The sequence below is a fragment of the Castor canadensis genome, chromosome 1 (assembly GCF_047511655.1).
Source record: "Castor canadensis chromosome 1, mCasCan1.hap1v2, whole genome shotgun sequence".
Classification (NCBI taxonomy): Eukaryota; Metazoa; Chordata; class Mammalia; order Rodentia; family Castoridae; genus Castor; species Castor canadensis.
Genome location: NC_133386.1, coordinates 186,769,875 through 186,914,053, shown reverse-complemented (window position 1 = coordinate 186,914,053; position 144,179 = coordinate 186,769,875). Strand labels below are relative to the sequence as shown.

The 144,179-nt window shown below is 34.9% G+C and overlaps 2 protein-coding genes and 6 pseudogenes across 2 annotated transcripts; 1 reads left to right on the top strand and 7 right to left on the bottom strand.

The window, feature by feature from the left end:
• Positions 1–1,902: 1,902 nt before the first annotated feature.
• LOC109676622 (olfactory receptor 10AG1-like) lies at positions 1,903–2,896 on the bottom strand (annotated as a pseudogene).
• A 21,630-nt stretch (positions 2,897–24,526) lies between these two features.
• On the bottom strand, positions 24,527–43,936 carry LOC109676804 (olfactory receptor 9G19-like; annotated as a pseudogene).
• Positions 43,937–46,301: 2,365 nt separating this feature from the next.
• On the bottom strand, positions 46,302–47,240 carry LOC109676807 (olfactory receptor 9G4-like; annotated as a pseudogene).
• Positions 47,241–56,876: 9,636 nt separating this feature from the next.
• On the bottom strand, positions 56,877–59,694 carry LOC109676808 (olfactory receptor 9G19-like; annotated as a pseudogene).
• An 11,311-nt stretch (positions 59,695–71,005) lies between these two features.
• On the bottom strand, positions 71,006–71,921 carry LOC109676813 (olfactory receptor 9G19-like; annotated as a pseudogene).
• A 12,889-nt stretch (positions 71,922–84,810) lies between these two features.
• On the top strand, positions 84,811–85,746 carry LOC109676812 (olfactory receptor 9G19-like). Its single transcript, XM_020153062.1, has one exon. The coding sequence runs from the start codon at positions 84,811–84,813 to the stop codon at positions 85,744–85,746; it is 936 nt and encodes a 311-aa protein (XP_020008651.1).
• A 9,331-nt stretch (positions 85,747–95,077) lies between these two features.
• LOC109701604 (olfactory receptor 9G4) lies at positions 95,078–96,028 on the bottom strand. Its single transcript, XM_020187141.2, has one exon. It carries the CDS (start codon positions 96,026–96,028, stop codon positions 95,078–95,080), a length of 951 nt encoding a protein of 316 aa, XP_020042730.2.
• A 6,078-nt stretch (positions 96,029–102,106) lies between these two features.
• Positions 102,107–103,040, bottom strand: LOC109701605 (olfactory receptor 9G19-like; annotated as a pseudogene).
• Positions 103,041–144,179: the final 41,139 nt, after the last annotated feature.

The window sequence follows — 144,179 nt, the reverse complement described above, 5'->3', positions numbered from 1 at the left end:
ATGAGAGCTGTGAGAAGGAAATAATAAATCACAAAAATGAATCTATGAGAATAACAGCAGAAGTCTCAGCAGGAACCACAGAGTATGCACTTGGAGCTTTGAAACAAAGTAACTCCCAAGTAATATTACTTTATCCAGTAGTTTTCCTTTAATTAATGGAAAAATGAACCTTTTAAGACAAGCACATTTTGAAACAATTTGTGCCCACAAAGCCAGCATTGCAGAAGGTACTTAATGGAATAAATACTACATGTAGAAGTGGAAGAAATGTATACACAGTATAATAGTGTGTAAATTTATAAATCTCTGTAAGTATTGATAAAGAAATGAGAATTAGGAAAATAGCAAATGGTATCTTTATAAACCTGCAAACTTCCAAGATGAATAAGGGAGAAAGTAATGAAAACTACTAAGCATCGTTTATCTGGCATTAATGGTAACTTCTATGAATCCACTTCTCTTTCTAGAGTATGCCAGATATTTTCATATTTTGTTTGGCTTGCTATGATTCTGTCTCTAGCCATTCCTCCTTTGCACTCTTTGTCTTATAAGTGCTCATGCCATTAGATTGGGCTTTCCTGAATAATATACCTATTTTAAGGCTTAAAATCTTAATCACGTCTACAAAGTACCTTGATCATATAAGGTGACCAATTCAGATGTTCAAAGCATTAGGATGTGGGCTTCTTTGGATCACTCTTATTTTGTCTGTTTCAGTATCCCAATGAAATGACTTCTTTTTATTATCATCTGTTGATTGGGTGCCTAAGTGACATAAATTATTCATAGATGCTCATTATGTCATCACATCCCACAGTCAGTTGATAAGGCATTTTGGTTTCCAACTCTATGCTGTTCATATTAATTGATGGGTATTACATATTAATTTCAAAGAATATGTCCCCAGATAAATTGCCTACATTTGAAAAACTAAAGTTAAATGAAAAGTTAGTCAGCTTTTCATTGCTGTGATAAAATGTTGAGAGAAACAATTTGAAGGGAAGAAGGTTTTATTTTTGGTCACTGTTTTAGTTTTTGGACTGTGCTGAATCAAAACATCTTATCAGCAGGAATACATGGTAGAAGAGGTTGCTCACCTCGCCGGGGTCAGGAAGCAAAATTAACAAACAAATAAAAACTAAATAAATAAATAGGGAATGCAGGTGCAGTCCCAATATCACCTTCAAGGACATGCTCAGAATGACCTAGGTACTCCAACTATATCTCCCACTTAAAACCTGCACCACCTCCCAAAAGTAAGTCAGGATCTTGACCAAAACTTTACCATATGACTTTTGGGAGACTTTTCAAATTTAAAGCATAAGAATTAGTGAAAGTAAATGACAAAGTAGATATACAAAAATGAAGTGAAAATGTATAGATTTCAGGTGATCCTGAAATAACTTTGAAAACTTTCCTTCAAGTTTAAGCTCATGCTTTTGATTTTACAAATATGAACAAGTATAGGAAAAGATGATTTGGGTCATTTAAGAAAAGTAAAATTATTGAAAGTGAATTAATTTGGGGACTACTATTACTGAAATTATAGAATCAGAAAAGAATATCGACAAATGCAGGCAAGGTAATTTAGGTAGGTAAGTTTATTAAATTAAAACAACCAGGGATAACACTTGGAATTTTGTCCATATATTTATAGGAAAAATGTGAAATTTTATTTATGGGAAAATTAATTTATTTATTTATGGGAAAAAATTTTTCTTTAGGCATGGATTACAGAAGATAGATGAGTTTCTCAAATATATAATCACGCAGAGTAATTTGAGGCTAATATTCAAATATAAAAGATACATCACAAGTTGGATTTTACTACATTCTCAAAGTAAAAATGTAGAAATTTAAAAAGTTTCCCTGATATCTCTATGAAAAAAAGATAGAAAAATTTCAAGTAAACCTATGTCTCATTGTTTTAAGTAATAATTTTCTCACTGCAGCAATCACTTCCTTGTTCCTAAGACTGTATATGATTGGATTGAACATAGTCACGATGGTGTAGAAAAGAGACAGTAATCTGTCCATTGCAGCAGAATGATCTGATTTTGGCCTTAAATAGGTAAGGGATGCAGATCCATAAAATAAAACCACAGCCAGCAGGTGGGAAGAACATGTGGAGAATGCTTTAGCACGTCCTGTGACTGTTGGCAACCTCAGAATGGCGGAAATGATTTTGCTGTATGAGGCAAGTATCAGCATAAAGGGAACTGCTGCAACAAACGTAACTACTATATACACAGACAGCTCATGGTCAGAAGTATCCCCACAGGCTAGCTTGATTAATGGGAGGTATGTCACAGAAGAAGTGGCTAATTTGATTACACTTACAAAAATGCAGAGAGAATATTTGACATGTTTGTCCTATCTGGACTGGGATTCCACTGAGCCAGGATCCAGTTGTGAGCTGGATGCACTTCTTTGGGTTCATGATGAGAGGATAGTGCAGAGGGTTACAGATGGCCATGTAGCGGTCATAGGCCATCACAGCCAGGAGGAAACATTCAGTTGTTCCTAGTATAAGAAAGAAACACAGTTGGGTAGCACAGTCCAGAAGAGATATGCTTCTATTCTGAGTCCAAATACTGAACAGAATCCTAGGGAGAGTGACAGATACATAACAGATTTCCAGGGAAGAAAAATTTGCCAGAAAAAAATACATGGGTTTCTGCAGTGCAGGATCAGCTCTTGTTGTTATGATTATGAGGCTGTTTCCAAATAGGATAATTATGTAAATGATGGAGAACATCACAGAGAGGAATCCTTGGAGGTTTGGAAGGTCAGAGAATCCCAGCAGGACAAACTGCTTCACTGTGGAATCATTGTCTTCTGTATTTATCTCTTCATGGTTCATCTGTGAGACAGATTTGATAGGACACATTGTCATTTCATGGAACTCAGTATTTGTTTTCCTCTGTATAATCCAAGGAAGTCACACATTCTTATTTTTTCCATTTCCTATAAGAATAAACCCTATATCTTCCAGGTACTTTGCTTTAAAGTTATACTTAAGTGTATTTTCATTGTTCATAAGTATCAATATGAAAAAGTTTAGTCTTTGTATCGTTCCAAGAAGTACTATATACTTGTTTATAATAGCCATATTAAAGTTTGCTATTTATTTGAGCACTCACCTACTGAAATTTGAATTTATGTTCAATACAAAAGTGATGTCCTTATTGAAATTACTGCATGTTGTCCTCATTTCTGATTCTGTTTTTTAGTATTGTCAACTAAAAATCTATTTCACTGCTCAAGTAGGCATTTTGTATGCCATTTTAATATTTTTAATGTTAAATATATTTAATGTTTATAGCTATATTTTTCTCAATTTATTTCTAAAATCTTGCTCAGTTTCATATGAATTCATTTTATTAACAGATTATATTAATGCATCAAATATTGTAGAGTACTATTTAATTGTAAATTATGTTTGTATTTCCATGTAATGTAAAATTTTCAATGTAGCTACATTTCAATGCTGCTGTCAAATTTTATAGATTTTTACAGAGTTGAGAAAATCTTCAATATTTTCTCAAAGTAGCTCAGAAAGCAATGCTAACTAGAATATGCACATTTGAATTACATGTTTATTATTTAGAAGTAGAATATCCAGGAACTCATCCCTGTTAATTTCCTAAATCTCTTACCTCTTCATTTTTTGCCTTTTTTGTTAACTTAAATTATTTTTACCCCACTCTGTCCCTTTCTTTGTGTGTGCATGTTCATTAAAGTGAGCATATTAAAATGTATTTGTTTTTATTATTGTTTAGTTATTGTTAAGCCTAAGATGTAAACTTCTTTTGAGAAATCTTCCATTTTGTTTGCTACACACACTATATTGTTTCACAAAATTTCTTTCACTACTTTACCTGGTAAATTACTAAAAGTCCAATTTATTTCTTTATTGAAATAGTCACCAGAGTGCAAGGAATAATTCTAGGCCAAAATAAAGACCACAGCCTCCAGCTTCAGCTTAAGCACATTTCAGTTTTGTGTCTGTGTGCATGTTCCATGACTGACTGGTGGAATAAAGGTATTTACAACCAACAGCAATTTCATTCATGCTTACAGAGGGAGCTTTTTATCTCATTGACTTTGGTATAAAATAGTTTATGTCCATATAATGTGAAAAGTAATTTGAAATACTAAAGAGACTAATTAACATGCTTCAAGCAGGAGAAACTGTTATAAAAATATACTAAGACTGTTAAGTCTGGACACTAATCAAGGTGTTAGCATCACTAGTGCAGGAAAGAGCAGGGAATACAGTGGAAGAAATAGCCACAGGTAATGACTTCCTAAGTAGAACTCAATTAGCTCAGCAACTATGAGAAAGGTTCAACAAATGGGACTACACAAAATTGAAAACCTTCTGCACAACGAAAGAAATGGTTTCTAAATTGAAGAGGACACCTACAGAATGGGAAAAATCTTTGCTAGCTATATATCAGACAAGGAATTGATAACCAGTATATACAAAAAACAAAGCTCCCAAAATATCAATTACCCAGTGAAGAAATGGGCAGATTAACTGAAAAGAGGCTTTTCAAAGAAAGAAGTCCAAATGTCTAAAAAAACAAATGATAAAAGGCTCACCATCCTTGGCCATGATGGAAATGCAAATCAAAACCAAGTTAAGATTCCACCTCACTCCTATTAGAATAGCTACCATCAAGAACAGAAACAACAACAAATGTTGGCACAGATGCGAGAGAAAGGAACCCTCATGGCTGGTAGGAATATAAATTAGTGCAATCATTATGGGAAACTGTACAGAGGCGCCTCAAAAAACTAAAAGCAAAACTGTCAGGTGATCCAGAAATACCACTCCTAAGGATATACCTGAAGGAATGTAAGTCAGATTACAATATTGCACACCCATGTTTATTGCAGCACTATTCACAATAACTAAGCTATGGAAACAGCCAAGATGCCCTACTACTGACTAATTGATAAAGAAAATGTGCTATTTAGATACAATGGAATTTTGCTTAGTCACAAAGAATGAAATGTTGTCATTTGCAGGTAAATGGATGGAACTGGAGAACATCATCTGAACTGAAATTTGCCAGGCTCAGAAGCTAAAAGCCATATGTTCTCACTCATTTACAAAATATAGACCTAATATAAGTACAGCAATATTATGAAACACTGGTTACACTAAGGGGAGGTCATATATGAGAGGGGTAAGGTAAAAGACGGAAACTATGAAGATGAATATGGTTGTTATACTCTATACAAGAATGGAGAATTCTTAAACTGGATGAAACCACCATAAGAAAGGGACTAAGGTAGAATGAAGGAAAATAGAGAAGATGAATCAGTTGAGGTTATAATACATTGGAAATAATACAAGGAAAATTCCTGTGTACCTACCTTTATCTCAAACAAGCAAAAATGTCATTTTTTAATTTTTTATTTTTTCTTCTACAAAATTAGAGAACATATCCTGCCCAGGGAGGGTGGAGGGGTGGGAGCTGGTGCAAGTTGAGGGTGGGAAAAGGGGATAGGAGGGTGAATACCATACAAAAAATGTGTACACATGTATGTAAATGCAAAAATGGTGCCTGTTGAAACTATTCCAGGAGTGGGGGAGAGGGAAGGGTGGATAAGGAGAGAGGTGATGGGGGTAAATTCAAGTATGATATATTTGATATATTGTAAGAACTTTTGTAAATGCCACAATATACCCTTACCCAGGAAAACAATAAAAAATGTTAGCCTGGAGAACATGTAGACAAAAATGAAGACCTTGCAACAGTGTACTCAACATGTGGGCACCCAAAGATTTTCTGTGACAGAAAAGAAAAATTAAATATAAACTTTTTTTCTGCAATATTACAGTGAAACAAAAGTAATTAATATATTTAAACTTCCTTGATTTTATAGATTAGTACTTTAACTTTGATTTTAGAGATTGTAACAATGCTGCAGCATTGTCTATCAGAGATAAAAGCAGAACATAGGTGAGTGAGGTGGTAGAGAGGAGGGTTAGGGAAGGGTGGGGCCAGGTAAGTTATAAGGTACCAAATTCTAGTTAGCTATTAACAAAAAGCTCTAGTGTCTTTACACAGTAGGAAACGGTATTTTACTCTCATGGTAGAAAGAGAAGTTATAAGAAAATATTTTAAATGTGATCTCCATAAAAAATGATAAATATGTGGAGTCAACTTTTTTCTGATTTTTAAAATTGCACAATGCATAGATGTATCAAGGCATCAGAAGGTACCCATAAATATGCACAATTTTTATGCATCAGGAAAACAGAAAAAGAAAAACACAAAGAGAGAAATAAATGCCCTCTCATTAAAAAAATGTTCTTAATGAGTTTTCATGATAGTCATAAATCAGTAGCTAATAATGACACAACAAAGATATGATTTTAGCTTAGTACAAACCAGTACCTTTTTAACTATATTATGCTGAAATGCTTTAATTGTATTCCAATATCATTATTCATTCCACTTTAATTCAACATAAAAACTAATGCAGGGGCAGTGCTCCCAAAAAACAAGCTCTATTCTTTGATCCTAGTAGGATAAAATATAAACTAATCTCAATAAGATCAGCTCATTTGCTTATTAGTTATATAAAAGTGTGCAATCCCCAGGTTTGATATATGTATACATGCATGGGACATGGTAGTCCCTTAGTAAATTTTAACATTTCATTGATGGTGGTGATGAAAATGATGACAATCTATAATATATGGATTCAGTATGAAATAACTTCACTACATACTTTACATCTTGATGTTGTGTGTCCCATCCAGAAAAGTAAAAACTCTATCTGAATTAATGTTTGGAAATTTAAAAAAAAATCAATGAAATTATTTCTAAAATTTTTCTTTAATTGAATTTTTCCTTATACAAAACATATGGGTAATTACAAATTTAAATTTATATTAGACAAAATTATTTCATGCTTACCTATTTAGGTCAAGGTTAAAGATAATACATACCTTGATTGGCTACATAAAAAGTGAGAGTAAAAGGAAGGTTTTTTAAGGTTAATATGCTTTATTTGAAACAGAATTCCATTGTCAGAAACAGTAATGTTCTTTAAGTACTAACTGTTCACTACCCTAGGGATCAACTTCTTTCCTAGGCAACCTTCTAATTGAGTACAGCTGTTCTGCGTGCCACTCAATGGGTTTGCCACAACAAAAAATGTATCTGATCCTAAATATTTGTTTTTTAAATTCCTGGTCTCTTTTACTTTTGCACAATAGTAATAAAACATAAACCTTGGAAACCTGAGAAGTTTACAATTGCATATCATTTATGACAGCATTATAATAATTACATATTTTTTATGGTATAAACCAAGCAATGCTTTAAACTAGAATGAATTTTATTTTTCTGTTATTGAGAATTGAGATGACAAATTCTAGAGCTGCTCGTGAAGTTCTGTGATCTTCAACATGACTCTCCCTTTTCCACATCCACATTGCCACATTCCACATCAGGCTTCAGATCCCCCTAACATGAGGACAGGGGGCAGAATAATGGTCCTCACTCTCACCCCCTTCTTTTCAGATGTACAGAATGGAAATAGTATGAAGAATTCTCACACACATTTCCTCATGTATAATTTAGTCACAAGAGCACAACAAACTGGATGACAGGCTAGAAAATGTAATTTCCAACCGAAGTACTATATAGCCAGCTAAGATTTTCTATTTCTGTCAGTTATAGTCCTCAACTGTCCAAATCTAACATCAAAAGTAGGGACTATATTAAGTGTGCAATCTGGGTCATTCCCAGTTAATATAATGGCCTTTCTCATTGTGTTGATTAGAAAGTAGTAGAAAACAGATCTGCAACACCCATATAAACAAACAGGTAAACACATGCTCACAAAAAATAATGGAGGATAATCTTTGGTCTAGTGTGAGGAGGAAGGAATAGAATTATACAGGTTAGACTATTAATGAGTAGATAGACAAACCTGTTATCGAAGCATCATGCCTACACATTGATAGCTGTCAATATTCAAGTTCTGTATATTTAGTCACTAATTTTGATTCATATCATTCTGTGATTAGTTTTGTTTTGTTGTACTTGTAGCTATTAAAATATATGTTGCATTATTTTTAATTGGTTTAATTTTAGTTTTAATAAATTTTAAACATTTTAGGCAAATTTCATGTGATTATTTGACTTCTGCATAATACCTTGGGAAGATTATCTATTCAATTATTTTGTACATTCAATTATTAAGTCATTTCCTCTCTTACTGTTAATATTTGAGAATTCTTTGTGTATTCTGAGGACATTTCCTTTTTTACATAAGTGATTTTCAAATGTATCTCATTCTGTGTTTTCAAAATATCAATTTCACAAAAAAGTCTAAATTTTGATGAAATCCAATTTATATATATTTTTCCTGCATTGTAAACTGTTGAATAATAGGGAAGAAGAAAAATAAAAAAAGAGTCAGTAATGAGGAATTAATGTGATGAAAGCATGATATGTACATATATGAAATATCAAGGCAACCCCCCCTTAAACTTTGGACATACACTTTAAAAGATGAGTTACAGGGAAGTAAAATGTCCTATCTAGGAATTGGTAACAGAGAGAGGGGAAAGGCATAAGGAAAGTGTAAATGAGGATGAGTACATTGGACATATTTTACATTCATGTATGAAAATAGAACAACGACATCTGTTGAAATTTTTCTAAGAAGGGGGTAAGGAGATGGGGGAGAAGAATGGAGAGGGTGAATCTAATTAAAATATATTATAAGCTCATATGGAAATGTCAGAATATATCCCCTCTGTACCACTATTATATGCTAATAAAAAAACTGCAAAAGAAAGAAACTGTAATGATTCCTACACACCCTCACTCCCACACTAACCACAGAAGTTAACATTGTTAATTGTTTTCATTTTAGACTTTCTTTAGATGACCCTTAGTATTATTGTGAGGTTTTAAATTTTATTTACTGGAACACCAATAGATATATCATTATGTCTCTAATGTGTTTTTTAGTGACTGGATGCAGAATGGGAGATCAGTTAAAGAGAATGTGTTTGAAGTGTCTGGCCTTTTACAACTCAAACACTTTAGCCCACACCACTGCCTTCATTTCAAGCCAAATTAGTCTAGAAACACAATGCAGACCTTTTGTGCAAAGACAAAGCACCTGATCTTTCTTTTTTATAGTAGTAGGGATTTTTTTTTCCTTTTTTTTTTCTTCCTGGGACTAGGGACCAAACTCAGGTTGTTGCTTACCAAGTACTCTTCCTCTGAGCTAACTCCCCAACCCCAAGTTGTTTTAAAATGCCTCTAATAATGGGGCTAGGTCTGTGTGCAGTGCAGTCTTAGGTTTATCATACACTTATTGAGACAAAAATGGCAACTTTCTAGTTGCCAATAGAGAATCTGCTATAAGCCTCTCTTTTATAGAGAGGATACTGATGTCCACTGAAGAAGATGACTTCCTAAATACACTTGTGACTTAAAATTGTGTTGATGTCTAGCTCATAGGATGTTCGCACAGTGTGAATCCAGGAAGGTTAAAAAGGTGCTGCTTCTGACTTAACACAGAAATTCCCACTTATTGGGCCATTGTGTATTAATACTGTATTCTAGCAAATGAAGTTGTATAACCTATCATTAGTATGTATCTTTTTTTTTTTTTACTGTGTTCAACCCACCTAACCCTGTCATTACATGTCTCTATTATGTTCACTATTTTAGCACCAAGACTAAGGAAAGAAGCCAGTACATGAAAATACACTTGTGTTAACTCAATAATTGTTAAGATCATATACGGACATCAGATACTGCTGAATGTTTTATAAAAATGTGATATATAGAGATGAGGAATGAAAGATTGATTATTGAAAAGGACATGAGAGAATGGAGAAAAACCTTGTGATGTATGATTTCCTTGCCACAATATGGGAAGTCAGTTCATGACATCTTCCTAAATTCCAACATAAATCATGAATTGTCTAAGTTTTATTCCAAGTAAGTGATTTTAAAACTTGAATTGAACAAATTTAGAGAGATGAAGGCTACCATTAATTTATTTACTCTCATTTTTAGACATACACATTTGAGATTGAAGACCATACTTTTGTTGTTGAAATTTCTTTTTATTTAGTTTATACTCATTTATATGTGACTAGAGGGACCAGTCACATAAAAGTTATTTTTGCAGGACATACCAGTCATATTTATGGTATACGAGAGAGGGAGATAGTATATTTACATCATCAGAATCAGCAGCAACACATGAGCCCTAAAATTTATGTGACGTTTAATAGTATTTCAAAGACTGTTTTCTGTTATGCTGTTGTTCATATGAAAGATTACCAAAAGAGAATGGCAATAATGACTATATAAGGCAAAGACAAATTCCAAACATGTATTTTTTTTAAAGAAGCCTTATTTCACAACTATTTTCCCCATCACCAAGTTTACTATAACCTGCAACAATATCTAACAAATGTCACCTTGCAAAGCAGAGGAGTCTCTTGAGCTTTACCTTTATTCTGAAGTGTGTTCACACCAGGACATTGCAGAATGGCAGCCAGAAAACCTAAAATATTCAATGTCTTTTAATTTGCACACTGTAATGGAAATGAAGAGTTCAGAAAAAGTAACATAATCTTTCAAATTTATTATTGTATATTATTTTATCAAAAAGTCTCTTTTAGTATTTTCACATCATAACTTTGATTAGAACCAGAGGAAGTAAATGAACATCAAAAAAGCACGTAGAAGATTTTACTTCCTGTGTAATTAAAGCACCTGCCTTTTTATATTCATTAACTTAAAATCAACAACATTTTATTTAACTTCTTAAGCTATATAGTATACATTTAAAGAATATATAATACAAAGGTTGCCTGTTTCCTCTCACATATGGAAGCTAGACCTATGAGAAATGTATACATAAATACATATATGCCCTTTACACACACACACAAGTGTGTATGTATATATACATCTTGAGAGAGACAAAGTAATTATATTAAGTGTGGCCTATCTATGGGGACTGTGGTGAGGTGGGAGAAGAAAAAGAGAATGATAATGATAGAGTAAAAAAAAGCTGCTGAATAATAAGGGAACAGGGTGATAGAGTAATAGAGGGAGTTAATCTGATTAATGTATGATATATACATGTGTGAAATACCGAGTTGAATCATCCTTGAACAATCAATGCACATTTAAAAAATGAAGGACAGGAAGGTAAAAGAGGTCCTATTTTAGGATGGGTACCAGTGGAAGGGAGAAGGTTAATGGAGCCAGTGGAAGGGAGAAGGTTAATGGAGAGGGTGAAGGAGGGAAAATATATTGAAGGTATTTTGTATTCATGTGTGACAATAGAACAATGAAATCTTATGGGATTGTTTTAAGGAGGAAAGGAAGATGAGGGAAAATGATGGAGGGAGTGAATCTAGATAAGATATATGGTAAGTTTATATGTAAATTTCACAATGTATCACCCCTACATAGTTAGTAAATACTAATAAGTAAATAAATAAAGAATATATCATACCCATGCTAATCATAATTTAACATCCAATGAGTACTTAAAATTTTATATATGTCTTTATTATTCATTTATTTTTTATTTTGTGCCTCAGTCATAATGCAGGTGATGGAATAACAGGCAGAAAGCATGCTGTACTGAGCAAAGAACTTTCCCAGTGTCATAATGAAAGTGATAATTTAATAAATAGTGAAAAAAAGAACACCTTTTGGACAGTATAATTTATGAATCACAATAATAGTCATTTATCCAGGCCCATCCAAGGGCAGAAGGTGAGGAAGGCTTATTGGAAGGGACAATGTTGAGAATTTAAGCACAAGGCTGGACTTCACTGGGCTTGTTCACATTGCAATTTTTAATTTTATTTTGCAGTTTTTATTTGACAACAAATTGCAAAAATTACTGGATACAATATTATGCTTAGGGAAATTTATTTATTGTATGATGATAAGATCAGGACAATTATCATATATATTCTTTCAAACATTTATTATTCCCAGGCAGCAAAATAGTAAAAATTTCTTCTAATTATTTTCAATATTTGATATACTGTTACTGACTATAGTTGCTCTACCTAGAAAAACAGAATTTATTCCGTAATGGTACTTAAACAATTCAGTAGAAAAAGAGAACAAATAAAACGAATGATTTGAAAAACCATTGTATAAAAGATTCAAATACAAATTCTCAAAATAAATACATAAAACTTGTCAAAGGGTGCATAAAAATGTTCAATATTCTTAATTACTAGGGAAATGCAACTAAAACCATTTTTCATTTTATTCATAGTATCTTAGACTTTCCTTATTGTCTGCCAATCTCAGGATATCTAATTCTCTGCTTCTGAATCTACAATCTGTTTTCTCCCATTCATCCCTCTTTCTGCTTACTGTTTAGGTAAGAAGATCTGACATCATTTCAAAGAAGTTCTTCATCTGTAGTTTGTGTTCTGACACTTTGTTTATACTTCAAGTATATTGGCTTTTTGCCTTATAGTGTTTCCTAGTTTGTCTTAATTATTTATGAGTTTTAGGTAATGTTTCTAATTTCTGATGTTATACAAATCAACATAGGTTCTTTTCCCCCCACGAAAGCCAAAGTTCACAGCAGAGTCCAAGAAATGCACTAAACACTAAGTAACTTAAAACAATGAAATCAATACATATACAAGAAAAATAAAATTATATTTGGCCAAGTAACTCAGACACTGGAAAATTTTTAAAAAATAGAGTACCTAGTGAAATATAGCATATTTAAAAATCTATAAGCTGTACATTGAGGTTTACTAAAACACATATCATTAAATTAAAAAATTCAAGACATTACATACTGTATATAAAATTTGAAAATCGCAATAAAAATATATGCAAATATTTAAATATATATGTATATTTATATACTATAGTATATAAATATTTATTTAAATAAAATTTTGTTTTTCATTTTTTATTCCTGCTTTCAACATTCTTGTTCCATGTACTATAAATCAAAGTGCTTAGCATGGGAATCACAAGGGTGTAGAGCAGTGACTGTATTTTGTCTTCATCTAGAGAGTAAGAAATATGTGGCCAGAAATGCAGTAAGAGCATGGTTCCTTGGAAATTTGCAACTTTAGTTAAGAGAGACTTTGAACCTTCCTTCATCCTAGTGGACCTTTCAGACTGATAAGATAATATAACACTAAGCGACAGAATTCCTGAAATAGTACTCAGATTATTGAAAATCATTGACCTGTGTGTATGAGCAAGATAGAAGTATGAGAAGATGGACAGCATAGAAAAAAAAGATTGGTCTCATTAAATGCACAGAAATATAAAAGAATGTCAATGCTGCATGAATCAAAGTGTCTGTTATTCCCATCAGTAAACTCCAGTCAAGAGATGGGAACACACCCTCACAGACACATCTACTGCATAGAGCAAGAGGTTGCTGATGACACCGCACCTATCAATGACCATTGCTACCAGCAGCATGCACTCACAAAAGACACAGATGACGAGCAACTGCAAACCAAAGCCAACAAATGGTATTGATTTGCTCTTGGGAAGTGTTCGCTAGTGTTTTGGGACCAATTTCAGAAGAATATCAGAGGTCAGAGAAAGAGAGGTGTCTGACAAAAAAGTGCATAGGTATGTGAAGCTGAGAATCCATTTTGATTAAACTGAGCATTCTGAGTATTTCACAATTACACATATCTAAAAGAGCAATACATCTTATTATATGGTGGAGGCTGCAAACGTGTTGATGAAAAGAAATTATGAGGATCTTCAGGACAGGAGCTAACTTTGCCCTTGCATACTCTGTACAATCACACATAGAGCTACAAAATGGAATAATTGTCAGATGAACTAAAAAAAAATCCCTAAAAATTTGATGGTATACTGAAAATGTAGTACTATAAGGATAGACCTCGATTGTTATTTTTATTGAGCCCCACATCCTTCAATAAGATGAATTCAAAGATTTAGTAATTTCAAACTTGTTAGAAAGGGTTACAGTAATGAAATATTAGATAAACTTATGCAATGCAATTATGTGGGTTTCAGGTAATCAAGAAATACATTTGAACACTTTCCTTCATATTTAAGCTCATATATAAACAAACACACATATAGGAGTATCTTTTAGAGTACAGTTAGGAAACAGATGAAGTAGTTAAAACCAAGTTTATTTGGGGCCACAATTGCAAAGGAAGAAATCTGTACTAGATAATACCACCTGAGCCAGATAAGAGTGTTGTGCTGTATCATGTGTTGTCATAAGAAATAAAAGAAGAGCACTACCTACATGTTTATTATTTTGCTATTATCATAGAGGTGTGACAAACTGGTACCCAGTCAGTGAAATAAATATATTCAATGTTTCATGAGACCAAAATATCTAAATTGGACTAGGATCTGTAATAAAGCACAGTACCATTCATTTATTAATTCGTTCATTTAATCATGTACTTAGCAATCATTCATCTTCATATACTATTGATAATTACTGTTCTATGTATTGTACAATTAAAGAAAACTTTCATCCAAAAAAGTATGGATACTTATGTAAATAGTTTTCAATTAAATTTAACCACAGATATACCATTTTGGATTCTGCTCAAATATTTACTGCAAAAAGTAAAGCACAATAAAATTTTACTCATGAGAAAATGTTTTCTACAGATATGGATAATTGAAGATAGATGTTTATATATTATATATCTAAACATATTATATTTCAGGCCTAAATTTAAGTGTAACAAAATACATCATGAGCTGGTAATGAATAGCTTTTCAAGGAGAGAAGGTAGGAAGTCAACAGGTTTCTCAGAAAACGAAGACAAGTAAATCCATTTTGCTATGTTTAAGTAATAATTTTCTCAATGCTGCAATCACCCCCTTGTTCCTAAGGCTGTATATCATTGGATTGAACATGGAAGTCACGAAGGTGTAGAAGAGAGTTCCTCCAGAATGGTTGGATTTCAGTCTTCAGTAGGTAATGGCAGCAGATCCAAAAAACAAAATCCCAACCACTAGGTGGGAAGAACATGTGGAGAATGCCATTTTGCATCCACTAGCTATTGGAAATCTTAGAATGGTGGAAATGATTTTGATGTAAGAAGTAAATATCAACATACAAGGGACAGCAACAATTAGCATAACTACTACATAGAAAGATATCTCATGCATAGAAGTGTCTCCACAAGCTAGTTAGATAATGGAGAATAGGACACAGAAGAAATGCTCAATTTGGTTAGAATTACAGAAGTGCAGAGAAAATATTTGACATGTTTATCCTGTCTGTACTGGGATCCACTGAGCCAAGAGCCAGTGGCCAGCTGGATGCACTTCCTTGGGTTCATGACCAGAGAGCAGTGCAGAGAGTTACAGATGGCCATGTAGTGGTCATATGACATCACAGCCAGGAGGAAACACTCAGTTGTTCCTAGTATAAGGAAGAAAAATATTTGGAGGGCACAGTCCAGAAGAGACACGCCTCTATTCTGAGACCAAATGCTCACCAGAATCCTGGGAAGAATGGCTGAAACATAAAATATTTCCAAGGAAGAAAAATTTGCCAGGAAAAAATACATGGGCTTCTGCAGTGCAAGGTCAAGTCCAGTTAACATGACTATGAGGGTTTTTCCAATTAGGATAATTATGTAAATGATGGAGAACTCTTCAGTTAGGAACCCTTAGAGGTTTGGTATATCAGAAAATTCCAGCAGGACAAACTGCTTCACTGTGGAAATGTTGTCTTTTGCATTTATCTCTTCATGGTTCATCTGTGGGAATAATTTAATAGAAATACAAATCATTTCACTCTCCTTAGTTCTTGTTTTCCAATGCATAATTCAAATGAAAGCACACATTCTTGTTTTACCCATTCCCTTTAACGAAAAAGAATGTAAATTCCAGATACTCTAAAATTATACTTATCATTAACAAATAGCCACATTGAAATGATTACACTATTTATCCTTCCAAGAGGTATTATATTTACCTGTTTATAATGAGGAAATGCATTATTTAACATTTTGCTATTCATTTGAACACACAAAATCTCAAAACCAGACTATCTGCATGATTCCTTTCCTTATATTGCTGTTTCTGTCATCATATCCAAGTCTATTTTCTATTATTCTCAATTCAAAATTTCACTTTTCAAGTAACTATTTTGTATTCAACCTTAAATAATTATAAAGTTGAATACAGTTTTTATTTTTACTATGGTTTTATATGGTAGCATTGTCAATGTTTTGTTTAGTTTTGATGTTCTGTGTTAGTAGGTAATTTTATTACAAAAAATTATAATGAATCATAAATTAAAATTAAATATTTTTTAATTTAAATTGTGCTTGAATTTCAATACAATGACCACTATGTCAGTCATCATAGTTTTATTTATATTTTACAGGAGATAATGAAACCTATGTTTTTTTGTCTACAAAAGCTCATAAAGCAATGTTAGCTAGAATGTGTTCATTTGAATTACATAGTTACTACATAAAAGGTGCATCAATCATAGTGCAACTTGTGATTGTCCTCAATCACTCACTTCCTCATTAATTGCCTGTATTTTTTACCTCATTTATTCCATTCAGCCTTTCCTTCTTCTGTGTGTATATAGGTGATTGTCCTGAAGTATCTTTTTTCATTTTTGTTACATTCTTTATTTCTCTCTAGACCTGGATTGTAAATTTCTTTTGATAGACTCCCTATTTTATGTGTAATGTATATCATATTATTACACAAAATAACTAAGTCAAATTGATTTATTCATAGAAGTAGTCTCCAGATTGTAAACAATGGTTCCCAGACAAAATGCAGATGCTACTCCCAGTTTCAGTTAAACATGTTTACATATGTTTCTGTGTGCATGTTCATAAGGTTCCTACACAAAGTGTGTAGGAATTGTACTTTTTTCTATCTCTTGCGTAGGTAGCATTTCATCTACTCAATTTTGCTATGAGCTAGATTATGTTCATATTTGTGGTAAGCTACTTGAAAGCCAAAAGAGAGCAACTCCCTTCAGGGAGACAGACCTATAGCCCTATGCTAAGACTGGTAAGTGGAGACAGTGACCAAGATGTGACATTAGAAAATAGATAGAAACAAATGAGGAACTAACAACAACGTACACAAAGTGTGGACATCCTAAGGAATTTTCTGACAGATAATAATAAAGTTAAGCACAAATTATTTTATAATATACAAAATTGCAAAGTTATAAGTTGCTTACAATATTTAAAATCTTCCAGTATTATATGATTGTTTTGATTAAAATGTATATTATAGATTGGAAAAATGCAGTACTTAGGTCTTACAGAAGTGAGAGTAAGGAGGCTATGAGAAGAGGCTGGGGGAACATAGAGTGGTGGGGCAAGTTTGGTTAATGAGCACTATTTTGTAGTAGTTTGAAGTAAGAAGTTTGGTTTGCTTTTGTACAGTAGAGTGATGAGTATAAGAAACTTTTTTTGCAATTATTTAAAACCTTTATTAATAGGTGCTTGCAGTTTGTTGACTTTTTTGAAAAAATCAAGTTGCAAACTTTTATTACAACTTAAAAAAAAAGTTCTTAAAAATCTCAACACATTAAAATCTTTTAAATGTGTATTGAGAAAAACCAGGTTTTTAAAAAACATGTTTATCATTACCAAAAAGAGACATCTTTAGGTAAAAATAATAAAAACTCCATACTGCATAGATAATGTACATAGTTCTAGTTATCTGGTCAACAAGCAAAAAGCAAGCACTTAAAGTCTTCATCTCCAATCTTTGCCCATTTCTTATTCCTGGAATTTCATATCATTTCTTCTTGTTGCATGACTAATCCAGATGATGGTAGAGATAGAAAGGAAAGATTGCCACCAACAGCACTAAAAAAAATTAAAAAATGCATCAGGTATTCAAGTGTAATACACGACTACTAGAAACATCACCTTCACCCTAAAAGAGACAAAAAGAAAAGGAAGTATAATTCTTTAGAATATATAAGAAGTTTAAAAAACTTTAGGTCTAAGCTATTAACAATTAAATACTAAACACTAGGGAGGAATGGAGAAAAGAGCAAGGAAGCAAAACATGAAAGAGTGGACTGAACATGGGGTGCAGACATAGGAAATAGAAGAACAAGGTGAGAGCAGGATAAAATGATTACAACAAGGCAAAATGGGCAAACATAAAAAACAAAAGAAAAAACCTCTAAATTAGTTTAACTGTCAACACAACCTGTAAAAAATTTAAAAAAATTAAAAAAGTAGAAAAGCATGAGTCAATATTTCTTCTGAATTTGTGAAGAAGAAAGAGCAATAGAGTTTGTTTACAGGCTGAGCCCAGACATGCTTTCCCTGCTGGAATGAATGAATCCAGGACAGTTTGCCTGTAAGCAGGCAGCCAATCTGTGAGAAAGTGGCTGCCCTCAAACTGTTTCAGGTCCCTGGACAACTTTCTCTCTCTCTCTCTCTCTCTCTCTCTCTCTCTCTCTCTCTCTCTCTCTCTCTCTCTCTCCTCTCTCTTTCTCCCTTCTCTTCCTCCCTCTCCCTTCTTCCCTTTCCAAATAACTGATACATTAAAAGTGAAACTTCCTTTCTAGATAACATACTACATAGAATTAACCTAGATTATTTGTTTAATTGCATACATCAAGATCCATAGAGAACAGGTTATTCAATAAAATATAGGTGATAATTTTATAGGTAGTTATGTCAGAATTTTAAAATAATTTTTAGTGTCTTACTTTTATTATTGTACATTTTAAAAAATGTTCTATATTTAGGCAAAAAACAACTATTATTAAAAATAAGTCTACATGACAGATATATAATTATATTCAAAATTTTCAAGGATCTTTATATAGTGCTTAAAATTTTAATATTCAGATGCTATTATTGTTTTGTTTCTGCCTACTCTAGACTCTTATAGAACAGAGAGTATACACATAATATAAGTTATTTTTGTCAAAATTAGCTATGGCTTAGAATTCAATGTGCTAAAAAAATTCAACTCTTTTAATCTAATGACAAGCAAATATCCAAGACATACATTATAAATTGGGACCAAAGAAAATAGTGAATCAATATTTTAACTGGGAAGGGGACGTGGTTGAGACAAGATAATTTGTAAAGCATGGGAATTAACTATGGATATATAAATCCTTCCACCAAATGTCTCACACATGTGATATCTTGTGAATAAAAATGATGTAAGCTCTCATAGATAGAGAACTTACAAAATGACCCACATTTCCTTTGGTCTGGATACTATCTGAAGGCTTGATGGAGCAAACTCCAAATTTCATGCTCACATAGTTGGGGCAAAAATCAGTTCTTTTAGAACTCTTATAATATGAATCTTCCTTTCTGTTAGTTTTGGAAGATGCTTCATTTCCTTGAAAATGAGTCAATTTATAATATTTTTCACTTCAGGATCAGCATTCTTTATGTAATTAAGTCATGCATGGTAAATAGTAAGTTTGGTATAATGTAAGTTGCAAATGAAGGTCTTGTTTCACAAATGAAAAGAGTGCAAACTCAGTGATACATTAAAATTGTTAATTATTTGTTATGATTTCACTGAATAGTTAACTTATTTGAGATGTGAAAGTGTAATACAAAGATACAAAAATGCATATAATGTCCTCTTTCATTTTCATCTCCATTCCTATCAATTGGTAGCAAAATTGATGTTTTTCGCATGATTTCTATCTGTCTACATGAACATAAAATTTAACTCCACAATAAAGAAGCAACTCTGATAATGGTGAACATACATAATGGAAACCACTACCTGGTAAATGATAGTTTTGTTGTTGGTAAAATTTTTACTTTAGGTATCTCAATACACAAGTTATAAATATATATCTCTCATCAAAAATGCCCTCATGGGGGTTACCTGCTTCATACCAAGAAAAACTTTGCAAAACACATGAAAGTTGTCCTTGTGGGGCCTTGGGATTGAGCAGGGAGGCTGTGAAAGTCCAGTGGAACCCAAGATGCACGAGAGCTGTTTTGAGAGTGCAGAACCTCACCTGGTAACCAACCTGTGGATCATGGATTTGGCTTCAGATCAAGAAATGACTTGTCCTAGAAGGGTGTGTCCTTCTCATTGTTTGGCCTTCAATGTACTATCAAAACTATTTGACAAGTGGTCACTCACACTGATGCATTGGCATCCTGGACTACTGTTATAGATCTCCACAGTGGATTAAAAAAGTATCTATAACTCAGCTCCAGTCCCCCAAGCTGGACTCCAGAGGGAGACTTGTATAAAAATGACACTTCCTTAGTAAGTAAAAGTGTTTTTTAAGAACAGAAATTGCAAGAGAATGTGCTTAAGTACCTGTTGAATTATTATTTGATTGTAAATTAATACAGGCAGTTCTTAAAAACTAATATGTTTAGCAAAGTAATAATCAATAGAGAATAAAAAAACAGTAAATTTGTTTTATTTCTCTGTGTGTGTGTGTGTGTATGTATATATATACATATATAATTTGCTATGAATAAGTTCATGCCTATATATGTGTATTTCTGAGGAATAACACTAATGTATGTGTATTTCTGAGGAATAACACTAATCTTTCAGAAATTATAGCTGTAGCTTTCCTAGTAATGTGTAAATGCTATTGATTTTGCATGGATTCCCCAAAAAATTGCTCTTTTGATGAGCTATGTGAGCAAGGAGAAGCAAATTGACAATTGCAGCAAACCACCCAATTGAGACTAAAAAATAAAAAGTGTCCATTTTGAAATTCCCAAAAGCAATATACAGGAGGTACTGATCCCAGAGGAGCAGGAAATGAATTAACAGAGAAGTTCTACATTTATGCTATGATCTAAAAACTAGTCTCTGTGGTTATGTTCAGAAAAAAAATTCAAAAGTATTCAAACAAATGGTCATTTGGAAAACAGTGAGCTGAGTTTCTCTGTTTCATATTAGCTTTCCTACCCAGCCAAGGAGTCACCTAATTGGAAGAACAAAATTCCCATTATTTTTAATAAATGCTATGTTCTGTCAATAAAATGCAAACATCACAAAACTTGATGACATAATGAAATGTCCATCTTGAAAAAGATTCAGGATTTTAGAGAGTGAGAGAAAGTCACTCTCAGTCTTATCTTTATATACAATAAAATATTCAAATTGAACATGCACTTACAATGAGTTCTGAGGATGTGATGGGTGGTCATTTAGCAACTAAATAAGAGAAAACCAATTCAGAAAATTACGTAATAGTTACTTCCTATGGAGCGACAGGAAGTCCTGAATAGTCAAGGCAATCTTGACTAAAAAAGAACAAAGCTGGAGGTATTGTAGCAACCTGTCTTTAAGATTTACTACAGAGTTTAGGAACCAAAACTTGATAGGTATTATAAAAACAGATGCAAAAACCAAAGGAAAAAATATAAGCAGCCAAGAAATAAATTCATACACTTACAGCCAACTGACTTTTTTGTAAAGGTGTGAAAAAAACACATTAGGAAAAGCATAACTTTTTCAGTAACTTGTGTCAAAACTCTGGATATGTACATACAGAAGGATGAAATTGGATGAAATCTCTCATCATAATAAAACCAGCATACGTAGAATAAAGGCTTAAATCTAAGATCTGAAAGTATGGAATTCGTAGAAGAAAACTTAGGGAAATGCTTTGTGACATTGTTCTGAGCAATGATATTTGGAAATGTCCTCAAAGGCAAACGCAATAGCATCAAAAATAGACAAATGAAGTTGCATGACATTAAGAAACGTCTGGACAGCAAAACTATCAACAAAATGGAGATAACTTATAAAATGGGAAAAATTAATTTACATATTTTACATCTCATAGGAGTTAAAATTAACTCAGAAAGCTCAATAAAAAGAGCACAAATGACCCTATTAAAAATTGACTAACAGTTTGAGTTGACATTTCTAAAAAAGACACACAAATAGCCAACAGGTATATGCAAAAATGCTCACTATCACTACTCCTCAGGGAAAAGCAAATCAAAACATAATGGATAAAATCTTACTCTAATTAGAATTACTTATCAACATTTGATTTCTTTATAAATTCTGTATGAATAACTGGCAAAGATTTTCTCTCATTTTGCAGACTTTCTGTACTTTGTTGATTCTTTTTCCTATGTAGAAATTTATAATTTGAAGCATTCTCACTTGCCAATTCTTTTCATTTAAATTTAGTTTATTTATTTTTTGGTATTCATGGGATATGAAGCCAGGGCCTTGCACTTGTTAGGCAGGCACTCTACCACTTGAGCCACACAACCAGTCTTTTTGCTTTAGTTATTTTTCAGGTAGGGTCTCATGATTTTGCTCCAGGCCAGTCCAAACCATCCTACCCAAGCCTCCCAGCAGCTGGGATCATAGGAACAAGGTACCATGCCTGGCTTGTTCACTGAGATGGGGGTCCTATTAACTTTTTGCTTCAGTTGGCCTCAACCAGCAATCCTTACATTCTCTGCCTCCTGACTAACTGGGATTATAGGCATGAAGCACCATTCCCTATTCTATTTGTCAGTTATGGCACTTATTTCCTCAGCTATTATATTCCTATGCAGAAAATCATTCCTATGCCTAGATTTTGAAGTGTCTCCCTGAAGTTTTCCTCTAGTAATTTCAAAGTTTCAGTACTTACATTAATATATATAATACATTTTACCTTTCTTTTTTTTTTAACAGTGTGAGAGATAGTCATCTAGTTTCAGTCTTGTATGTATGGATTCCAGTTTTCCCAACACTAACTGTGAATAAGACTATCTCTTTTCCATTATATGTTTTTGAAACCTTTGTCAAGAATCAGATGGTTTTAGCTGCTTTGACCTATTACTGAAAGTAACGGCTTCTCTATGTAGCCCAGGCTGGTTTAGAACTCACAGTTTTCTTGTTTCAGCCTCCAGAGGTCTAGGATTACAGCCTTGTACTACCACACCCATCTTGTACTCTGTCTTTCAATGAGAGCCTTGCTGATACATGATTCATGACACATTTCCAAAACAAAAATAAATAAACATACATTTAGATCAGGGAAGCTTATAATACCTTCATGTCTATTGATTCTTATTTAGAGAAGAAAACTTGTTTATGTCACCTAAAATGATTAGAACAGAGGTCCTGAACAGTAGTAAGGGCATTTGTTCCACAGTTATGTGTCAGTGTTTATGATACTGAAATGTCCTAACAATGTATTTGTCACATTGATTTTAACTTTATAGCCAGCATTTCCTTGGAATGATGTATTTTTTAGTTTCCTTCAAGTGACATAAAGTAACTGATGTTCTGACATTGCAGTGTGCCAATTGAACCTGTTAACATTATTTCTAAAACAAGCATCTTATATGAATTTTATTATCATTAGTGAGAAATGAAGATATCTTTCATAAAATCAGAGACTGAGTTAGCATAGCTTTCCAAATAAAGCATCTTGAAACTGCTATTTTGGTCCCTGTCTCTACAGGGTTGCTGAAATCTAGAACTAATAATGATTCCTGAAAACCTTGTGACTGTCAGTGCAAATCAGACTGTCCCACGCAAAGCATCTGTACTATCTAGGTTTAATTGCCTAACTTAGGCTTTCCTATATTTTCTTTCTTTACGAATTCACAAAAACAAACAATGATGTATTTATGATTTATAAAATGTGTTACAATACCATTGTCTCACTTTGAAAACATGATAAAAATTAAATGTAACACACGATGCTTACCCTTTAATTACATCCCTGTCTCTGTAGTCTCTCTGTAAAGGTTTTTTTTGAGTAATGTGTAGTCATGGTTATTTATTTTTCAAGTCATTTTGTTTCACCATAATTAGTATTAATTTTATTGTAAAAATTTTGTTTTGTTGCTCAGAATATCACAATTGGGTTGTGGAAGTACATATAAGTTTCCACTTAAAAAATGAGGAGGAACCCAGAGAGTTATACAGTGAGTAACAGACATGATATCTATGAAATTTCATTAAGCGAGGAATGGATAAAAGGTCTAAAAGGTTAGAAGGATTACACCTGCTGTAATTATTGGTAGAAAACTATTTTTATTAGCTCTTCATTTTTCTGCTAATAATTCTGAGTGAAAAAAAGAAATAAGCAAACTACTGAGAATGTTGCTGAGGTAATAAAAAGTAATAATATCAAATGATTAATCATAGAAAATTTTAAAAATTAACTCAACAAATTTGTTCTTATTTATAAGTAAAAACTAAACAAATATTCTTTATGTATCAGTCAAACACATCTATTTTTGCTAATAGAAATAGTTTATTACTTTTTGAAATTAGAAACCATTTTTGGATTGTCATTCAAATTCCTATATTTTGTATTAATATTGTATGTCATATACTATCTTAACTTTCTTGTGTTAGTTCAATTAAATTGCTACATGTCAAGCATAAAAGTCTTTAACTGGCACTATAATAATACTAGGTCACAATGAAGCACAATGCCATCTTGGTTTAGAATGTAATAACTTCATCAAAATCATCTATGCTTCTCTGAAGATGGAAATAATCTTGATTTATTTGAAGAGTTTATTCAGAGCCTCTTTCACATCTTTATTCCTCAGGTTGTAGATCATAGGATTCAACATGGGAAATGCCCCAGTGTAAAATATGGATACTATTTTATCTTTACCAAAAGAATAGCTAAATTAGGGACTAAAACAGATGTAGAGAACAGAAGCAAAGTATGAGGTCACAGAGATCAGGTGGGAGCAGCATGTAGACAAAGCCTTGAGGTGGCCACAGGTAGAGAACATTTTCAAGATGGTGGCAATAATGAACAGGTAGGAGGCTAGGATGAGCATAATGGGGGTTATGAAATTGGAAGTAATGAGGAAATACATCAGATCTTAGCAGTTTGAGATGCAGAATTAGGTCACTTATTTGAGATCTTTCTGTGTTTTTAATATATGCATTCATGGCTATAAAATTTTCCCTTAGTACTTCCTTTGCTGTGTCCCATAAATTCTAACAGGTTGTGTTTCCATTCTCATTAAATTCCAGGAACTTTTTTATTTCCTCCCTTTTTCTTCAATAACCCACTCATTATGGAGCAATGTGTAGTTCATTTGCCAGGTGTTTGAGTATTTTCAGTTTTCTTTTATTGTTGAATTATAGTTTTATAGCTTTGTGGTCAGAGAGTATTCAGGGGGTTATTTCAATTTTCTTATATTTGTTAAGACTTGGTTTGTGACCTAAAATATGGCCTATTTTGGAGAAAGTTCCATGGACTAATGAGAAGAACATATATTGTGCTATTGCAGGATGGAATACTCTGTATGTCTGTCAGTTCCATTTTACTTATGGTGTCATACAATTTTAGAGTTTCTTTGTTGATTTTTTTGTCTGGATGACCAATGTATTAGTGACAGAAGTAATGAAGTCTCCCACAACCACTGTGTTTGTGTTTATCTGTGTTTTTAAGTCCAGAAGTATATATTTAATGTAGTTGGGTGTATTAACATTGGCTGCATATAAGTTAACAATTGTTATTTTCTTTTTTATGTATTGCTCCTTTTATTAGTATAAAGTGACCTTCTTTGTCTCTTTTGACAAATATCACTTTGAAGCCTACATTATCTGGTATAAGTATTACTAGTCCTTCTTGTTCATTGTTTTGGGACCATTAGCTTGGTAAATCTTCTTCCACCCTGTTACCTTAAGGCAATGTTTGCTTCTGTCTGTAAGGTGGGTTTCCTGTAAACAACAGGTTGTCAGGTCTTCCTTTTTAATGAAGTTTGCCAATCAGTGTCTTTTGATGGGACAGTTGAGGCCATTAGCATTCATTGTTAATATTGAGAGGTATGTGGCGATTCCTGCCATTTAGTTATGTTTATTGTGTAAGGGTTTATGTACCTGCAAGTAATTCTATAATAATCACTGATTACTTGTCTGCTCCTCTCTTGAGGTTTAATAACTCCTAACCTTTCCTGGTTATTTTTGTTTTCATCTATGTGTCAGACAGCTTTGTGGGGAATCAGATCAGGGTGTCTGAGCCCAGGCTTTCCTTGGTGTGATGTGTCATCTGGTGATCTGGTGTAGGAGAGCTTTCCAAAGTGGTCCTGGAAAGAGCTAGTATGTGAGCTGTTGCCAGCCTCTATTGTCTGCAGCGCAAGCCTGGGAGCATGAATTGAGCCTTTTGGTCAACCCCTTTTGTCTTGGAATTCAGTTTTAGCTCAGAAACAGTTTCTCCAAGGTGGTGGAATGTTTTGCATTCACCTGACTAGGCCACCCTGTCCCCACACAGGTTGAATCAGCTCAGGGTTCCACACCACCCCCAACAGACAGAGGTGAAATTTTTCCTCCATTTATTTGACCACTAGTTTTGTCCAGGGAGGTTGCAATCTACCCACAAGTTGTACTGAACTATGTAAGTCTCTCCAGAGCAGATTGTGTGTTGCACTCACCTGGCAGGACTGCGATTTCACACAGTGGAATCCAGTCAGCTCCAGGATGGCTCAGGCAGGCAAGAGTCCAAAGTTATGTATCAGCTAATCCAGCATGTCCCAGATGCTTGAAGAATTCATTCTACAGTTCTCTACATTGTGTTTTTGCAAACGAGGAGAAAAGAAGCTAAAAGAAAAAAAGGGAAGAACAGCTGTTATGTGTTATAAAAAGCTAATGTAAGGGTCAGTCATTGTACTTTCTGTGCACCCTAGGTATAAGTATAATACTTGGCAAAAAACCTGGGTTACCTGATCCTCGCCACCAAAAATGTGAAGTAGTCTTCAGGAATCATGGAGCTCAGAGATCCAGGGTCCTTTAGCTATCTGCCAACTTGGTTTCTCTTCAACTTCATTTTTGTTAACAGCTGAGTAAAATTCACACTGGAAAAAAATTCCACATTTTCTTAATCCATTTGTCAGTAGAGGAGCATCTTGACTGTTTCCATAGCTTAGCTATTGTAAATAATGCTGCAATAAACATGGGTGTGCAAGTGTCTTTATTGTAACCCTATTTACATTCCTTCAGGTGTATCCCTAAGAATGGTATCGCAGGATCATATGGGTGTTCTCTTTTTAGTTTTTTGAGGAGCCTCCACACTATTTTCGATAGCAGTTGTACTGATTTACATTCCCACCAACACTTATGAGGGTTCCTTTTTCCTCACATCTTAGCCAATTGTTGTTGTTTGTAATTTTGAAGATAACTATTTTAACAGAAGTGAGCAGAATCTTCTTTTTTTAACTTTACTTTTATTATTACACTGGGGTACATTGTGGGATTTATGAAAATTCTTACAACATATCATAGATGAATTTATCCCCTCCATAATTCTACTTTATCCCCTGTCACCCCATCATTCACCTGGAATAGTTACAACAGGTCTCATTTTTCCAAATTCTATACTTCCACCATATTCACCCTCCTGCACCCTTATACCCTCTTCCCACCCATTGGCATGTATCCCCCAGATGGGACCTGTTATGCTTTCCTGTTCTTTGATTTTGTAAAAAAAAATTTTAAAAAAAGACAATTTTGTTTGTATAAGATAGCTGTATAGGGTGTTTCATTGTGACATTTGCATTCATTCTTACATAGGAAGCACATCAACCCTATACACATTGTTAACTTCCTTCTTTTATCCTCCCTCTCTTATTTGTGACCTCCCCTTAGTGTAACCTGTTTTTCATAATATTGCTTGTGTTTGTATTGAATCTACATTCCACATATGACAGAAAACATGTGACCTTTGGCTTTCTGAGCCTGGCTAAGTTCATTAAGATAATGTTCTTCAATTCATCCATTTACCTGCAAATGACAAAATTTCATTCTTCATTATGGCTGAATAAAATTCCAATGTATATAACCATCACCTTTTCCTAATCCATTCTTCAATTGCAGACCATCTTGGCTGTTTCCATAACTTAGGTACTGTGAATAATGCAATAAACAAAGGGTGTGGGTGCCTTTATTTTAATCTTATTTACATTCCTTTGGATATATACCAGGCGTGGAAATGCTGGATCACATGGCAGTAACATTTTTAGCTTTTTGAGGAGCCTCAGTACTGTTTCCCTTAGTGGTTGTACTAATTTTCATTCCCACCAAGAGTGCATGAGGGTTTTTTTTCCCCACATCTTTATGAACATCCAACTGTGGTTTTGATTTGCATTTTCTGTAGGACCAAGGATGCTGAGCATTTCTTTATCTGTGTTTTGGTCATTTTTAGTTCTTCCTTTGAAAAAACCCTGTTCAGCCCATTTGCCCTTTCCTCACTGGGTCACTGATTTTTTGGGAGTTTAGTTTTTTGAGCTCCCTGTATATTCTGGTTATTAATCCCTTCTCAGATGCATAGCTGGCAATGGTTTTCTCCCATTCTGTGGTCTGCTTTTTCAGTCTGGTGACATTTCTTTTATTGTGCAGAAGCTTCTTAGTTTCATGTAGTCCCATTTGTCAACTCTTTCTATTAGTTGCTGATTCACTGGAGTTCTGTATAGGAAGTTATTGCCTATGCTTATAAGTTACAGTGTATTTGCTACTCTTTTCTGCACTAGCATCAAGGACACTCTTGATATGGATGTGTTTTTAAATAAGAATGTGGAATGCGTGTGGAATGTATGCATACAAAAATGTAATCCAGTTTTTATTGAACACTGTCACATGTAATTTGAACTATTCATATGGCCTTCATTTTTTATTCCAAGACCTCAGTAGTATTGAATATACTATTTGAATATTTGAATATACTATTGTGGATAACATAAATAAAAGTTCTGAAATTGTCTATGGGTTTTTATACAAAGTATATGGACATTTGGAGAGGCTGGTTTTTCTCCATTATATGTTTGGGCACCTTTGCCAAAAATTAAGTGCCCACTTTATTTTTAGCTGCATGAATTCATAGCTGGGTCAGCTATTTTGTTCACTTGGTATTCATGCCTGTTTTTGTGCCAGTACCATGCTATTTTTATTGCTATTGATCTGTAGCATACTTTGAAGTCAGGTATTTTGATACCTACAACATTGTTCTATGTGCTCACCATTGCACTGTTTTGAAGTTAAATTTAGGGCTGATTTTTCAATTTATGTGATGAATTTCATTGGAATTTTGATGCGTATTGCATTGAACATGTAGATTACTTCGGTATAGCCATTTTCATAATACTGATTCTGCCCATCCATGGGCATGGGAAATATTTCCATCTTCTATAGTCTTCTTTGATTTCTTTCTTCATTGGTTTACAGTTTTCATTTTAGAGGTCTTTCACTTATTTTCTTTAGTTTATTTCCAGGTATTTTTTCAGGCTATTGTAAGTGGAAAATTTTTCCTGTATTCTTTCTCAGTTGGTTCATTTTTGGTATATAGAAAGGTTACTGATAATTTGTAAATTGATTTTTTACCCTACTACTTTGCTGAAGGTGTTTATAATGTTTAGGAGTTCTTTGGTGGAGTTTTCTGGGTCTTTTAAGGTATAACATCATGCCATCTGCAAATAGTGGTAGTTTGAATTCTTCCTTTCCTATTTGCATTCCTTTTATTTCTTCTTCCTTTCTTATTGCTCTATCTAGGAATTCCAAGACTATTTTGAATAAGTGTGAAAGAGAAGAGGCATATTTGACTATAGATAGAAAAAGAAAGGGGCAATTTGACCATGGAAGCAGGGACTGGAGTGATGCAAGCACAAGCCAAGGAATGCCAGTAGGTACAAGAAAATGCAAGAAGCAGGTAAACAGATTCTTGACTAGAACCTACAGGATCTAGATGAAGTGTGGCCCTGAAAGCATCTTGATTTTGACTCTATGATACTGAGTGTGAAAAATCAGCTTTCAAATTTTAACAGAATAAATTTCTGGCATTTTTAGTCATGAAGTTGGTGGTACACTGTTACAGTGAAAGTAGTAAGATAACAGGAAGCTATGGATTACAAACTTCTTTCCCCCAGAGTTTGGAGCTTACACTAGACTGCTGTTAAAAACAGGAGAAGCATCCTCCTTGCATAACTATGTTAGAACCCAGATGTCCATATTACCACCTACCTCAATCAAAAATGACTAAACTGTGATTGTGTGGGCTCTTCATTGATGGAAAATAAAATCTCTGCCTCTAGATCAAAGGATTTTTTAAAATGTGCTAAGGAAAACAAAAAAAATTAATCTTGGCCATTATGCTCAGGCAAGACTAAATATATATAATATAATATAAAGTATAAAGACTAGCTCTTGGAATTGCCATGATTTCATGACAGATACTATTTCAAAAGATCCTTTGCACAACAGTTATGAGCAGTATTGTATTCTTAAAAACTAAGACTAGAGCTTGAGTGTTCTCATCCACATTGTAAGTATGTGAGGTAACACAAAAGTCAGTTAGCTCAATTTAGCTATTACCCAATGAATAAGCACTTTATAACATCATATTGTACATGCTGAATTTGTACAAATTTTATGTAAATTCAACAATGGAAAATAAATCTAATGTTTGGAAAGACCAACTTAGTGCCTGCAAAATAATTAATCAAAATTTTCATCTGAGTGAGCCATGTTTCTAAGAGAAGAAATGACTTTCCTAAAATTACACAGGTGATTTGAAAGTATATTCTATTTATATATATCCTCAATACAAAACCAATGTCATGTCTTTGTTAAATTACAAAATATAGCCCTGTTTATTTTTGCTTTTGTTATGTATGCCTTGGTGTCATAACCTGAAAATATGCATTGCCAAGGAGCTCTTTCCCTATTTTCTTTATGAGTTTTGTTATTTCATATCTTACATTTATGTTTTCATATATTTCAAGTTAACTTTAGTGTGAGATATAAGGTAAGGGACCAATTTTATTCTTTTTACATGCAGATATGCTGTTTCCACAGCACATTTATAGAGAATATTATTTCCCCATTTTGTATTTCTCTCCTTTTCTTAAAGATAAGGTACATAGATTTATTTCTAAGCTCTCAATTTCATTGCATTAGCCTATGGGTCTGCTTTTATGCCAGTGGCATTCTATTTCGATTATGATATTTTATAATGTACCTTAAAATCAGGACTATGATAGGTACCTCAACTTAGTACTTCTTCTCAGATTGACTTTGGTTGCACTATATCTTTTGTGGTTCTGAATAAATTTCAATATTTTTTATATTTTTAAAAAATACCATTACAAAAGCATGGATGAACTTGGATAACATTAGGCTAAATGTATCAAACCAAAAATAGACAAATATTACATAATCTCCCTTAAATATATAATATAAAAATGCTAACTTTGTATAAATACAGAGTAGACTTGTATTGCCAGGGACTAGGAATGAGGAAGTAGGGAGATATGGAGCAATGAATATAAAATTTAAGTTAACTATTATAAAATTGCATTCAACCCAAAAATTCTGCCAAATTTATCTCAGAAAATAGCCACATTTCCTTGGCTGGATGGGAGGCTCAGTTTTTATTTTCCTGTGTTGCAGCTTACACTAAGTGCTATCTGCTGGTAACCATAATATATGACTGCTATGTGGCCATTTGTAACTCATTGCTTTACTCAGCTGCTGTGTCCACTTCTCTCTGAACTGGATTTCTTTCTGACTCCTATATAGGAAATTTTTGAATGTCATCACCTACATTGCTAACACTTTCCAGCTGAGTCCCAACTACTCTCTGGAGAGAGACCAAGTGGCCAGCCTGTTCTATGCCATCATTAACCCACTGCTCAATCCCCTCATCTAAAGTCTGAGAAACAAATGTCAAAGAGGCCTTCAAGAAAGTAACACAGACCACATGAATACAAGCATAGAGGTTATTTTTTCTGCTGCATTCTGCTGTATGCTTCCAAACTACTGACCAATAGCCACGGTTACTAACATATTCTTGCATTTGAGTTAAATTCAACAGGATATACATAAAACAATGAAATTTTGAGCAAAACATTTTTCAAATATTGTTTTTCAATATAAACTATTTTATACCTTATAATATTGGGTCATTTGAGATTCTATATATAACATTTTGCTTCTTTGCTGTCCTATATTTTTTCATAAAATTCTTCTTCATATTTCCTGCGGAGTCCTTGGGAAGAGAAAAAAGAACTTGTATGGTTTTCCTGCATGTAGTTTGACTTTGAATTTTTATTAGTGAACTTAATTGGATAGTAAAATGATTTAGAGTGGTTAAACTGCAGCTTTGCTTGAGATATTGAAAATATTTACTTATGGTAAGATTTTTCCTCCAAATTCATTCAAAATCCCTGATTAAGTATATAGGATGTATCCATGTTATCTCTATATATGTTTATTAGCATGTATTAATTGTATCAAGTTGTTTTATTGTGAAATTTCCGTACATGCTTAGAACACACTTTGATCAAATTCACCCCAGAACATACTTTACAAACCTCATGCTTTCTGTGTTAACTTAATCATAGGCAAAATGTTTGGAAGTTGCTTACTCTCAAACATTTCTAAAATCAAGAAGATGCACTTTTAGAACTTTAAATTAACTTAAGAGTGTTCCCTCCCACAAAGAGTGAATACTCCATGGAAGTCTGAGTCAGGTATACAACATAAAATTACATCAGGTGGAAAAAACTGAAATGAACAAAAACAGAAACTCATAATATTCTATTCCTAATAATTGTCTCCTTCCCTAAATGACATTAACCATACAAAATCTTATCGATTAATATTCATCACATAGCAAATTTACTGATGTCTTATTCAATGCTTACAATAACATTGCAATTTTTGAATTACAAATGTGGGGCTGCTGTTCACAGTGAATAACTTTGCTACTTAATGTTTATTTCTGGAATGAGCACTTTTACAAAATGTACTAAAACTAAATTTAGGAAAAAAAAGTTGCAGTCACTTCACCATTTTATTAGCTTTGATATTCTGATGTTTCCCTTTACTTGCATTTATTTTCTAAAACATAACTGTTGTCTCTATTCATCTAAAAAATCTTAACATTCCTTATTTATCTATCACTGAATAAGCATTGGGAGTACTAAATGACAAGACTTAGGGTTTATTAACAAATCTGAACTCTTCATATATTGTTTTCCATTATCACCAGACTCTTACTATGCAACAGGGGAATAATGGGCCAATATTAAGGAAGAGAGGAAAATAATATTCAAGTTTTGGGATCCCACCCATTGAACACTCTTCTATTTTGCAAAACTCAGATACTGTTTTTAAAAATCTATATTAAATCAAATTACATTCTATGATATACATTATAGTTTTATCACTGAAACCAAAAATATAGAATTCTTCTTGTTTATATTCAATAGAATTTTTTAAAATCCATTTTTCAAACTTCCTTGAAATAGCTCATTATTAATTATCTGTTCTCTGACAAATATATATCAATTTAGGCCTCTGACTGTGCTAAACTGAAGAGCTTTTTTGAGAGCTTCTGTCACATCTTTATACCTCAGACTGTAGATCATGGGGTTCAACATGGGGAACAACACAGTATAAAAAGTAGAAAACATTTTGTTCCTTTAAAGGGAGTAACTAGAACATAGAAAATGAAGCCATAGTATAAGGTCAGAGATCAGATGGGAGGAGCATGTGGTGAAGGCCTTGAGGTGGACTTGGGTGGAGTGGATCCTCACTATGGCAATGATGATGAAAAGGTAGGAGGCCAGGATGAGCACAATGGATGCAATAACATTGGAGGTCAGGATATAGTAAACCATAGACTGGTAGCTTTCCCTCACAGAGCATGCCAACATCAGAAGGGGTAAGACATCACAAAAAAAGTCATCAATGACATTGCCAAAGCAAAACTCCAGTGTGAACATGTTGCTGGTTAAGACTGTTGTATTGATAAAACCTCCAGTATAGGAAGATATGACCAAACAGAAGCACAGTCTCCCTGACATAGCCTGAGAATAAAACAGTGGCTTTGAGATGGCTACATAGTGATAATAAGCCATGGCACCCAGCAGAAAATATTCAGTATATCCTAGCCCAGCAGAGAAGAACTGAACCATGCAGTCAACAAATAAGATACTTTTGTCATCAGAGATGCAAGTCATTAGGATCTTTGGGGTGTAGACAGAGGAATGCCAGAGATCCAGAAAAGACAGGTTTCCAATGAAGAAATACATGGGTGTTTGGAACTGGGAGTCCTTGCAGATCAACATTATGAATGTGGTATTTCCTAGCAAGGTCACAGAATACACTCCAAAGAACATGACAAACATGACCAGCTGCATCTCAGGATCTGTTGTGAATCCCAACAGGATGAACTCTGTCACTGTGTGGTTGCCCGTCTCATGGCTTAAAGATCTTGAACCTGCAAATAGAATGGAGTTTAATGCCTCTCCCAAAACCAAATGGGGGCATTCATTGTGCGAAGCCCCTGAAATGTAATAAATAATAAGCAGAAATCTTGTCTATCTCAAGAAGTTGTTAGCAGTTTTCTGAGCCTTGATATACTTGTTTGAAATGATAAAGGGTGATTAATCATTTTCATTATTTCTTGAATCTTAAGTATTGATTTAGGCAAATGAAATTTAGCAGCAAGGATGATCAGAATATAATAACTATAATTATATGCAATATCTGAAATAAATTATTATCTACTTACATAATATTAAAGATATATAATAAATATTGTGCTTTATATAACTGTGTAGACCTTTTTCAATGCAAAAAATGTACATCAAAACTCTCCACATAAGAGGTAGGACAAAGCCCTTTAGAAAGAACTTTCTCCTGAATGTAAGACATTTCCATTCTATTCTACTATGTGTTCAGTAGCAAGGAAGCCCCAACATTCACATCAGTAGGAACACAACCACCAAGCCACAAATGTTACCCTCTGCACCTCCACCCCACAGCGTTGAATTTTACTTTATAACCCTTCCTATTATGATTTTTAAAATATGTGAGCTCCATCCACCTTTTCAGGGGTTCATTCAGGATTGGGGTCAAGCAAATTTAGGTACCACAAGACATAAATGGTAAGAAGACAGGAAATTTGGCCATTTTATTCATCAAACTATATCCTGTGTTTAGATACTACCTGGCATTTGTAGTTAAGTAAATTTAAATTTTTTAATGCATGAATAAATGGGCAGCTCTGATCAGAAGAGAAATAAGTCAATAGGATTGACTTTCTGGGTGAAATCTATGGCATTTAAAAATAAAACCATGATAGAATTATGTTTGAAATCTCACATGAATTTTGTGCAACCAGTCAGCAATGGTCATTATTATTCTTTGCAAGCAGGAACAAAAAGAAACAACCAGCTAGTTTTCTGAGATGCAGTGTTTATGAGAAGAAAATGTTTTTCCATGTCAGCAACAGATTGTTTCTCATTGTATATTATGGTGGATGGAAAATGTGGATTATGGAGCTATCAGAGCTGACTGCACAACCCAATGACAGCTGAAAAAGCATTTTGCTTCCTGAAAAATAACAAGACTTTAAGTTCACCAGCACTAGTCAACAATGTAGTTTCAATTTCCTTATGTGTAAGATGGGAATAACTTACTTTCATTAGGGTTGTTGTAGAGGACCAAAAAAGGAATAAGCACAGCACATGGCATGATACAAACCTTCTAATAACAAATAGTTCTCAATTTCTTTGTACACAGGACCTGCTCCAGGGATTCTAACTTAGCAGGTTATGGGTGGGGTTCAGGTTCCAGCTCTCATTAAGCTCAAGTGCTTACAATACAGGTAATCTGTACATCACATCTGCAAAATTCTGTAATATATACTAGTTTTATTAGTAGGAGTATTTTTTATTGCTGGAGTCTTGTGTGCATTCCATTATTGTAAAGAATCAAGGAGTCAACAAATTTATAGACCTGTTGCCTAGTGTTGCACATTTTAAAGGTGAGCTATAAACAAATCTATGTATCAGTTCTGTTACCAGCAATTTCTATAGCTATGACTTGAGGGACTTATTTGAATTATCCTAATTTATCTATTTAATGAGACAATAAAAGTTCCTGATCTGATAACAGCAAATTTATAGGGAAATTGTGCAAAGTGTTTTATACATGATCTGTCTTAGAAAATATCTGGCACGTTCAAGTAACAATGTTACATGATTATAAATTAATGATACGACTTGTAAGGTAAAACACTGGAGTAAATAAATTCATACTTAATACCATGTCACCAATCCCTTGATAAGTTTTGTCTTTCCTATCAGTATTCTCTTTGCTTATCCATGATCATTGCCTTAGCACAATATTCATCTCAATGACTTAACCTTCATCTATCAGTGATCCCGGAGTGATGCTCCATCCATTTTCCCTGTCATGCATTATGTCAAGTAGTCTGCTCAAGTTTATTATGTTAGAATAGATGATTAACTATTAATGATTAACGATAGATATTCTTATAAAAATTACATAATTCCTTTCTGTAGGAAAATATGCTTATAATTGACATAGGGACCTACACACACAAAAAAAAATTAGATAGGATACACATTGTCTTGGTGTTTTCCACAAAACCCACTTACATACACTGCGAAAGAGAATAGCTTGGAGATCTGATGTCTATATTCATTAATGCAATACCTTGTGGTGTATGTATAACCTTCCAAATTAAGGTTATATGTTTGTGTAATTTAAAAATGTATTTTACACTCAAAATAACTGAAGAATATTTTTGTGTATTTAGAGATAAGGGTCTATTACATGGAAACGTTCTCAAAAATATATGCATTTTCTTTTTTCTGTTTTTTGTTCAAGGAAGTTCCAATGGAGTATTTTTAATGCATTTTCTTAAAATAATATTCCAACTGAAAGAAAACTAAAGTATTACTCAGATTTTCTGGCCCTGAAACTAATAATCTCTGTTACATCATTAGACTTATGATCTTTTCAGGTACTATTTCTTTTGTTAGTATTTCTTGGTGACTGCCTGGAATTTTGTTTGTTTGTTTTGTTTTGCTTTGTTTTATTAGTGCACTTAATTCAACCTCCTTTATTTTTAGGAAATTTATTGTTGTATTTTTTTGTCTAATTGTGAGACATTCTACCTGTCTTTGTGAACTCTCTGTAGTTTAGTAAGTAAAATAAGAAAATGGTGACTTTTTTGAGGGGTCCTTCTTGTTTCCTTGCTTAGTAATTATCACACCTTAGTATTTAAATATCTATTGCACTATTTGTGAGGACAAGTAAAATTTTCTATCTAGAAATATTACATCAGTTTGGCAACTTACCGAAATTTTCAGCCAACACCATCATCTCAACAGAATTCAAACCTTCTTGTCCCAAAGTCTTTTATGGTCATTTCTAAGTCCCCAGAGTTTATATTTCTACAACCCCTCAGGATTTCATAAATTGGGAAATTGCTAACAAGCAATTAAATAAAACTGTGTGATGAAAAATCAAGTTTTATTTAATAAGGTGTAGAAATATTTTACTATTATGCCTGATGAACATGTAATCATTATAATTGTCCTTCTCATTCTCCCTTAAATTGTTCAGTAGCTAAACTAAGCATAATGTATACACATATTTTAAATATACTAAAATATTCATATGTGTACATGCTCATAATAGGTATATATATCATCAATAATTGTTGCTGTTATATGTTGGATGTCTTCCATCTGTACCTCCAAATCCATTCTATAGCCTCCTAACTTCTCTTTAGGCCAGGATGTATTTAATGCAGCAGTGAGCTCTTTTGTTCTCTGACTGATCAATGGGTTTATGCAAATGGTTGTTAATGGCAGACAGAAGAGTGAGCACAGAATATTCTCACAGGCTGTTGGCCTGTAGAGTTGACAAAGGTGGCTAATTTCCTGGACTTAGACCCTAGGTCTTGCCAAATGATGCTCTTTCAAGGCTGTCCTTCCAGTGCTCAAAATATCTCCCTCTTCTTGGACCTTCAGATATAAATGTGGGAACAGATCTCATAAGTAATTAATCTTAGAGCTATGATAATTCCTTGAGAATTACCTAAAAATGTACACATCTTTATAGTAAACTCTTTATTAAGCCCTCCTCAAATTAAATTAACCTATTTAAAGGGCTATATGTCATCTCCCAAGTAAATGACTAATAGGGTCTTAAAATTAGGCAAACATTCAAATGAGATTGGGTTGTTCACATTTTTGAATATGAGATAAATCAGAATGTAGCAGAAAGAAATGGTACATGGTATCAAAGTTAAATCATGACAAGTAGCATCCTGGTTTACAATTGGATAGTGAGCACAGTGTGGCTAGAGGCATGCATCAGGTGATAGAATTGCCATGTGATGTCTTAACTTCTGAAATTTAAATTTGTAACTAACTAACTAAATAGAAAAAAAAAAAACCTACAATAACTAGAGCCAGAATGCATAAATCAAAAAGTATCTCATCTCTTATGGTCTTTAGAACATTTAGTTGAGCTGAAAACCAATGTCATAGAATGATTGCAAGTATTTTAGCACAAGTAAGTGACTAGTTTTTATTGGTATTTAATGGAAAGATAAGAATACTGATTGGGAAGGAGAAAAATCTTGAGACAAAAGAAGGGACAGTTGGTAGAAAAAGAAAAGAATTTATGGCCTCAAATCCTCCTGAACACTTTTCCAAAAACAATTCTTCCCTTCATTTGGGGATTTTTTTTTAATTCTGTGAATGATCATCTTTCTTGACTTCACCATGGAGGTTTGCCTACAAACTGGTGCAACTATCCTTAGTGGTCAGTCCCTTACCTCACGTTACTTCTGGGTTCCTAGTGAGTTTTTAAAGTCAACATGGCCCAAATACTAAGATAACTAATTTATCTAACAATAGTTAGAGAACCTCACCAATCCATGTTTAGGAAGTATCTGAGAAACATGCATAGGAATTAATTCCTGAACATAAGACAAAGGAGAATCAAATACTGTTTCACTCAACAAAATTTATTAAGCGAGATATAATCATGAAGGATCTATGATTTAGCTCACAGAACTCCTGAAGGAATGGAGAACGTTCTCTAGGCTAATTAACTAAATATTGCATAAATAGGCTGCAGTCATTAAGATCACAATGTCAGACCAACTATCTTTGATTAAAGAAGTCTGAAGTTACAGGAAGATAAAGATGTTGTAAAGGACATTCTGTATATAATATGCTCTTCCACTGCGTAAACATCTCCCTCCTGAACTTTCATAATTCAAGAACCATCATTTTGCTAAAGCACTAGGAAATGCACTCATAGGCACTTCTGGCTCATTTCTGTAATCCTAGATTCTTGGGAGGCTGAGATTAGGAGGATCTCTGTTGAAGAGCAGCCAAGGCAAAAAGTGTTCATAAGACCCCATCTCAACTAAAAACTATCATCAGTAGACAAAGATTGATGGTAAAAAAAGCTACAGCAGAATTAGATTCCTAGCACAAAGGAAACCAGAAAGCATTGCATAACTGTGAGAGAAAAGGTGGAAGTCATTACTATACATGCCACAAATATACATGGTAATCAATCATTTCATTGTATAGAAATAACTGGCACCATCTCTTGAATTAGGAGGCTCTGCGTTAAACAACTACATGAGAAATCAACCAAGGCACTGTCTTTTTCTTGTAAAGAAGAAGCACTTCATTTGTATGTGGATGAAAACTACTTCAAGTTGTCTACACAAGGAAACAAAGACTCTGAGGTAAATTTTCTCAATTAAACTAGTTTATAGTCAGTGTACCAGAGACTGAAAAGGCAAGATTTCTTTGAGGAGGGACTTGAATGGTAGCCAGTATATATTTGGATCACAAGACTTCTTAGATGGCTTGCAATCATATCACAGTAATCTCATAGTAGAAAAAGAAACCCAGATCATTTAAGTTTTAATTGACGCTATCTTAGAACTGACATCAATCACTCAAAATGGAAAAACCTCATTAAGGTACATACTCAGCACAGGAGCTATTGGAAAGAGCATGAAAGATAGTTTCAGCCTTAGTGAATCTCTCACTGGGTCCAGTAGTTCCAAGTACACTTATAATCATTATGTCCCCAAACTCAGAAATCACACTGTACACAAATATATAGACTAACATAGAATCTTCTCAATCCAACCTTGAAAATAAGAATTATCAATATTGGAAGGTTCAAGTGGAATGAAAGATAATGTTGTCAATCCCCTGCCAGCTACTATAGATATTTTGTCAAAGGTCCACTTGACCTTGAACTAGAGTGTTAGGTTGATCACTTCACCTCATCAAAATAATTAGTGAGGACCTTCCAATGAATGAATTTCAAACAAAATTGTACACCTGTGAAAATAGGGTTTAGGACAATTTTCAAAATAAGGGGTATTAATGGCAGAATCAGTGTTGTCAAAACTCAGTGTAAGGATGCAATTGGAGGACATCATTTAAGTGAAGTAAGTCAGGTTCAAAAAGATAAAGGTTGCATGTTTTCTCTCATGTATGAAAGATAGATCCAAAAGATAAACATACACACAAAACTAACACGATCATGTACAAATGTATATGTAGAACATGTTTATAATAGTGGAACTACTCTATGGAACCCAGGGAAGTACAGAAAGGAAAAGGGAATGAAAGAGCACCAACCTTATCATAATACATAACATCTGTGAAAGTAGAGGACATAAAGATGTGTATTGAAAGCTATTGAAAAATGGGGGAGTGGGAGGAAAGAGGTAAGTAGAGTAATGGAAAGGGTTGAATTGGCCAAAGTAAAGTATATTCACAGCAGGTATTCATTGAAATACTCCTTTGAATATCAACTTAGAAATTACCAATGAAAGACAGGACTATAAAATAGGTAAAGTAGTGGGAGGGTACTTGTGGGAGGGAGGAGGTTGAATGAAGAGATTAAGGTGAGGAAATGTGGTCAATGTTTATACTAAATAGAACAATGAAACCTCTTACAGCTGCTTTAAGTAGGAACAGAGGGGGAGAGACGGTGGGGGTGATCTAACCAATGTACAATGTAAGCCTATTTGGAATTGTCACACTGAATTCTACCCTCCACAACAAATATACACTAATAAAAAAGGAACTCATTGTGATGCATACAATATGTATCTTAGATGCTTTACCACGTGGCTCTCTAACCTTTTTACATACCTAAATGGATCCTCTACCTATACAGGAGTGGAAGTTCTTAATGTGAGTCCATTGATCACCAGAGAAACAAAGATGGGATTTAAAGAGTCAAAGAGAATGTCTCTGGGAATGTTTGTATGCTAGTCTGTTCAAGAGCACCTGTTAGATTCTCATTAAGGTCCATGACTGAGAGTTCTTGTTACAGGCTTCAGATTTGCAAACCCAAAATAAAAGTCTTCTAGAATGATGATGTGAGCACTCACTTGCAGTTGATTCAAGAAATATGGCAACAAATGATAAACTAAATTGAATTTCCTTTAGAACGCATTAAAATTCTAGATGCCTAGAACTCATGAGGGCTAATAGTTTTCATTGAAAAACTGCAACCATTTTTAATTTTATCATTTTGAACAATAGAAGAGTAAGCCTACATGAAACAGCATGAACATATTCCCAGGAGGAGGGGAGAAGTAAGAATATATTGATATTTAATTTTTAACAACCTGCTAAAAGCAGAGGACAAGTTGTCAGTGAAGAACCACTTGGTTTTCATATTAATTAATGTAAAATAACAGCAAAATGATTGTGGCTCATATACCTGAAAAAGAACAACAATGATGCAATCAGACATTAGTAGCATAACGTTTAGTCCATTCACTTGTTTTAAAGGTGAGAAAAATACATGTCTTCTCTTTTGCTCTCAAGGAGCTTATGTCCTACTGAATGGCTTAGACAGCTACATGTTCACCTAATCATCTGCTCTTCTTGGCACACAGGAAGTCTACATTTTCCAGAATGCCTTCCAGTCAAATGATGCTCATGTAGCTATATTTTGGCCAAGGGGATTGGACAAATATTACAGACAGAATTGAAGACAAAGCTGCCAAGGAACTTAAACTATAATTAATCTCACTTATCTGACAAAAACAGTACTAGTCACTGATTTAAAACACCAAGCAAACGTACACTGAAATCCCAATAAACAAACAGGTATTGTAATAATTAAAAATCAAACAAACATGTATGATTTGCAAGTATTCTTTCTCAGTCTGCAGGTTGATTCTTATTCAAATAAATTTTTCAAAAATGATCACTATAGGAATTATTGGCATCAGTATTCAATGTAGAAATGTTTATACTTCATTAATTTAAAGGTATAATATTATGCGGCTCATCTTTAAATATTTTAAGTCCTTAGTCCTTGAATCTTCACAACATCATAACACTGTTAGTGGTCCTATAATTAACAGTAGTAATGATAATAATACAATTGATATTTATTTCAACATTTCCTAGACATGACCTACACACAACCCAAATTACAAGTACTTGGGCTGCTCTACAGAAAGTAGGTTCCAAGAGAACCACTCACAACCTCAGAAACAATGAGATGGGCCAAGTGACTCTTTTTTGTCCTTTTTATTTTATTAGGGTATATCAATTGTGTAAGGGATTTCATTGTGATATTTCCACACATGCAAATGATGTACTTTGGTTGTGTTGATCCCTTGTATCACTCTTCATTATCTCTCCCACAACTCCTATTATACAATATTATTGGGTTTTCATCTATCCATGTAATGTACTTCTATCATTTTCGCCTCCCCTCATCAGGGCCAGGTGATTCTTATGTACACTGAATTTGAAAAATCCTCATTATTTGATGTGCTTAAATGTTACTTGTGTTAACTCTTTTGCAATAATCCAGCAATGAGATTAAAGTGTCCCTGCCTTAAATATGTAAATATATAAAAAAAGAAGTTACACCTTGTTCAATAGGGATAGAGAACGCTACTCTTTTTTAATTGCCTTCAAGGTGTATACTTTTTCCATATTTCCCCTCTATTATGGATTCAGGAGTTAGCCCTAATACCTAATCTGTTCATCATGATATATAATGACAATCTGCTCCTAACATACAGAACACTTTTTTTCTTTCTTCTTAGCCCATTTCATTCCCAAAACTGTAGTTGGAATACAGTATAGACAAATTTGTTTCTTCCTATGTCTATCAGTAAAACACAATTGGCTAGAAATTATTGTTGTCAAAAACTGTAGAATAGCAAATAATTCTATGGTGGTCTCAGGATGAAACAGCTTCGTTAGCAACCACGTAAAATCAATTCCTTGACTTCTTTCTCTATCAAATCAAGTCTGATCAATGGTTCATTTATTCAATCTTTAAGCAACTACTTACTTGTGTCTATTATATGGTAGGCACTATTTTAGGCATGGATATAAACTAATGAGCAAAACAAGCAAAAACTACAGACCCAAATAACTCAGTGTGCCCCTAAAACAGCCAGCAGAACATTGTCAGCACAGGTAATTTGACCTCTTAAGAATATTATCCTATTATTTTCTTTTTCTCCACACAATTCCTAGAAGAAATCTTGGAAGATTCAAAAACTAAAATGTAAAATTTTGGAGTGCCATTCTTAGCAGATGGAAAATCTTTTAAGAAACTTTAAAAAATATATGTGGTTGAATTTTTGATAGTCTGAAAGATAGAGCCCTGATGGCTACTTGGTATGTTGGAGATAAGGATAAAATGTTCTACACTAAGGAGAGTCTTCTCCAAAGAAAACTGTTCTACCATCTATAACCAGGGTCTTGATGGACAAACATACATTGAAAAAGATCTTAATAATCATATAAACTTGAAATCTTTTCTGCTTTAAAATGTGCCAATCAGCTTTCCATTCTTATGAAAAATGTAATCAATCACGTTACAAAGAGAAAAGGGTTATTTGTGCTTACTGTTTTACAGATTCCAGTTCACAGCCAGGTGCTCTGTGGCGTTGGGCCAGTGGAAACATCATGGTGGATGATCCTGGCCGAGCATCACTACTCACCTCCTGGCTGAGGCCCACAATCCTCTTCGACATCACACCCCACTGACCCAAAGATCTCCCACGATGCCCGTCTCTTCAAGTTTCCACCACCTTCCACTAGCATCAAGCCAGGAAGAGAGTCTTAACACATGGATCTTTGAGGAATATTTAGTATTCAAATTACAGCAATAAATAAACACAAATCATATTTTACAAATTCAAGAATACAGCTAACAGAATAAGGGCAGCATCATATTTTATTTGATATGATCACATAGAATAATTAATTAACTTCTTTCTTGACATTTGACCTTGATTGTTCATCTGATTCTCCCCCCTAGAATTTATATCAAATATGACAAAGGCTCCAGCAGTAACCAAGGGTGATATAAGAGTTATGCAAGGAGTTAGAAAAACTGATGGCTGAGAATGATAGCTTGGATATTTATAAGGAGTCACAACTTGTACTGCTAACATTAACAGAATGACTTGGGACAAATAAGAGGGCCTTGTGCACCTGCAGCCCATAGAAAATAACAGCCCGCATCTCACCACCTGAGACCATTACCCTGCCCATCATGTGGGAGAAGTTGATGACATTTAACCAAGTCCCTGGAAATTAATGACACCTAACCCAATTATCCAGGAGTGACTATACATGAGACTCCAATAAAAGCATAAGATCTTGAGCCCTCACCCCAGGGCCCTTTCTGAGTCTGCCCACTCTCTGTCTGAGAGTGCATGTTTGCTCTGCTTTTGACTTGATTTGCACTAATAAACCTGCTCCAGCATAAATCTCCTCTGTGTTCATCCCTGAATTCTTTCTCCAATGAGACCAAGAACTATCTGGCCCCTGGAGCCAGTGACCCAAATCCAGCAACAAGTTTCTCACTGATTGTGGAAAACATGCTTCTATTCACCTTCTAGACAAGTCTGCAGGGACTTTCTCTCTTATCATCGTCCCTGAACGACTTGTCCACTTCTAGATGGGAAGTGGGAATAGAGTTTTTCTCTGACTGTTTCTTTCCATTTAACTTTTTTTATTCTAGTTTAGCTGGGCAGATGGGTGCACAGCTATAATCATATCACCTGGCTGAGTCGGGATGATTGTGAGCTTGAGGCCAGCCAGGGCTACGTTTCAAGACTGTTAGACACAAAATAAAATTACTTACAATTTTAAAATTTCCTGCCTTATATTTATATATTAAACACAGAGTGATGTAATACGTGTTATACATTGTAGAATAAATTAGGCTACTTTTCTACCTGTCACCACACATATACTTTGTAATAAGAATATTTAAAATCTACTTTTTGAGCAATTTGAAAATACACAATACTTCACCATAAACTTTAGTCACCTTGCTGTACAATAGATCATAGAACTTATTCCTCCTGTCTAACTGTACCCTAGGACCTACAATGATTCCACCCACCTTGCACCCTTGACATGTGCCAATTATTATTCTACTTTTATGAATTCAATATTTAGATTCCACATATAAGTGGAATCACACAGTATTTTTCTCTTTGTGTATGACTTATTTTACTTAACACACTCTCCTCTAGATGCATCCATGTCTTCACAAATGATAGCATTTCCTTCAATTTAAAAGCTGTGTAGTATTCCATCATGCATACATACCACATTTTCTCTATCCATTCATCTATTTCTGGGCACTCAAACTGTTACCACATTTTAGATATTGTGAGTAATGCTCTAATGAACATGAGAGTGTGTAAATTTTTCTGAATGTTGATTTCAATCCCTTAGCATTCTGGGATTTCATTCAACAAAGGTCCAAAAAATGGATCATAGTTCCATTTTTAATTTTTTGAGGAAACTCCATATCATTTTCTAAAATGACTGCACTAGTTTATTTCGCCACCAACAGTGTACCAATGTTCACTTTTCTCTACACGCTCTCCCCAAATTATCTTTCATCCTTTGATAAAATAGCTTCAAATCTAAATAAGTATAAAATACTTTATCTATTATTAGGTTAATGTAGTAGGTGAAAGATATAAACAAATATATTCCATATGCTTAATTATAGATTTGGAAAGATAATTGGTGAGGGCATATTACAAAAATATATATTTCTCTATATATTTCTAACCATTTATAATTTCATATCTTTCTTATCCAATAAAGTTTGCAAACTTCAAAGTCAACTTTAATAAAAGGAAGACCATTCGGTACCTATATTCTCCTCCTAATACCTACAAACAAAACCAAGAAGATGAATTTTATGAAAAATATAGTACTGCAATGAAGCAAAATACCATAATGTACAGTTTTAAACAACACAATATGATAGGCTTTTTAAAGGTTACATGAATAAAAAAGAAATTTAATGAAAAAGTATCTGGTTCAATATTTCATTATTACAAGTTCAATGTGCCAAAACTAGCAGACATACACAAATGCATACAAGCCTATCTACAAATTAATCATTTCTAACTAACAAAACCATAAATGAAAAACTTCACACTTGTGTTCTTATGGTCTGTGTTACTTTCCTGAAGGACTCTTTGACATCTTTGTTTCTCAGGCTGTAGATGAGGGGGTTTAGCAATGGGTTGATGATGCTGTAGAAGAGGGCAGCCACTTTGTCTCTCTCTAGGGAGTAGTTGGAACTGGGCCTTGAATACATGAAGAGCAAGGATCCATAGAAGAGTGTAACAGAGACTAGGTGGGAAGCACAGGTGGAGAAAGCCTTGTGCCTTCCTGAGCCTGAGCGGATCTTCAGGATAGCTAGGAGGATGTTGAAATAGGAAATGAGGATGGCAAGGATGCTGGAAAGGATGCTGAAGCCCACCATATTGGAAAGAATTTTCACATAGACCTCGGTGTCTGTGCAGGACATTTTTACTAATGGCAGTGCATCACAGAAAAAGTGGTCAATGATATTTTTACCACAGAAACTCAGTCAGAAAGTATTGATAGTATGGGCTATGGCATTCAAAAATCCTCCTACATAGGAGCCAAGAACAAGTCCTGTACTGAGAGAAGTGGACATGGTACCTGAATAAAGCAATGGTTTACAAATGGCAGCATAGCAGTCATATGCCATTGTTACAAGCAGATAGCACTCAGTGTAGGCTACAAGAGCAGAAAAGAAAAACTGAGCCCCTCATCCAGACAAGGAAATGCACTTATGTTCTGAGATACAAATTGCTAATATTTTAGGAGTATATACAGAGGTATACCAGAAATCCAAAAAAGACAGATTACCAATGAAAAAATACATAGGTGTATGCAGCCAGGAATCAATCCAGATTAAGATAACCAGGGTCATGTTCCCTGACAAGGTTACCAAGTAGAGAATTAGAAATATTCCAAATAGAATCAGCTGCCACTGAGGGTCTGCAGAGAAGCCCACCAGGATGAATTCAGTCAGAATGGTGCGATTTCCCACTTCCATGTCCACAAAGGGGAAGATCTGATTATCATGAGAGGGAAATAAATCAGTGATATTTTCTATTAAGAAAAATAGTGAATTAATTCAGTAATATCTTTAAAAGTTTATAGATTTTTTCCTTTACTTTCTATAATTGTAGGACTTCATTTTGTGACTTTGAAATTCTAGTAGAATTGGAATAAGAATTTAATTTTAAGATTAAAGCTATCATTTATTAACCAGTTAATGAAAGACTAGTTACTCATCAAATACATAACGAGTAGCTACCTTCTGGAAATATTATCTAATCAAGTAAAAATACACAAGAAAACATACAGCCTAATGTTTGGTATACTTTGTGTATCCAAAAAAATCAGTATCCTTTCATAATTAAAAAGAGTTTCTAGTGTGTTTGGCATTACGATATTTGTATAAATACCAGTATGCTGTACTCTTCCTATGCTACTCAACGTACAAATTGAGAAAAACAGTGTGTATTTCTGTGTCCCAATTATTACTCTAAGCCCTGTATTTAACCATTTCATTTTCCACCTTTTTAAAGTAGGTGCATGATGATCTTGTTACAATTGATAAAACTTGAACACAGAGTTTAAGCAGCATTTCCAAGTTCACTCAGTGGTCACAATTCAGAGCATGGCTTTCAAATGAGTCCAGAACTTTTTTAAATGAGAGTACTTACTCCCAGTGATTAAGCCATTTACCACTCTTTGATGTGAACAATTGGTATAGACCATTTTCTTGTAGCTAAGGCAATGCTACTGCTTTCCAAATAGATTAATATATTTACCAATTGAAAAGAGGTTCTAAAAATATTCTCTTACTTGTTCTTTTTATCCACTTTCCTCTAAGTGACTAAGTTACATGAGGATTACACACATGATAAAGGCTTTGATTGTGCATGTCTGTGTTACTGGGAATTGAACTCAGGGCCTTGCACTTGCTGGTTAAGTGCTATACCACTTGAGCAATGCAACCAGTCTTATTTTGATTTTGTTAATTGAGATAGGGTCTCTCTAACTTTGCTTGAGCTGCCCAGTAACTTGAGATCCTCTTGCTTTTCTCCTAGTAGCTGGTATTTCAGGGGATGCTGATTGAAGTATTGTTTTGATAGTGTGGATGCTAAATATTTAAAGAATATAAGTTTTAATTTTAAGGCATTGAGATATAATGATCTTTCAAGTTCATATCCCAAAAACTACAAATATCTCAGAGGAAAGCTAAAAGAAAGTATTTAAGTAAATATACATACACTTTTAAAACTACATGAATTTTTAATAAATAAACTTTGTAAAATTACCCTGTTTCGAGTTGACCAGTTAAATCCCTCCCTAGTTATTAACGTAGAGGGAGACATTTAAAAGCCAAGATAGAATTATTACTGATTTAGGTGCTATGATCATTTGAATTTGATATAAGCCTAAATAAGTGCTATAACTAAAATGCAAACCCAAGACCTCTACTTCTAGGTCTAGTAAGTATCCTTGTTTGATGGGAAGTCAGACTTAGGTGATGTCTTTCAAATGTAGATAACAATATCTAAAGAAGACACAATATAATTTCTGACACTATAGTTAAAGCAATTCAGAATCCTGAAGCCTCTTCCATTGTTTATTATTACTTACTCAAGTTGGAGTAAAATTGTCTTGGCAGTAATTTATGGTTATTATATTATTATAATATAAATATATATAAAATGTTGGATTATATCCATACTCACCATAGTTATTATGAACTCTTCTATGTTATGATCTATACATATAAAGAAACAAATTTGAGGATTTCAAGATTTTTTTCTGATATAAGTTGGATAAAATGGGTATATATGAGTAGAACAAACTACTGCAATTTTTATGCTGACTCACAAAAAAGGCAAATGATGGATAAAATGTCAAGGGCATTATCCAAAGACTTCCAAAAAGAAAACTATTGAAATGATACCTGAAAACTAGTAACCATTTAAAAATATTTAAGGTAAGCAGAGAGGGTAGAACAACACTGCCATAAGAAAAGTACATTAGCACCTTCACATAGAGAAAACCTGGCGTCAAGTTAGAGATGAATGAAAAGAGCAGTTATCCACTCTTAACTGGAAACTATGAAATTCTCAGTCTTCTGTCACCTGTTGAGACCAATCTAGTGATAAAGACTGAAAGCAAACCTTTAAACATTCTATATAGAATACCAAGAATTGCATAAAATGAAACCTTGTCTTAGGAGATAGGACTTGAGACTTAATCTCAACCTTTTTTCTAAAAAGGAATTTATTTTTGAATAGCACCCTGTCCTCAAAGTTCCATGGAAGTCTAAAGAAAACATCTTTTGCATTTAATATTTAAGAGTTCCCTGATTTTACTTTTACACAAAAACTCTCTGTTCTTAGAAAGGTTGGTTAAATAGACTTGATGAAAGCTTCAGTACACAACATTAAAGGCCTAATCCTATTGTCATTCTTATGGCTTCTGTGTGTATAAAAAAATACATCTCATTATATTTCAGTACTAAAGTTCTTAATTTTAAAATAAAAGAAAAATTAATCCTGAAAGCAATCATTGATATGTTAGAGGGCAGAAAATTGTTTACAATTCTTTATGGATTTCTATTCTTTTAAGAATAGATTCTGTTGTCTCAGCCCTTAAGATATGGATACCTTGTGGTCCTTTTTCAAATAGATTGGGGCAGAGACAGCCCCAAGGGCATTGCAAGCTTGAATCTCAGTAAGGTTTCCATTCTTCATCCCTCATTTTTGGAATCCTACCAACATCAAGTAAATAGGCCTGGGCAAGCTTTCTGGATAATGAGACATCCCACTATATTCTCTCTGTTGCTCAACAGAAAGAGAGTGGGGCCATTTAACATGTTCCAATCCCATTTAAGCTAAGAGCTACCACAGACATGCAAATGAGCTGATCTGAATGCAGACAGGTCTGGCACAGAAAGATCTCATAATGGAATGTTGGGTTCAAATCTTGATTCTATTACATGGTAGCTTTGTAATTTTGGGAAAGTCTCTTAAAAATCCCTTATCCTACAGTCTTCACCTCTCTCAAAATGCAAGGACATGTCAGTGTTGTATAGGTAAAAAACATAAGCTGAAGAGAAAATCTACATAACCCGTAACTGTTTTTATTCCAAAAGAAAGGAATAATACCTGACTAATTTTTTTAAATTGCTATTCTTGGGAAAAAAATAAGGCCCAGTTCCCCAAAAAGACAATTTAAGTCAAGTAGTGATATCATTCAGAATCTTATTAATATTTAATGTATTTATCATTTTTTTCTTGATGAGAATATTTAAAAATTTTTCTTATACTGTATTAAAAGTATGGAATGCAGTATAATTATCTACAGCCAGGATGCAAGACATTGGATCCTTAGTTTGCATTCATCTTTGTGTGTATGGGTTTGTAGGAATTGAACCCACAGCGTTGCCTCGCACATGCTTGACAAGTGTGCTACCACTAAGCTACACCACTTGCTGTGCTGATTTGTCTTCAGCTGAAAGTTTGAGTCACATGAAAATTATAGAAACCAATCACTGCTTCCCACATCCCCATCCTAGCCTTTGACTATCATCATTCTACACTCCATTTCTGTGTCGCATACAGGATTTTCCTGTCTTTGTCTGACCTATTTATAAATTCCACATGTAAGTGAAACCTCACGGTGTTTCTCATTTTTTTGTCTGGACTATTTCAGTGAGATAGTGTTCTCCATGTTTATCATATGAAACTGGCATTTAGACAGAAATAGAAAAAAAACCCTCAAATTCATTCAGAACCACAAAAAGCACTGTAGAATTATCAGGAAAAAAAGAGACACATAGACATATGCAATAAAATTCAGGGCCCAGAAATGAATCCATGCTACTATTCCTTGACACGATCTGCAAAAATACACAGTGTGGAAAGCAGACTCTCCTCAGTATATGAATTTGGAAAAACTGAATATCCACATGCAAAAGAATGAAATTAGACTTCTATCTCACAAGAATCAGAAAAATTAACTTGAAATGGTTTAAAGACATACATATAAGACCTGTAACTCAAAAGCCCCTAGAAAAACAGGGGGAAACTGTGATATTTGTATTAATAATGATTTTTTGGTTGTGACACTAATAGTGTAGTCAAGAGAATATAGGTGCAAAAATTAACAGATGTGATGACATCATCTCCTCTTACAATTTGACAGAGAATAGACAGAACTACAAAAGCTATTGGCCTTGGATTGTACTGTAATTATAATACAGCCCCAGTGCTTAACACCTGTGTGATTTTAGGGTATTCATCTCTACTTCAAAAAACATAATTCAGGAGCACCCTCTCTTGGGACCCCCATCCAATTCTGAGGGCTTTTCTCTCCCACTTTACACTTTTCTATATCAGTAGACTCTTCCACTTTAGGCTTTTTAAAAAATAAGCATAATTCACATATATATGGATAATTTTAATTCTGGAATGGAGGTGTACCTCAGTGGTGGAATATGCATCTAGCATGTAAAAGGCTCTTGGCTCAATCTGCAACATCACCAAAATGTTAATAAATTTTGCATAATGAAAGTTGCAGGCTGAGAGGTTATTCATAGTTAGGTCTACAATAGTCTATTTTCTAACACTCCTAACACTCACCTTTCCTTAATTCTGCCCAGCTTTGCTTAATATTCCAGATTCACAGATATTCCACCCCTGCCCCAGCATTCAAAACAATTGACTTTCTGTGTCTTCTGCTTGAAAATTTATTCTTCAGATATTTGTGTGGTTTACCCCCTCATCTACTTTAATTACCTTAAATGTCATTTTCTGACCAAAACCTATTTTAAGAATAATGAGCAATTTTACATATCATCCTTATTTCCTTTAACTAAAAATCCCCATAGTTTTTATTTATTCAGACTGCTCAATTCTCAATTTCTCACATACCTACTATCACCTTCTAACTCTTCTTTATTGGGTCTTTCTCTGAGCAAGATTATAATATCCCTAGGGAAGAGTACTATATTTGTTTCCTGCAATGACCCAGGACATTGAACAGTTCCTAGTAATTATGGGGCCTTAAATGAATATTTCAAGATTTAATAAGCAGATATTCATTCCTTTGCATCTTAAAACTAGCTTAAACTATTCAGATAAAAAATCTACCAGTCAAAGGACTTCCCAAGTTCAGTGTACTGCATCACTACCAAAAAGGAAGAATAAATAAAACAGAAGACTCACTTTCAAGTCCTCAAATCCATATGGAACTTGATATAAATTGTCAATTAATGTGTAAAATGATAGCCATCAAAATAATCAGACCCTATCACATGAAAGCCTCCTACCTAGAAACAGTTATCAACATGCATCTTGCCTTATAGTAGACCTTCTCTGATCTCTTTATAAGAGAACTCAAATTACATGGAAATAAAACAATTCTCTGGCACTTGAAAATAAGTACTGAGAAATGAAAACATTATATTCTAGAACTCTTGAAAATAGAACAACCAGTATAGTCAAAAAAATTTTTGTCTTTTGTATTCACTACTATGTAAGTTAACACATAGGGTCTAACATAACTATTAAAAAGTCAGACAGAATTTCAAATTGTAGATAAGGACCAGCTCTATCATTGAATGGAATCCTATTTAGCAAGGAGAGAAAACAAGGGAAAGGAGAGAGAGAGACAGAGAAGCACCTGCAGCTATGTGTGTTTGACCTACTAATGATCCATGCAGATCCAGGTCAAATTTACCTCCTTGTAATTTCAGGTCAGGTCACAAAGAGGCCAAACTGCTTTGCTAACCTGAACCCCTCGCCCTTTACCTTTCATCAGAAAGACAAATTCCTAGAAGTGAAACCCTTTGCTCTGTTCTCTATCATTTTGACATGTCTTTGCTCAGTTCAATATATGCATTTCCTAAACAGTCCTTTGAGATTCTTGCTACATAGCAATGGAAGAATATATATCTCAGTCTCCAAAGACTCAATTAAAGACCATCTGAAATTTGAGGAAATGTTAATTAGGATATGAGGAAATAAGTACTATTTTATTAAAAGTAGACATAATGAATCTGTCATAATATGATCATTAACTGTGCCTGATAATATAATTTCTGCAAATTATAATAATTAAGCTTTTCTACACTACATTCTGTAGCATATGTGTGTGGGTATTCTTCCTTTTCATATGCTTTTATCACTCACTAAACTAAAAGAACAATACAAAGAATCAATTAAACAAAGAGTTGGTTCTTTGAAAAGATAAAGGATTGACAAACCGTAAGTAAAACTAGTGTAAAGAAAGAGAAAACCTATATTAGTAAAATAAAGACGAAAGGGTGATTTGCAATAGATACCAGTAAAATCCAAAGAATCATTAGGGAATATCTTTAAACTTATATTCCAGTAAATTGGAAAATTTAGAAGAATTAAATAAATTCCAAGACACATCTAACCTACCAAAATTGATCCAAGATAATGTAAACAATCTAAATGAATCTGTAATGAATAATGGGGTTGAAGCAGTAACAAAAGAAGCTTCCAACAAAGAAAGGTGCAGGATAAATGTATTCACAGCTGAGTTCAATCAGACTTATAAAGAAGAACTAAATCCAATGTTCCTCAAACTATTCCATAAATAGAAGGGAAGGAATTTTACCAAAACCACTATATGATATCAATTTACATTGGTGTCAAAACCAGATAAAGACACAACAAAAACAACACTGTGGACCAATTTCCTTGGTTAACATAGATTCAAACTTTCTCAATAAAATATTTTCAAACTGAATTCAGGAACACATCAGAAAGATCACATAGCATTATCAAAATGGTTTAAATCCAAGGATGCAATGCCAGTTCAACATGTGCAAATTAGTAAAGAAAATACAGCACATAAAAAATAATCAGCAGTAAAATTACATGAACATCTCAATAGATGGAGGAAGAGGCTTGGACAAAATTCATTTTATCTTCTTGATAAAAGCCCTGAAGAAAGAAGGAGTAGAAGTAATTTACCTCAACATAATAAAGGTTATATACGACAAACTATAGCCAACATTGAACTAAAAGAGGAAAAATTGAAAAGCAGTTTCACTGAAGTTAGGAACAAAACAATGGTGTGAACTCTCTCCACTGTTATTCAATATACTGTTTGAATTTTTAGCCAGAGCAATAAGGAAAAAGAAATAAATTTAAAAGGATAAAAATGAGACAAATTATCCCTATTTACAGAGGATATAATCCTATAATTAAAAGATCCTAAAGACTCCACTAATGAGTATTTTCAACAAAGCAGCAGGATACACCATCAAGATGCAATAATTAGCATATAATTAGCACATAATTTTTGCTAATAATTTAATACATATATCACACAGAAAAAAATCAGGAAAATGATTCCATTCACAATACCTTCAATAATAATAAATAAATAAATAAATTAGATTTTACCTAATCAAGAAGGTAAAAGACCTCTACAATGAAAACTGAAACACTGAAGAAAGAAATTGAAAATGACCCTTGTTGAGAAAATGGTTTCATTACTGAAAGTGATCTAATGATTCAATGCAGTAACTGTCAAAATTCCAATGACATTCTTCACAGAAATAGAAAAAAAATTTTCTAAAATTCAGAAGGAAGCAAAAAAAGACCATAATAGACAAAGCAATCCTGAGTAAAGAAGCAATGCTACAGGTAGCATTGTAGCTCACTTCATATTATATGCTGAGCCATAATAACAAAAACAGCATAGTTTCGGTACAAATATATACACATAAACCAATGGAATTAAACAGAAGACCCAGAAATAAGTCCACACAGCTACAGACATCTTTCAATAAAAGTACCAAAAGCATATGTTTAAAAAAGACCACCTCTTTAACAAACAGGCAAACTGACTATCCACATGCAGAAGACAGAAAATAGAACTGCAGCTCTCACTGTGTACCAAAATCAGCCCCAAATGGATAACAGATCTTAATGTAAAACTGAAAAGTTTGAACTACTATAGGAAAACACCTAGTTACAGGTACAGCAATAACCTTCTGATTAGAACTCCAATTGCTCAGGAAATAAGATCAAGAACTGATGAATTGGAATTGAATTAAAAAGTTTCTGTACAATAATTAAAACAACTGACTGAAGGAAAAGACGGAATAGAATGTAGGAGAAAAATCATTGCCAGCTTTTATTTTGGCAAGAGATTAATACCCAGAATATGTGAAGAGCTCAAAAATAAGAACACAAAAGAACAAATAATCCAATTAATAAATGGTTCAGGTATTGAAGCAACAGTTTTCAAAGGAAGAAGCACAAAAGGCCAATAATTGCATGAAAAAATGTTCAATGTCCTTTACTATTAAAAGAAATAAATACCAAAATGACATCGAGTTCCATCTCACCCTAATCAGAATGGCCATAATGAAGAATGCAAACAACAACAAATGCTGATGTAGGGAAAATGGAAGCCTTACAAACTGTTGATGAGAATGGAAATTCGTGCAGACACTATGAAAACCAATATTGAGGTTCCTCAAAATATTAAGAATAGAACTGTGATATAATCCTCTACTGCTTCTGTACATACAAACAAAAGAATCAAAGTCAGCATACAATATACACACCTGCACACATATTTCTCATGGTGTCATTTGAAGGAAAATGGGTAGAACTAGATATCATCATGCTGAGCAAAACAAGCCAGACTCAGAAAGCCAAAAATAGCATGTTTTTTTTCAAATGCAGAATTTCAATTTTGAAAAAAGTGATAAAAATGTGAAAATAAAAGAGGAACTATTTGAGCAAGGAGTGAATCACAAGGAAGGGAGCAGACAAGACACAGTGATGGGGTGTGAATATGATTGAAATATATTGTGTACATGTATAAAAATATCATAATGAAATCCATTATCTTGAACAATCAATTAACAAGGAGATAAATAACTCATAGTTAGGCTTTCAGTACATAAAATCCACAATTTCAAGAATACAATTTAAACTTCACAAAATGACTTTGCTGTTTACAATTCAGAACTTTGTTACTGAAAAATTGCTTCTGTTTCTAGAATAGCACTATTTAAAAATAGACTGAAGTTAAATGTTTGGATAAATAGTTACATCTGTTTCATTTGTGTTAGCTTTGATATTTCTGGATAAATAGTGATAGCTGCTTTACCGGTATTAGCTTTGACATTTCTGGTGTTTCCTTTCACCTCATTTATTTTATGATACATCAATGCTCTCTCTATTTTCAATAAAAATCCATAACATTCTTTATTTTGCTATAACTGAGAAAACTTTGTATTTACTAACTAGAAGGATATAAAGTATACTCCCAAACATTAACAATTGTTATATTGTTTTCTCTCCAGCTTCATAAATCTAATCTTAGGGCAACCCTAGATGAGAAATTCATGTAATACTAAATTATTTGGGACCCAAAACTATTATTGTTACTCTATTATGAAATAAAATAAGAAACCAATTTTTAAACTATACTAACATTAAAGCTAATCTACAGGCTATTGAATAAACTAGGGTCCAGTCACTGCATCCAAACAGCAAGCATTTTCTAGATGAGTTAATACTAAAAATTTAGTGCAAATCTCCAATTTTCCCCTGAAGTTGTTTGTTATCACTTATTACCAATTTGAGAAGGGTGAGTGAACTTAAACTTTACATTGTGCTAACTTGAAGAATTTTTTAAGAACTTCTTTCACATTTTTATTCCTCTGACTATAGATCATAGGATTCAACAGGGGAACAATATAGTATAAAAGATAATAACCATTTTGTCCTTATCAATGGAGTAGCTAGAACTGGGGCATGAGTAGATGCAAAGAACAGAGCCAAAGTATAAGAAAGTATAAGGTCACAGAGATCTGGTGGGAAGAGCATGTGGAGAAGGCCTTGAGGCAGTCCTGGGTGGAGAGCATCCTTGAGATGGAGGCAATGATGAATAGGTAGGAGGCCAGGATGAGTACAATGAAGCAATAACATTGGGCGTCAGGATGTAGTAAAACATAGACTGATAGCTTTCCTTCACAGAGGCATCATGAAGGGGTAGGATATCACAGAAAAAGTCACCAATGACATTGCAAAACAAAACTCCAGTGTGAATGTGTTGGTGGTGAAGATTGTTGAATTAACAAAACCTCCAGTATAGGAATATAAAACCAAACAGAAGCACAATCTCCCAAACATGGCCTGAGAATAAAGCAAGGGATTAGAAATGGCCACATAGCAGTCAGAAGCCATGGCAGTGAGCAGGTAGCCCTCAGTATTTCAGTCCAGCGGAGAAGAAAGACTGAGCTGCACATCCACCAAAGGCAATGTCCTTGTTTTCAGAAATGCAGGTCATTAGGATCTTTGGAGTATAGACAGAAGACAACGAGATATCCTGAAGACAGCGATTTCTAATGAAGAAATACATGGGTGTGTGGAGCTGGGAGTCACTGCAGATCAACACTAGAAGTGTAGTATTTCCTAAAAAGGTCACAGAGCACATTCCAAGGAATAGGAAAAACAGAACCAGTTGCATCATAGGATCTGTTGTGAAGCCCAAGAGGATAAACTCTATCAATGTATGGTTGCCCCTCTCCGTGGCTTAAATAGTTTTACCTAGAAATAAAGAAGAGTTTAACTACCTCAATCAATAACAAATGACTCTCTTTGCAAGGCATTCTCTTGATAAGGCCCAGAGGTGTGATCAACAGTAAAATGGAATCTTGCCTCACTTTTGAAAGTGATAGAAGATTGTGAACTTCAATATACTTATTTCTGTAAAATGCACTTAATAAGAATACTGTAATGCTGAAAGAAGGGTTATACATTTTATGGAGTATTTTCAGGATCCACAGTGATGTTTTTGGCACTGATATTTAGTTGGGTGGATAATAGAGCAAATACTAATGCAAATACTCTATAACACAGAGATACATAATAAACAAATGAAAAGGTAAGTATAGTTATATTTTTAGTTGATTATACAAGCTATTAACATAAAATCAGATATTGGGATAAAATTGAATTTAAAGAGATGTCAATTAAGATATTTAGAATTAATAAACATTCTTTTTCCATTTCACTGCTTTGAACTAACAAGTTGGTCAGATCCCATGAGAATAGGGAATGTCCCCATGGTTTAGAAGGTGATGTTTCATCCTTAATAACTGTGGAAATTTTCCTTCAGGTACTCTTCAAAAACATTCATCACATACATGATAAGTCTCAGGGAACCACAGTGTGTATCAGTATAAAATATGAATAGAGACCAACAAATTATTCCATATGACAATATTATGCTATGTAAACTAAATGTGATATCTACCTTCCAGAGTAATCATAGCAGAGACCTTAAAAATGTAAGTTTTGTTCATAATGCAGAATAATTGCAAGGAAATTATTTATAATATAAAATTATATCTACCAATATGCAATTATACTATATTATCATAGTATATACTAATCAATATGCAAAGATACATAATATATAATTTCACATTTATAGTTGCTATAGAAGATATAATTATTAAAATTTGTATTTTATAGACCTTTTCCAATACAAAAATATCTGTCAAGAGGCTAGATATAGTAGGTAAGATATATTTTAGATAGAGTTTTTTCCCAGTGGATGCAAGACATTTTCATATTTTCATGCCAAATAATAAGTGATTCCCAACATTTGTGACAATAAAAATACAGCCACACAATTAAAAAATGCTATAATTTAAGGATGTTACCATATGTTAAAAACTCTCCTCCACAGCTCTGCATTTTACATTGTGACTGTTCTTAGGATTCTTCCATGGATTCTATGAAGAAATAGTGGGAAGGGGAAAGGAACAGGTACTGGGAGTAATAAGGACCAAAGTACATTTTATATACATAGATAAATAGATAGATAGATAGATAGATAGGTAGGTAGATAGACAGATAGAATGAAACCCACCAAATATTATTTGAAAAGGGGGGAAGGAAGGGGCTCAGGGAATATAATAGAAGAGGTGGATTGTTCAAAGTACACTGTACATATCTATGAAATTATCATAACAAAACTCACTATACTATTAATGTATGCTAATAAAAATAGTTTTTAAAAAAGTGAAATAAGAGCCTGGAGCCAATGGCTCACCTGTAATCCTATCTACTCAGGAGGCAGAGATTAGGAGGATCATGTTTTTGTTTTGTTTTGTTTTGTTTTTTTGTTTACTCACATGTGCATGCATTGTTTGGGTCATTGCTTCACCCCCACCTCCTTCTTCCCACCCCCCTACCCCCTGCTTCCAGGTAGGATCACGGTTTGAAGCCAGCCTTGCAAATAGTTCATGAGACCCTATCTCCATAAACCCTTCACAGAAAAGGGCTGGTGGAGTGGCTCAAAGTGAAGACCCTGAGTTCAAGCCCCAGAATAGCAAAAAACAAAAAAAGGAAAGGAAAATAAGCCAAAGTGCATTCTATGCATGTATGTAAATTGCACAAACCCATTGGTGCATTTAATTTATGCTAATATTTTTAAAAGAAATGACTTACAAATAAAAATATCTTCTATTAAGTCACATATGTAGAAAAAGAAAGAAAATAACTGTGGAATATTTCTGGGTGTTCATATTACCTATAGTGATAAGATGCTCCATCCAACTTTTAATGGGTTGACTAGGAATCGGGAATAAACTATCAAGATTAATTTCTAAGAAGGAAGGGAGTTTGTCTGTTTTGGTTATTATCATATTGCTTATGCTTAAAATAATTAAGTTTTGTTTTATTCCAGGCCTTTTAAAACCACATCATTCATTTTTTTCTGGAAAAGCAAGTGCTTCTAACTCACCCTGGGATACATAAAGAAAGATAGGACACATTTCCCGCCCCCCCCCCGGAATCCACTTATTACACTATCACACACAATGGCTTGTTGAAATGACATGTGCATTTAATAACCAAAAATGAGAGGGGGGAGATGAGGGGTGGAGTGGGTAGTAAGGGAGGAGGTGGAGGCAGGGAAGAGAAATGACCCAAGCCTTGTATGCACATATGAATAATAAAACAATAAAAAAAAAGAAATTGCCACCAAACATAAAAAAAAATGAGAAAACACGACACCAGACAGTGAATACCAAAGAGCTAATAAGTTTGCCTTCCTAAGGGTATACTTTGTATTATAAGATAAGAATGTATTTTCCATACAAATTATTAAAATATATTTTTATACTTAATATAACTTTATATTGTTTAGAAATTTTCTAACAAAGTACATATGCCTTTGCATTTTTTAAAGATTTTCAACTGTCTTCCCAGGTCCTTTCTTTAGCACTAAGCATATCATAGTATCTAAATGCCTATTGGACTCTTTGTGAGGAACAAGTAAATTTTTTCATCTACTTGCAATACCCTTTATTATCTGAATTTGGCAGCTTACCTAAATTTTCAGAAACATCATCATCTAATTTCTAAGGCTCAAGAGTTTAGATTCCTATAACCCCTTCAGATTAAATAACTTGGGAAGTAAAAAAACAAGGAATAAAATAAATCAGAGTGATAAATCCAATTTAATTTAATAAGGTGGGAAAATAGTTCTTACTGTGATTCCCTAATGAACATGTAATCAGTTGTAATTTTCCTTCTTTTCCATTCTTCCTTAAACACTATTATGCACATATTTAAAACATATTGTAATATCTTCCAAAAGCTCAATAACATCTCAATAACCAAATGCAAATTAACAAAATGGCTGAAATGCTAGACAAATAATTTAGATTTTACTCTTAAAATGATAACAAATAGAGGATTTAAACAAATAGATAAATGAACTAAGGATATCAGTTCAAAACCAGGACAAGAAACTCAGCAACATGGATGGAAAAACCTCAGCAAATAAATTACAAACACTGAAATGTTGAAAATTGAAAGCTCAATATGTCAAATTTTAAAGCCAGCAGGAAGGATCACCAGTAGACTAAATCAAGAAGAAAGAATATCAGAAGTTCCTGATAAGATTAAGGAAATATGAAGCTTACATATCAATAAAGAATAAAAAAACAAGCATGACCAAAACACTCATGAACTCTGGGACAAAATCAAGGGACCAAAATAAGAATCTATGGGGTAGAAGATGGAGCAGAAATAAAGCCTAAAGGCATGGGAAACCTCTACAATAAAATTATAGCAGAAAATTGACCAAGTCTGGGATAAAATATGGATATCCAATAATAGGAAGCACTCAGAATGCCAAATAGACTAGAACAGAAATGAGCCTCACTATGCAACAACATAGTTAAATTTCCAAGACTAGAGAACAAAGAAAAGATATTGAAAGTTGCAAGACCAGCTATACCCATATGTCACTGGTGTTTTACCAACTTACAAACAAAGCAAAAACCAAGCAAGCATGGTATGATATATTTCAATCCCTGCAAGAAAATATCTGTCAACCAAGATAACTTTACATAGCAAAAACATCATTTAAAAATCAATGGTGAATTAAATACCTTCCAACATAACCATAAGCTAAACAATTCATGACCACTAAGCCACAATATACTTGAGGGAATATTACATACAAAGAATGAAGAAAGTCACAAACACAAGAGTGTAGGAAAGAATAAATTTATAAGAGGAATCTATGAGTATGTAAGAATTAGGAAAAATTAAACATTTTCAACTCAGCAAACTATCAAAATCCTAAGATGAATAAAGAGCAAGAGCTAAAAACACACAATATTCAGATCAACCTGGGACAAAACCACAATAAAATAATAGGAATCAACGAATACCTTTACATAATAGCACTGACTGTTAACAATCTTAACAAGTCTTAAATACATAGACTGCCTGGTTGGATGACAAAACAAGATCCAACTGTTTGTTATAGACAAGAAACATACCTCACAGACAAATACAATCATATATTAAAAATTAAGAGCTAGAAAATGACTTTTCCAACCTATGGAAGTCAAAAGCAAGAAGGAGTAGTAATACTAATATCTCAAAAATAGAATTAAAGCCAAAATTGATTATAAGGATAAGTAAGTTAACTACTTAATGATACAGGGAACAATCCAACAAGAATATATGATTTTAAAGCCATATACACTGAAAGTTGGTGCACCCAATGTCATAAAAATATTAATGGACATAAGGAGACAGGCCCAGATATAATACACTCCACTCTCATCAATAAATCCACTATACAAAGAAAATGGAAAAGATGTATCAGAGCTAAATAGCACCACATATCAAATGGACTTAAACAATATCTACAGAGTGTCTATGCAACAGCTGACAAATGCACATTGCTGTCAGCACACATAGTGCTTTCTCAATAATAGATCACATTTTAGGTGACAAAATAAGTCTTAGTAAATACAAAAACTCAAAATAATTTCTTGTATATTAACAGATCATAAAGTAATAAAAATGGTATAAAAATAAAGTCATAAAGATAGACTATAGACTAAGAAAACACATGAGATTAAGCAACACACTTTTGAATTATCAGTGGGTCACTGAAGAAATCAGAGAAGAAATTTAAAATTTTCAAAACTTGAATAAAAATTAAAGTACAACTTATCAGAAACTTTGAGGTTAGATGATATATTATTTTGGGTTTTTATTAATGCATATTAATTATATGGAATAATGAGTTTTATTGTGGGACATTGGTACATGCATACAGCATATGTAGACCATTTCTTCTCCAGATATCACCCCTTTATTCACCTCTTCCTCATTCACTTCCTCACTCACATTTGATTTCATTCCCCTTTTCACATCTACTTTCATGTCATTGCTTTTTATTATTTCAAACTTCACATATGGGAGAAAACATGAAGCACTCATCTTTCTGGATCTGGCTTAAAGGATGCTATCCAATCTCACCATTTTCTTTCAAATGATAGAATTTCATTTTTGCTTTGTCTTTTTGGCTGAGTAATACTGTATTGTATATAGATCAGGCACTAAAAGAAAGCAGAAACAACTATAAACATATCTGATAAAACAGACTTGAAATCAAAATTAGTCAGAAGATACAAAGAAAGTCACTTCATATTGATTAAGGGAACAATCCACCAAGAGAAGATAACAATTATAAACATATGTGAGATAACAACTATTAACATGTATGCACCTGTTAGAACTAAAGTCATTAAACAAATACTACTGGATTTATAGCAGAGATAAATCACAATCCAATAACAGTGGGAGATTTCAATACTCCATTCTTGCCAACAGACATGTCATCCAGACAAAAAAAAATCAACAAAGAAACCTCAGAATTAATCAATACCTCAGAACAATGGACTTGACAGACATCTACAAAATATTTCATCTGTCAACTACAGAATACAAATTTTTTTCATATGCACGTGGAACTTTCTTCATAATAGATTATATTTTGAAGATAAAGCAAGTCTTAGAAAATGTAAGAAAGTTTAAAACTAGAATTCAACAACAGTACAAGAAACAACAGAAAATAGGCAAACACACATGTAAACTAAACAATACATTTTTGAATAACCAGTGCATTATGAAAGAAATAAGAGGGAAATAAAAAGTTTCTGGAATCTAATGAAAATAAAAACACAACATCTGGGAAGCAGCAAAGTCAATGCTAAGAAGAAAGATTATAGCTATTAGAATCTACATCAAGAAAACAGAAATCTTTTTTTTTTTTTGGTGGCACTGGGGTTTGAACTGAGGGCTTCTTACTTGCTCAACAAGCACTCTACCACTTGAGCTAGGGATAGGTTGAAAACCCAAAACATGAAAGTGTTTGATGTCCCCATGGCACAGAAACCTTAAAGTGACAGAGGTCAATATGAGAAGGGGAGGAAGTAGTGAACAGGTCATTTAGAGATGAATCAACTTGGGTTGTAACACATTTATACATGGAAGCAATGCTAGGAATCTCTCTGTATAGCTATCCTTAACTCAACTAGCAAAAACGCTGTCTTTCTTACTATGCTTATGTCTTCTCTTCAACAGAATTAGAGATAAGGGCAGAACAAGTTCTGCCTGGAAGTGAGGGGGGAAGGAGGGAAAAGGTGGGGGCAGGAGTCATGGGGAAGAAATGACCCAAACAATGTATGCACACATGAATAAATGAATAATAAAAAAAAGAAAACAGAAAGACTCAAATAAAAACCTAATGATGTACCTCAAGCTCCTAGAAATGCAAAAACAAATCAAACTTAAAAATAGCAGGTCAAAAGAAAATAATAAGCTTAGGACAGAAATTAATGAAATAGAGACTATAAAAACATTCAAAGAATAAAAGAAACAAAAAGTTGGATCTTTAAAAAGATAAACAAAAAATCCTAGCAATTTGAACAAAAAGATGAAGGGAAAGAGCCAAATTAATAAAATTTGACATGGAAATGAAATCCAGAAGGTCATTAGGAATACTTTGAAATGCTGTATGTCAGATAAATCTGAAGAAACATATAAATTTCTAGATTCATTTTACCTATCAAAATTAAACCAAGTGTATATAAAGTACTTAAATAGAGCAATGGTTTTTAAGTTTTTAATGGTTTTTAAGCAATGGGTTTTAAGTTATAAAAAAGAATTCCCCAACAAAGAAAACATGGGACTTGGTGGATTCACCACCAAATTTTACCAGACCAAAATGAAGAGCTAATGTCAATACTTCTCAAACTTTTCCATGAAATACAAAGGGAAGGAACACTATCAAAATCATTCTATAAAGCCAATATTAAACTCATTTCAAACCCAGACAACAACACAACAAAAAAAATCAACGTTTAAACCAATCTCTTTTATGAACATAGATGCAAAAATTCTCAAAGAAATACTTGCAGACTGAATTCAACATGTTAAACAAGGTCCTAAATTTTGATCAATTTGGCTTCGTTCTAGGAATGAAAGGATGTTTCAACAAACATAAACCAATAAATATAATACAAAACCTGAACAGAATAAAGGACAAAAATCACATGATCATTTCAATTCAACCTTCTTTCATGCCAAAATCTCTAAAGAAATGATGAGTGGAAGAAAGTCTATATATAACAAACCTGTAGCCAAGATAAAACTAAATCTGAATGGATACATCTCAATTTCCTTTAAAGTCAGGAATGAATGAAGGGTGTCTACTCTCCTAATTCTTATTCAATACAGTGCTAAAATTCCTAGGCAGAGAAATAAGGCTAGATAAGGAAAAAGGGATTCAAATAAAGAAGGAAGTTGAAATTCGATATTTGCAGATGTCATGATTCTATAATTGAAAGACCCCAAAAATTTCATCATAAAACTCCTAGATCTGATAAACACTTTTGGCAAGGTAGTAGGGCATAGAATCAGCATATGAAAATCAGTAGTTTCTCTGTATATAAAAAATGAACTGACTGACAAAGAAATAACTAAAATAATCCCATTCATGATATCTTCAAAAAAATCCTATGTATACAACTTAACCAGGGAGGTGAAATCCCTCTGCAACATTGAAGAAGGGAATTGAAGAAGATACCGTGAATTGGAAAGACCTCCTGTGTTCATGGATTTGTAGAATTAATAGCAAGAAATTGTCTATACTACTGAAAGCAATCTACAGATTTAGTACAATGCTCATCAAATCAAAATTCCAATGTCATTTTTCACAAAAATAGAAAATTCAAGGCAAAATTCTTATAGAAGAATAAAAACTCCAAATAACAAAAATAATCCTAAGCAAAAAGACCAATACTGGAGGTATCATAATACCAGACTTCAAATTTTACTACTGAGCCATACTAATAAAAACAGCATGGTACCAGCACAAAACTAGATGTAATGAACAATAGAAAGGAATACAAAATTTTGAAATAAAACCACGCAACTTCAGCCATGTGATCTTTGATAAAGGAGCCAAAGATATGCACTGAGAAAAGCAACTTCTTCAAACATCATAATGGAAAAGCTCTATCCACATACAGAAGACTAAAACTAGACCTCTCTCCCCCTTGGTAAAAAAATCAACTATAAATTATCAAAGATCTTAATGTAAGATCCAAAATATCTGCAGGGAAAACCTGGAAAGATATAGGTAATTATTTCCTTCATAAAACTTCATTTGCTCAGAAAATAAAATCCAAAATTGAAAAACTGGAATGGCATCCAATTAAAAAGTTTCTGCACATCAAAAGATATCTCTCAGAATTAATAGACAACCCACAGAATGGAAAAAAAAATCTTCACCAGCTATTCAACACACAAGGGATTAATGTACAGAATATATGAGAATCTCAAAAAACTAACCAGCAGAAGAACAAATAATCTAATTAACAAATGGGAAAATGAATTGAATAGACAGTTCTCAGAAGAAGAAATACAAATGGCTAATAAATACATGAATATCCTTACCTTAAAGGAAATGCAACCTAAAAGTACACTAAGATTCCATCTCAATCCAGTCAGATTGGTGATACATCAAGAAAACAAACAGCAAATGCTGGCAAGGATATAGGGAGAAAGAACAACGATACACTGTTGGTAGGAATATAAACTAGTGAAACCACTATGGAAATTAGTCTGTAGGTTCCTCAAAAAGCTAAAAATAGACAGACCTTAAGACCCTGCCATACCACTCTTGGGCATATATCTAAAGGAGTATGAATCAGTATATGAGAAATACCTGCATACTAAGATTTATTGCAACTGTCTTCACAATACTCAAACTGTGGAATCAGCCAAAGTGCCCTATAAACAATGAATGGTTATATTTATATATAATATTTATATATATAATGGAATATTACTCAGCCACAAAGAGAAAAAGACAAATGAAATTATATGGTTTGCAGGGAAAATTGATGGAATGGAAGATCATCCTGCTGAGCTAGATGCCCAGCTCAACAAGTAAAATACTGCACATTTTCACTCATTTATGGAACCTACATCTAAAATGATGATTATGGTTATAATAATGATGGTGAAGAAGAAGAGGGGGAAGAAGACATGAATGTATATAGGGGACTGTCTGGGGGATCAGTGGGAGAGGGGAGAGAAAGGACACAAAAGGGTAAAAAAATAGAAATAAAAATACTGACATGCAGCAAATTGGAAGTAAAATGTCTGGAAATCTATTTCATCTAGAAGCACACTATTTCACATTTTAACATATCCAAAATTGAATGTGTTTTATAATTAATATGATAAAAGCATGTATCAGGGTTTCACTAGAAATTTTTTCTTTCTTAATGATACATAAAATAGTACTGTAGAATCAATAACATATTAAATTCAATACACTGTATCTTCATTTTGAGGTAAATTATTGCTGCCAAAGGAACTTCAGCCTGGGCCATAGGTCCACAGTTTTCTAACCAAAAGAATCCCTAGGAGCCCAGAATCGTATCAATGATGTGGACTACAAAAGAGAATCCACCCTTCTTGGGCAGATTCTCTAATGCAAACTTCAGCTGTAGCCAGAGTTCAGTGGATGAAGAAGAGCATGAAACATGGAAAACAAAGAACAATGAATGAGGGACTCTTTCCTAGAGACCAGGACCAGAAGCTTCAGACAAGCTGTACTAGCATCAGCTGTCTGTTGCATAACAAGATTGCTACACACTTAGTTGCTTAAAGGAGTACACATGTATCAGCTCACAGGTTCTGTCAGACAGATTATAGACACACAGCTGAGACATATGCTTCATAGTCTCAGACAGTCAAGAAGTCTACAGTCAAGATGCCAACCAGGGATGGGGTTTCACCTCAAGGCCAAACTGAGGCAGAATCCACTTCAATGCTCATATGGCTTTTGGCAGAACTAAGTTCTTATAGCTGTATGTCCTAAGCTTCTACATAGTTACTGGCAAGTGTGGTCTCTAGCCACACATGGAGTTGCCCAACATGGCTATTTGATTCATCAATGTCAACAAAAGAAACAGCCTGCCAATAAGAAGGGCATCAGATCTTGTGAGATGCAATCACAGAAGTGGTATCATATCACCCGTGGTATATTCTAATTGTCAAAAGTAAGATACATGGTCATGCACACTCAGGGGGAGGGCTTTCAAAAGTGTCTGAATACCTGGAGATGGGGGTTCTGCACGCTATCTTAAAATCCGTCCATGTAGTAGACAGAAAAAATAGTTGATCCAATAGCTCCCCTTCTAAGTAAATATCCAAAGGAATTGAGATTAGCAAATCCAACAATAATATGGTCTACTGAAAATAAGATAAAATTATAGAATAAAAATAAGTTAAAATGTGTACTCTCATGCTCACTGTAGTATTATTCACAATAGTCAAGATATGGACAAACTAAGTGTCCACCAGAAGATGAATAAAGAAAACGTGGTATATATCCACAATGGAATAATATTCCATCATAAGAAAGAAGGAAATCCTGTTATTTCTGACAGCATGATGGAATTAGGGAAACTTACGCTAAGTGAAATAAAACAAGAACAAAAAAAACCCAAAAACTGCATCCCTCCCATGTACGTGGAATTTAAGACTTTTGAACTCATAGACGTGTAGAATACAATAGTGGTTATGGGACTCAGGAGAGGGGATATGTGGAGATGTTGAACAAAGTAAACAAAGCCAGGAGCCTGTGGCTCACGCCTGCAATCCTAACTATTCAGATAGCAGAGATCAGGAGGACTCAGGAGGACTGCAGTTCACAGCCAGCCTGCTAAAGAGTTCATGAGATCCTATCTCAAAAAACACCCAAAAAACAGGGCTGGCAGAGTGGCTCAAGTGTTAGAGAGCAAGTGTAGGCCCTGAGTTCAAACCCCAGTACTGGCCCCGCAAAAAACAAAGTATGCAAAATCTCGGTGGACTAGCGGAATATGGGTTTGCACAACATTTTGTGTATAATTAACAATGTCTATTGTACATTTCGAAATTGCTAATAAATTTCAAATGTTTCACCACAAAAAAATAAGTAATTGGGCTGATGACCTGTTAGTTAGCTTGAAATAATTATTCCACATTGTATGCATAATTCATAATATCACTTTCTACCTCATAAATATGTACAAATATGGACTATACATTTATAATAAAATTAAAAATATTGCAAATGAAACATTGCCAACACTGAGTGAAAATCTACTGCTAAATTTATACTTAACATTCAAAAACATGTTCTAAACCATCAATGCCACATGTTAAATAAATTTTTATTATGTTTTTTCTCTTCCATAGTTTATCACTAGTGACCCTTTCTCTTTTACTAGGGAGTGCATAATGTTAGGTAAACATTTGTACAAAGTTGAGATAACTTTTCCAGACACAAAATAAAATTAATTTACCCATAGGTTACCCAAGGTTATCTGGAACTATTTTCATTCTCATTTAAAGAATAGAACATGACTACTTTTTTCTAAAAAGATTAGCACAGTAGCCCTCAAGTGGTGGTTTATGTGTCTGCCCATTCTGCAATTATATGTCAAAATTAATGATGCTAGTGTGACTTGAAATTATGTTTTCATATAATTTTTATTTTTGTAACCAAAAGGAACATGAAATAAACTGTTCTGTTACTTTAATATGTTGTGCTTCTATCATCTACCTATCTATCAATTTATACTATGGGCATATATATGTGTGTGTATATATATATATATATATATACACACATTGAATATGCTAACATTACTTTAAATGTTTTGTAGGTTTCTTTGTCATTGTTGGGATGTAATTTTCACAACATAAAGCGCACAATTAACATAACTAACTTTCTTTTTAGAACACTGTCTAAATTGAGCATCTTGGGATTACAGTGTAGGGCCAGTTTCTACTTGCTTACTGTGCATTACAGCTTGGGCTGATTATAGGCCTTACCCTGCATTCGAGGTGGGAGTGACCACCAGTATGGATCACGCTTTCCTGCTCAAGGTCTACTTGACCAACTTCCAGTTTCTTTCAAATTCATTTTGTATTGCTGGCAATGATAAAAGTGTTTATAAGCATATGTTATATTAACATGGTTTTACTATGAAATATTAAACAAAATTAAATGCAGAATAATATATGTGCACTTTTATTTTATCATTATCTGTGTGTTTTCCATATAAAACTATGTTTGCATTTGGAATTCTACTTTGAAAGTTGTTTTATTTCACCATAATTATGTTTTCATGCTAAGAATATCAAAATTTGGATGTAAGAGCCCTTGTAAGTTCACACCAATAAAATAACAGGAAAGTGGGGAGTCATATGGTCACAAAAACCACATTTATGTGATCTCAGTTTATTTATTCCATATGTAAGAGACATTATGTAAGAGATTACAAGGGTCAGACCTGATGAGTTTAGTTTTTGCTGAGTTATTTCCTGAGTTTCTGGTATCAACGTGCTAATGCTATGGGAGATAATGTACATATAAAAATGCTTAAGCTATTCTGTTAAGGGAATGGAAAGTGATGAATTGCAAGTAGTTATTAATCACATGAAAATATTAAAGCCTAATTTGGTATGTTTGTCCCAGTTCTGGGAAATAGCTTTATCAATGCTATTCTATACGGGTCAGTCATCCAGATCTTCTTATGCCAAGGTTAGTGAACGTATGTCACTTTAGGAAAGTAGAAAAATGGCTTGGGGTGTATGGTTTTTGTTTGTGTTTTTGTTTTAAATCTAGGGTAACATGTAATTCAATTAAATTCAAGTTCATATATTTTATATTCAAACTTTATCTTTAAAATTATGCTAATTTTCTTATCTTACGTGTGAAGAGTAGAAACCCTTAACATACATTATATTGTGATTAAGCTCAAAAGCATTTTTACTTGGAATATAAGTAAACTAATGAAAATTGTCTGCAGTTTCCTTAGAAAGAAACAATCTTGATTTACTTGAAGAGTTTATTCAGAGCCTCTTTCACATCTTTATTCCTCAGGCTATAGATCATGGTATTCACATGGGAAACACCACAGTGTAAAATGTAGAAACTATTTTGTCCTGTCTAAAGAATAACTAGATCGAGAGCGAGCATAGATGTGCAGAATGGAACCATAGTATAAGGTTACAGAAATCAGGTGGGAGGAACACTTGGAAAAGGCCTTGAGGCGGCCCTGGGTAGAGCGAATCCTCAAGATGGTGGTGATGATAAAGACATAGGAAGCCAAGATGAGCACAATGGGGGTGATGACATTGGAAGCCAGGAGGAAGAACAACACAGTCTGGTAGCTACCTTTCTTGCCACAAGCCAGCTTCACCAGGGGTGGGATATCACAGAAAAAGTCATCAATTACATTGTCACTGCAGAAGTTCAAAGAAAAATTGTCTCTGGTGATGATAACAGAGTTAATAAAGCCACCAAGATATGAGGCTGCTACAAAAAATATACACAGTTTTATAGGCATGGCCTGACAATAAATCAGTGGCCGTGAGATGGCCACATAGCGGTCATAAGCCTTGGCAGCCAGCAAGTAGCACTCAGTATAGTCCAGTCCAGCAGAGAAGAAGAACTGAGCCACACAGTCACCAAACGATATCCTCTTGTCTTCAGAGATGCAGGTCACCAGGATCTCTGGAGTATAAACAGAGGACAGCCCAAGATCCAAAAAAGACAGATTTCCAATGAAGAAATACATGGGTGTGTAGAGGCAGGAGTCATTGCAGATCAGTACTATAGGGGTGCAATTTCCCACCACAGTCAATGCGTACATGGCGAGGAACACCACAAAGAGGACCTGCTGCGTCAGGGGGTCTGTTGTGAAGCCTAACAGAATGAACTCAGTCACTGTGTTATTATCCTGCTTCATGGCTATAGGGAATCTCATCTGTGAGGAGAGAACATGAGAATTCAGACTGAGTCAGAGTGCTGAATAAATAGATAATATGTTCAATAAATAAATCCTAGAAAATGTAATTAACCAAAATGTTTGTTTGCTTTAGGAGAATCTAGTTCAATGCAAAAGAAGGGAATGATCAAAAGATGTTAATGATAATATTAGACATAAGGTGATTCTATATCATATGCATGATTTTATAAATTTATAAAGATTACCATTTGAAAATGGTAATTGAATTTTGTTGAATTTAATTATTTAATTAATTAAATTATTTAATTTATTGAATTCTCCAATTTTATAAAATATGTGTTACAGTTCCCATTATAGAGAATGGATCCAAAGTGATTAATTTATTTGCCTGAAAACTGTGAAGCAAACACAAGTAGGAAATTAACCCAAGATAATCAGGTTATAAAATTCATTATTTTTCTGTATATCAAGGGTACCTTAGAGGAGCACAATCTTTGAGTATCTATTCAGATATATCATTTTAGAGGTAGATTTCACTTTTTCTTAGTTCTACACAGATAGATTTTGCAAGCTAATCCGCTCTCATATTCCCATCATTTTGAAGTCCTAAGAAAGATATCATATTAGTTAATGGAAAAATTTTGTTCCATGAGACAATTTCACCAAGGCATCATACTGGCTAAGAACCATCTGTCAATATTTTCCTTTACTTATCTTAATAATATTTATTGAGCATTTAGTATGTGCCAGATGTTCTACTTATAGCTTAAAAAGTGTTATATTGAACCATCAAAATAAACTTGTGAAATACAAATGTGTATTCTCACTTTCCAAATGAATTATCTAAGACATAGATATGTTTGTGCACACTTTGTTCAAGATCACACAATGGGAAGTGGGTGCAGTCATGATTCACAACTATTTTCCCAGTGTTTATCTATCCCCAAGCCTGCATATCTGTCTAGAATTTTTATTTTCTATATACTCTGTTAGGCACTGGAGGAAAAAAGACAAAACTAAGTCATGGGGCATGATGTAAAAAATGATATGTTTTACTGAGAAAAATCAAATCTTTGCAAAAAATGCAATAGCTTGTGATGAAACAAACTACCATATCTGATATTGGGAGACAAGTCAAATAGGAAATCCAGCTAAGGCCAGTGAAGTCAATATTGTGTGTGTGTTGAGAGGTTTTATACAGGAGAAGGAAACATGACTCTCTGCTTGAAGAATGAGAAGAGAGTTAATGTGTGGAAAGACATTTCTGGCCAAGGAAAACACAATTATCAAATCACAGGAACAGGAAGTGGAATGGAGAGGGTTGGACTGTCAGAACTTTGGAAGGTCTACATGGCATTTACAGTGTATTTGAAGAATAGTAAACACAAGGTTACGTAAGATCACAATATATTTTTATGCATAAAGCATTCTTGAGGATTTCATTAATCATGATTTTTTTCTGTACCTTATGACATTTTAACATATTGGAGGCCTTGCTAATACTGAGACTATCCCTTCCAAGAGGAGTTTATTCTAAGATGTAAAAATCAGTTTCTCTGCAAGCAACAGAATACCTTTCATATGCAAACCATACAATCCAAAAACCACCCAAGCACTTTTTTCTAACTTGCATCCATAGCAAAGCAGTATTTTTCACTCCAGCACAGACAAGAAGAGATTTCTCTTGACCCAAAGCCAGTAGAAAGAATACCACATCCAGTCTAAAATTTGCTCTTTTTACATTACCTTCACAGACAATTCCTTCCTACAGAAACTTCAATAAAGGCATTGGGGTTCTTTTGCTCTTCTTTCTTATCAAACTTGATGTTTTCCCATGTGGTGCTGGTATGACCCCTTTTATGATGGGAAATATAAGTAATAAACTCATCTTTCAAAGGCAGTTACCTCAGTGCCTTGTCATCTTACTGCAATTAATTAAAACAAACCCCCACATACACAGCAAATCAGAGATAATGGCCTAAACTCGATCAACATTAAAAGGATTGAGATCTGAAAAAAATGTAGTGAAAATGCAGTGGATTTCAAAATCATTGCAAGCATCTAGTCTCTACAGTGAATGCATAAATGCTTTACTCCACCCCTACTCAGGATCAGAGCACTTAACTCTAGAACTTGTATGTCTACAATACGACCTGAGCTTCAAATCCTGGGAGCATTGTCACATTTCTGTAGCACATGAGGCTTTCATAGTCTAAATCATTTCTGGGAAATACTACTAGGGAATTCAATTAAATATTGAATGAATCAGTTTGGAATTGTTCCTAATTATAAAATTACAAATAATGAGTTAGAGGTGGAGAAAGAGGCAGAAGGAGAAAAAAATATGTGCCCTAAGCCCAGGTGCTGTACTAGAGAATTTGCACACATAATTTCCACTCGTCAAAACTATAATCAGGTAAATACTTGATTGGGAACAAACTGTACTCCCTAAATTCATATGATGAACCCATAACACCAGTGTGAATGTATTTGGGGATGTATAGGACTTTGCTAAGGTAATTAAGGTTAACTGGATTCTAAGGATAAAGTTCTGTTCTGATGGGATTGGTAACATTATAAAAGAAGAAATTCTCTTTCTCTCTCTCTCTCTCAACTGATGTTTATATTCCAGAAAGGGAAACCCTCCATGCTGACACACAAATTTTGGACTTCCAGATGCCAGAAACTATGGGAAAATAACTTTATGTTTTTGAAAACACTAGTTCATGTTACTTTGTCATGATAGTCCAAGCACATGAACACAATATCATTATTGTTACCCACATTTTACAATTGTAGAAATAGAGGCTTAAACAGACTAAGCTTCATAGGAGAACTAAGGACAGAATTTGAGGCTAAAGCCCAGGTTCTCTGCAGCATACCATGCAAATATGGGAGTATTAGGGAGTATTATACTCTCTTAGATCCACTCATCTGCATGATAGAATTCAGAATAGACAAAAAAAGAAAAGGAAAGAAGAGGAACAGAGAGGAGAGGAAAGGTGAGGGGAGGAAAAAGGCCCTGCTGTGCTCTATATGGATCATAATCCCAGCTCAGTCCTGCCAGGCTCAGCCATTCATCAGCTATTCCACTAGGGACACCAATGAATACCTGTGAAATGTCCCCCCAAAGTGATTTCAAGTGGTTCCCTATCACTGTCTGAACTTTCACTGCATTCCAAATGCTATATGTGAGCTATTTCATGTGATTTTTCAGTCATAGGAGGTAAGTACTACCATGATAAGGAAGTTTTGTTAAAATTAAAATGTAGAAAATGTAGAGCGGAACTTAATATTATTATTAACAAAATTAGAATATAGGAAAACTTAATGTAGGAGAATAATTTTCTTGCTCTAAACTATGGGTTTTAAGGGAAAAATCCACAAAAAGTGAATTACTGGGCTAGTAAAGGTGGTTGGTAATCCAGTGATGGGATGGAGGTGGAACGAGAACTCTGCATGTACTACAAGTCTAGTTCTCAGGGAACTTCTTTGCAGAGTAGCTACATCACTTGTATGAATTTAGGCAAACAGATTTATACTCACTCCCTTCTTATGTAGCCAAATAGGCTTTAAGATTTCTGCTGGTTTCTCCTTAGAACTTTCTTTTACCATTTTTGTTGCCCAAAAGTACCTCGCCTGCTCAGTGAGATATTCCCTGACCACTTTCTTCAAAGTGGCCCACAACCCCAGCATTCTCCCTTTGCTTTGATTCTTCTTCAGAGCAGTTAGGGAATGGGCCACAACACAACTGACTTAGTCCTCTAGTTTGCTAGAGGATTGGAATCCTACCAGGAAGAAGAGCATGATTTGTTGATTGTTACTGCTATCTGCTACTGCGACATGTCTCTCACACAGTAGGCTCAAATTGAATATTTTCTGAGTGGATGAAGCATGTACTACTATAATCCTCAAGAAGCATGTCAAACAAATCCATACTGCAGTCTAATCTAATCATTGCATTTAACTCTGAAGGACTTGTTTCTTATCATAACTAAAAATCTCTCACTACCTTGTGCTCTTTACTGACAAGCACAAGAAACAGCTAAAGAGAAACAGTCACAAGATCCACACCCTGGCTACTGAAACACGAAGAAAAATTGAATTTATTTCAAGACAAAGTTTATTTGTGAGGGCTGTAGTTCTTATTTTAGCAGTACATTGTCTTTCACGTTAAAAGAGCTCTTAGGATCCATGTTTTCTACATCAGAGGCAACCACAAGGAGAGAGCCAGCAAACCATACACAGCACAGGGACTCAAATCCATCTCTCTGCTTACCTGCTCTCAGAAAACTTCATACACATTATTCAATTCAATTCTCTTAAGTCTTAACTGTCTCATTTGTAAAACAAGAATAGAAACTGTAACTGCTAGATGGGGCTATTGTAAAATTTTTTAAATAATCTAAGCTAGTTACTAGAAGAATCTACAGATAAAAAAATATTCAAGATCAGTCTTTTAATTCAGAGGACATAACACCACCTGACACATTACTATAGTTGTAGCTCGCTATCCCTCATCCCCAAGAGATTAGGATTTAGAAGGTGGGGGTTCTGGTAGACTGAGTGATTCTGATGTAAATCGATTCTATGCAATTCTATGCAAGAAAATTTGCAATATTGCCCATTATAACTATAATGTAAGCAGTCCTACTTTACAGTGGTAAGAAGATCAAATGAAGTGATGTGTTACACAAGAAGGTATTTTGTTGGTTTATTCAATAATTTTAGAAGGCAGCATGAAGTTTACAATCAGACAGACTTGGGTAGAATGCTAATTCCAACCTTTTAGAGCTTGGTGACCTTTGAAAATATCTTGATCCTTTTTTAAAAAAATTAAAGAATAAAAACTTTATTTGGCTCTACAATGAGAAGAAGATAAAATAAAAACTCATCACCTCATTATTCTAAGTTCTCTTCTCTAGACTATATTTCCAGCATCCCTCACAAAACCATCATATGAAACTCAGCTTCATCTTAAACTGGGCAAATTGAAATTAATAAATCCTTTTGATGATCAATTTCTTTACCTGTAGTCCAATGCACTTTTCATCTATGATAATACATTACTTGCAAGATTATGGTCAGACTTAATAAAGACACTGTATTTAAGGGTATTAAAGGAGTCTCTGACATCCAATAATAATTATGTGTTCCAAATTTATTATTTTGTTTACTAATGTGAGATAATTATAATGAGGTGGAATGACTACTATTATGCAATGCGTAAAAACTGTACAATTGCCCCTTTTATCTTTGCTATTTTTCTCTGCTATTGAAACCTAAACCTCTTTGCCCCAAACATTCTTGATGATTCCAAACTTCCCATAATGGTGTCCATTACTTATGCTTTATTGCTTTAAAAATAATTATGAATTTTATGGGATCCCCAATGCCTTCATAACTGAACTGTCTATATCTTCACAACAGAAAATGCTCAAATCCACAACACAAACAAAACAGCATAAATATTTTCACAGTATCTTGCATCCAGTAATAGATATTGGTGAGGTTTACCCTGTGACCTCATATTACACGTTAAAGTTTTCTTTTCAGATAAATGTTCTCGGGCCAAACTCACCTACAGACTATGGCAACCTGACAATCATGGTAAGCTCTTGTCTGACATTCTTTTTCAGTGTGTTATCCTACCTCTGTGGAAATAAACAACCTAAAAGTATTGAAAATTTTCATAATTTATTTTTGTGCATGAATTAAGAAACACTAGTCTATCAGCCTCTAGGTTTCTTGAGATATTAACAGTGGCTTATTTCCTTGGTAAGTGGCTCTCAAGGACTGTTCTATTAGTTGTGGAGTCAATATACTTTGTTTTTTGTTTGTTCCATTAGCATAAATAGTCCCTTATCATCACAAATAGAAGAGGAATTTAACCCTCACTTTTTTGCTCTCAGGAGTTTTACAATTGCTGTAGAATGATGGAGAGATTTAAAAAAAGATGGCTTTGTAGCTCTGCTTCCATAACAGAATGCAAATAGCTATTCAATCATTATGAGTACAGAACAAAATTTCTATGCCATGGATAATATATGCATCACACAACTTACCAAATTTGCAGCAAGTGCCTCGATTCAATATTCAGAGATTCAATTCAGCTAATTTCAGGGGGGTTTTTTTATAACAGTTATTTGATCCCAGGGGTTTTATCCTCATGGTTTCATAGCTTTGGGGAATTACAAGCAAGATAATTAAACAAAACTGTGCACTAATAAAGCCAGTTGAACTTAATTTAATATGATTCAAAAAAATTTAGTTTAGGGAGTGTGATCACCCATGATGGATGTATTGAGTCATAACTTCTTCATATTGTTTTACTGAATTCAGATATCCACTTCAGTAGTGATAAACACATAGATTCAAGTATTTCTGTAGGATGTTAGATAATCCATTTTCTCTAGATCAATGGCCATCTTTTGCCATCCTACTTCCTGTTCCAAGAGACTAATCTCTGAGAACTATATCAAGTAATTTTGCAAATATGCGTAGGAAGTCAAAGGAAAGACTGAGGTCAAAGGGCTAACTCCCAAGCTTTTTCTCTGGAGGGTAATTGAAGGCCACATTCATCCCTGTATTAATGCCAGTGCTCTGTTCAGTAGCCCTCCCTGCCTCCACATGAAATGAAAATCACAATTTCTCTCTCTATAATTATTCTTTACCCATCTCCCTTCAGGTGTAGATGAAGTCACACTCTGTGGCAACAGGTTACTCTATAACTTTCAATATCCCCATATTCTTTTCACAACTTTCTACCTCTTTATTCAGTTCTCTTTAAAGTATCAAGTTTGTGAGGGACATCTCTTTGCAGACAGGACTCTAACTGATACATAATTGATATTAGTATTAACTCTAAAATCAAATCCTCAGTTTGGGTTTCTGGAATTAGTTGATTCACATATTTCAAGAATATGTAGATATGTCTGCTGTCAGGTAAATGGAATACTGTAAGCCTTGGCATGTGGTGTCATCATGACCACTTAAATCACCACCAGTGATGGCAGTGAAGTGAAAGTGGAGGGTGAGGCACTGATCATTGAGTGATCAATTGCTGGTAGCATAATCAAGTAATACTAATTATGAAAAGCATGGGACATTTTTCTTTGAAACTATGAATGTCTTACATGAAAGAGTAACTAGAAAAACCCATCTTCATCTTGGAAGGAGCTTCTTCTCTCCTGTACTCCCTTAGGAATAATATGACTGAGATTCTAGCCAGGACCTGTTTCTGGGGGTTGCAGATTAAATGCTAATTGATACTGGCCAGAAATAGTGGCATGTGCCTGTAACACCTACTGAGAGGCATATCTAGGATCATTGCTCTCTGAAGCCATCCCCTAGCAAAAATATGAAATCCCACCTAAAAATAACCAAAGCAAAAATAGGGCTGAGAGAATTGCTTAACTGGTAGAGCATCTGCTTACCAAGTGTGAGGCCCTGCCTAAAAAAATGGTAAACATTGACAGAGGGTTTGTAATTAATTAAAAGCATCAGTGGGGAAGAATTGAGACCATATGGGACAAGGAAAATCAGAACTAACAACAAAAATACTTGACTGCAGAGGCAATCCCTGATTCACACACACACACACACACACACACACACACACACACACACACACACACACACGTTGGAAGGAAACACCATTCTCCTGGACAAAAGTTTTCTAATGAGTGCAGTAAGGAGCATTTTAAGGGTGGCAAAATAAGAAAAACAAAACGTAGTGATTAATCAAATCAAATTGATCTTCACTGATGCACCTTCATAAAATTCACAGATTCTTCTTATTTCCTGAATTACATAGCAAAACCTTAACATTCCAGTCTATTAGGTTACCTTTTTAGTTCTTACTGATAACAATAACCAGAAACTTTTAGTCTTCACACAACAGAGGCATAAACACACCTATTTTCCTTCATCAGTGTACATCAATCCTCCATATCTTCAATACTAATTTTTCTTTATTATTCTTTGGAAAGCTTCTAATTTTGTAGGGACTTCTTAGAAAGCTAAGTTTTTAATGAATTATTATTTATTGCCCATTTTAAAACATTAGGACAGTATTCATTTATTTATGAAATTTTTAGACATTTCTGCATGCTGTGTACACATTTGCTAATCAAAATAAAGCAATCTACTGGTCTACTATTTTATCACTACCTTCTTTTTTTCTTCATATATACTTATTCTAGTACACTGGATGCCCTGGCAGTTATTGTTTCAATATATTGGAATTTAAACTGAGGATCATTTTGTCCTGCTTTTTTTAATTGTTCAGACTGTGACAACTACATGAACAGGAACCTTTTTATTTTGACTCCTTTCATTCCTGACCTCCCATTTGTAAAAGCACCCACATTTCCTAACACTCAAAAATGTTGCAGATACCTGCTATACATACTTTCTTGTTGTAGGTCTCCTCAAAGAATTCCTGATACTTTTTGCTGAACAGTGTTATTAGGAACCCAAATTTGACCTACAGAGAGCAAATAATGGATATCAACAATTACTCCATGTTGCCTTCTTTGAGCATAAAAAGAGTGATGGTCTCAGTGGTTTGTATCATGTGTACTGACAAGTAACCTGGGAAAACCTAACCTCATTATCTTCTATAACCACTGGACCAAATCATTATATATATATAGGGATCAAAGGATCCAACTGATGCAAATAATACTGGAGCAATGAAATTAGATGACTATAGAATGGATTTGGAGGAACAAATGATAGACAGCCAACTTAAAATAGAAATACTAGTATAAAAAGACATGTACTTTTTAATATGCACATGTGCACATGTTAATTTTAGTAGCACATGTAATATATGTATATATGTTTAGCTTCTAAACAACAATAAAGAATAAGAATAAAAATTATTATTAATTACCTTTTTTACTAGGGAAATAAAATCTCCAATTTTTTTCCTCTGTCTTATCCAATAGCATCCAATCTGTCAGCACATACATTTTTTAAAAATTATACTGTTAGTTCCTTGCTAAGCAATGAAATCCCAATGGGCTTTAGCAATCTACAGCCCTGGGAATCCAGCAACTGAGATAAAAGATACTGGGATCAGAAAATTTGAATTCTGTTTATATGATGCTGTTGCTGAAAAATTTTAGGTAAGTTGCTTAATTTTCTATTTGTAGAAATTGTTGTTTTCCTCAAATCCAGCCTTTTCATACTAATATATGGTAGGTGCTAGAGCAAGGGCTTCTTTTGAAATATTTTCACCATATTCATTTTCCCATCTCAAAATTCCTGAGAGTTCTCATAGAGAACTTGAACTTCAGATTATATAAAAAAATAAATAATAATTATCAATACAGGAAAATACAAGGGAAAGCACTAAATGCACAAACAAGAAACCACTAACAAAAGAAGAAGCCTTTGTTAACACACCAAAGGCAAAGAAGGACGAAGAATGAAGTAGCAGGGATTATTAGGGACAAGGGACATCAAAAAAAGTTTGAAGTTCTTTCTTTAGCTTGATACTCTTTAAAGAAGCATGAAGACATATGGTATTGTTTAGAAAACCTCTATAAGAAAAAGTTGTATTAAAAAATTTTGAATGGAAAGCTCATTTCTGGTTTATAATACAAACATATAACCTTTGTTAAGAAGGTGAGCATACTGGCTGAGCTGCATACACTGGCAGATATCCTGGGTTTTTTCCTGTGGTTAACAAATACAAGGCTCATCTGTTTAAGCTGGTCTTTCTCCTGGCATACATAGTGAGTGTCATGGGGAAATACCAAGGAAACATATGCCCTGTCTTTCTTTGTGTGACTCCAGGTGAATTGTGAGTGTTGTTTTATTCAAGTGAAAAGAGTTATACAGCTTTTATAAAAATCTCAAGGAACTGGAACTTAATAAAAGTTAATTATCTGTTTCAACATAGTAGATCTCAGGAGAAACATGACTAGAGGAATAATAGAGTAAACATGATAGACAGTCACCCTGGGCTTCCTTGATGGATGCTTAGGTCTTTGAGAAGATAAAGTGTAAAGATCATGGTGATGGTGAAGGGAAGATACTGCTGATAAAAGAGGTAAAGGTTTGAAAACAAATTTAAACCATTGCAATGTTTTATATGAAAAGGCAACAAAACCACTGCATTACAACTGTGTAACATCCTATCACATATATGTTATAGGACAGTGGGCTCTAAGTACATCATATATAATGCACTCTTCAAATTGTCTGATAATCACATGAAGAAATTATTATCATTTTTCTATTAAAGAGAATAGATGAGAAGAATGAGATGAGGCATTTAAATAAATGTTCCCAGGTCACTGTTATGGAAATTGTCAATATTGAAACAACTATGTTTATGCTTCATCTTTTTAAAATTTATAAGCACATCTTTACCTGTGTAAATTCATTGAGTCTTCATAACATTGCAATACAGTCAAGGGTTATGAGATAAATTAATAATAATAATAATTTCAACATTTCTCAGTGTAATTTATAGAAATCCTGAATTATAAACACTTGGGTTGGTTTCATGAAAACAGGTTTCTTGAAGCTTACCTGAAACCTGCTAAATTAGAAACATTAACCAGGTGATTTTATGTACAAAGAATTTGAGACTCACATATTACTCAAGTTTATAAGATATGCCAGCTTAGTCTTTCGTTAAGTCCTTTGCAATAACCCTAAAGAAAGATAAGTTATTTCCATTCCATATATGAGGAAGTTAAGAACTTAGATCCTTTTTAACTGCTTAAAAGTCAATTTTTTTTGGCTGTGCCTGGTTTAAGCAGTCAACTGTGGTGATGTCTAATACATGCTTCCTATTCTTTGTATGTTACAACTTAGAAAATACTCTTCTTTTTTTGCAGACACGTATCATTCATAAAATCAAATATTTGACTAAACTAACCATTCTGTAGACTTGTCTCTTCATTTCTTCCCATATGAGTCTGCAAAGAACACAAATGACCTGGGTGTGGTTTTAGAGTAAAATAACTTCATTTGAGGCCACTCAGAGCATCAATCCTACTGAGTTGTTTCTTTTCAGAATAAAGGCTGCTCATTTATTCATTCAGTAACTATTTATTGTGTCTATAACATACCATTACTGTTCTAAGCTTTAGAGAGAAATGATGCATGAAACTGGATGAAAATTTCTGCTCTCACAGAGTCTCCATTATTGTGGACATTTATCTGTTTGACACAGAAGAAATAGTAAATGGAGAACTATATGATTGCAGGTGATTTGACCACTTAGTGATATTATAAAATTATTGTTTTTTCTTTCTTCACACACCATCTAGAAGAATCTTTAAAGATTTTTCTACATTTACAAGGTAAATTATAAAGCTTCAGGATAGGAGTTTTAACATATGGTGCTCCCATTTAAGAATATCTTCTAACCATGTTGTTGGATTATTTATTGTCACAGATATTGGAATCCCCACTGGCAGTTATCTTGTATCCATGGGATGGTTCTATGCAAGGGTAAAAATGTCCCATCCCCTTCATCTAGAGTTTTTATGGACATTTATGAACTGAAAAAAAATCTCTAAAATTACATGCATTTGAAATCAACTCCACTACACAAGCAAACAAAAAGTGTATTTTATATTGTTCTTCTATGCACCAAGTTAACTAGGATTTTAAAACTGAGGAAGGATTGTCATTTATTCTGTTTGGAAGTTTATCAAATGTTGTATGCTTGGCAATTAAATCTTATCATCAATGTAAATGCCACTTCTGTTATTTGTGTCTAAAATATTCATGATCATTCTATAAGCATTATCTACTTCATTGTATATACCTATGTCACTAAGTGAACAAGCATTTTTAACATATTTAAATTTGCATTACTTTACAACCTTACATTATCAATATTATATAATAATTATATTATGAAGAACTTTTCTTTATGTAAGTTTTACATTTAACATGATAATTTGCAAACATACATATGTATATTTACAGTTTGGTTAAGTTACCTATAAATTTCATCAAAGTACTACAAAAGAAGGACTAAAAATATTTGTGTTAAAATGAAGATTTTTTTAATGTAATGTAATTCAAAACCACTGTCAAACATAATGGCAATTTGGGATGATTATCTTTTTAAAAAACATGCCCAAGGCTAGTTTTAGAGGCTAGAACACAGTAAGTCCCAAGCTTGAGAACCCAAGGGCCCACAATGACACCAACACTTCTTTTTACATTACATAAACAGGTTAATTTGTGAGTCTCACCCAAATTTCACCCCAATTCTCCATGGGGCTCATTCTCCAGGATTTTTGACAAATATTTCAGAATCCTTCACTAGCGGAGGGGAGAACAATTTCTGTGGTTGTGGTAAAAGACAGTGGTATCATCTCATAAGCCACAGATCTTCTGAATTCTCAGAGTCTTTACAATTTGTCTGTTCTTAGCTAGGAAATAGGAAAATGGGCATTTATTTCCCTCTGTGATTTGTAGGAGGATTGCAGTTTGAGGTGAACCAAGAAACAACCATGGAACTGCATCTGAAAAATAATTGAAGCTAAAAAAGAGCTGGGGATGTGTCTCAAGTGGTAATGTACAAGTCTAGCAAGCACAAGATTCTGAGTTTGAACTCCAGTATCACCAAAAAATAAATAAAACTAAAACAGCACCTGGGGCTAACAGAACATTTTACAATAAAATGGAATGACCCATCTCAATGACATTTTGACTTTCCTGTTATTAAATGTATTCCATTGTAATGACTATACTGAAGCTCAGAAAAATCCCAAACTTGCCCAAGGTAAGCAAGATTTCTGATTGATGGCAACCAAACTTCAGAATTTTAACACACAGAATACCATCATCTATTATTGTTCAAGGGAATGAAACTCTTCTCTTTTCCTAGGTGAAAGCTCTTTAAACCATGGAGAGGAGCAATCACACAGTGAATGACTTCATCCTGTTGGGATTCACAACAGATCCTGTGATGCAACTGGTCCTGTTTGTCCTGTTTCTTGGAGTGTACTCTCTGACTTTGCTAGGAAATACCACTCTCATAGTGTTGATCTGCATTGACTCCCGGCTTCACACACCCATGTATTTCTTTATTGGAAATCTGTCTTTTCTGGATCTCTGGTATTCTTCTGTCTACACTCCAAAGATCCTTGTGACTTGCATCTCTGAAGACAAGAGCATCTCCTTTGCTGGCTGTCTGTCTCAGTTCTTCTTCTCTGCTGGCCTAGCGTACAGTGAGTGTTACCTGCTGGATGCCATGGCTTATGATCGCTATGTAGCCATTTCCAATCCCTTACTTTATGTCCAGGTCATTTCAAGGAGACTGAGCATTTGTTTGGTTATATATTCCTATACTGGGGGTTTTGTCAATGCAGTCATCTTAACCAGCAACACATTCACTTTGGATTTTTGTAATGGCAATGTCATTGATGACTTTTTTTGTGATGTCCCACCCTTGGTGAAGTTGGCATGTGATGTAAGTGAGAACTACCAGTCTGTGCTTTACTTCCTCCTGACCACCAATGTCATTACCCCCACCCTGCTCATCCTGGCCTCCTACCTCTTCATCATCACTGCCATTTTGAAGATCCGTTCCACCCAGGGCCGTCTCAAGGCCTTCTCCACATGTTCTTCCCACCTGATCTCTGTGACTTTGTACTATGGCTCCATTCTTTACATCTACTCTCGCCCCAGTTCCAGCTACTCCCTTAAGAGGGACAAAATGGTTTCTACCTTTTATACTGTGTTGTTCCCCATGTTGAACCCTATGATCTATAGTCTGAGAAATAAAGATGTGAAAGAAGCTCTGAGAAAACTCTTCAAGCTAACACAGTCTGAAGTGTAAATTCAGATACATTTCAAAGGCCAGTGCTAAGTGATAACAAACTACTTCATAAGAAGATTAGGGAACTGAACTAAAAAAACATAAAATTTCCACTAATTGAAATTAAACATAAAATTGTTTTATTAGTTTTTTTCCCTTTGATAATTTAAAGAAAATTATTTTTATGAGATCTTTGTATATAATCTCTACTATTGACTGTAGACTAATTTTAATATTAATTTAGCTTTTGAAAAACAATACTTGTGTTTAATACAAAATAGAAAAATATGTAACAATTTTAGCTTACCAAAATACTATTTTATTCTGTCTCCTAATATTTACTCTATTTTTTTTACAAAATAATTACAATTATGGGGATGTGATAGAAACAGTGTGGATTGGTGGTATTTAGGGAATATACCCATACTGCTGTGGTACTCACAGGGCTTCCTTAGAAGAATATAGAATGTCAAGATTATTTCTACAGAAAGAGAGAGGGCAATGACAAGCAAGAAACTAAAGCAAAGTTAATAAAAGGAAATGTGAGAAGTTTGGAGCTAATACAAATGATTCAGTGTCTACAACTATTTTTCTTGTTTTTTTCTAAATTTAATGAATTTTGTAAATGTGCTCAATTCATTAATCACAATAATCTTTCAATAATCAAGTTCTGACCTCTGAGCTACAAACTCCTCATTTGTAAAACTTTTCTAATAATTTTCACTTGCACTCCTGTGAAGAGTGTTTAATAAAATCACCAAACCTGCCATACATTGAATACAAGCTCAAAGTTTTCCTTTTTTTTACATAGTGAAAATTTGTTGAAATAATCCTAGCAGTGGGTCTAGATATGTGGTTTTGTCTATCTGAATATATTTGAGGATTTTCCCCAAAAGCACTGGCAGAGAAGTTTCCCGAAGACAATACCCTAAACCATCCTGAGATAGGGCCTGCTAAAATTCCACAAAAGAATCACTAATTAAGTTGATCAGTCCACAGCATTTATTAGGGGAACTTAAATACAGAAGGTCTTCAGGGACCTTGCAAAGGGTAGCAAGACAAGAGATGCTCTACTGAATTGATCTCCCACTGGGGACTGTGTTTTTGGATTTATATGAAACCTTAAGGAATTTGATTCAGGGCCGGGGCTAGTTTCTACGAGTTTAACAACATATTTCACCATTCAGCATTTCAGGCAACAATCTAAATAATCTTATCAGAGCTTGATAATGTACCCAGTCCTGGTGTGGGGTAAAGACGACAGAGGAAAATATGCAGGTAGCTGGGACCCAATAGTTAAGATATGCTGTGTTTCATGGTCAGAACAAAAGAAAAAACAAGAAACTTTTTTTTTTTTGATGTTGTTATTTTTTACCTATTGGGGACTTTGGAGAATGGAGGATGAGAAGCCTATGATAACTTGACATAGGCCCAGCAGTGTGAAATAATCTGCAGGCTGAGTTTGGCATGGCCCCAGCTGCAGAAGAGGGCCAAAGCCAAAATGCAGCACAGCTGATTAGGTTCCTCCTGTTCCCAAGATCTACAGTGTCGTGCCCCCTCCCCCAAGAACTGCTGTTCCACCTCCTTGTTTTGCCACTGTACATAATAAATTCATTGGAAGTGGACGAGGATGTTGTGTGTCTCTATCCAAACACCCAGCCCACTTGGCTCCAGCATTTTTGCACGTTTGTCTTCTGTCTTTTGTCCTTTCTTAATCTCTTGTTGCCCCTAGTTAAGTTTCTAGGACATGCTCTCATGGGTCACAAGAGGAGGCACCTCGACAGGGACCTAAATACAGGGGAACTTGAAGCCTGAGAGGACGAGACACTCTCCGAGAAGCATGCATTTAATAATAAACAAATAAGATGTAATAGAAAAGAAGTAAGGTGAGGGGGAGAGTGAATTGAATACAGCCAGGTGTAAAAACATGGGACAATGTGAGTCTAAGGACCAGGAAGTCTATATATAAGCTTTAAAAGCTATGCTAAAGATTAGAGGAAGCAGCGTCAGGTCACTTTAACTTACGGAGATTTAGATTTTGTACAGGGTACTTGCTCATGGCTCCCTGAAGAGGGTACTGTAAATTTGGAAACATGGAACAAGGTAGCAGATGGGCTGAGGGTGCAATATACAGCTGAGGGGCCAGAACCCATGTCCATTTTTACTTGCAGTTTGTGGTCTATTATTAGAGATTGTTTGGGGCCTACTCCCTCACATAAACAAAGATTTTTCTCCTCAGTATTTGAACCAGGATGTGGGACTCAACCCTTACAACCAGTCATCTAGGAGTGTAAGAGGCAGTATCCCTTGAAGGAACAAAATGCTACAGGTGGTGGAGCCACTGAACCATCACCCTACCTTATGAGGATAAACTTTCACATAAAATTAAAATTCAGTCCCAAGATGATTCTGAGTCTGATCCAGTGTCAGATGAGGAGGGTCAGGAGGACACTCTGGCCCGTCAAGTACTGGGAACATGCATTTGGGGTTACCTCTGTGGGCCAAGAGACTTCCTTCTCTTGCTAAGAGTCCTCTGCAGGCTGCCTTGCAGGCAGCTCATAGTCAAGGAGAAGATACAGCTGGCTTTACGTTTTACCCTGTGCTTGAGATATGAACCCTAATGACCCTGGCATGCAACAGAGATTTCATGAAAAGATTCCATTTAAAACTTTAAAGGAGGTAAAACAAGCTTGTACAATGTATGGCTCTACAGTGCCATTTACACTGGGGCTATTACAAAGTGTGGTAGGAGATACTGCTATGCCTCCAGATGACTAGACAGGGCTGGCTAAAGCATGCCTCTCCAGGTGATTACTTGCTGTGGAAAACAAGTTTTATAGAGCTATGTCAGTTTGGCCCATGGAGTGCATGTCACTGCAGATATGCTTATAGGAAGAGGAACTTTTGAAGGTGTAGATAATCAATTACAGTATCCCCCTCAAGCTTATCAGTAGATTGCCATTGCAGGCACAAGGGCAAGGCAAGAACTACCCAGAAAAGGAGAAAAGACTTTGGAATTAACTAGCAATTTCCAAGTTCCTGATGAGCCATATCAATAGTTTGTGGCACACCTGCTGCAAAACGTAGACAGAATAGTGGATACAGAAGCCAGAAACATATTGGTAAAACAGCTGGCTTTCAAGAATGCTAACAAGACCTGTAAGACAGCCCTTTGGCCATATAGAAAAGATCTATTCTGCAGGATTAGAATTTGTGCAGATGTTAGGCCAAGTCACATCCAGGGTATAGCTTTATCTGATGCCTTAAAGGAAGTATTCTGCCCTGGGAAAAGAAAAAAAGGAGCATGTTTTTCCTGTGGAAAAGTGGGACATTATGCTAGGGAGTGTTGGAATATGCCCCGACTAGAGCTAGTTATCTCAGAGCCTGTCACCAGGCCACCAACTGGTGCCAATGGGCCCAGGGCTCAAACTCCCAGGACATGTCCTTAGTGTCAGAGGAGAAGACATTGGGCAAATGAATGTCACTCCAAAACAGATATATATAGGCAAACTCTTATAGGATAGGGAAATATCCAACAGGGCCTGCTCCAGCCCCATCAAACTGTGGGGGCAAGCTCCTCACCAATACCCACCATTGGAAACCTCAGTTGTGCCACCCCAGGAAGCACAGGATTGGACCTCAGTCCCACCTCCTGATATGTGTTAACACCTGATTTGGGAGTGCAAGTTATCCCTGTGGTAGTCTGTGGTCTTCTGTCCCAGGGTGCAGTGGGTTTGATATTGGGGAAGAGCAGCACAACCATAAGGAGATTAAAGGTTTATCCAGGAATGATTGATGAAGACTATACTAAGGAAATTAAAATAATGACCCAGGCACCAGGTGCCTTTGTAGCAGTATTCCTAGAGGAAAAAATAGCTCAGCTGGTTATTCTCCCAAATGTGAACAAAGGCAAGGTGGTAACTCACACTTTGTGGAGAGATGGAGGATTTGGTTCCTCTGATCATGCCTACTGGGTACAAGTAGCAAAAGATAGGCCAGAAATGACTTTGTTCTTCAATGAAAAATGTTTTGTGGGACTTTTGGATACTGGTGCTGATGTCTCTGTAATTGCTGCTAGACATTGGCCAAAAAGTTGGCTTTGCCATCACTCTGCTGCCAATCTGCAGGGGTAGGGGCCTATCATGGCCCCTCCAGAGTGCTCAGCAGATCTGTTGGAGGGATGAAGAGGGACACTCAGGAGTTTTTGATCCTTATATCTTAGACAATCTTCCAGTCAATCTGTGGGGAAGAGATGTATTAGAGGGTATGGGAGCTATAGTCTGCAGTCCTAATAGCATGGTCTCTCACCAAGTGTTTCAACAAGGCTATAATCCCCTTAGGAGATTGGAAAAATATCAACAAGGCCGGTTACATCCTGTACAGCCTTTAGGGAATCTAGGAAGGATGGTGCTAGGATATCAGGCCATGCAGCATTTTCAGTAGGGACCCTGGTCCAACAAATTAAATACTCCCCTTTCAAACATGCAGCCCAGATCACTTGACTCTCAACAGATCCAGTCTGGGTGGACCAGTGGCATTTGGCAGGGGAGAAATTGGCTGCAGCCTCAGCTCTGATAGAGGAACAATTAAGGACAGGGCATGTTGAACTTACAGATAGCCCTTGGCATACTCCAATTTTTGTGTTTAGAAAAAAGTCAGGAAGATGGAGGTTCTTACAGGATTTAAGAGCTGGCAACAGAGTAATGCAGCCAATGGGAGCGCTCCAGCCTGGCCTTCCCTCACCCACAGCTATCCATTACAGTATTGTCTTTGCATTTTGATCTTAAAGATGCTTTTTTTGCCATTCCTCTCCATTCAAAACACAGAGAAAATTTTGCTTTCACTTTATTATCACCAAATCATCAGGGCCCTGGGCACAAGTTTCATTGGATAATGCTGCCCCAAGGCATGGCTAATAGTCCCACTATGTGTCAGGAATTTGTTGCTGCCAGAAGCCTAAGTATCCAGTAGCTTATGTCCTTCATTACATGGATGATATTCTGATAAGTCATCCCAGTGAGTCTATACTTCTATAGTCTTGGCAGATCTTACAAAGGAACTTGAAGCCTAGGGATTGTGCATTGCACTGGAAAAGGTACAAAAAATGCCTCCTTTTCAATATTTAGGGCAAGTTATTGATGGATGCTTGATCTGTCCTCAAAAGGTAGAATAAATCAGGAAGTATACTTTAAAAACTTTAAAAGTTTTACAAAAACTGCTGGGAGATACCAATTGTCTCCCTCTCTAAAACTTACCACTGACACCTTATCTCCTCTTTTTCAATTGCTCAAGGGCGATCCTAATCCTTCCTCACTTTGAGAATATAGGGAGGATGCCCAACAGGCATTGGTTAAGGTACAGAGAGCAATTACTACAGCCCAGCTTCGGTGCTGGGATCCACAGCAGCCTGTTCAATTACTCTGGCAATTGCAGGGGGTGTTGGAATGGTTACACTTAGGTCATTCTGCTGCTAACGTTCTCACACCACATCATGAGCTGGTACCTAGGCTGGTTGCTAAGGGATGCACTCATTGTTGTGAATTGCTGAGGCATGAGCCCAGTGATATTGTTGTCCCATTTTGAAAAGATCAACAGCATTGGTTATGACAGTTTTCAAATTTATGGCATTCTGCACTGGTTAATTTCTCAGGACAGGTCGGGGAACATCTTCGCATTCAAAACTTTTACAGTTTGCCTCCCTTCATGTGTTTATCTTTCCAAAAATTATTCTATCTTCCCCTCTGTCACAGACTGTCACAATTTTCACTGATGCTTCTGGGTGTGGTACTGCTGCTTATTACACCAAAGAGTGCCTATCAGGCTGAACATGCTGTTTTTGCCTCCTCTCAAAGGGTGGAGCTGTTTGCTGTTGTCATGGTCCTCAGGGACTTTCCACAAGAACCTATCAATCTATACAGTGATAGTCACTATGTGGTAGGTGTTTTATGCTGCATTAAAACTGCTTATATTGGCCATACTAGTAGTGAGGAGTTATTTAATCTTTTCTTTCAATTATATAGTCTTTTGCAAACTCACTTCTATCCTTAATTTGTGAGCCATTTGCACTCCCATTCTAATCTCCCTGGCCCACTCGCTGACAGTAATGACTGGGAAGATAACCTAGTCTCTGGGCTTACCCACCCAAACAGCCACACCCATAGAAACTGCCCAGATAAGTCATGCTTTGTATGCTCAAAATGCTTCAGTCTTGCATAGGCAATTTTACCTTACCAGGAAGCAGGTTTGACAAAACATTAAACCATGTCAGCAGTGATTCACATTCGCCACAAGTGCCTGAGGGGGTTAACCACTGGGGCCTTCAACTTAGAATCTTGTGGCAGATGGATGTCACTCATATTTCCTCTTTTGGCTGGCAGTGCTATGCTCATGTGTCAGTGGACACTTATTCAGATTATATCTATGCCACTGTGCAAATTGGTGAAGCTACTAAGTTTGTCATCACTCATTGTTTGGATGCTTTTGCCCATGCCATGGCCTGTGTGGCTAAGCTGCTGAACCTGACTGGGAGTGATGGGGAATGAGAAACAAAGACACAGAGACATAAAAACATGAAGCTGGGATCTGGAGGATGGCATATTCCCAGTAGTATATGTGACTGCCTACCTAAGCCAGAGTGTTTGTTTTATGGGGCAGTACAAGGAAATGAACAAGTAAATATCAAGCTTAATACATCAGAAGTCCATTTGATCTAAGGTAAAAGGAATGGAGTCTGATGGGCTAATTTTCCTCAGACTTATTGAAACTTAACTACAAAACATCTGGTCTGGAAATCATCAGAGCTCACAGGACGTCTTATCTATAGCTATTGATTAATCCAATGTCAAAGAGTTCCAAACAGTTCTGGTAATTTATATAGTTCTGCATCAGAGAACTGGAATGTGAACACGGCAAGTTATTTTCTTCAAAGGAGATGTGAGAATGCAGGTCACAACACCAGGTGCCAGGAAGAATGTGAGTAGGAGAACTTTGCAACCTCCTACTTGGAGAGGCTTTGCAATCTCCAGTACTTCCCAGTCCAGGGTCCGTGCCTAGTCCCTGATAGCTTTTGGTAAAACCCAAAAGCTCAAGACTGACAATGAGCCTGAATACACTTCAATTGCTTTTCAGAAGTTCTGTGAGGCCAATCAGATACACCACACCACCAGTATTCCTTATAATCCTCAAGGGCAGGCCATAGTGGAACACACACACATGCTATTCTCAAAATGCAATTAAAAAAATTAAAAGGGGAAGATAAGGTACTTCCCCCCCTGCTTATCAATTGCATAAAGTTTTACATGCACCTAATTTTTTTAACTGCTCAGAACAGGGCTTAACACCTGCTGAAAGCATTGGCAACTGTAGGAGCTGACTGTCAGGCCTCAGGTTCTTTGGAAAAAATGTATTGACTGGTAAGTGGCACAGTCCTAGTCCTGCCCTGATGTGGGATCAAGGGCATGCTTTTGTTTTTCCTGAAGATGCAGAACACCCAGTGTGGGTACCATCATGGTTTGTCAAGCCTCATGGACCCCCAGTCCCAAAAATGAGGAGGCTGAGACTGGAAGATTCACCCCATGACAGGGAAACACTGAGGCTGACTCCTCTACCGACCAGAGGGTGGCCAAGAAAACAGCTACCTGCAAGATAGACACAGAACAGTGGGCCACCCACCTGGGGTCAAATGAAGAAACTAATGGACATGATGACAATGGTAACCAGTAACCTGGGGATGACTGGGAATCCCACAACCACATTGCTGGCAACATTGGTCATAATCACAATACAGGTGGGTGTTGTCCAGGGTGATGCACACTGGACTTTCATGCCTAACCTCCCAATAGTGCATCCTACCACTTGGTAGAGCCACCCTGTACCTATCTTTGCTAATGATACAGAGTACATGGGAGGTCATTCCTCAGGACATTTAGTGCTTCAATATAGTGACTATAACTTTACAGGTTAAGCTCATCTCATGGGCACATGAGAATGAAGCAAACAATGCTGTGGACTTATGGCTATTAAGGCAACAAATATTGGCCATGCAAAACATTTATGATAATGCTGTTTCTCCAGCTACAATTGCAAAACTATCCTGGATGAATTCAAGGGTTTCAATAAGCACTCCTTCTGGTATTTGACAGGAATAAGTGTGTTATCGTTCACCTGTTTTCTTGTTCTTTCATTCAGATGCTGCACAGTGCAAAGACAACTCCTTGCACTTAAATGCTTTATTGAGAGCATTTAAGGAATGAAAAAGGGGGAGATGTGGGGAGTGGAGTATGAGAAGCCTTTGAGAAATTGACATAGGCAAAGCTGGGTCAAATAATATGCAAGCTGAGTTTGGTACAGCCCCAGTCACAAAAGCAGTAAGCACAGTTATACCCAGTAATCTGCAGACCAAGTTTGGCATGGCCCCATCCACAGAAGAAAGCAAGGGCAAAATGCAGCACAGCTGATTTTCCTAAGATGTTTACCTTCAGAGAGAAGTGGTCGCAGGTTCCTCCTGTTCCCGAGAACTACAGCATTGTGCCCCATCCCCCAAGAACTGCTGCTCCACCTCCTTGTTTTGCCACTGTACATAATAAACTCATTGGAGGTGGATGAAGCTGTTGTGTGTCTCCATCTGAGCACCCATCCCACCTGGCCCCAGCTTTTTACATGTTTGTCTTCTGTCTTTTGTCCTTTCTTAATCTCTTGTTGCCCCCCATTAGGTTTCTAGGACATGCTCACACAGGTTGCAAGAGGGGGCTACATTGCTGTGTGATCCAAAGGAAATTTCTGTGGAGTACCCACTCTCCCAAGGAGAGACAAATTCTATGGACACGTATTTCTCCATGGATTTGGAAAAGGTTTGTTATCATTAACCCTTGTGGTTTTATAATGTGGAAGACATATAGTTTGCAAAGACAGTTTCTGCACACTCAATTAGGTATTTAGAATAAATTTATTACAAGAGACACCTTACTAAAAATAAAAATGTTGAGCAAACTTCCAGCAGTATCACCATTCCAAAACTGCTGTTAGCCAGTAACAATTGTTCATTGAATGTCAAATAAAACTACGTCCCTGGAACTGTGTAATTTACTTTTTTCCTAAAGACTTCCCAGTAACAACAAAATGAATTATATGAAAAATATAATTTAAAGAATCAAAATAACATATTGAAACCTAATGTTATATGTTTAAAATAGTTTATACCACCACAGAGTGATAACATAATTAACTCATGTTCTCAATATTTTATTACTTATGAGATCACTGGTTGAATTTAACTGAAATACATAAATGTGTATAAGCATGTTTATAGCTCTTGTTATTTGGAAAACAAAATAACAACATTCAGCAAATGTGTTCATGCTTGGGGTCGTATGGTCTGTGTTGCTTTCCTGAAGGCCTCTTTGACATCTTTGTTTCTCAAGCTATAGATGAGGGGATTCAGCAATGGGTTGACCACAGTGTAGAACAGGACGGCCACTTTGTCTTTCTCCAGGGAGTAGGTAGAACTAGGCCTTGAATACATGAAGAGCAAGGATCCATAGAAGAGCATGACTGAGATTATGTGAGAAGCACAGGTGGAGAAAGCCTTGCACCTTCCTGAAGCTGAGCGGATCCTCAGGATAGCTAGGAGGATGTTCAAGTAGGAAATGAGGATGGCAAGAATGCTGGAGAGGACTGTGAAGCCCACCACACCAAGGAGGACTTTTTCGTAGATTCGAGTATCTGTGCAGGACATTTTTACCAATGGTGGTGCATCACAGAAAAAGTGGTCAATGATATTTTTACCACAAAAACTCAGCTGGAAAGTATTAGCAGTATGGGCTATGGCATTCAAAAATCCACCTATGTAATATCCACCAATGTAACATCCACCAACAAGCCCAGCACAGAGAGAGGTGGGCATAACAGCTGAGTAAAGCAATGAGTTACAAATGGCCACATAGCGCTCATATGACATGGCTGCCAGCAGATAGCACTCAGTGTAAGCTACAACACAGGAGAACAACTGAGCCCCACATCCAGCCAAGGAAATGCGCTTATCTTCTGAGACACAATTGGCCAGGATTTTAGGGGTATACACAGAGGTATACCAGAAATTCAAAAAAAACAGATTGCCAATGAAAAAGTACATAGGTATATGCAGCCGGGAATCAATCCTGATTAAGATAACCAGGGTCATATTCCCTGATAATGCTACCAAGTAGAGAATTAGAAATATTCCAAATAGAATCAGCTGCCACCGGGGGTCTGCTGAAAAGCCCACCAGGATGAATTCAGTAAGGATGGTGCGATTTCCCACTTTCATGTCCACAAAGAAAAGCCTAGTTATCATTATCAGGGAATAAAAATTACATACTGATTTTTCTATTGAAACAAGATATTGAGTATATCAATTAAATTAACAATTACTAACAATTCTGTGGAATTTTACTTTTTGCTATACTTCTTACTATGTAGAATTATAGCACTTGAGCCTGAAACTTTGACAAAAAGTCAAAGTAAAAATAACCTTAAAATTAGGGAATTCACTTAGTATCTTTCACATAGGGCCAGTACATTATTCTCATAAAGCAGAAAAACAAATCTCAGAAATATGACTAAATTTACTAGCAGATTGTATGTTTGAGGAAGGAATACTTTTCGCGTGAAAATACTCAGTCCAATAGTAGACACTCAAAAAATATCAGTAGCATCCTTCTAAAAGTTATTGAGAATTTCTTGTGTGTCAACCATTGCACACCAATACACTGTACTATTCCTCTTGCTATTAGTACAAATGTAAAAAATATACACATTGCTATTTTAAAGTATAAAATGTTGAATTATAGCCACAATACCAATGGTTACTATGAACTTTGCTACTTCATCACTTTTCTATAAAAGGAAACATTTCTGGAAAGGCTCATTTTCAATTAGGACTATAACCTGAGGGGAAAATGACATTGTCTGAACTAGGCCACTTACTAAATTTCTTATTTAAACTTTTAAAAAGGCAAATAACTAATAGAATAAGTTATCTAGTCTACTGACAATATTTTCCCAGAAAGTGAGTCACATAAAGGAGAGTTGAAAAGTGAAAACTGGTGGAGTGGCTCAAGCCATAGAGCACCTGCCTAACAAGTATGAGACCCTGAGTTCAAACTCCAGGGCCACAAAAAAACAAAAAAGAAAAAAAAAGTAAGAACTGAGCCAGAAAACCTCTCACTATGAGTAAAGAAAAGCAGGAGAGAAATTTCACCATAACAAAAGTTATCAGCATCTTTACCTGGAAAACAGCCTAGCAAGGTAAACAAGCTGAGAAAAGTTAAATGAAGATGGCTGGTTATAGGTGCTTTGGATGAAGCAAAACACTTATCAGATTACAAAAGCTTTTTGAAGACATATAAAACATTTTTATCCTTTATATCAGTACAAATCGAAGCCCTAGACATTGTGTCGAGTTAGCATGACACGACATTCACTCCAACTGCAGATCTGAATGTGAACTGAAGGAAGCCATTGCTCACTTTTAAGTAGAAACTGAAATTCTCCCTCCTTTTTCACCTGTTGGTACCACTCTCCTGATCTCTGTAGACAGGAAAAGGAGGCACTAAAGGTTCTGGATGAATTCATAACCATTGTATAAACTAGGATCATATCATGGCAGAAGGGATTCAAATATCCTCAGCTCAAACTTACTGTAAATAGAAATTTCTATTTACATAATAATTTCTCCTCAAAATGCATGTTGAAGTCTAGGAGAAAAATCCTTTCAAAATAAAGATTGCTAATAACATTTCCTGTCTCTTTATTTTTAATGTAAAAACAATGAAATCTTGGAAAGAATGGATAAATAAATTTGATGAAGGACTAAGAAAACCCCACTAATAGACTCAATACCACATTCATTATTCTGACTTCTGTGTGTAATCTTTTATCATAGATTCATCTCTTATTTTTGTGCCAGAGCTCTTAAGATTGGAATACAAAAATCGTAATGGAAATGAAAATATAGACCAACATATTATGTGATGTAGTTCAAAAAAGTGTCCACAATTCTTACTGATTTTATGAGTTGATTCTGTTTTTTTCTACCTCTTCACACTCAGATTGCCTGGTGGTTTGCTTTGGCCAATGGGCTGTAGCATAAGCAGCCCCACATGGAGTCTAGGCCTGGGTCTTAATAAGCTTTCTTCTTGCTTCTGTCCTCACTTTTGAATCCTGCTACTACACTGTAAATAAACACTCTGATAATATTCTCTAATAAAAGATGAGTAGTATATTTATGCATTAAAACTTAATGTGGTCAAAGTATAATTCTTAATCCTCATTTCCAAACATTGATCTATCTGTTTCTTCTCCATATTTGTTCTGAAGCCAAGAACTTGCAATCAACCTACATGTTTTCTGTCCTATCTATTATTCAATCTTTCAGTAAATCCTGATTTCACCTCCTTCAAAGTTACCCTGAATCTACTCACTTCCTACCTCCTGTGTAATAAATATTACCACCTTGGTGAAAACACTCTCATTTTTTGCCAAGAGTATTTCAAGAGCTTTCTAACTGGTCAGCCCCCTTGTCCCCAACAGTGGAGTCTTAATATAGCAGTCACTATAGTCCAACAAGTAAGTTTAAAAGGCAATATAACTCCTGAATTTAAAATCTTATAAAGATGTCCACTTTATCTGAAGCTAAAAACACACTGGCTAAAAGTCATCCATAGTCTGACCCTCATTTACATCCAGAGCTTTGTCTCCTAACAGTCACCATCCCTGCCCCGCCTTCATTCTACTCAGGCCTTGCTGATTTATGACTGCCTCAAATATGTCTCCTTGTGCCAGGCACCAGTGGCTCTTGCCTGTGATCTTAGCTACTTACGCATCTGAGATTGGGAGGGTCGTGGTTCAAGACCATTCTGGGTAAATAGTTTATGAGACCCCCATCTCCAAAAACAGCTAGAGCAAAATGGATTGGAAGTGTGACTCGAGCAGCAGAGTGTCTGCTTTCAAGACACTGAGTTCAAAATCCAGTTCCACCAAAAAAAAAAATTAATAGTGGATTTCTTTTCTCTGACACACTATTTCTTCTCATATTTGCATGGCTCATCTATTTATTTCTGTGAAGACCCTTTCATATGTAAATTTCTGACTATGGCCCATACTAATCCCTTTTTAAAAAAAATTCCATACCCACCCCCAACAATAATCCTCATCCTTAAATATTCTACTCTGATTCTGATATGTTGCTCTCTTTTTCTAACACTTATATTCTAAATCTTATCATGTCCCAATCTTGTCTATTAAAATTATTGCCTCCTCCTCCTCACCAGAATGCAACATTCACAAGGGAAAAAAGTCTCTGCTTATTTACTGCTATATTCTAACATCAACAGGAATGGTTTCTGACAGCATGGTGGCACTCAAATAATTACTGAGTCAATAATTTACTGAATTTTTTTTATCTTAAGCCTACTTTTCCTCAAATACTTCTAACTTAGCTTAAAATTCTCTGAAGACAATCTATCCTCAACTGGACTATCTCAGCACAGAGTACTGTGTCATAATAAGAAGGAAGAATAAATAAAAAGAGGACTCATTTTCAAGACCTCAAATTCATCTTGAATTTGAAATAATTTGCTGACTGTATATGAACTTGAAGATGTCAGAACCTGTCATGCTAAGGCATCCACACAGAATGGATTATCATGATGCATTTTCCGCTTTAGCAACCCTATTACCTGCTGCCTTTACTGCAATAAAAACTCTGTAGAAGGGAATGTCTCTCTAGCACTTCAAAATGAGTTCCAAGAAGTGAAAATAGCATATGCCACTAGTCTGAACAGCACAGAACAGCACAATCAATGGAGTAAAAAGGAAACATTTTTGTCCTTTTGATGTTTCATTATGTAATTGAATATCTGATATTCACAACATAAATATCAGACTGAATTTCAGATTGTATATTAGGACCATCTATGCCCTTGGGTAAGTCTGACTTGCAAGGTGTTTGTGTATCTGTGTGTGTGTGTGTGTGTGTGTGTGTGTATGTGTGTGTGTGTTATCTGTATGTGTATACCTGTGTGTTTATCTGTGTGTGTATCTATGTATGTGTGTGTATGTGTGTAACACACATATCTGTTACCATGTTGGCATAGCAATGATCCTTTGACATCCAAGCCAGACTCTCTATCTCCTTTCTAATTTCAGTTGAGGTCACAGGATGACCAAATTGCTAATAAGAATTTTCTTAGTGCTTACCCGCCATCAGGAAGGCCAGGTGACATGCTTTCCTCTCTGTGATGCTCTCATGTGCCTTTGCTGTACTCAACATATGTGCTTGTTCAATACTCTTTTGAGACTTCCAGCACAGCAGTCAGAAATATGTAATTCAGTCTCCAAAGACATAATTAGAGTTCACATAGAATTTGGCAATAGTATATTAATTAGGACATGATCAAAAGAACATATTTTATGAAAAGTTGACTGTGTTATTGGCTCTAAGGCACAAAATAAAAATGTGTCTGACTGCAGAATTTTTATAAATTTTGTTACTTAGATTTTGCAGAATATATCATGTCTTCTATACATTTTTCCTTGTCATTTGCTCTATACTCTGTCCTTGTCTCCTCTACTGAGAAACTACTACCCTTCTCTGGTGTTGCAGGTTGAATCATGTCTTCCCACAATATACTTGAAGCTTTTGACTTTCAGTTCCTCAGCATGTGATGAAGATAGGGCCTTTCAAGTAGTAACTAAGGTAAAAGAAGGCAGTTAGAGTTGGTCCTAATTCAATACGAATGATAATGGGTTTTGTGCTTGTTTGTGTTAGGGGGGTTTTTGTTGTTGTTTTTGTGGTTCTGGAGCTCAGGGGCCTTGTGCTTGCTAGGCAAGTGCTCTACTACTTAAGCCATACCTCCAGCCCTCTGTGCTATGATTATTTTTGTGATTAGGTTCCATGTTTTTTCCACAGGGCAGCCTCAGACTACAATCCTCCCACTTATGTGCTCTTGTGTGGCTGAGATTACTGGCATGTACCTCTCTACCCAACATGTTTATTGAGATAAGGTCTCACTAACCTTAAGCCATGATCCTCTGTCTCTGCTTCTCAAGTGGATAAGATTATAAGTATGAATCACCATTCCAAGCACTCAGTATGGTTGATATTTTTATGAAGAGGAAATCTGGGCATAAAAAAGACATACCAGGCCAGGGTATGACTACAAAGAGAACAGATTATTTGAAAACACAATAATAGGGCAGTTATCTGCAAGACAGGGAGAGAAACCTCAAAAAAAAAAAAAACAAAACTAAATCTTTTAGTTGGACTTCTAGCCTCCATCACTGTGAAAAAATTAATGTCTATTGTTTAAGCTACACTCCATGTGATATTCTGATCCAGAAGTCCTATCAAGCAAGTACTCTTGATTATCAATGCTAGGATGTTTTGATTTTGGAGCAACCTCATGTATTATATGTAAAAAGACTAATAAAATTAAGAAACATGATACAGCATAATAAAGTATTCTCTAATTTTGATTAATGCACAAAACTAAATAAAAGAAATGGAAGCATACATGGATCCTTATTTGTAGTCAATCACCATTTTACCCAGTACAGATTTTCACTCTGCATCTTCTTTACTGACGCAAACCTTTAAAAACTTCCTCCTCATTACTCTCTGTTTCTACATTCCTGATTACTGCTTCTCCTTTCTCTCTCATATAACTGCTGTACCATTGCCCTTGAGGTAAGTGTGTACACAGTGCCTAGGGTAACAGTTGTTCACTGCTTCTCCTATTGGTAAGGAAAAAAATCATCTTGAGTTAATGGCAAGCCAAGAAGTGAGAACCAGAAAAGGAAATACATAAATGAACTTTTTTTAGGTGCATGTTATAGATTTTTTTAAATACAACTTCCTAACTCATTTTCTCGCTTAATATATGAGGTGAAAACCTTTGGCGTTGTAAATTCTGGTTTTATTTTCCTGTATTTTTGCCTATGAGCTACATGACTTGAAATAACCCATAAATCCATCGAATCCTTATGATTCCATAACAAAGTATATTATTCCCATTTATAATTTAAAATTTTATAGATAAAGGCAACTTATGAAATGTCAAATGAGTTTTTAGCTAGTCTGCTTTATTTCAAATTTTTCAGATTTCACACTATTTTATAGACTCTGTTCCAAGCCAGAATGAATAGCAAATTTTCCAATTCACCAACTTCATTTATTTTTAAGAACATATTCAATTACATTAGTACCAGCTTATAAAATGCAGACTGCTGCTTCCATATTATGAAATGATTTGTTCCTTGTTTTACTTATTTCTAAGAGTACTGTATGAATAACATCAGTGACATAGAAATATGTTTTTAAAACTGGCTTACCAAATATTTTCATTTAAGATAGTTTTGCTCTGTCTAACATTTTCCTCAAGGCATCCTTGACATCTTTATTTCTTAAGCTATAGATCAAGGGGTTCAACATTGGAAACACCACAGTATAGAACACTGACACCACTTTATCCAGTTCCAGGGCATAACTGGTGCTTGGTCGGGAGTAAATGAAGAGAATTGAACCATAGTACAAAGTGACTGCTGTCAGGTGAGATCCACAGGTGGAGAAGGCCTTGAGGCGGCCCTGGATAGAACGGATCTTGAGGATGGCTGCAATAATGAAGAGGTAAGAAGCAAGAATAAGTACTGTGGGAGTGATGACATTGGAGGCAACTATAAAACATAGCACACCCTGATAGCTGTCCTTCACATCACATGCCAGCTTCACCAGTGGGGGCAGATCACAGAAAAAAATCATCAATGACATTGTTACCACAGAAGCTCAGAGTAAATGTCTCACTGGTGATAGTTGAGTTTACAAAACCGCCAAGGTATGAAGCTGCAACAAGACTCACACATAACCTTGAAGACATAACCTGGGAATAAAGTAAAGGGTTGGAAATGGCCTCATAACGGTCGTAAGCCATGGCAGCCAACAGGTAACACTCACTGTATGCTAGACCAGTGGAGAAGAAGAACTGAGCCAGGCAGCCAGCGAAGGAGATGCTCTTGTCTTCAGAGAGGCAGGTCATCAATATTTTGGGAGCATACACAGAAGAATACCAGAGATCTAGGTAGGACAGGTTTCCAATGAAGAAATACATGGGTGTGTGGAGGCGAGAATCAGCACAGATCAGAGAAATCAGGGTGATATTTCCTAAAAGACTGGTGACATAAATGATGAGAAAGATGCAAAACAGCACCCTCTGTAACCCCACATCTGCTGTGAATCCCAAAAGGATGAACTCCTTCATTTGGGTGAAATTTTTCTTATCCATGATTTTGGCTTTCTATGGTGTTTTCTGTAAAAAAAGATAGTATATACATAAGGACTTAAGACAGCACTGTATGTGTTTTTCTACTACTTGTCATTCTAGATAATTGAAAACCCAACTGATCCATATACATTGTTTATTCTGAAATGTATTTATGATGAACTGGGCATCAATCCTTTTGGGAAATCAAAAAGGAAGATGGGAAATCAGACCTATCAGAGATCAGTTATTATGCATGTGACATAGCAGGTGTTGCCTTACATTTTCATTCTAATTTTTGGTTTTTGGTTATTTGTGGCATTTACAAATGTTCTTACAATGTATTGAATAAATAATACTTGAATTCACCCCCTCCAATTTTTTATATTTTCATTCCAATTTTCCTCCTTTCTGGAGTGGGTAATTTGTGTACTTTATTTCAATGAAAGTTTTTTATTCTTCATTTTTAATACCAGAGTAGATTTGTACTTAGAATTCAGAAACCGTTTCTTATTTTTTTTTATTTTTTGCAGCATTGGGATTCGAACTCAGAGCCTACACCTTGAGCAACTCCACCAGCCCCTTTTTATGGTGGGTTTTTTCAAAATGGGCTTTCATGAACTGTTTGCCAGGGATGGCTTCAAACTGCAATCCTCTTCCTCCCTGTCTCCTGAGTAGCTAAGATTACAGGAATGAGCCTAAGTTAATTTTGGAATACAATTAAAAGTACATTATATTATGATGTCCTTAAAAGAAGCAATTATACTTTACTCAATAACTCAACCACAAAACAATGAACACAAGTTTGCATAAGGTAGAAAATAAAAGAGCAAATTTACTTCAATAATAGAAATTTGAGTCCACAACTTCCTACATGACTCTCAAATGTTCCCTGAAGTTAAGTGAAAATATTTCTTATTGGATAAATGTGTTTATGATGTGGGTTTAATTTACTTCAGAATTAAATTCCTTGAGAATTAACTAATTTAAGAACTAAACTTTAAACTGAATGGTTTGAGGACGATTCAGAGACTAATTAAAATAAAATTCTTACTCAGTTCCACAAAGATATTCAAGTGCTAACCCTAAGAAACTATGAATGTTGCTTTGTATGGAAAAAGGATCTTTGCATATATTGAGAATCTTGAGTTGGCTGAGGATGTAAGTAAGTGGTAGAGCAGTTGCCTATCAAGAGTGAGGAACTGAGTTCAATCACCAAAAAAAATTAAAACAATTTTGAGATATGGATATTTTCATGGTTGGTCATACATGTAATCATATGCATCATTACTAGGGAAAGTGAGAGAGAGAGAGGCAATGTGACCATTGATGCAGAGACTAGAGTCCAACCAAAGCCAAGGAATCCCAGTAGCCACAAGAAAGTGCAAGAAGCAGGGAAAAGGTCTGGGATGGGATGTGACTCCACAGCCACCTTGATTCTGGATTGGTGGGGTGTTAAATTTCTGCGAGTAGACTCAATACTTTAAAAATATCTTTTGCTTAGAAAAGTACCAAAGCATCTAAATTGAGGCAATTTTGCTAGAACATAACCTTAAGATTGTTATACAAAAATAAAAAATTGTTCTCTTGGAACTGCATCTATATAATGAGACAATTTCTTTCCACTAGACTTTGAGCATCAGAATCTCTCTCTCTCTCTCTCTCTCCCTCTCTCTCTCTCTCTCTCTATTATTGTAGAGATAGTGTCACATGGGGGGCTATATATATATTAATTTAAAATATATTTATTTTAAATTAAAATATTAATTCTAGGGCTATTGTTAAAGTAAATGTTTTTCATAATGAGAGGACTGGATTGTGGTTGTCTTCACATATCAAGTCTTTCAAGTGCTATGGAAATTACTAACAGGGGAAGCAGAATAGGGTCAAGAGTCAGAAGACCTGGGTTCTGAACTTAGTTGGCCACTACCAATATTAAATAACAAAATCAATTCCAGAATTCTGCTTTCTTATCTATCTTTATCCAGTGGGACCTCATTACATTACAAATAGAAGAAAGAAGTTTGAAAAGTTGAGGTTAAAACTATGTGCCACATTCTCTAAATTTCATCGTTTGCTCATCTCAATAATCCGCTTCTCATATACATTTTCTTCACCTCCCAAGAATTTCCCATTGTACATGTCATGACTGCCAAGTTTTCTGTGAGTTCACTAACACAAACCACCCTCTATAATAGGTAGATTTATATCCACTGGGTAGTTTCTGGACTTATTTTTAAGAATGAAAATGACAGGAAACATTTGCTTCCTAACCCCTCTTGTTTTCATCTATGGTTAGTAAAGTATAAAGTAAATATGTGTGAATGTTTATATATAAATATATATATGAATAATATACATCAGTGTTTTTTCAAATAAACTGGATTGAAAGTGGCTTAGTGTAAGACAAAAGAAAACCATCTTTTGTATTCATAAAATTGCATAAATTAATAAAGTTAAAAGGAAAAAACTGAACCAAAAGTAAAAACAGCATAAAATCTATTGCACACCCATGAGTTCTATGCACTGCTCTGTGTGGATGGATCACAAATTTGACTAGAAATTTTCTAGCATACCACATATATAATTAGTAATGCACAAAACAAATGAATGAACCATAATTTTCAGGCAATGCAGTATCATTCCTGATACTAACTTTAAAACCATTTCTCCCAAGTTCTCCCAAGGTTCCTTATAAAGAGCATAAGTAAAACATCATGCATAATATGTTCAATACTGTAGTATGTGTGTATATGTACATATACATAACAATGAGTGTATACATAGATGATAGGTAAATGGTCAGATAGATAGATAGTTTTATTAAGCTATATTCACTTGTAATTCATTCATAGACATAAAGCTGACTGCATACATGTTAAATTCAAGGTGTTCTCAAATAATTTCTCTCCACAAATCATATCTCTTTACCCTCTGTCAAATAGTTTGCTTTACCAGAATTATTTAACAGGTAGATGTCTCTGGGAATGGTTACAATTTGCAAGCTGTCCTCTTATCAATTTCTCATTCCTCTCCAGGCTTGATGCTCCTTCTATCTCTACCATTTACTTTGTCACTTTATTATAAAATTCTTCAGGTGTACAACATGGCATATATATGTGATATGTATAAATAATTTCACTCATTTTAAGAAGTTTATCCATTTACTACCTAATATAGTAAAAGAAACACTGTGAATTCATTACACATTGACACATGAAATTTTTCTTGTGTTGACTTGCCATAAGTATTAATATAATTTCTGTTATAGGAAACAGTAGACCATAGTTACAGAGATTCGATGAGAATGAAAGCATTCATCAACCACACATCTAACTACCTTTTTCACTGAAAGATAAAATAAACACTGAATAGAAGATACTGGGGGACACTTTAGCTTTCTTCATTCAACACAATCATTAAAAAGAAAACCTTACACTATTTCACAAAATAGAATTATGTTATGGCTTTCTTACATTAATGATCATGTTGTCTTTTGTCCATAATGTGATTTGGTGACCATTTTCATTGATAAGTTTAGTATAATACATACTTTCATGAACACAAACAGTTAATCTGAATACCAGCAAAGCCCAGAATTTCCCACATTACCTTAGAATAAAGGGTGCCTCGTATTCTCAGAATGCTTTCCAGTGACAGCAATACTAGGAGACCATATAAGCCTGCACATCCCTTTGGGATTTGCTACTGAAAAAGAAGATGATCTTCATATGCTATTCTGGCGCCAAGTGACCAGTTATAATGCTCACTTGTCTTTCCAGAATGAGATGGGAGGAGATCAATTATCAAGTATCTAAAGGATCCAATTAACATAACAAGAACAGCAATCACTACAAACCTTTTGGTATGCAAGTTCATTTACAAAGTTCCAAGAAAAAGAAACTGACAGAACTATTGACAGGATATTCTGCAAACAATAAATATTCAGAAATTATTTAGTACATATAAAAAATTATAACAATAATCATAATAAACAAGACTGCAAAATTTTAATCCTAAAATGTTGACTATCATTTAAAAAGTATCCCTTACAAAAAGCAACTCTTTTACACTGCTGGTGGGAATGCAAACTAGTACAACCACTCTGGAAAAAAAATTGGAAGCATCTTAAAAATCTAAAAATAGATCTACCATATGATCCAGCAATACCAGTCTTGGGGATATACCCAAAAGAATGTGACACAGGTTACTCCGGAGGCACCTGCACACCCATGTTGATTGCAGCACTATTCACAATAGCAAAGTTATGGAAAAAGCCAAGATGCCCCACTACCGATGAATAAATTAAGAAAATGTGGTATTTATATACAATGGAATTTTATGCAGCCATGAAGAAGAACAAAATGTTATCATTCGCAAGAAAATGGATGGAACTGGAGAACATAAATCTGAGGGAGGTTAGCCTGGCCCAAAAGATCAAAAATCGTATGTTCTCTCTCATATGTGGACATTAGATCAAGGGCAAACACAACAAGGGAACTGGACTTTGATCACATGAAAAAGTGAGAGCACACTAGGGAAGTATGAAGATAAGGGGTAAGACACCCAAAAAACTAGATAGCATTTGTTACCCTCAATGCAGAGAAACTAATGCCGATACTTTAAAGAAACATAGGCCAATAGGAGAAGGGAACCAGGAACTAGAGAAAAGGTTAGTTTGAGAAGAATTAATTTAGAAACCAACACACATGCACAGGCAAGCAATGCAAGTCAACTCCTTGTATAGCAACTATATCTCAACTAGCAAAAACCCTTGGTCCATACTATTATTGCTTATACTCTCTCTTCAACAAAATTAGAGATGAGGACAAAATAGTTTCTGCCTGGTAGTGAGGGGGTGGTGGGGAGGAGGGGTAAGAGAGGGGGTGGGGGGGGGAGAAATGACCCAAACATTGCATGCACATATCAATAAAAGAAAAAATAGATTAAAAAAAAATATCTGTCATACAACCAATGATAGTGAGAGACAGAATTTGTTGATTACCCCAAAGTCACGTGAATTGAGCAGACCTGTTTGTATATCAGATCATTAATATATTGATTCACAAAGTATATTTATGAAGCAACTCCTATGTGCTCAGAAATAAGCTAGATATTGGAAAAAATTCAACTGAGGCAAGGTGATATCTTAGGTGAACTCAGTAGTAAAGAGAAAGAATACAAACAGCATGAGAGTGAAACCCAGGTCCTCGATTCACCAATTATGTGAACAAGAACAGCATATTAAAACTTACCAAAGCCCACTTTTCTTACCTATAAAATGGAAATGATTTGTCTTTCTCACAAAGTTGTGAAGATTAAATGAGGTAGCCAGTACAAAGATTTTTCAACTTGGGCCAATGAAAATCTTAAAAAGAAAAGAAAAAAAATACAAAAATGAAATAAAAATAAAAAGTAAAAATTTTACAAAATAAATAAATATGTGATTTAAAATAAGATGAAAATATGATAAAGTATTAATGTAAATAATGCATATACATTTAGAGGCAGATAAAGCACCTGCCTTTTTAAAATTTTTTTTCTTTATTCATTTATTCATATGTGCATACATTGTTGGGGCCATTTCTCCCTCCTGTTCCCTCCTTCTCCTTCTCTCTCCCACCTCCCTCACTACCAGGCAGAACCTGTTCTGCCCTTTTCTCCAATTCTGTTGAAGAGTAGACATAAGCAATAATAAGAAAGACAAAGCGTTTTTGCTAGTTGAGAAAAGAATAGCTAAATGTAGAGATTCCTAGCATTGCTTCCATGCACAGGTGTATTACAACCCTAATTGATTCATTTCTACCTGACCTCTTCACTACTTCCTCATTACCTTCCCATATTGCCCTCTGTCATTTTTTTTTTAATTTATTTTTTTTCTTTTATTATTCATATGTGCATACAAGGCTTGGGTCATTTCTCCCCCCTGCCCCCACCCCCTCCCTTACCACCCACTCCGCCCCCTCCCTCTACCCCCCAGCCCCTCAATACCCAGCAGAAACTATTTTGCCCTTATTTCTAATTTTGTTGTAGAGAGAATATAAGCAATAATAGGAAGGAACAAGGGTTTTTGCTGGTTGAGATAAGGATAACTATACAGGGCATTGACTCACATTGATTTCCTATGCGTGGGGTGTTACCTCTGTCGTTTTAAGGTTGCTGTATTAGCTCCTCTGCAGTGGGGACATCAAACACTTTCAAGTTTTGGGTTTCCTACCTATCCCCATTCCTCCCGTGTGTGCTCTCCCCTTAGTCTGTGACCCAAGTCCAACAACATTACTGCATTTTCCCTAGATCTAAAGTCTGCATATGAGGGAGAACATATGATTTTTAGTCTTCTGAGCCTGGCTAACCTCACTCAAGATGATGTTCTGCAGTTCCATCCATTTACTTGCAAATAATAAGATTTCATTCTTCTTCATGGCTGAATAAAATTCCATTGTGTATAAATACCACATTTTCTTAATCCATTCATCAGTACTGTGGCATCTTGGCTGTTTCTACAACTTGACTATTGTGAATAGTGCTACAATAAATGTGGGTGTGCAGGTGCCTCTGGAGTAACCTGAGTCTCATTCCTCTGGGTATATCCCTAGGAGTGGGATTGGTGGATCATATGGCAGACCTATGTTTAGTTTTTTAAAAAGCCTCCATATTGTTTTCTAGAGTGGTTGCACTAGCTTGCATTCCCACCAGTAGTATATGAGGGTTTCTTTTTCCCCACATTCTTGCCAACATTTGTTGGTGGTGGTGTTTTTGATGATGGCTATTCTAACAGGGGTGAGGTGGAATCTCAGTGTGGTTTTGATTTGCATTTCCTTTATGGGCAGAGATGATGAGCATTTTTTCATGTGTTTTTGGCCATTTGCATTTCTTCTTTTGAAAAAGTTCTGTTTAATTCAGTTGCTCATTTTTTTATTGGCTCATTGATTTGGGGGGAGTTTAGTTTTTTGAGCTCCCTATATATTCTGGTTATCAGTCCTTTGTCTGATGTATAGCTGGCAAGTATTTTCTCCCATTCTGTGGGTGGTCTCTTCATTTTGGAGACCATTTCTTTTTGTTGTGCAGAAGCTTTTTAATTTCATGTAGTCCCATTTGTCCATCCTTTCTCTAAGTTGCAGACCTGCTTCAGTTCTAGTGAGGAAGTCTTGCCTATACCTATTGCTTCCAAAGTATTCCCTGCTCTTTCCTGTACTAACTTCAGAGTTTTGTGTCTGATATTAAGGTTCTTGATCCATTTTGAGTTGATAGTAGTAAAGGGTGATAAACATGGATCTAGTTTCAGTTTTTTGCAAGCAGATAACCACTTTTCCCAGCAACATTTGTTGAAGAGGCTGTCTTCTCCATCATATGTTTTTGGCACCTTTGTCAAAAATAAGGTGGGCATAGCTGTGTGGATTGATATCCGGGTCCTCTATTCTGTTCCACTGGTCTTCATGTCTGTTTTTGTGCCAGTACCATGCTGTATTTATTGGTATTGCTTTGTAATATAGTTTGAAGTCGGGTATTGTGATACCTCCAGCATTGCTCTTGTTGCTGAGAATTGCCTTGGCTTTTCTTGGTCTTTTGTGTTTCCAAATGAACTTTAGGATAGATTTTTTCAATCTCTGTGATGAATGTCATTGGGATTTTGGTGGGAATTGCATTAAACATGTAGGTTGCTTTTGGGAGGATAGCCATTTTTACTATGCTGATTCTACCAATCCATGAGCACGGGAGATCTCTCCAACTCTGTAGTCTTCCAAGATCTCTCTCTTCAGGGGTTTATAGTTCTCCTTGTAGAATCACCTGTCTTTTAAAGCTCATAACCTCATAAGGGTAGTCATATCATTATAAATTTATAATTCTAAGTTATGACCAGTGTTAAGTCAGAAGATTATATTATAACACTGACACCATGTGGGTGATTCATCTGAAGAGCTAGTATTTAACCTCACAATGGAAGGATAACAATATAGCTTACTAGTCAGATGGCTAATGGAGGTAGGAATTGCAGGCTACAGGGAATAGAGTATATTAAAGACAATGAAGGAAGTTTAGAGTTGTGGCACCCCTGGAAGAGCTAAATAGAGCAACATTAAATTAGGTGGGAGAGGTTGCAAGACCAGACTGCCTGAGAACTGGGTGGTCCATGTTAATGGTTTTGGAAGATATTCTAGTGCAATAGATGGAGGTATTGACAGGTTTTACTCAGACTCATAGTGTGGTCAACAAAATTAAAATTTAAGCACTTTGTATGATAAGAAAAATAGAAGTATAAATGCAGAGAGGTAATGTGACTATTACAGAAGTCTAAGTAAGAGAAGATAGCACTGGGTCTGGGTTGATAACAATTGATTTGGTGAGAAATAGACAAATTTTAGAGCTGTTTGATGGCAATACATATGTATGTAGATACATAAACATGTATACAAATATATGTGCATATATATGGAGAGAGTAGGTGATATAAACGTTGAACATCGAAAGTATCTCTGATTTACATCGTCTTTGAACAAAACTCTTTTCTGCTTTTCAGAGAAAAATAAAAGTGAAAACAAATATTTTCACTGTGTCTAGAATAGTCCTGCAAAGAATGACAATGTTTCCTCAGTCTCAGTCGCTCAGCATGCACACCTCTTTACCTCTTTGCTTCCAGGTCCTAGGGAGAATTAGACCAAAGTATAACTCCGATGGGGAGCAAGGAGTGCTCTGGAAGTAATATACAGAGGATGGGCAAGATCTTGATGACTGTAAGGACAGGGTCTGGAGAGAAAACCAGATATGAATTCTAAGGCTATTAAACAATGAATAATCTCAATAGAAATCTATAATAAATGTAGTTGAATATGTAAGAAAATCCTTTATAAACAGGAAAAGAAGAAATCCAGTAGCTTAGGTAGGTAATGTTGGAGCAGATCAGTTATATATAACTGCTTGTCCATAAACCAATGCTGTAATTCTTAAATCTTTTGAGCTCAAGACACCTTCACGCTAAAAATCATAGAATATATTCCAAAACATTATATTTATGTGAGTTAATTATTTTAATATTTGTCACATCAGAAATAAAAATGAGAAAATTTAAATGCTTACTTACTAACTTGTGAAACACTACCACAATAAACCCATTGCATGTTTACATAAATAGCAGATGAATATGTTAGATACCTTTATTTCCTTACCAAAAACATGTGGTTATCGGAATGATATTATTTTATATATTTGGAATTTTTAAAATATCTGGGTTAATATAAGATAATTGAAGTTCTCCCAGGAGTTTCTATATTCAGTACATTGAGATAAGTTGTTCTGGTTCAAATTTTTGAGAAAAATTTATCCTCAAAAAGTCAAGCAGTTAGAAAAGGTAAGAGTATTTAATTATGTTTTCAAATAATGTAGATACTCTTTGAACAATACACCAAAACAGAACAAGAAGTACTTATTTAAAAAGATTAAAATAAAAGGCCAGTATCACTAATACCTCACACTTACTTTAAATTCTACCATACACTGGACTGCTTCTCTGAACATACCTCCTGAGAGAGCCCAGAAGACATTCCTTTGATCAAATAAAGGACAACACATTTGTGAGATCATTGGCAATCTTAGTTTGACCATCCTCAATAGGACAGAGATGCCAGTAAAAAATGATGCCCCCAAAGATGTCTTGATTATAAGAAGAAAAATGGAAACTTGTAGAATTGCAGCTGAGAGGAGGCATGAAATCATCAGAGATAAAGAATAGGACAACTACGATAGGCCATAGGAATTTTTTACTGCTGTGGTTGCTGAGTTATGCATAAACTGTGCTAGGTCACACAGCTGTGATTTGAAGAGACAGACGGGATTCAAACATAGGTCTCCCCAACTCCACAATATATTCTCCAAACTACCCCACTGAGTTCCATATCAATTAAGAATACACATGTATTATGTCAGTTACTAGGGACGAATAATAACTAAGGTATGGACTCTACCCCTAATGAAAAAACATTCTAATGGGAGAACCAGTATGTGTAATAAAATAAGTATGATAAAATGTGTGATACATATAATTAATGATCAGTACATAAGGAGCAGGGGTACATAAAAGGAGTGATTCTAAAATATTACTAGAGGAATTGTAAGCATGCCCAACTGTGCTTATACCTCGGATGAGATTCAGAAGTTGACTATAGGGCATGCCAATGACCCACCTGTTTCCTCTTAGTTTCAAATCCATTCTCCCGTTCTGCTTAGGATGTTGGGCTGGGAATACAAACCACATTATTCATTTGCCATCTAGACTCTTGCTGTCTTTCATTTACCACAGGTTTCTGAAGGAGACTGGAGAGCTACACTAGGAATAAAGGACTTGCTTTACTTATTTCCTTCTCCTATCAGTGCATCCTAGAGGTGCTTCTGTACCTATTCTACAGCAATTGCTTTCAAGTAGTTGCAATTTATTCTAGTTTGCAGTTTTTCCAACACTGGTTAAATCAGTCTTCATTATACCATCTGAAAATAATCAGCCCCAGCTGGGCAGAAAGTTGGAGAACAAAAGGTGATGAGAGAAAAAAACTTTGTAAGAGTCTGCATCTTTTTGTCCACTTACCCAGCATGTTCCATGAACTACACAAATGTGTCCAAAGGCCACATTTGTAAACATCTAGATTCTTATATCCTGATTAACTCCTCTGCCTGCAGGACTTCCTCCAACCTGAAGTTAGTGGCAGAGAGATTTTCTCACAGCTCATTGGTGAGTAACTGAATAACAAAAAATATTTTGACCACTTTTGCTATTTTTATTTTCATGATGCCTATTATTAGATAAAACAATAAATAGAAGACAAATAATAATTTATATCCAGTTAGTCTATAGAAAATTATTCACTAAATAATGAGCAAGGACAATTTTTCTAATGAGGTGCTAGTCAATAGAGATACAGCAGAGAAGGAAGTAGAAATAATCCTTGTCCTTTTACTGATTATAATCAGGTTGTTGCAACTATAAAGTAGTAAAGGGTGCTGTAACAAGCTTATATAGCTTTCCCAAGACCATGAAGAATGAAATTCATTTTTCATATCTTAGATGCTCTAGCACTTAGCCCTCTAACAACCCCACACACATTTTTTTGTGCTCCCCGAATGGTTTCTCTACCCATACTACAGCAGGGATCGTTAATTTTGGTCCACTGATCTCTAAAGGGAACATAGATGAGTTTCACGAAGTCCGAGATGCCTCCTGAGACGGTACCTGGAAAATATTTGTATGCTTGTCTGTTTATGAGGGTTTATTAGATTCTCTTTAGGGTACATGGTTCAAAGCCATTGCATTTCAGATTCCAAACTTGCATCAACCAAATAAAAGCCTTCTAGAGTGAAGTTAAAACTTTCTGAAATGGATTTTACTAAAAGATGTGGGTGACAATGGGCAACCTAGAGAAATTTCCTTAGGGATGCATTTGTAGTTTGACTTTCTAGATTTGACTGCTGAAAATAATTGTCAAACAAATATTAGCACTATTTATCACTCTATAATTTAAACAAAAAAACAGAAAGAGAATCATATGGAAAATAATATGAAAATATTTCCAAGAGCAGGAAAGAATATACTGATATTTTGTTATAAACATTATAATAAAAAAAGAAAGCAAGTTCTTGGCAAAAATCACTCTTTTATATAAAAATTAAAATTCAAGCAGTAATTATGCCACAAATAATGTTATTTTAAGAAGAAAAAAGCAACTAGATGGATCTGCTCTAAAGAAATTCTCCTTGAACCAAATAGTATAGACAGATAATATGCTCACAAAGTCCATTTGCATTTTGGGGCACAGAGGAAAACCACATTCCCCAGAAGCCTTTGTAGTTAAAAACTAGGATCATGTGACTACATTCTAGACAATGATATATGGATAAAAGACAGGTTTGCCATTTTTCTTTCAAGCCATAAAAACTCCATACACAATCATCCATACTCTCACTTCCCCTTCTGCCACACCATGGTGTCCACGTATTGGTGATGATGGCATTAAAAGGAAGAAGCAACATAGACTTCAGAGTCACTACTTACTGGAAACAGGAAGTTTCCTAAGAACTTTCACTGTAATGTAATCTGGCCTTCCCCTAGAAAAGGTTGAATCATTCATTGAAACATCAAACAAATACTGAAAACCCAACAACTGGACAGTTTTATAATTGTTAATATTAAGAATCAAAGAGAAAAGGTTCAAGAAAGATAATTTAGTGAGGGAAAAAACGTAACTTGCAAGCAAGTTATTATAATAAAATATGTCTCAGAGGCAAATTAAAAGAAATTATTTTCTTTTTTCCCATGTTATCAGTTGTATTTTATTTGTTTTTTTTTTATTGTTGTGCTGGGTGGGGGTACATTGTGGCCTTTACAAAATGTATGTAAATGCAAAAATGATACCTGTTGAACTATTCCAGGAATGGGGATAGGGGAAGGATAAAGGAGAATGGTGGACGGGGTGAATTCAAGTATGATATATTTGATACACTGTAAGAAATTATCTTTTATACCTTCACTGTATTTGTTGTGAACTTAAAAATCAAGTGTGTTAACATGGGAGATAACTCATGGGATGAAAGCTGAATTTGAATGGGGCTGAAAGAGGAAAGTTGAAGGGGATATTCATCTTTTATCCTCTATATACTTCAGTATGGTTTGACTATTTTTAGCAACAAGCATACTATACTACATTACCCATGCAACAGAAATTTTAAAAAATTTTAATTGCTTTTTACAGTATTTATAAGTACATGTAAAATACTTAACATTGTGTTCATTATGAATAATATGTTCAAAATTTTACCTTTTATATAATTGTTTTCATATGTGGACAGCCAAAGAGCACATTGCAGCTACAGCTTAGCAGGGAAAGTCCTTTCTTAGAGAATTCTTGCCATCTTGTGGTGACTGGAAGCAATATCCATCTTTAGCTTAACCATCTATTTGCTGGACAAGTTGCTAGTCTTCCACAAGCCGGGTTCTGTTGCTCTAAACACATTTATAGAATTCGCACACTTCAAAGTGTCCATGACCAAGGACCTCTGCTTTGTAGCACTTATGTGGTAAAGTTTACATGTACTTTGGATTATAAATTCTCCAGTTGTACCCCAAAGTACAAGGTACAAGAAGGTAGAGTTCTATCCATTTTTGTTCATAGATATATATCCCTGCTCTAACATGGCCCCATAAATAGCACCTTATAAAGCAACATTTATAAAATACTGATTGAGTTAGGTAGTTAAATAATTAATATTAATATTCTTCATCATCTCCAAGGTATTTTTAAATATTAAAAAAAACAAATCACAGAACTGTGTATGCAGTGACTTCCAATTTGCTTTGGTGTGCATACTAAAATTTTTTTCATGTGTACTTTGCATGAAGTAGATAAAAACCTTCTAATAGAAACACAGGAATTATGAATTTTTATTGCTTCCTAAGAGAGGGTAGCAGGAGGTCTGAGCTATGATGGTCTCTCAGTTCTTATTGTGCACTTACTTGTTTACTTTATGGGAGCATTTGTTCTGATATGTATTATTCTTTGATATAAGATACAGTGCCAAACAATAAGTATTAGTATAAGCACTGCTACATAGAAACAGCACATTTATATTTTCATGATTTGTAAAAGGAAATAATCTTCACATGCCTTTTTATTGCAAACTTCATGTTTTAATGCTTTTAATTTTTTTTACTTTGTCATTTTTCCTCTTTGTGGTACTGGGCTTGGAACTCAGGGCCTTGTGCTTGTTAAGCAAGTACTCTGCCACTTGAGCCACGCCTTCAGCAGTGTAAGACTGAGTGCGTTTACAGTGTCTCTACCTTGTGGAAGAGATAAGTCTACCTACTTAAGAAGTGTCTTATATCACACGGTTATCATTCGTATGGTAGCAGCATATAACAGCCAATCTTTTTACATTTGCTAAGAAAACGACACATCGTTAGTTCTACTCACTATTCTGTATAGAGATGTCCTGAGATTTATTCCTCCTAGTATTTCCCCCAACCACTCTTACCTCTGGTAAATACTATTATACTCTCTACTTTTACAACATCAAATTTTTAGGTTCCATACAGGAGTAAAATCATACAGCATTTAATTTCTATGCCTGGATTACTCCACTTAACATCCAGGTTCGTCCATGTTGTTGCAAGTGCCAGGATTTCATTATTTTTATGGCTGAATACCATCTCATTTCGTATATATACACTACATATTCTTTTTCTATTTGTTTGTTGACAGATACTTAGGTTGATTTCATATCTTAGTTATTGTAAATAATGCAGCAACAAGCAAAAGTGAAGATTTCTCTTCAGCATACTCCTCTTATCACCTTTGAGCTTCTGGAAGTGTCATTACTGGATCATGTGTTGGTTCCACTTTTATTTTGTGTATTATATCTATGCATATATTTGTGTATTTATTTATTGGTTCTGGGGGTCAAACCAGCATATTGCACATGTTAGATAATTGTTCGACATCATTCTCCAAACCCTCATTTTAAATTTTTGCCAAACCTCCATCTTATCTTCCATGCTGACTGTGCAAATTTTCATCCCCCCAAAGCATTCTCCTTTTTGGAAATCCTTGCCAACACTTTCTATCTTTTATCTTTTGATGAGAGTAATCTAACTGAAGTGAAGCAACATATTATTGTGATTTTAACTTGCATTTCACTGAAGTTTAGTGATGTTGAGCATTCTTTCATATACCTGTTGGCCATTCGTATGCCTTCTCTTGAAAAATGTCTCTATTGAGGTCTTTCTCTCAACACCTTTTTTGGCAGTACAGGGGCTTGAACTCAGGGTTTTGCATTTGCTAGTTAGGTGCTCTCTTACATAAGTCATATCTCAGCCCTTACTCATTTTTAATTCAGATCAACGTTTTTCTTTTTTTTTTTTTTGATGGGGGGAATTGTTGTTTTGTTTTGCTATTAGGTTGGTTGAGTTCCTTATAGGATCCTCACTTTCACTATTTGGTAAAGTACTAGAAGTTCTCTCCAGTGCAATTAATGAATAAAAAGAAAAAAAAGCTATCCAAAATTAAAAGAAGGAAGATAAAGGGCTTCTATTAACAGACAACATAATCTTAAATATTTTTTAACAATTTTAGTCCTCCACAATGCTATTAGCACTAGTGAACAAACTAAATAAAGTCGCATAATGAAAATAAACATACAAAAATAACAATGTATCTGAAAAAGAAATCAAGAAAACAATCTCACTTATGATAGTTACAAAAATAAAGACAAATTTAGTCAAGGAGGAGAAATACTTTACAGTGAAAACTAGAAAGCACTGATGGAAGAAATTGAAGAAGACACGAGTAAGTTGAAATTTATTCAATGTTAATTTAGTGGAAGAAATACTATTATTAAAATGTTTGTGTTACCTAAAGCAATGAACACATTCAATGTAACTCCTAACAAAATTCCAGTGTTATGATTCACAAAAATAGAAAAGAAAATCCTAAAACTTGAATGAAATCACAAGAGACATCAGATAGTCACAGCAATCTTGGTCAAAAAGAGCAAAGCATAAGCATAACACTACCTGACATAAAAAATACTATAAATCTATAGTAACCAAAATAATATGAAACAGGCATCAAAATAGACACATAGACCAATGGAACAAGATAGATAACCCAAAAATTGAACACAGCCTACAAATTTTCCACAAAGATGCTAAGAACTGACATTATACAAAGGGTATTCTTTTCAGTAAATACTATGGGGAAAACTAGATATCCACATGCAGAAGAGTAAAATTAGACCCTTATCTCTCAGTATAAAATTCAACTTAAAGTGAGTTAACATCTTATAATAGTGACCAGATATCATGGAATGAATACTTGCCCTACATATCAGAAGTATCACATTCTAGAGCAATTTCCTTTTCTAAATAACTCTATGAACTTGAACAGTTCAATTCCCCATTACTCATTTCCTCATTTGACAAATAAAAGGTTCCACAAAGGTCATATCTAAGGTGATTTTGTGTTCTAACATTTCTTTGGTTCTATTTCACATGAGTTTAGAGTCTGAGCAAACAGCACTTAACACTTCAGAGAAAGCAGTACAGCAAAATATAACTCAAACTACTCTTGGCAGTGTGAGACAGAAACTCCAAGACCCAATAAATGTTACAGATTTTTCTAATAAGATGCCTTGGGCATTTAAGCTTGATTGGGTGTTCAGAGACCGGCAATTACCAAACTTTAGAAATTATCTGCTTCACTCTTAAACAAGAGTCAGAGGAACTAATTAATCAAGGCAATTTTAAAAAAGAAAACTTCCTGGGCAATAATTGTTCAGCTCTAAAGATATCTCCAGGGACCCTGCAGATCAAGCAGCAAAGATGGACTGGTGCTAAGGATAGGCAATGCCTTTGTAAGTTGATTAAAGGCATAAGGAATACTTTCCAGCATCCTTGGTTTATTAATATCTTGGGTTTTAATCCTTTATCTAACAAAACAAAACATATTCCAATTCAGCAAACCCAGGAGATCAAATTAACTCATAAAATTGAAATCTGTGGGAAAAACTACAGTGCAAATGTTCATTATGCTCAAGAGCATAGGTCTTTGAGGAGACACCGCCAGGCTGGAATACCAGCTTTTGATCTTGACAAGTTATTAAGAGTATTGAGTTTCAGCCCCTCAAATGTAAAAGCAGTTTAAATAAGAATACTTTCAGTGGGATTTACTGGAGATAATGCATTTAATGTGCCTGGAACATACTCAGCGTTCAATAAATGCTCATTGTCACTGTTGTTTAACCACCCCTGTAATTCTCTCACAGGCTATCACACTAGCTCACGCCAGTTTGCCATTCCTTCAGTCACAACTTCCTGACCATTCTACACAAACAGATAATCCACACATTAAAAGATGTTTGTGCTTGGACCCTTGCTCCAGAAAAACTAAAGCCCCAACTCCTTCAACTAATTAAGTCATAAACTGACTCCATCCAGTTTTCCATTCAAATTCCCCACCTTTGCTCCCCACTCTTATATCCAGCTAAGCCCATTCCTTTCTGTGTCATTTCATCAGACTCTTGTTGATGTTGTTCGTTCGTCTGGAACCCCCTCAACTTTAGCTAGATGATAATACCTACCTTCGCCACCAGTCTCCAGGCAGGAAGCGCCTTTCATCAAATCGCTGAGCGCCCTAAAACTTCCTCCTTCCTTCCCTAACTTCCTTCCTCTGAGTCTCTATCAAACCTTGTGTTTGCTTCTTAGGAACATTATATTGTCATATTTATGCATTAATTGGTGCATTAATTATGCTACACCTCTCTGTTTTATTAATAGTGATAACAAATACCAACAAAGTTGTGTTATTTTAACTTTAGTGCACGCCATTCATTACTCACAAGGAGTTATTGTTCTATTTTATACACACAAAACAAGGCCCTCCCTAGAAGAAAGATGGCTTCAAAAAATTTCAAGGAAAGTTGGGACAAAGCTATGTTTAAAGTGATTTTCCCAAGATAGCCCATTATTTTCTTGATTTTATCTGAACAACAAACAATACTATCAATGCTTTTTGTGCTCCCAGGCTACTCCATAACAGCCATATTTGCCAAAAATTAGTTGGATAACAACCTTTTAAAAACAGTTATGTAACTATAAATCCAGTTTCTCCAGGTCTCTAAGCCATTGTCCTTTACTGCTCCCTCTCCAGAGTCCACAGACGCATGGTTCCTAAAAGCATTAGAAGTGCCTCAACAGAACAAAATCCATGGCACAGGGACCTCAGTTGTAAAACTAGGCAACTCAACATGGGAGAAAGAAGTGGTCACTGCACCTTTTATACCAGAGCATTCTAAATTAAATATTTGAAGTCTAGGCATTGGTGAGACAATCAAATCTACAGTGTTACCGGTTGATAATGATTAATAAGTAGGTTAAATCTGCTGCTTTTCAAATTCTAGCCTCAGTTAAAAATAAAAAAGAGTAGAATTATGATTCTTAAAGAGGATAGTAGAGAATTAGGTAAACATTCTGCAGGGAATTCTTGGGTAATTTCAAAAGCTATGATCATCTTAGAAAGCTTAAACAACACCAAAATAAAATTTTTGTGTTATTTGCATCTTATTACACAAATATAGCTACTATAAACAAGATGACTTATTTCTTTCTACTTTTGATTTTTGTTTATTAAATTGATTCTGGTTTTGAAGGGTTATTTGGCTTTTTTGTCTTCCTCCATGTACAGTGTTTTTAAAACATGATTGTAACATTTTATTTTTATTCTGCTATTTAATAAGAGTATTCTCTTTGTTGTTTTAGTCATAGCTAAATAATGTATTTTGATAAAGTATATAATGCTACAGTTCACTTGTCTAAGATGTTCAACAGAGAAAAATTATTATTTTCAGTAATTTACAATTATATCTACAGCCAAAGTCAACTGTCTTAAAACATCGTTTTCACAGTAGGCAATCTTCCGTTTTGTGAATTTAGAGACTTGGGTATTTCTTTAAGACAGAACATTTTCCTTCTTCCGTGAGAATCTTAGTCAGCTTTTAGTACATGTGATAAAATCCAATAAAACTCACCATTTTAACCATTGTTTACTTTTAATGCATTTCTATGCATATGGAGTGCAGTTTAATCAAATTCAACTCCCCCAGGAAATATGGGAACCAACATGGAGCTGCTAGTCACACTGCTGAGGTAAGGTCTGGCCACAGGCAGCCTCCTCAGGTATTCTCCACAAATGAACAGATCTGATCTGTGTCCCACTGCTCATTTCAGTCAGACCAAAGTCAACCTCATGAGCAACCACCCCAATGGTCCATCTGTGGATAAGCATCCGGGATGCTGCAGCATAGCTACATATTCCAATATCTGTAGAAACGTGGCCAGGCAGGAATTAGTGGAAATGTTGGCCTGCGGGAGTCTCTAGGCAAATGTAACTCTACGTGGACTTCCAAATTAGTCTTCATATTTTATTAGGTACCTTTTTGCTGATGTGTCATTTCACTATCTGGTATCTACACTACAGTTGATTTGTTTTCCTTTTTTTTTTTGGTGGCACTGGGGTTTGAACTCAGGGCCTCATACTTGCTAGGCAGGTGCTCTTACCGCTTGAGCCACTCCTACACTACAGTTGAATCATCTAATAACTCATGAACATTTGGCAAATTAGAGATTCATCTGATGTTTAGATGTGTAATACTTGCTTTTGAAATCTAGTTTTAGTATAAGAAATTTCAATATTACATTTAGCAAAAAGAGAAAATATAAAATTGCCTTGTTTTTTGACCAGTAAAACTTGTACATATTTATTGTGTACAACTTGATGTATTTATATATCTACCTTATGATCTTTATGACCTCTTATATATCTTGACATATATACACATATTCATTGTGACATAATCACCAATGACAGATTTAAATATCATTTCTTTAAACTTCAGTTCCTTAAAATTTTTTCAGATATTATCATCTGACTTATTAAAATTTATGAAAAACTTCAGACATAAAGTATAGATGATAGTGTACTGGACTACCTGCTTCCTCATTACTCAAGTTCAATAACAATAAATTTTGAATAGCCAATCATTTTTACTCTTATCAGTGCTGCTTAAAGTGTGTCCCTAGACCAGACCATCAGTATTACCTTGGAAGATTGCTAGAAATGTAATTCATTATCCTTATCTGAGAGACTGAATTAGAATCATTGTGATAAGGCCCAGAAAAGTTTTAATAATTTCTCCAGCTGATTTATAGAACCACTCATATAAATATATATACATACATATATATGGGTGTGTGTATATGTATACCTCACCTTCCAGAGTATTTTTAAACAAATCCTAAATAGCACCCAGGTATATTATTTTATATTTAATTACTAAAAAATATAATCATATATCATGTCACCTAAGAAAAATTTAACTACAATTTCTTAATATTATCAATCATCCACCTTAAAATTATTTTTTAATTTTTTAATTTTTTAATTTTATAATTAGCATACATTAATAATATAAGGAGGTTTCGGTGTGACAAGTTCATACAAATTTAAATATACTTTGAGCAAATTCACCCCCTTCTTTATATTCTCATTCCCTCCTTTCTTCCCCCCTTTAATTATCATAAAAAAATTTTCAATTAGAGTTTTTCATTTTCACTTCAATAAAGACCTAAAGTAAATTCATGCTCATGGAAGCAAACTCAGATTTCCCATTCAAAAATTAGAGAAAATGTTATTAGCAATTTTTATATAAATTTAAATTATTCCTCTATATTTCATATTTTATTTGTATAATCATAGCATATTTAAAAATTAATGAAATGCCTTACCAAGCCCTAATATACACCATAGTTCTTTCTAGTTGTTCCAGTTTGTCCTCCAAATTTTAAAGTTGGTATTTATTATTTTACCATGAGAGCACCACAAATAATAGAAAATAACTATTGCTCAATATGTGTCAAGGCATTGTAGTCATTCTAAAAAAACTGACTGTGTAGTTACTGTCATCACCCCTCTAAATGTGAAATGTGGAAGCCCAGAGAGGTTAAGTAACTTGCCAGCATCACAGAGCAATTAAGCAGTATAGTCAAGATTTGGCTAGAAAAATTAACGTGTATGGTCCCCTATAGCTAAAGAGTTTTACAATTACGTGGGTACTTATAAAAAATTACCTGTTTTCAAGAAATTGTGCATTATGTAATAACCACTTGAAAAAAAGGCCATAACACTTTGTATGTACATAAAAGTTTAGAAACTTTATTAATTTACCTAACTGGTAGACTGTGACTTGCAATGAAAACTTCTCAGTCAAGTTTTCTAAATTCATTGGGAGGATTAGGTAAACTTAGGAGTTCTTTAAAATTCTTAGTACACTTCTATAACATTCTAGCCATGACACTGTAGTGTCATGTAAGAAGCTGATACACTTTCTCGGTAAAGTCCTCTCCTTTGTGTTTATTCATTCCAAAGAGGTAAAGCCAAATTAAGAGACAAAAAAGACCTGGGTATCTAAGAGGATTTGAGGACCCTAGCATGGAAGCCACATTCAACATGCAGTGAATTTATAATTCCACATCGCTGGGCTACAGAGCTAGAGGATGTCAAGTACCTCATGCTCCAGAGTCATGTCCATGAAATTGAACTGCATGGGTATGAGTTTTTGTGTTGTTGGAGCATGTAGTCCTTGTATAAAGGCTCGTCACCAAAACTGGCACTCACAGCTTATGATTTCATGCCATTCGTGAGGCTAACAATAAAATCTCACATAGTTTTTTCTAGAGATTCCTATTTGTGTGAGCTAGATATGAATGCCAGATTTACAGTACTGAATTTTTTAACTTGAAATGACAAAGTGCAGAAAAGGAAAATATACTAGCAGAATAATAATTAATAATAAATAATTTTTTTAAATAACTGAAATGTAAGGTGTTTGATGAATAAAAAATTTAAAGGACTAGATTTGAATGGTAATATTGGTAAGTTATAAAGAAAATATCACATTTAGGGCTTAATGAAGTCATGTGGATTGAGTAAACTAATGAATAACTGGATGGATGAATAGATCAAGGGATGTCAATCCTCCCACAAATGCTTGCAAGTGTCCTGGAATCTCAGGAATCCCAACAGCTAATCTTTTCTAGATAAGAATTTAGGCGCTTTATGACTTCCTCTTCAAAACACTTAAGGCACCTTTGCACAATATTCATGGCTTGTTACTTCAGGCTGCAGATTAGTGAGTTCAGTTCAGGAATCACTGCACTGTAGCACACAAACATCACTTTGTTGAGATCCAGGGAGAAACTTGCATTAGGCAAAGAAAAGGGTATTATAACAAAGAAAAGAGTATCACATAGGATGGAGATGGCTGTCAGGTGATAAGAGCAGGTTCTTTGTGGCTCTAATCAGCAGGGCAGATGCTCAGAATGGCAGAGTATGTAACTATAGACCAGGGTAGTCTGACCACTGAAGACTCCCACAACTCAGCCACAATGAAAACTAATAACTTGTCGAGCCTGTACATTCAAGAGAAAGCATCAGTACATGTCACAAAAGAAATGATTGGTGGGATTATGGTCACCAAAAGCAAAAAAAACAACTACTGCTGAAAAGCACAGTCCAAGAAAGAGATGGATTGTATCAAAAGGCATTAGTGATCATCTTGGGCCTCAGGGTTGAGGAGAAGCAAATGTTCGCAAAGTACCAGTGACTGAGAGAAGAGGATGTGGGGAATGAGGACAGGAATCAACTAGGATGAAAATAATCGTTCCCAGGTTTCTGTTTAGATTGATGATGTAGAAATTCATAAATGGAAAGAGGAAGATTTGCAGCTAGAGTTTACAATTCAAGCCTTGGCAAATGAATTCAGTATTTATCGTTCAGTTTTCAACATCCATTGACAGGTTCTGGTTTCCACTAGAAGAAAAACAAAGGTTTCTCAGCAAATTTTAAATATGCTTTCAAAACTGAGACCCAGAAAATATATCAGAAACTGAGAGGAAGTTGGGGATAGTATAAATTAGGTACACACTTCCATCAAAGAAAAACTGTGATGTACAATGAAATACAGTGGATCTGAAGACTTAATACTTCAGACAATCCTTCTACTAGTTGATGAGAAAAATGTAAGCCTTTAAAAGAGGAAAAGCTTGTTCAAGGTACCTGAACAAATTACTGGCAGATCTGGTTCCAGAATAGTTATCTCATATCTCCGACTTTAGTGAAACTTATCTGACTCCAAAAGGTGTACATACCTCTGGTGAAGTGATTCAGGAGAGTGGAAGTGAACCAAGTTAGAGAAGAAATAAGCAGCCACTCATTTCTAGGTCATATATTTTGCACTTGATGATTGCAACCTAAGGCTAAATGTATGTGGTCCAACTTCTCTGAAAACTTCTTCCTCTCACCCTGAGAAAGTAACTTATCTACATCTATGAAATGGAAATGATAACAATAATTTGTGCTTTGTAAATATTGTAAAGATTAAATGATGAGAAACCTTGTTAAAGACTTTTTATATGTTAAGTATCAAACCCAGGGCCTTACACATGCTAGACAACTAGTCCACCACTGAGTCATAATTGCACTCCAGGTAAAACATTTGAGCCTTATTGAACACCTAGATACATTAGCAATAATTATTAACAATTTTATCACCTTGGTGAATCCGTCCAAAAGGTCTGTATGCTAAATATTATTCTATAATTTTACATATAAGGAAATTTACAAAAAATTCATATCTACACATCAAAAGAAGGACTATGCTCCTTCCTTTTTCATGCTGATGTGCCTTCACGGTTGCCTTTATGTGAAAGAAACTCAAATTGATTTCAGTTTGAAGACAGGGTAATGGATCCTTGGCTTACTATACCTAGTGTTAAGGTTATAGCCAATGGCCATTAGTGGGAAGATCATAGAATGTTATAATGTTAAACTCAAATACCACTTTCATGGGAACAACACAAAGAAAATTCTGAGAAAAGATCCCAAATTCCCTAACTCCATAGCCTCTATTTATCTTTTTGTTATCTGCTATAGAGGTGATCTCTTTAAACCAATGTTGCTAAAACTTTGCTCTTTGATGTCTGAGAATTTTCATCCACCTAGAATGAAAGATCAGTACACAAGTGCTTGGAAAACTATTTCCACCTTAAATTTGTCATTAGCACCAGAATATTGGAGATCAAAACCATGCTTAAACAAGATACCTTTCCTTCATTCTCTAATTTTAAATTTATTATTTGACTTAACAAAATCTCTTCTGAACCCAATAACAAAAGATTTTCATTATCTCCTTTGTTTCAGGGTAATTAAAGAGATAGATGAGTCACCAATTTTTTCCATCATCACATGTATCTATTGCTTAAACTTCTTTAATAGTCTAATAGCTCCTCAAGATCACTCTATAACTCACTCTTTCCACTTACCCCTGCCTAAAAATCCTCTTTTCTTCCTTGTCAGACTTTCTCTCTAGGCACATTTTAGTTTCTCAGTTTCTTTGTTTCATTCAGGGCTTAAAATAGAATACATGGGTTCATATAAGTCAAACCACACAGAGTGGAAGACAGATTTGTGCACATGTTCAGAGCACTGGGAAACCATAGTCACACATGGTGATAGCAAGAAAATAGCCAGATGGTTTAGACGGGAATGTAAGTTGAATGCAGCGATGTCTTTTCCTCTTTTCTTGCTGTTAAACACCTCTGTCTCCTTATATACTTACGTGATTATAGTTTGATACATTTGCAGAACCTTGACTGGTCTCTATGTAAATAAGCTCTTTTACATCTTGCTAAATGGCCCACTAATGATGAAGATAATGCTGCACCTGACCAAAAATCAAATAATGTATTTTAATTCCACTTAAAAAAATTTTGTTGAACTTCTTAAAACAAGAAGATGGGAAAACAACTTCAAATTTCTCATCTTACATTCTAATGGGTTTCCTCTTTTTCTAAAAGGTAAATAAAAATTAGACAAGTTTCTCATGTCTCTTCCATCAACTTAATATGACGACCTTCACACACACAAAGTCAGAATTCGCAACAGTCACTTTTTTTACTTTGTATATTCTTCCAAAAAATGTATCATACTCCACTGTTACACAGTGTGGAACTATTCAGAAAGTCGTTGTCTATGCCTGTATCATGAACTGTCTCCCCTTTTTCTCTTGTAGTGGTTTCAAAGTTTCAGGTTTTACACTGACGTCTTTATGCACTGAAAGGTGACGCTTTACAGAGTGAGACATCAGGTTCTACTTATAGTCTTCTATATGTGAATATACAGTTGCCCTAGACCATTCATTGAAGAGTCTTTCATATTTCCAACATTTATTTTGGCACCTTTGTCCAGAATCATGTGGCTTTATTTGTGTGGTTTTATTTCTGGGTCCTCTACATGTTGGTCTACATGTACCTTTGTGCCAGTCCCACAGGGTGTTACTATGGCTCTGTAAGATAATTTGAAATCTGGTATTGTGATACTTCCAACATTGCTCTTTTTGTTCAATATTGTTTGGCTATTGAGAGTCTTTTGTGTTTCCGATATGAACTTTAGGATTGTTTTTCCTATTTCCATGAAGAATGTCACTCTAATTTTGATGGTAAGTGCATTGAATTTTTAGATTGCTTTCATTAAATGGCCATTTTCACATATTGATGCTGCCAACTGATGACATGGGAGATCATTCAGTCACCTAGCGTGCTCTTCAGTTTCTTTCTTCAGTGTTCTATAGTTTCATTGTAGAAGTCTTTCACCACCTGGGTTAGTTATATTCCTAGTTATTTGATTTCGGAGACTATTATGAATGAGCTTATTTCACTGATTTTTTTTCTAAGTATGTTCATTATTAGTATTCAGAAAACTACTGATTTTCATATGCTGACTCTAAATTCTAATATCCTTCTATGTTAATAAGATACAGAGTTTTTAGGGGATCCATTAGGGTCTCTTAAGAGAGATAGAATCATAACAGATGGAAATAAGGATAATTTGACTACTTATATCCTTTTTTAATTCCTTTACCTTCCCTTAATGCTCTGGCTAAGAATTCAAGCACAATATTGAAAAAGACTGGAGAAAGTGGACACCTTTGTCTCGTTCCTAATTTTATAGGAAATGCTTTCAATTTTTCCCCATTTAGTAAAATATTACCCATAAGTTTGATATATGTAGCCTTTATTATGCTGAGGTATGATCTTTCCGTTCCTAGTCTCTAGAGGGCATTTATCATGAAAAGATATGGAATTTTATCAATGGCTTTTTCTGCATCTATTAAAATAACCATGTGTTTTCATCCTTTATTCAATTTATGTACTGTATTACATTAATTGATTTACCTATGTTGAGCTACATTTGCGTTCCTAGAATTAATTCAGCTTGATCATGACACATCATCTTTTTAACATGTTGAATTTAGTTTGCAAGGATTTAATTGAGAATTTTTGTGTCCACGTTCATTACAGAAATTGGTCTACAGTTTTTTCTTACTTTTTTTGTATCCTTATCCAGTTTTAGTATCAATGTAAACCTGTCTTTGCAGAATGACTTTGGAACCATTACTTCTCTTTCTATTTATGGTGTGATTTAGGGTGTATGGATGTTGTTTAAAGCTCTTTAAAGTACTGGTAGAATTCAATAGTGAATCCAGCCAGGCCTGGACTTTTCTTTGTATGGAGACTACTATTGCAGCAAATTCCTTGCTCATTAATTAATCATTTTAAGCTGTTTTGATCCTCTCAGTTCAATTTTGGTAAGTCATATTTGTCCACAAGTGAATCAATTTCAATTTATTGGAATGTAAATTTTTCAAAATATTCCTTAATGATCTTCTAGATTTCTGTCACATCTATTACATTTCCACTTTTCTTTCTAATTTTATTAGTTTGGATCTTTTCTCTCTTTCCTTGGTAAGTTTGGCTATGAGTTTATCAATCTTTATTTATCTCTTCAAAAACAAATTCTTTGTTTCATTGATCCTTTTGCTGCTCTTTTAATCTCAACTTTATTAACTTTTGCCTTCATATTTATTGTTTCTTTCCATCTACTAATTTGGGGCTTGACTTGTTCTTGATTACTTAAGACCTTGAAGTTCATCTTTAGGATGTTTATTTGAGATTGCTCCGACTTTTTAATGTATACACTCTTGGCTATAAACTCCCTTTTTATATTTCCTTTACTGTATTCCAAAGGTCCTGGTAAGCTATATTTCCTTTTTCCTTTGATTTCAGGAAATTTTAAATGTCCCTATGATTTATTTAATGATCCACTAATTATTCAAATGTGTATTGTTCCATCTCCTTGCCTTTGCATGATTTCTGCAGTTTCTCCTGCTATTTATTCTAGTTTATGGCATCATGATCTGATAATATATTAGAAATTCTTTCATTATATTTGTTGAGAGTTGCCTTATGGCTTAAAAATGATCTCTGTCTCCTTTGGAGAAAGTTCCATGAACTGCTGAAAAGAATCTATATTCTATGGCTGTTAGATGGCATATTTTATAGATGTCTAAAAACTCCACTCATCTATGATATAGTTTAACTATGAATTTTTCTTTATTGTTTTACTGAGTGATCTACCTATTGTGAGAATAAGATATTGAATTCACACACTATTTTTGTATCTGGACCTATCTGTGCCTTCTTTTCTAGAAGTGTTTCTTTTATGAAATTTGTTAAAGCCAACAGTGGATGCATACAAATTTGAAATTGTTATATCTTCTTGATGAATTCTTCCCTTTATTAATATATTATAACCTTATTTATCTCAGTATATGTAACAAAGAAACAATACTGAAAACTACAAGACTTATTTTGGCTTTAAGTCTGCATTATCACATAAGAGGTATCACTACTCCTGCTGTTTACAAATTCTCTTTGGTCAGAATATTTTTATCATTTTTTATAATTTCACTTTTGGTCTGCATGTGTCTTTGCTGGTGAGGTAGTTTCCTGAAGACAGAAAGCAGTTGAATCTTTTTTTTCTTACCCATTCAGCCAGTATGTCTTCTCATTGGCTAGTTAAGACCATTTATAGTTAAGGCTATTATTGAAATATGGGTACAAATTTCTCCCTTCTTTATCTTAGATGCTTCTGGTTTGGTGGATTAATAATATTTAATTATTTCCTAATCCTCTCGTGCTCATTCTTCCACTGAGATTTATCATTTCCTGAGCCTTTTTTTTTCCTCTTCCTTCTGTAGCTTTCCTTTAGGCTTCCTCTACAACACTGACTAAGTGCTCATGAGTTGCTTTAGTTTGTACTTATTATGGAAGGTTTTTATTTCTCTTTCAATTTTTAAGGATAACTTTGCTGTATATAATAATCTGCATTTGCAGTTATTTTGTTTCAGAGCTTGAAATACATCAGTCTATTCTGTTTTGGACTTTAGGTTTTCTGTTGAGATGTTTGCTGTTATTCTTATAGGTTTGCTTTTGTAAGTATCTTGACACGTCTCTCTAGCATCTTTCAGTACTCTTTGTTCTATATTCTTGGGATTTTAACTATAATTTAATGTTGAGAGGTTCTTTTCTGTTCATATTTTTGGAGGGTTTTATATGTCTCCTATGCTTGGATGGCCTTATATTTGGAGGATTTTCTACTATGATTTCATTGAGTAATATAGTCAATTTGACAATATTGATTCTGCTAATCAATGAACATGGAAGATCTTTCCATCCTCCAGTATCTTCAATTTTTTTCTTCAAGGTTTTATGGTTTTCCTTGTAATGATCTTTAACCTCATTAGTTAAGTTTCTTTCTAGGTATTTCATTTTTTAAAGCTATTGGTAATGAGATTGTTTCCTGATTTCTTTCTTTGCCCACTCATTTTTTGTATATAGAAAAACTACTGATTTTTGTATATTCATTTTTTATCCTGCCACTTTGCCAAGGCAGAAATTGCAGACTATTTCATCCTTTTCCCTATGTTACCTTTCCCCATGCTTTTAAACATTCTTGACATCTCTTTCTTCATTCCCAATGCTCTTCCTCTCTTTCTTTGGCATATAGTGCTTCCTTTATTACCCTACCTCTTCTCATTCACAAACTCACATGAAGGAAACTTCTAACTCACCATCTTGCCTGGAAGATTTAATTTTAAAATTACCTTTCTAAAGTTATAAAAGCATGATTTACAGGTAGTTATTTTCTGGCTACAATGGAATAGTTACTTATGGTTAAAGTTAGCATGTCAAATTCACAAGGTAGATCCATTTATCCAAGAAAAGGCAGACAAGTTTATTTTAGGTACTTTTTTCATAGACCCAGCAATTTTATGCATATGTAATACTGTAATAATTAATAACAAATCAATACTCATATATTATGAAGTGTAATATTTTAAGAATCATAGCAAATAATTATCTGTAGATTATTTGGTGTCAGGCAATGTTCCAAATATCTTTCACATGTTATTTCATTTAATTTTCACAATAAGTCAATTAAGTGGGTGGTATTTTATTCTCCATTTCAAGGATTCAGAGTTTGAAATTGGAGAATATAAGAAATCAACCCAAGTTAAAGAGTTAATCTGGCTCTAGACTCAGGAGTCTAAGCCCACATCCTTCGCCCATATTTTTGCTTACAATCCCCTACAGCTGATGCAATGTGGGTTAAAAGAGCCAGAATATCCATATTATCCACTAAGCTGTCTGAATTAGTGCCCACTGTGATGATGACCTTCACAGTTTTCTGTTTGGAAAATGCACACAAATAATTCACAGTCATAAAAGACTGAGTGAGAAGAAGTGAAAAAGTGAAAATAAGCATAGAAAGTTTGTTTTTCATTTTTTTGATAGGAGTGAGGTTTGGACTCAGGGTTTTGCAATTGCAAAGCAGATGCTATACTGCTTGAGCCACACCTCCAGTCCCTCTGGTTATTTTGGAGATGGGGGTCTCACAAACTATTTGACCAGTCTAGTCTCAAACCCAATTCTTCCAGTCTCAGCCTCCTCAGTACCTAGTATTATAGGCATGAGCCACAGGAGCCCAGTGAAAGCTTACTCTTAAGATGAAATTTACTAATTTTTGTTTGTTTTGTTTTGTTTCCTTGGCAGTACTGGGGTTTGAACTCAGGGCTTCACTTTTGCTAGGAAGGCACTCTACCACTTGAGCCATGGGTCTAGCTCTTTTTGCTCTGATTATTTATTTTGTAGATAAAGTTTCACTTTTTGCCCAGTCCAGCCTGGACAACAATCATCTCCACTTTTGTACTTCTCACCATAGCTGGGGTGACAGGCACATGCCACCACACCCAGCTTTTTCCTGTTAAGATGGGGTCTTATAAACATTTTTGCCTGGCTGGCCTGGAATGATGGTACTGCCTCCCTCATAGCTTGGGATGACAGGGACATGCCACTGCACCCAGTTGTTGGCTGAGAAAGAGTCTCCTGAAGTATTTGCTCTGCCTGGAACCACAGTTTTCCCAATCCCAGACTTTCAAATACCTAAGATTGCAGATGTGAACCATTGGCTTTGTCAAAGGAAAGAGGGTGATGGCAATAAGGGTGAGCTTTTTCAGAAACATTCAGGACTTTTTTTTAAACCTTGTTTTACATTAGTATTCTTGTTGGAAAAATAAGGATGATAATATTGAACCTTTGGATTTATTGTGAGGCTAAATGGATTAGTATATTTTGGGAGAACAAATCAGTGTCTGCAATGATGTAAGTCCCTTATAATATTAGCTATTGTTCACCCCAGTAGAGAACAGAAATAAGGAGGCCAAATAAAACACAGTTTTAAGTAGGGTATAGAGGATTAGACACAGATCTCACTTCCTAGCCCTCAGATAGATTCAGTGTGGAAAACAGAGTGATCTCCAGATGAGAGATGCAGTAGAAGTGATGCTTCCTAAGTACAAGGTGGTTTCAAGTATAGCTAAAAGTGAATAGACACCTTCAGTGATCTGGTAGAAAATTCCAGAGTGTTTGATAGCACAGATTCATTGGATTCCTTCAAAATACTTGAAAAGGAGTGGTGGAATGCATGGAGGCATGTGGTGATGACAGAATGGGAAGAAATAAAGAATGGAAGACCAGAGAGACACATATCTTGTGAAGGGGACAGGGAAAGAGAAACATTAAATGTGTGGTTTAGTGAACCCAGCTTTTCAAAATTTGCATTCAAGTCAATTCTGCAGTCCCATGAAGGGTGGAGAGGAAAGGACACTGGTTTCTCAGGATTCTGCAGCATCTTAGATGAGTCACCGAAGCCAATGAAGTCAAGGCTACAATGCAGGGGGAGAACCCAGGCATCTAGAGGTGTTGGGGATAGCTAGCTCAGATTGAAGGCTCACAGCTGCATGCTCAGACATTCCAGATCACCAGGAATGATCAGCACCTGAATGGAAAGACATCTAGTGGCAGACAGTGGCAGCTGAGGCACAATAAAAGGTAAAGTGAGGAATTGCAAAATTTTAGATTGTTTGACTAACCAGCAGTTCATGAATAGGAAAGCAGCAATATTAAAATTGGTTTCAGAGTCTGCTGAGGGAACACAACAGGAAAGTTTTTTATGGTGAATGTGGAAACAAGGCAAAAGAAATACTTGTTTATTTACAATTATGTAGTTTTCCTTATTTGGTCCATCCAGTTGCGAAGTCCCTAGTTTTACAACCGTAAGTCAGTTCGTGGCTTCTAACTTAAGTTTCCATTTTTAATATACGCAGTTAGAAGATACAGCATAAATAATAAAACAAAGTAAAAGTTGCTTCCCTGGTTTACCTGGCCTTAATCTGCTCAAGGTATTTTCAAGCCAGGTCTCTTTATTGTACTTTACTGTATTGTATTGTATTACATTGTATTGTACTGTACTGTATTGTATTGTATTGCATTGTATTGCATTGTATTGTATTGTATTGTATTGGGGTTGGGGATTTAGCTCAGTGGAAGAGCACTTGCCTGGCAACTGCAAGGCCCTGAGTTCAGTCCCCAGCAGTGAAAAGAAAAAAAAAGGAAAAATAGAAAAAAAAAAGACAAAAAAACCAAGGCAATTGCATTGTATTGCGTTGTATTGTATTGTGTTGTACTGTATTGCATTGTATTGTATTGTGTTGTACTGTACTGTATTGTATTGATTGCATTGCATTGCATTGTATTGTATTGTACTATATTGTATTGCATTGTATTGTGCTGTATTATATTGTATCTTATGTTATTTTGTTTTAGCAAAAGGAAGTCAGTATAGTGGGAATATTGAAGCATTATACCATTAGTTTTTGTTACCTCAGTCCTGACCACTGCTACTCAAAATGCTTGCAACATAAATATCTTTAAAAGGAAAAAATATATTTTTTCTTGCATCCTTGAGAGAACAACTTTAGACATTCAGAGATTTTCTAATGCAATTTGAAAAGCATGAACTTAATCAACTAAACTGTCAACCTCTCAAAAAATGGGTATATTGCCCTTGTAACTAATAAAAACCTAGCTCTAATTACTCAGCTGGAAAGTCCCTAGTAAATAAATCAAGTAACAGGTTTGTCTTTTTAACTTAAATTATCATTACAATATTTTTTACATTTTCATAAAACTGTAGATTCACAAAGAATATAATGAAGAAACCCCAGATCCTGAGTTGGGAATATTGATTTAGACTAGTGGTTCTCAACCTGACAATGAGATAGAATCACTAGTGGAGCTTTTAAAATATACTAGAGACTAAGTCCCTTTCCAAAATAATCAGAATCTCTGGTGGAACCCAACTAACACCAGTGCTCATCCACCATGGATAACTCTAGACCTAGGCTGAGCCTCCTTGGAGGCTTCTCCCCTCTCATTCCACCCCCCTCCTGCATCCAGGACCAGGATTTACATGGTGAACTAGATTGATCCAGGAAAAGTATTTTGATGATAGAATGATTATGTCCAGAGTTTTCTCAATTCCTGATTTTCAAGATGTCTAAATGGAACCAGGCAAAATGCAATCCAGATTTCAGGGTAGCAAAAACATGACTTCCTCCATAAAGAGTCTCTTTTCTGACACCTTCATAGCCAAAGCAATATCTTCTTCAAATGTGAGGTGACATCACATATGAAACTTATCAGAGTTACCTTTTATTATTTTGTGTAGGGTTTATAATCCCTTACAAAACACCAACCATAGAAGGTTGAGATCACAGCTTAATTAACAGACATGTAAAATACCCTGTATATACTAGTCTGACTGTACCAGCTATTAAATGGTAAAATACAGGCCAGCGATGGTGGCTCATGCCTGTAATACCAGCTACTTGGGAGGTGGAGAATGGGAGACTCATGATTTGAGGCCAGCCTGGGCAAAAAGTTAATTATGCCCCCATCTCAATTAATAATGCTAGTGAGTGCCTGTGGTCCCAGCTCAGCAGAGGCCACAGGTGGGAAAATTGCAGTCTGAGATCTGCCCTAAGCTAAAACATGAGACCCCACTTGAAAAATAACTAAAGCAGGAAAGAGCTGGGGCATGAGTCATGTGGTAGAACAACTGCCTAGCTCCCATATGATAATTATACATAGAAATTTCCTATAGTTCTATAAGGATTACATTTTTTTCAAGTTTGCATGTTAGTTGAAAAATTGAGTCCAAATATACATAAACATGAGGATATATGAAGAAAACTTCCAAAAACTAGTAAGTGTGGGGCCAGGGAAGGGGAAGGTACACAAAAGACCAGACATACTAACTAGTAACCATTCTATATAAATAAGTGTAAGAGCAAAGTAATACTAATGCACAAAAAAAGCAGAAGTCTGAATAAAACCGATATGACCATGCTCTATATTTGCTAATAAGAGCATATAAGGTAAAAGTGGTCATTTCATAAGGGGAAGAGAGCTTGAGAACCAAGAAGGATTTAACTTGGCATCTGTGTCTTCCATTTCCTTCCATGTAGCTTCATCAAGTCACTGCACTTCAAGGAACCTCAGGTCTCACAACACCTACTACCATTTATGACATTCCTTTTCTTAAAATGTATCTCAAGAGTTCAACTAATAATAACATTTTATGAATACCTTTATTATCCATGCATAAGTATTGCCCATGAAGAGGAAAGAGATTATACTTAAGGTATTTTACAATTCCTGAATGATTAAAGTAAAAATCAAAATTTTTAAAAAAGGATCACCAAAACAAATACTTACCAGATATCTTAATCCAAGGTCAATATTCAAAAACAGAAACAGTAATGAAAATTTTTTAAATTTCATTTTGAAAGTAGTAAACAACAGGCTAAGAAAAGTATTTGAAGTCAATGTTACAGAGCCTTTTTTTTTTCTTTTATTATTCATATGTGCATACAGGCTTGGTTCATTTCTCCCCCCTGCCCCCACCCCCTCCCTTACCACCCACTCCAGCCCCCTCCCTCTCCCCCCCACCCCCTCAATACCCAGCAGAAACTATTTTGCCCTTATCTCTAATTTTGTTGTAGAGAGAGTATAAGCAATAATAGGAAGGAACAAGGGTTCTTGCTGGTTGAGATAAGGATAGCTATACAGGGCATTGACTCACATTGATTTTCTGTGCGTGGGTGTTACCTTCTAGGTTAATTCTTTTTGATCCTCACCCCTCCCTTGTGTGCTCTCGCTTTTATCATGTGCTCATAGTCCAATCCCCTTGTTGTGTTTGCCCTTGATCTGATGTCCACATATGAGGGAGAACATACGATTTTTGGTCTTTGGGCCAGGCTAACCTCACTCAGAATAATGTTCTCCAATTCCATCCATTTACCAGCGAATGATAACATTTCATTCTTCTTCATGGCTGCATAAAATTCCATTGTTTATAGATACCACATTTTCTTAATCCATTCGTCAGTGCTGGGGCATCTTGGCTGTTTCCATAACTTGGTTATTGTGAATAGTGCCGCAATAAACATGGATGTGCAGGTGCCTCTGGAGTAACAGTCTTTTGGGTATATCCCCAAGAGTGGTATTGCTGGATCAAATGGTAGATCGATGTCCAGCTTTTTAAGTAGCCTCCAAATTTTTTTCCAGAGTGGTTGTACTAGTCTACATTCCCACCAACAGTGTAAGAGGGTTCCTTTTTCCCCGCATCCTCGCCAACACCTGTTGGTGGTGGTGTTGCTGATGATGGCTATTCTAACAGGGGTGAGGTGGAATCTTAGTGTGGTTTTAATTTGCATTTCCTTTATTGCTAGAGATGGTGAGCATTTTTTCATGTGTTTTCTGGCCATTTGAATTTCTTCTTTTGAGAAAGTTCTGTTTAGTTCACGTGCCCATTTCTTTATTGGTTTATTAGTTTTGGGAGAATTTAGTTTTTTAAGTTCCCTGTATATTCTGGTTATCAGTCCTTTGTCTGATGTATAATTGGCAAATATTTTCTCCCACTCTGTGGGTGTTCTCTTCAGTTTAGAGACCATTTCTTTTGATGAACAGAAGCTTTTTAGTTTTATGAGGTCCCATTTATCTATGCTATCTCTTAGTTGCTGTGCTGCTGGGGTTTCATTGAGAAAGTTCTTACCTATACCTACTAACTCCAGAGTATTTCCTACTCTTTCTTGTATCAACTTAAGAGTTTGGGGTCTTATATTAAGATCCTTGATCCATTTTGAGTTAATCTTGGTATAGGGTGATATACATGGATCTAGTTTCAGTTTTTTGCAGACTGCTAACCAGTTTTCCAGCAGTTTTTGTTGAAGAGGCTGCTATTTCTCCATCGTATATTTTTAGCTCCTTTGTCAAAGATAAGTTGCTCATAGTTGTGTGGCTTCATATCTGGATCGTCTATTCTGTTCCACTGGTCTTCGTGTCTGTTTTTGTGCCAGTACCATGCTGTTTTTATTGTTATTGCTTTGTAATATAGTTTGAAGTCAGGTATTGTGATACCTCCTGCATTGTTCTTTTGACTGAGTATTGCCTTGGCTATTCGTGGCCTCTTGTGTTTCCATATAAATTTAACAGTAGATTTTTCAATCTCTTTAATGAATGTCATTGGAATTTTGATGGGAATTGCATTAAACATGTAGATTACTTTGGGGAATATCGACATTTTTACTATGTTGATTCTACCAATCCATGAGCATGCGAGATCTCTCCACTTTCTATAGTCTTCCTCAATCTCTTTCTTCAGAAGTGTATAGTTTTCCTTGTAGAGGTCTTTCACATCTTTTGTTAGGTTTACACCTAGGTATTTGATTTTTTTTGAGGCTATTGTAAATGGAATCGTTTTCATACATTCTTTTTCTGTTTGCTCATTGTTAGTGTATAGAAATGCTAATGATTTTTCTATGTTGATTTTATATCCTGCTACCTTGCTATAGCTATTGATGATGTCTAGAAGCTTCTGAGTAGAGTTTTTTGGGTCTTTAAGGTATAGGATCATGTCGTCTGCAAATAGGGATATTTTGACAGTTTCTTTACCTATTTGTATTCCTTTTATTCCTTCTTCTTGCCTAATTGCTCTGGCTAGGAATTCCAGCACTATGTTGAATAGGAGTGGAGATAGTGGGCATCCTTGTCTGGTTCCTGATTTTTAGAGGGAAAGGTTTCAGTTTTTCTCTGTTAAGTATAATGCTGGCTGTAGGTTTGTCATATATAGCTTTTATAATGTTGAGGAACTTTCCTTCTATTCCTAGTTTTCTTAGAGCTTTTATCATGAAATGATGTTGGATCTTATCAAAGGCTTTTTCTGCATCTATTGAGATGATCAAGTGGTTTTTGTCTTTGCTTCTGTTAATGTGGTTTATTACGGTTATTGATTTTCGTATGTTGAACCACCCCTGCATCCCTGGGATGAAGCCTACCTAGTCGTGGTGAATAATCTTTTTGATGTGTTGCTGAATTCGATTTGCCATTATTTTGTTGAGGATTTTTGCATCAATGTTCATTAAGGAGATTGGCCTATAGTTCTCCTTTTTGGAGGTATGTTTGCCTGGTTTTGGGATAGTGTAATACTGGCTTCATAAAATGTGTTTGGCAGTTTTCCTTCCCTTTCTATTTCATGGAACAGTTTAAGGAGGGTTGGTATCAGTTCTTCTTTAAAGGTCTGATAGAATTCAGCAGAGAATCCATCAGGTCCTGGACTTTTCTTTTTGGGGAGACTCTTGATTGCTGCTTTAATTTCATTTTGTGTTATAGGTCTATTCAGGTGATTAATTTCCTCTTGGTTCAGTTTTGGATGATCATATGTATCTAGAAATCTGTCCATTTCTTTTAGATTTTCAAATTTATTTGAATATAGGTTCTCAAAGTAGTCTCTGATGATCTCCTGGACTTTCATGGTGTTTGTTGTTATCTCCCCTTTTGCATTCCTAATTCTACTAATTTGGGTTTTTTCTCTCCTCATTTTAGTCAGGTTTGCCAGGGGTCTATCGATCTTGTTTATTTTTTCAAAGAACCAACTTTTTGTTTCATTAATTCTTTGTATGGTTTTTTTGGTTTCTATTTCGTTGATTTCAGCTCTTATTTTTATTATTTCTCTCCTTCTATTTGTTTTGGGATTTGCTTTTTCTTGTTTTTCTAGGAGTTTGAGATGTATCATTAGGTCATTGACTTGGGATCTTTCAGCCTTTTTAATATATGCACTCATGGCTATAAACTTTCCTCGCAGGACTGCCTTAGCTGTGTCCCATAGGTTCCAGTAGGTTGTGTTTTCATTTTCATTGACTTCTAGGAACTTTTTAATTTCCTCTTTTATTGCATCGCTGATCCATTCTTCATTAAGTAATGAGTTATTTAGTTTCCAGCTGTTTGCATTTTTTTTGTCTTTACTTTTATTGTTGAGTTCTACTTTTACTGCATTGTGGTCAGATAGTATGTACGGTATTATTTCTATTTTCTTATATTTGCTGAGGCTTGCTTTTACAGAGCCTTTTTATTTGGTATCATTATAATGATACAAGAATGTCTGATGATACACAACTAAACAATGTGTCATGCCTGTGAACTGGCATGACATAATTCCATTACATGTCATAGGAAAATCATTGTCCCTTTATAATTTAATTACGTAGCTCACAAGATATGAATGTCAAAGCAGATCCATGATTATTACATTTTGGTGTGCTATGAACTTTAGATAATATAATGAAAAGCTCTGATCCTTCCCTGTGGAATAAATGTGCACAAACACAAAAAAACTTCCATATGACTTTTGTCAGCCATTCATAGTTCATTATTAGATTTTGAAAGGTATCTGTGAGCCTATCCTTTTAGTAATGTTACAATTACTAGAGGAAATATTCGAGGAAATTTTTGTTGTAATTAATAAGCTCATGCTGCCATCTAGTGGTAGTGTTTATCAACATCTTTAGAAGAAACAAATTTATTTCACCAGGAGTGTTACCTACCTTTTACTTGAACACATCCTATATTCCCTTAAGACCATGTTAAAAAAGAGACTAAAGAGTTGAAGAGGAGGAGAGGAGCCAGGCACCTCTGTCTCACACCTGCAATCCTAGCTACTCAGGAGGCAGAGATCAGGAACATCATGGTTAAAAGAAAGCCCCAGCAAAATAGCTCAAGAGACCCTACCTTGAAAATATGCAACACAAAAAAGGATTGGTGGAGTAGCTCAAGTGGTATAGCACCTATCTAGCAAGCGTGAGGTCCTACATTCAAACCACAGTATTCTCCCAAAAAGAAGGCAGGAGGGGAGAAAAAATGCTTCATGAATAATGTGAAATATTGCATGTGATGGGTACTAAAAACAGTTTGACCCTTGTTCTAAAATACAACTAATATTTAAAAGTAGATTTGTAAAAATTCAGGACATAAGGTCATTTTGGTAAAATATTAACAAAGAAATTGTAGAAGGACAAAACAAGTTTAATAGATAATCCTTTTATCACATTCAGTATGCTCAGGTGAGTTTAATAAACTTTTTAATAACTTAGCAGAAGCTATGCTAGACTAATAATAAAGTGCTGTCTTCTCAATGTGTATGAGTTTTTAAAAGAACTCCACTATTTCTAAGCTAACAAAAGTTTATAAATTTTAATTAGGGGCAAACAATGTCACTTGTCTTTAACATTGATAAAGATGACCATATTGCATTTATATTAAACTAAAGAATATCAGTAATAATAGGAGTAATATTATAATTAATAATAGAAACATCAACGATCATCTTCTGAACACTTACTTATAATATTGTTTTTAGTTTGTTAATCATATAATGCCCTAGGTAACATTATCTCCATTTAATACATGGGTGTATTAAGATTTTTATTCAAATTATCTGTGATTTTTAGATCTGGTTCTTACAGTAGAGAATCCACTGGGATATGGCTTTCAGGGGAACATCACTGAAGAAAAACCATGCATGCTTAGGATGCACAGAGTTTGGCAATCTGCTGCAGATGCTGGATTCATTTCTCCCACAATGCCTCCCAACTTTTGCTAAGACATGCTGCCTTCCCACAAAGCTAAAATTTTCACTTTATTACTTAAATTAAGCACATTAACTTCTACATTGTTTTTCAGGCACCATTGTCTTTTGGAGACAAAGATTTTCACAAAATCAAGGGCAGGGAAACAGCAGATCACACAACAATTTAAACACAACTTATAAGGGCAAAATAGTTTCTGCTGGGTATTGGGGGGGGAGAGGGAGGGGGCGGAGTGGGTGGTAAGGGAGGGGGTGGGGGCAGGGGGGAGAAATGAACCAAGCCTTGTATGCACATATGAATAATAAAAGAAAAATGAAAAAAAAAAACACAACTTATAATAATGTAGGACTGAGGGCTTCTTTGCAACAATTGAGCTGGGTAATGCACATATGGGAATTTAACAGTTTTTATTTTGAAATTTCTTTTTTTTAGTTTTTGACTTCTCAGTCAAAACAATGTGTAATAATTTGAAAATAGATTGGGCTTACTGTATTTTCTATTTTTCAATATACAGCCTCAGTTGTGTAAGCCAAACATAACTGTGTTGTTCATATTTAAATACACTATCTCTCTCTCACACACACAACCCTAATTGCAAAAATATAAAATGTAAATTTTAATACACTGTTTTCCACATTGGTAAAGTATAGGAAAATGTAAAACCAGTGTCTTTCTGTGACTCGTATACTCTGTCCAAAACATTTTTTTTTGCATTTTTATCTCTTCAAAATTGATACCAAATGTGTTTGTCTGCCCAACCAGGTTTCCCTATCCCTTCTTTTGGCAGCAGAACCACTCATTTAGTGAGACTGACTTGCCTCCTCCTGGTAAGATTGTCCATCATAAGGCCCTACCTCTCTCAAAATCACAGAAATTAACATTCGACCCAAAAGTGGATATCAGTCAGAGGAGGCCAACACCCTGGACAAAGATGTCAGGTCCATAAGCAAAATTTGAGCTAATGAATGACAGTAACTGTCTTTATCAGTGATAGAGAAAATGAGTAGAAACTCTGTCCTCTTGTATTTATTATCTTTCAATGAACTGAAGTTTAAAAGCCAAGCCAATCATCTATCAAAGATATCATGTGGATGTACTGCCCCCACTCCACCTCTGAAAGACAGATTTGTGTCTGTTTGGATTAGGTTTGCCTATATATGACAGAAAATCTAGAATAAGAGTATGTAAGTGAGTTGAAGGATTCTACTTAACTTTCTCACGAGACACGTCAGGGGGTAGCCAAGGTAGAGCTGATATGGCTGATATGTAGTGCAAGGAACATAAGTATTTCCTCATGGTCCAGGATGACCCTCAAAGTCCAGCCATTTAATCATTTAATCTGCCCCCTGTGTTGCAGAGAGGAGATAGGTAATAGGAAAAATACTAACTTGATCTAAGGAAATGTCCTTAGGTTTTCTTCCTTGATAAGCACCACATTAGTCTTCCACTTCTATGTCATAGGTTGTACTTGATCACATGATAATAGCCTTCTAGACAGGAGAATGGAAAATGTAGTTTTTAATCTTGTTGCAGTGTGCTAAATTGCAAAATAAAAATGAGACTGGTAGTAAACAGGAGGAGAATGAAAGAGTGAATGAAAGAGTGATTGAAAGAGTGAATAAAAGTTCTATAGTAATTTATACCACAGAGGTAAATGTAATTTACTTGGCTTCTTTCCTTTTCAGCCAGTCCTTTCTCTAGGAGGAATTACTTAATGACAGTATTACTATAAGAGCCAAAAGCCTCATTCTGCTCACTGGGGACCAGAGTTAGCATCCTATCCCCACTATGTATTGACTACATGATCCTGGTACTCCATCCAGTTGCGCTCTTCTTTTCTGCAGGAGTGCTGGTCTCTAGCTGGTGTACCTTTATTTGCAGCCTCCCTCCCTCCAGTGGAACATAAGCCCCAGGGGGACCAGAACTATGCCTGTTGTGTTATTCACTGTTACATGCTCTGAATGTGAGATAATGCTTACACACTAGGAGTCACCATATGAAAACATGTGGGCATAATTATTGTGGCAATTAAAGTCCTATTGAGAAAAATGTGTAATAGAAAATAATCTACCTAAAAATATTTAGATTTATGATTTAGTTCAAAATAAGCAAAAAATAATATGTAATATGAAACCTTTTAAATATACACATACACAGACAAATACTATTAGGAATATAACAAATAGATTTAATATAGAATATGTTTACTAATAAAATAACATTTAAAAATAGTTTCTCAAAATCTGACTTCTTATAAAATAGACTGTCTTTGATTATCTAGAGATATATATCACTTAATTATATATATAGCATATAAATATGCATATTTAAGAAAATACTAGAAAAAAT

What these genes read in the sequence shown, in the direction of transcription:
- LOC109701604 (XM_020187141.2), bottom strand. Translation starts at nt 96,028, where the DNA reads ATGAAAGTGGGAAATCGCACCATCCTTACTGAATTCATCCTGGTGGGC.
- LOC109676812 (XM_020153062.1), top strand. Translation starts at nt 84,811, where the DNA reads ATGGAGAGGAGCAATCACACAGTGAATGACTTCATCCTGTTGGGATTC.